The sequence below is a fragment of the Emydura macquarii genome, unplaced genomic scaffold, assembly GCF_026122565.2.
Source record: "Emydura macquarii macquarii isolate MOO-44397 ecotype Brisbane River unplaced genomic scaffold, CSIRO-AGI_Emac_v2 contig_629, whole genome shotgun sequence".
NCBI lineage: Eukaryota > Metazoa > Chordata > Testudines > Chelidae > Emydura > Emydura macquarii.
The window spans coordinates 9748782-9891035 of NW_027130766.1; the positions used below are offsets into that span (position 1 = coordinate 9748782).

The window sequence follows — 142254 nt, forward strand, 5'->3', positions numbered from 1 at the left end:
CCCACAATTCAAGAGACGCATGTCTAGCTGCTTGGCTGAGAGTCTAGAATTCCTCCGCTTCCCCCCCCAGGCCCCACGTATTTCAGATGCGCTGTTTATTGCGGAACGCATCACACAAACCCATGGGCAAATCCCTGGCAGCAGGGAGCGGTTGGAACATTTTAAATTAAATGTTTAAGACATGGAGATGTAGCATCGTACAAAGCACAGGAGCATCCAAAATGTGCATCTCTCCTAGTACTCAGCGCTCATTTTACCTCCCCGGAGAGGTATTAGGTTCTCCTTTATTTGCTAATTTTAGGACCTGAGTAATCCACTGAGCAATACACGGCAGAATGTGCAGTACAAACTGCACCTGGACTTTGGACCTTCCAGACCAGCATCCTGGCCTCTGGCCGTGGCCAGCACCTGATGCTTTGGGTGAAGAGAAAAGCCCCAGGATTAATTCACCTGGCCTCTGGGGCAATGCTACCCACAGGAGAGAATGTCCTGGCAGCGTTACTCCCACCTTGGCAATCCCCACAACAGCCTCCGTTGCAGCACATGCCCTGCTCTTCCCTGAATCACTGCACTATCACCGATCTAGCCAACAAACACAAACTGACTGGTCCATTCACCGCCTCATTCAGAAATGTGCTGATTCTCCTCTCCCTGTGCAGCCCAAACATGTTCCACAGGAACCTCTCTCCTCCAGGGAATCTCCCACTAGCCTCCTGTTGCACTCCTGCTTTGCTGGTGATTGATATCTATTCAGGGAGGAGAGAGGACAGCCGTACATGCCCCAACCTAGCAATCGCCTTCCCAGTTTGTGGGCTGGCAACTGGAGTAGTAGATGAGGCATCTGGGTCCTGCACTCACTCGGCTGCCCTGGGACTAGTCACTGCACCTCGCTGTGTCCCAGACGCCCCAGCTATGAAACGGGGACCAGTTAACATTTGTAAAGTGCTTTGAGATCCTGGGAGAAAAACGCACAATACTGGTGTTTAGGAACAGTCACGGGCATCGGGCAGGGCTGGCCTCATGGGTGGCCACATGGGCAACCGCCCAGGGTGCTGGGGTTGGGGGCAGGGGAGGGCGCTGTGGTCAAGAGGCAAGGAACGGGGAGAGCGTGGGGTGTCTTTGTGAGGGATGTCCTGGTACATGGGACCGGCCCCAGGAGAGGGGTAGAAGGCAGAGCACAGCCCCATCAATCTCCCACATCCAAGTTTAGCTCAGCTCCAGTGTCTGTGTGGCAAAATCAGCGAGGATCATACTGAATTCCACGGAAGCCGAGGGAAGGCTGGAGGTCACACAGAAAGGGAGCGTTGCTCACTCTGACATGGGGAGAGCACAGCAGAGCAGGAATCGAGTGAATTTTCTGATCTCCAAATGCAACTAATTTTTGGAGGAGAAAAAAAACAGTGGCTGACAGTTGAAGCCTGGCAGAGCCATGAAGAAGGGTAACCATACAGAGCCCTGCTGGATTTGCAGTCAGTCACTAAGCACCCTGCCCTGCCCAGAGCAATCAAATGGGCCGTTCCCCCTCCCACGGTTAGCTGGTACTCTGCCCCCTGGTCTGTCGGGGCGAGTGAAACCAACACACTTTAATATCTGCAAAGTGCTTTGAGATCCTGGGAGGAAAATGCAAAATGCATTAGAAACACAGTGCCACAGGCAAGCCTTGTCCACTGTGGAAAGACGATTCTAGTCCTGGGGTATCCTGTCTGCCAGGCCCTATGTTCCTGGGAAGGAGTGGAACATTTTCAATCCTGGGCACTGGGAAGTGAGGCCTTGTCTCTACCCAACCCTGCACCTGTTAGTTAAACTAATGCAAACCCTCATGGGGATACTCTTCTTTTGGTATAAGCAATTTATTGATTATTAAGACAGAATCTAATTGACTTAAGCTAAACCAGGACAAGCCTCTCAAACTGAAATCAGTGCATCCACCCGAATGTTTGCACCTTGTAATTAAACCAATTTAAATTCACACCTCAAGTTAAGTCTGCCCCAATCTCTCTGGAGACAGAGCCCAGGTATCACATGTGATTTACGCTTTGTTCACCAACAAAGGTGCTGGTGTGGATAGCGTGAAGTCAGCAGGAGATGCTCTGCTGCTGAAATAGTTACTGGCGCTCGGTGGGGGCAGTTGAATTACGCGGGCGGGAGAGCTTTCTCCTCTCAGCATAGAGCGGCCACGGGGGAGACCGTTCATGGTGCTGCTGCCGGTACAGCTGTGCCGCTGTAAGGTCTGTAGTGTAGACCGAGCCTTAGAATCAAATCTGCATAAATACTCCCTTTTTGTGACTGGATCACTGTTCTGCCAGGCTGGGCGGGAGGCAGTGGGTGAGGCATGATCCCAGGCCAGCCTGCTTTGTTTGCTACGGTTTGGCTGCCTTTTGCCTTGGCTTTTGCTTCCTTTGGTTCATGGCAGGGCTGATTTCTCTCCACTCCCACCAGCAGGGCGGTGGCAGCAACTCTCCTGTGGGCTCAGCTGCTGCAGGAATTTGGGGCCTGGAACCAGCTAAGGAGGTGTTTACACAACAGATCTGTTTTCTGGAACTGGGATGCAGTTTCCTCTTGTGGCCCAGGCAGGGAGGGAGCAGCTGTTCTCAGAAACAGAGAAGGAAAAAACTCTCCCTAAAGTCCGTGTCAGAGCACAGACTGGTGTCATTAAGAGCTCCAGCTGCTGGTTTCTTCTACCTTCGCCTCCTACAGATGGCAATTGGATTTGCCACTTTAGTAGTCGATTAAAGGAAACCCTAGAGGAGCTCATTTACAATGCATAATGAGTACACACAGCCGTGTTAGTAGATACATTTATAATCGCTGTCATTACAGAACAGGGACTGGAATAATTCTCACGGCACTAGCTCCTCGCGTTCCCCCTCCCACCAGTGCTCTGGCCCAGAAAAGATTCGGTTCTGCGCTACGCTCTCCACAATGCAGATCAGGGTAGTGCTCACCATGTTGTCAAACAGCACCCCACCAGCCAGATGCACACGACGCATGCACATCTCTCAGGGATGAACGAAAGCGCTGCAACGGGCTCTGCATGCCCCTCTACCATGTGACTGTCCAGTTAGGGGGACATCTGTGGTCAGTCGTAGTAAGGGCGGTCTCCTACAGACGAGGACACCCCATCAATCCTTTAGAAGCACAGACAGGGGAGCGAACACAGCTGCAGTCTGGGCACAAGTTGGGCATTTCCCAACTGCAGCTTGGCCGGAGAACCTCCTGCTGAGCTAGCTCCCCGCAGTCCATCCCTGGCCCCCACAGCTCTGCCAGGGCACATTGGTGCTACTGTCCAGCGTCGGCACCCCACTAGTCCAGCCTGGGGCTGTGCACATCACTCCCAACGCACTGCATCATGGAGAAAGAAAGGACAAGCCCTATTGTCTCCTCGAGTGGGTTTCTGGCCTGGCAGGGAGGCGGGTGGCAGAGGGGCCGCAGGACAGGACGCACAGCTGTGTGGTTCCCCTGGTGGCTGGGCGGCTCACCTCGCTAAGCTGTGCCATCCCCCATCAAAACTCAGTATTTCTAAGAGCTCAAACTAGCTGGTAATATTTTTCCTTTGATCCTTAATTACCCCCTGAGAGGCTGCTACAGCCTTTCCCTGTTGCTTCAATCTGCTGCCTGCACAACAGCTCCGAAGCAACCAACAATGATACATTTATTCCAGCAGCATTACTGTAAGCTGAGCAGGGCTCCCTTTCTACCTTACGACACGCTGCCTAGCAGCGACACGCAGGCCAGCCTGAATCCTTCATACTCTGTTCCCTGCTGCTCTCCACCTTAGCATGGCTGATAAGGATGCAAGACAAAGCTGTGCCTAATTAGCATATATGAATTTTAACTAGGGATCAGTTCCCATATATTGCAGAACAGACCCGAACAATCACCTTCCCCCTGCCAAGACTAGACAGTTTCTAAGAGGGCTCGAGGCTGCTGTGCTGGCACCTTTGCTCCATTGTGGCAGCAGGCCTGGGTCACCAGCACAGCCTTGCAGATCGGGGCCCTTTTGTGGAGCATTCCAGCTGACAGCTCAGAGCAATTCCTTGGGTGGTCTCCAGGGGCCAGGCAATCAGCTGGTGAATGTTGGTAATGGAGCATTTCTGGAGAACTTGAAAGCTCCTCTCTCTCCCCAACAGAAGCTGGCCCAATAAACGACATTCCCTTCCCCACCTGAATGCTCTCGAGTAGCCATGTTGATCTGGACGTCACAACCCTGCAAATAGCAACAGGGCAGCCAGTGAGCTGTGCAGGGCATGTGTGTCTCACGTGCTGGGGGGAACAGCATGCTGACCCAGGAGGATCAGCCAGGACCAGACTCCAGGGGTTGATAGACACACATTGAGGAGAGGAAAGGTCAGTCTGGTCCAATACCGACTCACAGGGCTGGGGTGCAAAGCATTGCTTGTGCCCAGTGCAGGACTAGCACTCACTCAAGCTGGGCCTGGCTTAGTTTTTGGCGAGGCAGAAACTGCCTCCTCTTCATCTGGACTGGGCTCATCTTTACTAGCCATGACCGTGGGAGGAAGAGGAACAGCAGAGGAACATCTGGGCCAGCCTGCTCAACGCTACTCATCCATCCACAGCAGCCAAGGGGTGTCAGCTCCCAGCATTGGGCCGTTGGCTCAAAGGAGTTACAAAGCAAGCCAGACAGATGTCCCCATGAAACATGAATGTAGTGAATAAGGAGCAAGGTCCGAGGCTGCATCTCCACCCCAGTCACCTCCTGTCAGCCCCTGGTGGGAGTTGTACCTAATAGCAGAAGCAGATACTGAGGCTGTGAGGAAGAATCCCAGGTGCGTCTCCTATGAACAAAGAGCTCCTACTCCCAGTTATGAAGAGGAGCCTTTTTAATTGCAGATGCCAAACTTAGATTTGCCTGAGGCTTTGCCATCACCTGTAGCAATTGCCTGTCTTTCATTTCTGCTTTCTTCCCCTTGCAGTCAGCACATGGCTCACGTGTTGCTTGTTACAGCCGGAAGCGTTTCCATCCAGTCACTCTCACTAGTGCTCTGGAAGTTTATGATACTTGAGGCTTTGCTGTTCACTCCTCTTGGGTAATTGCCAGCAGGGCCCAGCTGGTCTGCAGCACTCTCAGAAATGCAAACACCTCAGAGGCCTCCCACCTGGTGTAGTGTGTGCAGTGCTGCAGAGCAAATGGCTATTGCAGGTGATAAAACAAGGATGGGTGTGGCTCACCTGGATTCCACCAGAGCAACTTTCCACTCTCCCCAGGGCCTGGGATAGCACTAGGAGAGCTGCGCAGTTTCTTTACATCTGAAGCCAGGCAGCAGGTGGGGGAAGGGCTGCACAGGATCTCTGCAGTGAAGCTCAGAGGGATGCAAGCAGCACAGACACTGCTGGTGCCCTGTTCAGTGTTAGAAGAAAGTCATTCTTTCCCTTTATCACGTAACATCTGTGGGCTTCAGGATGACTGTGAAGTGGGGGGAGGGGGGTCGATTGTCTTCATTCCCTGTACCTGAGCTGCCCTGGTTTTGTCCTCTAGACACCCCACCAGCAGCTGTCATGCTCACAAACAACTCAGTGGCATGGTCCTTCAGAGGGCAGCCCCTTGCAGGGTTGTGCAGGACACATGCCTTCATGCCGTCCTGACCCAGAGAGCGTGGTCTGAACTCCAGGAAGTGCCTGCGCACCGGCAAATGATGCCTCGAAGGTGGGGACTGTCAAGCAAATCTGTCCCTTGATAGGTTACCCGCCGGTGCCGAATCTCAGTGCAGCGCTGCCACCCCTTGGTGTTGGTGGCACGGGCAGTGCCAGGAGGTCCTTCGTAGCCTGGAAGGACTTGAGTCAACAGCACCACCAGGAGGTGAGGGCCTCTACTGCTACCCAGAGTCAGTGGAGGACCTGGTGCTGGGGTCGACGCTCGCAGCAGCAAGGGACCCTTCTGAGGCAGGGAGGATTGGCAGCCCGATGCGGGTGTCAGCTGGTCCCCCACTGCCTTCTCCGCAGAGGAGAGACCTTGCTCCATGCGAGTCTTCTTCAACCCTTTTCTTGGTACCAGAGATGGTGACTGGTGCCGAGAGGAGGAAGAGGGCACCAGAGGCACACTGCGTGCCGGGGTCATTGTGCTCGGTGCCAAGTCTGATCTGCCGGGCTCCGACACTGGTCTAAGTGCCGACTCCATCAGGATGGCCCTGGGACGGGTATCTCGGTCTTTCTTCATCCGGGGGCGAAAGCTGTTACAGATTTTGCACCTCTCATGGATGCGCGCTTCCCCCAAACACTTTAAGTAACTTTGATGTGGGTCACTCCACGGCATAGGCTTCTTATACGAAGCACGGGGTTTAAATCCCAGGGAACAGGGCATGCCCCGACCCTGGGACTCTACCAACTAACACTAACTACAACTAAACAACAAACTACGTACACACGAGCTGGGAGTAAACCACTAGATTTAGCTAGAGAAAATGTGACGGCAAGAGACATTCCAGCACCGTCACTGGCAGCAAGAAGGAACAGAGAAGGAGGGAAGTCAGCAGTGCCTATATACGGGTGCATGTACACACCGCTGCAGGGGGCGCTAGAGCCAGCTGGCACGGGGACCACTCGGGGAAAACGTTTTCCGGCACCAGTGCATGTGGTGTGGACACACACCTAAACTGGGAGTGGACATGAGCAAGCACTCAAAGAACAACCCTGGTTACTCAAGTCCTAGGTGAGCACCGTGATCACTGGGCCATCCCTCCTCTCAAGCCAGAAAGTCACAGGCACCCAAGAGCCGGGACACGGGATCGCTGTCTCCATTCTGTTCCTAGCAAATATGTTATGCAAACCTCCCCTCCCGTCATCTGAACTCTCCCAAAGGGTGCAGCCCTTGCTAGACTCCAAGGACAGAGAAGACAAACCAAAGTGACAACTGCGAACTTTTGGGTACTGCTGGGTCTGTCCAGGTCCTGCCCTTCTGGTACCGACGGCTGCCGCTTCTTCCCACAGACCTGAGGAAGAGTGCTCTTCCTCTCTCAAGTTCATCTCTCTCACCCACAGAAGTTGGTCCAATAAAAGACGTTACCTCCCCCACCCTGTCTCTAACTTCCTTGCACAGTCAGTGCCCATCAAGCCAGGCAGCAGCAACAAGCTGATTCAGCAAATACACAGCATGACAGGGAGATGAGGCCTGAAATCCTCGTCCCCTTGGGACAAAATAAAAACTGGTATCACTGCCCTGACAAGCTGAATTGACTCATCCCATTTAATAGAGAATGACTGTCACCCAGATTCCACAGACCTAATTTGCAACCCATTTAATAACCTGAAGTCATAAAACTACTAGAGTAAAAAAATCGTAAAAATGAAATGAAATAAACTAGCTGTGCTAATCTGCATGAATATCCATTCTCACACCATTACAGCCCATCCGTCTCCCACCTTTGTGACAGCATTAGCATGCGTTGCAGCATTTGCCATGATAACAGAGAATCTATTTCAGATCCAGTGAGTGATGCAATGAATTAGCCATTCAGTCTGCCCCCTTATCAGCTGTGGTTTTGCACATTTGCAGTTGGATGCCGTATTGAACTGAAAATTGGCAACTGACATGCAAGTAAATGTAAAATATCCAATTATGCAATCGAGGGGCGACAATTTCTTGAAAATCAAAAGGAAATATGAGGCTGACTCCTGGCCAGTCATGCTCCAGGCAGACATTGTGTGCATAAAGGTGGCTGCTCACTAGTGCTGTAGCATCAGAATCTCCTGTAGCCAGTGACCCCTGTGGCACCCTATTTTTCCTCACTGCTCTCTGTCCATAGCAAGTATATGTCTACTAGCGGAGGGGGCCTGGTACCTTTGTCAAAAAATTGTGCCAAAAAAGCCCTTGCAGCCCTGCATCCCCTGCTTTGGAGGCACAAGGGAGCTTGGATTGATTTGTTTTCTGTTTATGGGCCTTGCCCACTCTTATGTGCCAAGATGCTGCAAATACCTCCCTTGACATGCTGTGCTGTCTGCGTGTCCCCACCTGTATCTCATTGTCCCATTACCTAGGACACTTTCCTCTGCTGAAGGATTTGTATGTGAAAGCTTTTCACACCGCTCCTTCTAATTCTGTGCACAGCAAGATGGAGCTTTTGGTTCTACAGTGATGGCAGGTGTGGGTGGGTGTCTGGACAAGCCTTCGCTTCACCTAAAAACCCAATATCAGGAAACACGAGGAGCTCTTTGAAATCTGTTGGCTGTTTCAGCTGGTGTCAAGTACCCAGCTACTGACACACGTTTATTCAATTTCTTTAGTTCCCTCCCCAGCGCATAATGCTCCAGTGTCCAAGAGAGAGTGGACATGGTCAGTCAAGACATTTTATCACCCCACTTACACAAAGATTCTCTATTTCCAAAGTCTTTCACAAACCGAGTCACTCTCACAACAACCCTGCTCAGTGGAGCCTCCGATTCACTTTTATCAGTGGGGACAACAGTGGCCAACACAGAATCAGAGTCCAGGGATTCCTGGCAGCTTCCCCTCCCCAAGCCCTTTGACTGTGCTTCCTCCCAGTAAGTGATGATTTTGACAAGGAAATAGGAACTTTTTGCCTTAATCTGGACTAGGCAGGCCTTGATCAGATGTGGACAAGAGCACCTAGAAGTGGCAGAACTAGGGCATCCCTCCCTCTCTTTTTCAGTCCCAGGCTCTCCCCTTTCCAGACACGGTGTCTTATGAAGATCTTTGCAGCAGGCAGTTTGCCTGTGCTCAGTTTATTTCATCATCTGCCCCGCTGGTTACACAAGGCATGTGTGTGGGGGGGAGGGCTGCCAACATGCATATTCCTAGGCACGGGGAAAGGTCTCAGAGCAGAACGGCAGGAGTTTGCTACCAAAATGATCATCCAATTTCATGGATCGTTGCATTATTAAGTAGGCAAACATCTAGGGCAGTGGTTCTCAACCTGCGGGCCTAATCAGCACACAGCTGTGGCCCATGTGACATCTTCAGGGCCTTACAGGTAGTATTGGATGCAGCCCACAATGGTAAATAGGTTGAGAACCACTGGTCTAGGGTGACTTTCCCTGATTGCATTCAACCAGTGAGACCAGACTCTCTCTTTGCTTGAAGGACTTTGCATTTTCTGGCTACATGTTGAAGAGCTGCTGCAAAACGTCATGGACGCGGACCTGGCCCACTGGTCTTTGGGCTCCCTTCTTTCCCTTTTGCAATGAACAACATTGCTGGTTGTTTTATGGGACAACATAAAACAAACACTCAGATACTAAAAAAAAGGCCAAACCTCTTCTTCCCCCTAAAAAACTCTCCAACTCTACTATGAAGCTTGCAGAACCAAGCCCGGACTCGCTGGTAGCTGTAGTAAGGCTTTTATCCCCTTTCCAGACTTTCAGTGTCACTAATAGACAAGGCAGCTCCATTTTCCACCTTGCACGGCTCCCACTGGGAGTTCATTGGGGATGCTAAGTTTTTCCATTGTGCATCTGAATCAGACTCACCCTTTCTCATAAACTGAAGCACTGAATAATCATTGCACATGTGTATTTCACATCATGGCAATCAATAAAAGTGAATTACAAAACCATTTGTTCTATTTGCTCTTGTTTCCTTAAGGGAAGCCTGTAATTGCTTTTTTAAGTTGCATTTGCATATTTCTATATTGGCATCTAAGGCAGTCTTGGTGGATTCATTGTAATTTAAATATTAATAAAAATCAAATTCCAGTTTAATTTTTAAAAAGCAATATTCCTTCTGTTCTCAAAATGCTGTGTTTTCTGCTTGTACCCAGAGAACAAGCCCTGCTGCACTGGCTTTAGCAATGCAAGTGTCCTCATGCTGGCCCATCACTGCTTCTCAGGTTTGGGCTGGGGAACCTCTCTGAAGGGCTGAGAAGGTAAGTCAGGCTCCATGTCCCACTAGCTGTTGACTTCTGTGCGGAGCCGGACAAGGCAGCCACATTAATGCCAGTTGTGATGCTGCTGATTTTTGAGATACTCAAGCTATCTGCTGTGACAGAGACATGCACCAGGCGGAGCACAGAGTGTTCACTATTCACTGGGGGAGAGTGGTGGGGCTACCAAATCATTCCACAAAAGGTAATGTGATGTCACTACCTCCTTGGAACCAGATTCCCTAATCACTATGAGATCCTGAGCCATCCATTCCATTGTCTAGAAGCCCAACTGGAAACAGCCCTAAATTGTAACAGCCACTGCCGGGATCTCAGTAGCACCACCCCACAGTGAAGGAAACAGATAACTAAGTATGCAGGAGAGAGATGGAGCCAGTCTGGTGACTTTTTCAGTCACTTCCAGGCCATGTATCATAGGCCTTGCCCCTCAGGAACGCCCTGGTTCCCGTGAATACAATGATTTCTAATCTCTAGTTCTAAAAACATTTAAAGCTCAACCCATACACTGGCACAGGGAGGGGCCTGTGTTTGTGACAAAGCCTCCTGAATCTTCCCTTTGTCCCGGCTGCATACAGGGGAGGCTGATGGTGCATGGACAAACTTTTTATCAAGTTATATGTCTTTGCCAACTGTGGTATTTTGGCTGGAGTTGAAGAGCCAGTGACAGATGATAATGTTAAGCAACACTGTACACGGAATCCGACTAGCTGCTAAAAGTCTAATATTCTGTCTGCCATCTCATTTCGGAGACATGATCGGGCTGTCCTTCCTTCCCCCTGCCACTCCTGCTAGTGCATTCATTCTCCTGATCCCTGGAAGAACAGAAGTCCAGTCTTGCTTTTTCCTTTGCAATCCACACCAACATCTATGCCACCGGCTAAAAGCAAAATATCGTCAGGTCACCATGACAACTGCTGGGCCAAATGACCTGACATCACCTGGGCTCTTTGCCACCTTCCATCATTCAGAACCAGCTACTGTTACAAAGCCACAGAACTTCCGCTGTCAGAACGATTCTATGCCAACAGTTCAGATACAGGCGTGAGCAGGGCCTGGAGCTCGGAGACTGTTTTCACTCCCTTCCCAAAGCAGCTTGAGGCATATGTTACCAGTTTAGTCTGTTCTTCACATGCCACTGTCAGAGCTTCCTTCAGAATGCCCGGAGCAGATGCTCCCATTACCCCCCATGGATGCAACATGCTACAAAAATACATCCAACTCGCTCTTGTACTGAACTGGAATAAAAACTCCAGCCCTTGAAAACTGCTTTATATAATGGAGGATGACAGGAGCCAGAGCTAATCTTATATTTAAGAATGAGGGGCTAAATTCAGACCTTGTATAAATAGGAGCAGCTCCCGTATCCGGATCTCTGTGCGGAACAGTGGGTAAGTTAGCCAAAGAATGGGTGTAGGTGGTTAGTGTGAGCAGAACAACTTGCACTGATTTGGTGCACAGAGTGAGTGCAACTGATACTTGCTTTCCCTGCATCACCTCTTTCTCAGTGTGACTGGGAAGCATAAATGAAAACAGGGCCTCCTTTACTTTATCTCACATGCTCAAGTTGCTTTCTCTACCATACTCCTATAGCTTGTAGCTTGCACCTTGTTTACATCACCACTGAATTTGGCCTGCATCCAGAGCTTTTGTGTTTAAAAATAGAGAAAAGTGAGATTCTCAAAGTAACGAATGGCAGTAGAAAAATATATTATTCCCGCTTTTAAAACTTGGATGGTTCAGGGGACTGCTACCTGTTGACATCAGCTTTAAACTCACAATTATCCAGAATCTCACAGTGCTTGCAAGCCACCCAGCCCCACCTTTTCAGAGGTTTTTTTTTTTTTTTTTTTTAAACTTTTCACAGCAGTCAAACAAGGCAGACCAACTATCTTCTGTTACAGAGAACACGAAATGTGGGAGGGCCTGACTGCTGCAGTGAGCCTTCTCCATCAAGCCCGTAATAAAAGTTCCTTCGTTTGAGGTCACTCATGCTGACCCAGACAAAGAGCTAGTCTGTGGATTAAGATTACATTGTGAATGCTGAAGACAAGGAGAAGTGATCCTTCTAAGACCCCACCAAGAAGTAAAGCTACTTTGGCATTAAGTGCACATACACACTGCAGACCGATAAACTATCCAGTCTTCCTAGTGAGAGGGGAACACGAATATTTAATACAGATGCACCTGATAATATCCAGAAATGCTGCAAGCTGATAAACTGTACAGAGCAATTTGTCCAACGCCTGCCTGCCTGCCTCAGAGAAGGTGCTGTTGACTTTGTCGTATCTTTCCTAAAGGTACCGTTGCCTTTATTAACCATTCCTAAGTCACAAGATACAAAGCTCCAGTTAGATTTTGTGTGTCTGGTACAAAGCCTGCTGAGTGTACAGCATTTCCCACAAGACATGCCAACTGTAGCAGCGTTTGACTCCTCCATTTGAAACTAAGTTAAACAATGAAAAACCTTAAGTATACAATCTGAGTCTCTGTAATGTTGCTTCTGTTGTTAAATCTTCCCTCCACAAAGGCATCACATTCAATCTAAGTCTTTAGATTTGAAGAGCCATGTTTAGTTATGCAGGGAGAAAGGCACTTTGGGAAACCAAAGCCAGTATTTTCAAACCTGGGTGGCTAATGATAGGCACCTAAATAAGCAGCTGGATTGCAGAGATGCCAAGCACTCATAACTCCAGTTGACATCAACAGGAGCAGTGGGTGCTCACTTACTCAGGTGACTAATGTTAGACACCAACATAAAAATCTTGGTCAAACTTTCTATATTCCAATCTGTAAAACAGTGATTCTAGTTTCAAGCTGTGTCTCCTAGAAACAAGTCTTTGCCTGAATTAACATTATGGAAAGGGATTTTACATGCCACATGGTAAACTCTGGAACGCATCTCCTGAGTGAACAGTATAATGGGTTTAATACATTGATAAGCAAGCTGGTCAATCACTTCTAATACAGGCTTCTATCATCACAAAACCATGTGCCTTTCTGTTGTAATGCTCAGCCATAAATTAGATATTTTGTTTGATGCATTTTTTTTTTAAAGTCACATGGCTGAGTTTGATCACTGTAGGTCTATATTATAGCATGCCTCTGAGTGACAGGCATGAGAGTCCATAATGGCTATGGACACCCAGAATGAGCCATCCTAGCCCAGCAGTGATGCCATGACATTACTCATTGCTCTAGACTCATGTTCCAGTTTCCTGTTTTCTATTTTACATACAATCCATTTGCCTACCATTAGTTGCATGTACACACACGTGCTGTAGGAACATGCTTGTTTACCAGCCCCTAAAGAGATTGTCTATCCAGATCATTATATGACCCTCATTAAAAGGCAGTATTTGAATGTCTAAAAGACACCATTATTTCAGTCAGGGTCCCGCATTTGCACTCCAGGTGAGCCAGGTTAGATTTTTGGAGAGGGACTGAACTTAGACTTGACAAGATGACACTCATGTTCCCAAACTGCAAGTGGACTGAGGCTAGACACAAACAATAAAGAACGAACAGGACATGGGGCAAAAGAGCCTGGTTTCAAGTCAGGCTCCCTTACATCTTGCTGAAGTTTTCCTCACTGTTTTGTTTATCTGAAGGAACCAAAAATTAAACCAGGAAAATCAAAGCAGAATTGGTTTTGTAGCTGAGCTGGGACTTATTCAAGAGCTGATGTGACATTTTGGGCATCTTTCAGGCTCAGATAACTGTTAGACTCTTGTCAAATGTTCCTGATTGCTAGAGGCAGCCAAGCAGAGAGAGAGAGAGAGGCTAGATTCATTGCAGGAGGTAATAACCTCATTAGAGGAGTAATCCGAAAGAGAATGTGTTTCAGATTGATGAGGCAGTGTGGCTGAGGGGAGATTGTAGCAAGGGGTGCAGGAGTTACGCAGAACAAAAGTTACTGGAGGAAATTAAAAGTCTAACATACAAACTGATATACAGATGTGGGGAGGAGAAAGGGAATAATGACCTATAAAATGAAAATTAGATGTCAGGTGTGGTCCCTCCAAGAAAATGTAAAAACAAAAATGCATCAAAGGGGAAGAGTGCTTGCGCAGGGGGGCTGGAACAGTGTGTATAGTGGGGATGCTGAAAGCCACTGAACAAAACTGCAAACTCTGTATATGATGGAAACCACTTCAAACCAGAGGGTGCAGCAGCAGCCCCCGTGTCCCTAGTACCAGCACCTATGTGCTTGCGTGGAGCTCTGGGGGCCAGTCTTTAACAGATCAGGAGCTCCTAAGGAGGAGAGACAAAAGATTGTTAAAAATGCCCCTGCTCACTTGGGTCCAGACGGAGGGTATTTTAAGTTACTATTCCACGTGGGCCAGTTATTTCAGTCTGGCCCTTTTATTCTTAGCTCTACAAGGTAGATTAGGGCATCCTCTCCCAAGTCATTTGTTTCAGCCCAGCACATGCCAGTGCCACTGAAGGAAAGGGAGGCCTATAAAGAGACTTTGGGTGATGGTGATCATAGCCCTTGTGCTGCCTTCAGAATTCCAATCAGCCACCGGGAAAGCAAACCTCTGCCTTTCCCTCTCTGTGGGAAGCGACAGTCATTTTTTGGATCAGTTTTTCTCAAGACTCCAAAGCAGAGGAGGCCATGATCCATGCTGACATTAGTGCAGACTGCTGGATTCATGCCAATAGAATCTGCTATAAGAGGCTGTAGTCAGGACTCATCATTCCTATTAGACTCCACCAACATCACTGCGGAAGGTGTAAGAGTCATACACAGATTCTGGGCTAGGAGGAAGGGAGATGCAGCTCTACCACCTCCTTACGTGGAGGACAATCTCAACTATCCACTTCCAGGCATGAAATGGGAGTTCAGTCTCCATAGCTCAACCAATCTCAGGCCTCTGCAATGATGCCAACAACAAAGGGAACAATCTAATTATGATTGTGTTTGTGACTCAGACACCTGTCCTACTAGGAACTGGACTGAGACCCCATCCAGTTCACTTCCCATGGGTCAATGAATAGCCAGCAGATGGTAGCAGCTTCTGAGGACCACTCACCAGAGCAGGACTAGAACCAGCTGAGATGAAAGGCTTCCTCTCATGGGCAATCTAAAGAGCCAGTGTCAATTCTATCAGTTGAGTCTCCCCCTTTTTCTTATCATCATAACAGTAATTGACATTCTGCATCTCCCACCTTACTTTCACCACACTGTATGTTGTAACCATCAGGAGCAGCTCATCAAGGAAACATTCCAACCCCAAAGAAGTGCAGTGGAAACATCAGCCATAAGAACTGCTCTAATCCCCCAGCAATCTAGGGAATCGAGCTCTTTCACCCAAGATAAACTGACACACACAGCAAATCTCTGCACAAAGAATCACTGCTCACGGCTCTAGGTTTGGAAACACTGAAACAGGCCTTGGTGGTCTTAAGTGAAGGTAACAAAGCAGCTCATCTTCCAAGGGAATGTCTATTCAGAAAAAAACATTAAAAATCATGGCTCTTACCATCTTCCTAATGTCCATGAACTCAGATGTTCCCTTCCAAAGAGGCAAGTCCTTGGCTTTGGCACGCTCATACACGCTCCCTGCAAAATCCACAGACAGGCCCATAGGAAATTCCCCAAGTCCCCCTAAACAGCCTTCCTGGTGAGCATTGCCCAAGAAATCGTGCTAGAATAACTTTCCTTAGCAACACTCTGGTTGAATCTCCTTTAGCTCTGTTACTTCCTTTACTCTCTGACAGGCAAAACATCACAAGTGAAAATCTCAAACAAACCCCATTTGTCTCAGATTAAGTAACAGAGGACTCTCTAACTTAGCTTCCCTCTAACTAGTTTGGTTTCTACATCAAATCCAGACTGATTTAATTGGGCCTACCAAGCAAACTGTAAACACCTGTAAACGTATCCGATTGCACATAATGAGCTAATGCTGGGCAGCTGAAACACTTGCACAGGGTGCAATCTTGTCTCCTGATAATGAAGTTTCTCTTCAGTAATTTGCCTGAGTTTTGCATTTTGTGTAACTTTACACAGAACCCCTCTATGCTACAGCTCGTTTTGTGTGGCCTTTTAGTAATGGCTGTAGGTGTGATTAGCCCATTCTGGGGATGACATGGGTGCAGGGGACGTGACAGCTATTGCAACCTCATGCACTATCTTTAGGGACCATACTGGATAGTTATGCATCACTGTAGGCCCGGGGCTGTTTGCAGCTCCAGCAGGTAGGGTCACCACAGTGCCTCCAGGCTCCAGCCACAGTGGGGGGTGATGAAGGTGTCTCTGAAGTTGTAAACACCTCCAGAGAGCTGCCAGCCCCTAGGGAGGCTAGTCTAGACCAGGTCAAACTGCATTTTCCAGAGACCCAGACAGTGAAAGGGCTTTTGGCATAAAAAGGCTACATTTAAACTGACTCTGGGCCTTCTTTCTGCTCCAGCAAATGGACAGGACTGTCTGTCCAACAGGGGCCCCAACTCTTGCAGAAGGGCCCCACTAGACTGACGGGCGACTCATGGTATGTTTCATGTGTGTGTTTAAATCTGTTTATTATTTGTATTATGTTTCTCTGTAATACTTTTACCTTAGGAACAAATGTGTTTGCTACAAAGAGGTGTGTGATAACTTGTAATTAACTGCTGGCAATACACTGTTCAGAGCCCTTTAAGAAAGCAAAACATAGGCACTGGCCTTTAGACAATCTGGCTTGCTGGGCATATCACAGGGTAAGGCAGGGAGCTGGGCAGCCTTAAAACCTCCAGGTCAGAAGGGAGTGCCCAGAGACAGGCCTTGGCTGGAGGCCTGAAGCCTGACTGGGCACTCCTGCAGTAGACCACAGGGGTGGCGGAGGAGCTCCAGGTGCAGTTATCCTGAAACTGTGACAGAAGGTTGTACATCTGCTCTCAGCACCCCCAGATGAAACAGCATTCACAGTCTCACGCTTCCCACAGTGCAGACCGAAATGGGAGATTCTGAACTGTGAACACACTCTCAAGTGGTAAGTGCTATTGAGAGATTTTTTCGTCTATTCCTTTTAGGTGCTTCCTCAGGAATTTACCTGATTATATTTTCAGACATTTGCCATGTATATCCCCTATTACAGCAGATATAAAATATTTAAGCCCTTGATAGGTACCCTGTCACTTCAACATTTGCTTTTAGCACAGTAGTTACAGAGATGACTTTTTCCTCCCCACCCCCAAGGATTTTACTTGGCTTGACCTTTCTGCTGGTGTATTGGGAGACATCTAAAGTCTGGTACTTCTCAAGAATCTTTCAATTTCTTCATCACTGGATACACTGGAATCTATGGGTTAGTTTTGCCATCACAATATTGTTTACTGAGACTTGATACAGACATTACGAGCCCAGCCCAAAGCTGGGACATTTTTTTTTAAATGGCAAGCTGAATGAGGAGGAAAGAGTGATCTGGGCAATGTAAAGTACACCTCAAGGAGGAGCAAGCTGCAGCTTCAATTAAACCCTATGGAAGCGGGGAAAAAGTAACTAATCCTCAACTGGGTTCTCAAAATAATTGAACTTTTCACTCAAAGCTTAACTCAGATGCAGTTTACTATGCAAAATGTGCACGTGGTACTGCTTAGAAACAGCTTCTGAGACCTTGTCATCTGTAAAGCAGCTTTTCACAAAGGGGGAGGACAGCGTCATGTGTTGTGCCTATTGACAATCTAGCAGGAACTATTATGTGACCTTCTAGAAAGGACAACTCATGTCCAGATCAGAGAAACAATTTCACAGGGGCAGCTGTGAGAGGGACTCGGCCTTTTCCTCTCATCTAACAGGCAACATTTAGCCCGGGATAGCTATAATCTTTTGAAAGGCAGATAAAAAAGCCAGTGTGGATTCCAGAGATAAGAGGAATATCAGCCTGAAGGTGAGGTGAGGCAGTGCTGAGCAGTTGTGACAGTTACGAAATATTGTTGCAGAAGCTTGGGGAGGGGCGAGGCAAAACAGCAATAAGCTGACTGAGGCAAATGCTCCCACCACTCCCCAGTTAGACTACATTTGCCTGTGTTTGACACTTGATAATATCTGCTTGTCATTCTAATGGAACTTACATACAACTGTATCTCCAGCTCTGAAATTCCAATTTACAATTATGAAATCTCTTCCAGCTGGCCTCCTCCTCCACCTCTCCCCATCACCAGATTAGACTTTAGAAATATTTCCATATGGATCTCCGTGCCAAGGCTGAATGGCCGATTCAGTCCCAGAAAGCTGCACAATGAAGAAGAATACTTGCCAGTCACATTTATTTGCTTTGAGTATTCTAACATTTACAAATATACTTTATACAAATACACCAGACCAGCCTATTGCAGGCCATTGTATTGAACAATTCTTTGAAATATACATACTATAACCAATTTTAAAAAAATATAACTTTATGAAAACAATTTCTTTTTCTGTTCTGAAAGGACAATATTTATGAAGTTGGATTCCTTGGCAACAGGCAGAAGCAATACGTTTCTCCTTGTGGACTCATTTTGCAGGCATGAAGTATTAGGATCAAAGAGGTTTTTTTAGGGCTTATTATAGGTAGCAGGGATGTGACAATGGATCTTGTTTAGTACTACATCAGGATGCTACAAATACTCTTACATAGAACTAAAATTGACGCAGAGCAATCACTGATGGGGTTAAGGACTAGTTAACTTTAACTTGTTAGTGACAGTTGGCCTAGTTCGCTGCTTTTTTTAGGATATTTCTTATAGATCATTCTTTAGGATAGAGAAATTGTGTGTTAAGTGCCACCTGACAACAAAAGAGCTGTTTGTACTATTTCCAAACCAGCTTTTTCCATGGTCCAGAATAAAATGAGTTGATGTACCATTGATCACAAAACTATTATATTTCAATGTGTTGGTTTTAAGCACATCTCTACATGCAGCGGGCATTTATGCAAACAAAAATCAGGGAGATAAATGGCACTTGCAATGCTAAGTTAATTCAAGCCCCAACCTCCATATAACTCTTGTAAATGGTTATGTCTCCAAAACATCCTGGAGTAAATAGGCAGGAACTGGCTGGGATGGTAAATAATGCATCAGCATTTCTCTTTGGAGGTCTGGCTTTAAATCCCAGTTAGGTGACAAATTTGTTTGACTCATTTTAGATAAATTTTAAAGGACTACTTTGAAGCAAGAAGTTTTACAGTCTTTAAACAGTAGTAGCTAAGCAACTTTTACGGTACAAAGGCAAAATGAAGTAATTTGTACGCTGATTTAAGTAAAACTTTGGATAATTTGTCTTGAAACAACATTGCTTATTAAAGACATTCTAAAAATCCCTGGTTCTTAAAAGTCATCCTGAAGTGCCTGCACTGATAAGGATTCCTGGGCAATGGGAACAGAAGAGCAGCAGCACCATCATGAGTGGGACACAAGGTAAGTATCAAACTCCTGGCACTCATAGCATGCAACACTGTCCAAAACCCACTCTCGGGTCACCACAACAGCATTACACTTCTGCAGGATTGCTGCAAAACAAAACACGATAAAATAATATCTGCAGGTCAGTGTGAGATTCAGATTGTGAGCTGTTCTATTAGAGGAATCATTTATTTCAGCATTATTTTCATTAACACTCTTCAGAACATCATTCCAAATCAGTGACATGGTGGCTACTACTCTACACATCCTGACATTGCATAAAACACAGCTGTTTGATGGCCACTTGACAAACTGCCAGTATCTACACAGGAACTCTTTAAATTGCCATACAAGAGAGACTAATAAAGATGAGAGCTTAGCTGTCTTTGATAAGCATAGCTGAGGATGTCGAAATCACAGACTCTCAGTTCCTCCGTAGGCACACACATTCACAGTGTGAGTCATGTTTCTAGACATGTGAGGACACACTCAGAGGGCAGGATGGCACAAAAAGGTGTTTGTGGCATTAAAATGCTCCTGGATTACATCCATTTTTCAATGTAGGTGAGATGGGGAGAGGAAGGCACTAAGGGAACCCCTTGTCCCAACCACTGCCCAGAAGACTGGATGCCAAGGGGGCTGTGTCTTTTTTAAATAAGGGGGGTGAATGGCCAGAGACAAGTGGGGTTTTTATATTTTATTTTTGAGGTGGGGTACTGGTGCTTGAATGGTTGGGAAAGGAGGATTTGTTGGTTAACTGCTTGTTGCTAGGTGTTCTTTGTCTCAGCTGAGGTTTTTTGATAGATCTCACTGGTCTCTACAATGCTAAGCCACTCCTAAGCTCTGTAAATTTTAGAAAGTAGCTCTGCTGCCAGAGATAAATTGCAGTTAAACCCAACTCTGGAGACATGCAGGACACATGGGCTGGCAAGTTATTTTACTGCATGTTTACATTCATGTATCACAACCTTCCTACTATACATCAGGCTATGAGGTTGCCTGGCAAACCACCTCTCAAGATAGGTAAGGAAGAAGCTTGAAATGACAAACTGGGTTTGTTTTGAAGTCTAGGAATGTGCTCCCAATTCCAAACCTAACAGGATTTTATTCTGCTTCCATTAGAGAACCTTACTACTATTTTATTACTCAAACCAGTGGAATTGCAAGGCACTCACCATATGCACCACAAAGCAATCATAGCTCCGTATAATCTTACCTCTGTCCCCTGTGTTTTCGAGCCAAGCATCAGGCTGTACAACTACTACAGCAGTAGAGTTCTAGGATTTCAAGACAAGAAACAAGATAAAAATAGCTACTCTTATTCGTATCACATAGATGGAAAAGATTGATTTTATCTGCAGACAGCAATAACTGTGGGTAATTCTTTGCTTCACTGCATAGCTCCAGTGAGGGAGTCAAGAGAAGGAAAAATAAAAAGTGTATTAAGTTTTGTAAGATTATTCTACAGGAGTTTCTGCTCAGGGAGACTTGGTGACTGTAAGTTAAGGCACCAGCCTTTTTGCTCCAGAAAGCGCGGCTCACCTCTGAATTCAAAGGAAATGAGTTAGATGAGCTGCACACAGTGCTCTGTGAACCTCTATACAATAAGACCAGCATGTATCTTGGCACTGTGCGCAAGGGAGGCCAGTGCTTGGAGCGGAAGGGCTGCTACAGATCAACCTCAGGTTCCCCCCCAGAGGTCACAGAACTGTGAACAGCGCCCACCAGCTCTAGCTGTCTCTGAATACATCAGTCTTTTACAAGCACCAAAAATTACTAAGTATTTATGGAGGGGGAGGAAAAAAAAAAAAAAAAAAAAAAAAAAAAAAAAAAAAATCAATACCACAGTTCACCTTAGACCCATCACTAAATACTTACTGCTTTGTGTGTGACCAGGGGAGGCTGCTTCATCACAGAGGCACCACAAAGCTCCACCATCCACTCCAAATCATCTGAATAAGTCAGACAAAAGTAGCATGTTACAATGATGTTCTGCACTGCCCTGAGGACCAGCATGTCAGATACCCAGCCCTGATTTCCACACCTTGCTAGTCTGGTTGTTCCAAGTGAAATCATTTTATCCTGTGAACATTTGTAGCATAAGCAGAGAACAGGGAACCCTGCCTTTACTAGCCTGTACAGGCCAATTATTACTATGGTTTTATTCCAGCTGCTTCAGCAGGAAGAACCACCATGGGAACCTCAGGATCCCAGGCAGACAGACAGCCCCCTTTAGCAGCATTTTTTTTCCAGGGAATAGACAATCAGTTGATCTCAAAGAGCTAAAGCATGAAATTACAATTGGAATGAAAAGTTAGAGATCTGTGATCATTCTCATTAACAAAATCTAGCTGGAGTATTTAAATTCCATTAATTTGCTGAATTGTTGATGAAGAAACATAAAAAACACCTCTTAAATTGAGGCTCCTGTAATTGATCATCACTGCACTAGGAGTGAGCACTACACACACTGTGGCAATTACTGAAAATGTCAAGAGATGTGGGGATAATTCATCCAGTCAAAAATAAATGTGACAAATCAGACAAATCAGAACTTGTTACAGGAAAGAGAATGAAGAGCAAAGATGGGAATGTGTGTGCTTCTGCTACTGAAAAAAGCTAAGCTACAAATTTGGCTGCTTAATTGTCTTCATAAGAGACTCCACATACCTGCAGCTTTAAGCTAATGAGAAAGCTACAGTCCCCTTCATCTATTTATCTTATGTGCGTAATTGCAGGCTTTAATATGTTTTACTTTTCACAACTGCTCTTTTGTAAGATTAGGAAGAGATAAAATTATCCTGTGGCTGTCTCAAGCATTAAAAAGATGATGGATCAAAACTGTGTGAGGGCAGAAATGGACTCAACTAACTTCAAATGTTCAACAGCTAGTATATAAACTTTTCCAGAGAGAACCCCTTATGCATCTGCTTGCTGTTTTTTTTTGTTTTGTTTGTTTTTTTTGTTTTAAATGTGAACAGAAAAATCCCAGAAACATTGAATGGAAGGATTACTTTTAAACACATTTTGCATAGCCAAGGCAGACTCTGATGGGAATGGGAGACATTATGCAAAAATCTTTGGATGATCAGGGAGCAGAGCCAGAAATGCCTAATTTCCATGATGAAGCAGATTCTTCTAAAAATTGCATACTGAGTAATAAGAATTGAACAGTCTGCTGCAGATGGGGCCAGGAGAGACTAGATTCTCTCTCTCTGATTGGGCCTTCCACTACAGGCCAGAATTTTCCATCCTCACTCAGGTGGAGCAGTATGTGACTCCACAAGTAATATTTTTCATCAGTGGAGCTACATGCAGTGTGAAGTACAGCTCAGTTAAAGGGTGACAGAATCTAGTCCTTTGAAATTTGACAGTTTAGAGGATTGAGACCTGCCACATTTAGTAAAAAACCTAAATGCCAGATCTGTCAAGACTCGTTTTTTCTTTTTTAAGTAAAGTACTGCTGCTCTGAGCCCATCACTGCATTGCACTCTAGTTATTACAGGCCTCTAATGCTTTAATTTGTTGCTTGTGTTAAGGTTATTAATTAGAATAGGTGTGCATTAGTGAACTTGGAGATCTTACTTTCCATCATCTTAAACTGTACAGTATTTTCCTCAAGGCTCTAGTCCTTTCCCTTTTATTCAATTTACTTATAGGCATTTCTATAGGGCTCATCACCTTACATGAAAAGCACCATCACATTACTAATGCCATGGTATGCATTTCTGTGCTGGAAGCAGTGCTTGGGACCAACACGGTATTTATTAGGACCTCTAGTCACACTGCAAGTGCTTTGGGGATACACTTCCAAGATGAACAGTGCTCTATAAAGCCAAATCCTATTCTATTTTGTGACATCCTTATGCAACTAACACAGAAAAACAAGGTTACTTACGAGCAACTGATGTTCTTCGAGATGTTTTGCTCATGTCCATTCCACTATAGGTGAGTGCACGCCACCGTGCATGGTTCCCGGAAACTTTTTCCCCTTAGCAGACCCCACAGAGCCGGCTCTGATGTCCCCTGAAGTCCTGCGTGCATGCCGTGGTATATGAGGCACTGTGGAATGGACATGAGCAATCACTCGAAGAAGAATGGAACTGTCCTGAGATTGGCAGAGGACATAGTATGATGAGCTTTCCCCAAAAACAAAGAATTGCATCCAAAAATTTTTTCAAGTCAAGCAGCCTCTGATGAGTTAAGGAGATAAACCTGGAAAAAAATACTTAGTGTATGTTTCATTTTGCTATACTGTAAATTGGAGATTACCATATTTCCCCATGTATAAGATGCTCCCATGTATAAGACGCACCTTAATTTTGGGGCCCGAAATTTGAAAAAAAATGTATTACGGTAAAAAAATCTACAACCACTGTATAAGACGCACCCAGTTTTTAGACCCCAAATTTTTCGAAAAAAGGTGCGTCTTATACATGGGGAAATACGGTAAATAGCCCTAAAAAGTGGCTCTCTATGAAGGGTCAGCAAGGCAACAAATCTGGAGAATTTGCAATTGCCACTGCAGATATTTCCTGTGGATTCTTAAAACGACAGTACATTCCCTTAATCCAAAACCCCTCACCTCTGCGCATATCGGTGAAAGGCCCATAACAACAGATCTCAAAGTCTTTGAAGAGCTGAAAAACAAGAAAAACAATGGTTCCATTGCAGAATGGACATTCAATGAAATGTTTGTTTTATCACAGTGATGCATAAGATCCCTCTATGGTTAGGGTTCTCAAGCTGTGCTCTGTGAAGCAGCTATGGTGCAATAAACACTTCCTGGTAGTCCTCAAATGAAATTTTTTGACAACCAGGCAGGGGAGGGTTGTGGGACTGGAAGGGGAATCTCCATCTCATGAAGTGATCTGAAGAATGAAAGGACCAGAGACCTCTGCACAACGGTGCACGTGTACTCTCAGGGAAATGTTAGTTCTTGTGTCTTTGGTACATGACTTATGCTAATGCATAATGTACACAAGCTTAACTTGTATATTTTGGAAAATACACCCCCCACTTATTTTATTTGCTGTGCTTGCAGCTTGAATATCTTTGATTTCCTCACCGCTAGCTGGTTAATTTAAAACTGATATTCTTTGTTGTATTGCCCATGGAGACTAGAAATGTATCATGCCTACAGTTTATATAGAATGAGATTCTTCTGACAGCTACGAATGGTTTCTTATGCTGATGTGCCTGTACCTTTCCCATCTGGGATTGTCTAGCTCTCTTAGGGCCTTGGTGATTTCTCCCATTGATCACATCTCCTCTCACTTCAAAGTCGTACTGGAAAATAATACAAAGAATCAGCAGTCAGAGACAGAGAAGGCCAACATGGTGAGTCCCCTGGGTGAAGGCAGGAAATGGCTCTCAGATTTCAGAAACTGGAAACCTTACAACAAAAGTACACAGAAGACTGACTAAAAAGCATTGTCCTTTGTCTCTTAGGAGGTTGATCCATAAGCATTCAAGATCATTTTCTTCCAAGTTATCAATGATAATCAGTAATGCTATTTTGGACATAGAATGCCATTTCCCCTCCCCTTTTTCCCATTTGATCCTTCCTAAATAGGTTATAACCATTGATTTTAACATTCCAATTGTGAGATTCATACCATCAGGTTTCAATAATACCAATTAGATTGAATTTATGCTTTAAAAAAACAAACAAACAAAAAAAAACCCGAGCAATTCCAATTCCTCCTTTTTATTACACAGGCTCCTAGCATTGGTGTATGGGCAATTCAAAAATTTCTTCTCTATCAGAAGTTAGGAATTGTAGAAAATTGATAAGGGAAGCAAAGGGTCACAAGGAGAACTCGATAGCCAGCAGAGTTAAGGGCAATATGATGGAATTTTAATATATTAGGAACGAAAAGAATGCCGACAATGGTATTGGCTCATTACTAGATGGAAATAATAAAATCATCATCAATAATACAGAAAAGGCAGAAGTGTTCAGTCAATATTTCTGTTCTGTAGTTGGGGGAAAAACAGATATATAGTCTCACCATGTGGTGATAACACTCTTTCCATTCCACTGGTATTCTCTGGAGGATGTTAAATAGAAACTACTAAAGTTAAATATTTTTAAATCAGCAGGTCCCGATAACTTGCATCCAAGAATTTTTAAAAAGAGCTGACTAAGGAGTTTGCTGGACCATTAATGTTGATTTTCAGAAGTCTTGGCACACTGGGGAAGTTCCAGAAAACTGGAAGACAGCGAATGTACTGATTTTTAGAAAGAGTAAATGGGATGACCTGGGTCGTTATAGAGATGTCAGCCTGACATCAATCCTGGCAAGATAAAAGAGCAGCTGTATGGGACTCAATTCATAAAGAATTAAAGCAGGGTAATATAATTTATGCAAATCACCATGAGTTTACAGAAAATAGATCCAATCAATCAAACTAACCTGATATCTTTTTTTGATAAGATTATAAATTTGTCTGATAAATGTAATAGCGCTGATTAAATATATTTAGATTTCTGAAAGGGGTTTGACTTGGTACCACAAAATATTACAATTAAAAAACTAGAATGAAATACAATTAATATGGATTAAATGGATTAAAAACGGGTTAATTGACAGGTCTCAAAATTTAACTGTAAATGGGCAATTGTCAGTGAACAGGTATATTTCCCATGGATTTCTGCAGGGATCTGTTCCTGGCCCTTTGCTATTTAACATTTTTATCAAAGACCTGGAAGAAAAAAAAAAAAAAAATCACTGATAAAATTTGCAGATGACACAAAAATTGAGAGCATGGTAAACAACAAAGGGGACAGGTCACTGATTCAGAGTGATCTGAATGAGTTGGTAAACTCTGTGAAAGCAAATAATGTGTGTTTTAATATGGCTAAAGATTGTAAGCCATACTTACAAGATGGGAGACTCTATCCTGGGAAGCAGGGACTCTGAAAAGGATTTGGGGGTTATGGTGGATATCAGATGAACATATATCTGTCTCAAACATGACTACTACGCTCATTGCCATACTATTTGGATGCTAGTGCAACTGACATATTTAGCATTTTACTCTTAAGACATCAGACCCACCTCATCAAGTATCCTTCCTTCCTTAAAAGACTGAACAACCCCTAAATAAAAAGAGCAGAGAAGAACAGGTCGCATTACATCAGGCAAGATGATCTGTTCAGCACCAACAGCCTAATCTGGCAGCCACCTCAAACTCTTAAGACATTTTGTACTGATGAGGGAAACAAATTATTCAGAATTTGAACAAAATTGATTTTTTGATTTAAATATTATACAGGGCCTGAAAGTGCTTCCAGCACATTATAGATTTTAGTCTAATTTTCTTTTTTAAATAAAGGTAACTTAGCATTTACATAAATAAAATTTAACACAGATCCTAAAAATCTAAGTTATGAAGAGAAAGTTTATTTCTTTGGGAGAAATCACTTGAGGTGATTTGAATGAATGAGTGTTATCGTTACATGTCTAACTATTCCGATGGAACAGTATGTGGTACTAGGAAAAGGGGTGGGGATTGGGGGACATGAAGCTGCTCTAAAGAGTATTATACTTACACTCATAGCTAACTACCCATTTTCTTCCTGCAATGCCCAGAAAGTATTTCAGTGTCCGCTCACACACTAGCTCCGTATCTGCAGATTAAGTAGAAATATATAGGGATCACTTTCAGTTTTGCCATCTAAATAACAAAGCAACTTTGAAAGTTGATTTGTATTTAAAGTGATAGGTCACCAGAAAAACTACTCAATGACACATAAGAACACAATGATTTAGTTGGGGTTTGTCCTGCTTTGAGCAGGGGGTTGAACTAAATGACCTCCTGAGGTCCCTTCCAACCCTAATATTCTATGATAAGAACGGCCTACTGGGTCAGACCAATGGTCCACCTAGCCCAGTATCCTGTCTTCCAACAGTGGCCAATACCAGGTGCTTCAGAGGGAATTAATAGAAAAGGTAATCATCAAGTGATCCATCCCATTGACACCACTGACAAAGGCATCTGCAAGGGGGTTCAAAGTACCAATGTCCTAACACTCCTCCCCTCCTGGGTCTGCCAGAAGGGAGGAACCTAGTCAGTGGAGAGTCTGACTATACACCCACCCTCTAGCCCTCGTTACTTATTGAATTGAGCTCAGAGAAGTTGGAAAGGCACAAAACACCAGTCAAAATACAAAACTGAATTTGTATGCAAGTGAAACATTCAAAGCCTTTGCATTCTCTTCTTGTGGCTTTCCTAAGGAGGGAACAAAAAGAGTATGCTGAGGATCTAATGGATTAAAATGATAAAGACTTTTTTTCCCTTTCTACATCAGTTTTTTAAAATTGATATGAACAGTCACTTCTGGATCTTGAAGCATCTTGAAATATTCTTATGAAGCAAAACTAAGGACAGAGTAGATTTTAATATTTATAAATAACTAAATCCTGTAACGCAGCATATCAGCTGCCAGCAGCAGCTCTTAAAATACATTACATTTTAATTTTTAAAGTTTTTGTTTAACATCTGCTGATAAAGTAGATTTAGTAAGGAGCTTAAAACTAACCTATGCCAAGTCATTTAACATTTTGAGAATAACGAATGCTTTGAACAGAGAGGTTTGATGCCTCCTTAAATCCAATCAATATTAGAGAGTTTGATTGGCATTTTTAAAATCTGAAGCAATTCTGTGTACTAAAGTTTATATAAAGTTTATTCAAGTCTTTAATAGAGATGAGCGAACTCTACTAAAGAACAAAAAGCATTTAAGTGCTTCAATAAAAAAAAAGTTGTGTGTCTTTTACTTTCTGAAAGCTAATGTACTATGGAAAGTACACCTGAACTTGTGATGCTGTTATTTTGTTCCAATTGAAGTATGGCCTCCATTTGTTTTCTCAACTACTATTAGAAAGCCAAATAAAATTCAGTTTTGGTCTACTTTTGATTACATCAGACTATCTGGATTTTGGAGAAAGAATTTAAGTGGCTTTAAAAAACAAAAACAAAAACCCAACCCAATGTTGCTGTTTTCTCCAGGATTTAAATATTAATAAAAAAGGGAATGTCTGGCTCTTCCTTTGGTTGGTTGTGAATTATCTGACATCAACATGCTACTGACACCTTCTTAAATCTACAGACATGACATCAACTGCTCATCTTAATGACATATCAATTTCAAATCTTAGTTGTAACCACGTCAAGGATACCATATAAACAAGCAACCAAAATAGAAACTTCTCACCTGGACTTCATGAAATAGGATAAAAGACAGATGGGTCAAGTTTTGGATTAGTCTCGGGATCACACAAATTCTGATACAGAATAAAAGAGCAGTGGACTGTAAATCCCACATCCTAATCAAACTTCTTCAAACCATCATACTGAATGACAGTCAACGTGCTTTTTGTTTAGCCTGGAGTTAGTGTTTTATGTGGCATTAAATATCTGGTTTGTTCACAAAGCTTCCAACACACCTGTTTTCATTATGACATGGGTTGTTCCTTCAGTAATTTGATTAAATAAAGTGCTCTGGGTTTTCCTGGCAAACTTCTGCACCAGTAACTGAAAGCAAATAAATATTGAATTAGAAAAAATTAATCGGAACATTAGACATCTCTGGCTTTGAACAGGAGTTTCCACATTACAAGATTAACTTTCTAATACAGCTGAAGAATTAAAATATATCAGTGGAAATTGTAAGTACAACATAAAGCGCAGAGGACTTTGAAATAAATGGAGATATTCTATGCCAACAGGCACATAGACACAACCATTACTTCAAAAATCACATTAATTTTGCCTTTAACAACAGAAATTATTTGATAGGCTTACATAGACTCAAGTAAACAATACTCTACTCTACTATAATTCAGATCAATCAGTAATTTATGAACTAAGTGAAAGGGAAACATGCTGCAGTTGTCTAAGGCATTAAGCCAATATTCAAACTTCTGATGGTTACAAAACATGAAAGTTTTGAAACAAAAAGTCAAGATGATGTGAAAGATCAGTGATATAACCATCCATTTCAACCTGCTTACAAAGAAGGATTTAACTAGCATGTTCATTGTTGTAGAAAGCTAGAGTTTTCCAGTTATCTATTAACCAAATAAAAAAAATCAATGGCCATGCAGTAAAAGAAATTACTCAGATCTGTTCCTCCTCCAAGCATCATAACTGATAACTATTGGTTGGTAAATTTTCTTTGTCAGAAGCCACTATTTACCAACAAATGCCATCAAAATTAGTATTTTTATATTGTAGAAATATTGTAATTATATTAAGTTATTTCTCTCATGCTGCTTCATCCAGCAGTCTACATGACTCAGGGAAAGCTAGGCTGAATAGGCAATGGTGTCCCCATACCACTTTTCTATACCAGGATCATTAGCAAATTTAGAATTAATTGCTGAAATCCTCACGAAGGAACAGAGTTCGATCAAAAGCACTGAAAAGGGCAACTTAACGAAAGTTTTAAAATTATTCATGGGTAATACAGTAGTCAACAGCTTTCATAAGAAGTTTATCACATTTCAACAAATCCAAACACCAAAAGTTTCTCTCACAACTTAAAACTAGGATGTACACTAGCCATTAGTGATATAATCTGCAACTTAGAAGCTAGTTGTTGCCAGTCTAGCTAATAAACTTCTTGCTTTATTAGACCATTTCCTGAAGAGATGAGCACTAGAACAAACAGTAAAGGGAATTTTTAAGTAACTGAATTCTCTGCAATTACCAGTACAATAGATCCGATGTCTGGGTAGCAGCTGCATAATAACGGAGTAAAATATACTAAAAATGTTAAGCAAGTGGTTTGCTCAGCTCAGATACACTAGTTGAAAGCACTTTGTGTGATTGTAAGGACAGCTTTGGCCATCAGACCACTGAGTATCAAGTGCAAATCATGGGGAGGCTGCAGCTTATTGAGTCTCTTGTGAATTATGCGCTCAAGACATTTAAACTCCGGAGGAAGGTACTGTAAGCGCAGCATGCCAAATCATAACATCACCAATTTTCTGCAGAGGTTGCAGACAGCTGAGATACGATTTTACACTAGTGATGACTGGTTCAGAAAGTCAGTTTGATTACTTACAGCAGTGCTTCTCCAACTGTGGTGTATGTAGATTGGTTTTAAATATACATCAGAGTATGAATCCATTGTAACATGTTAAAATTACGTAGCTGATCAAATTCTTTTGATTTTTACAGGTTACACTAGATCTTAAAATTTGAGAACTACATTCTAATTTCCAGCATGAGTTTGTCCATATCACAAAATCGCTGCAGTTTAGTAGGCTCCATGCAGAAGAGATTAAGAACCTAACTAAGGAAATCAATGCTTCTCAAGACCACACTAAATACATGCTTAACTTTAAGAATGCAAGTCAACAGGACATTAGCACATACTTGTGTGCTTTTCTGAACTGGGGTCTAAGTAATCTACATGAATAGCAAGCAATTCTGCAAGTCAGAGATAAAGTATTTTAAATAGCTCTGGGTGATGGGAAAGTTGCCCCAGGACTGGAATAACAAGGGCTGTGGCAGGTCAGATTGGAGTTGCATTGGCAGAGCACCGTGGGAACACTTGTGCTGCACTTGTCTGCATCATACCTGGCTCTAGCTACTGCTATACCCCTCTAAAACTTGCAAGGAGTCTACTCGAATGTATAAAAAGAACTATGCTCTTTGAGGTGAGAGTCTCCCTTGCTTTAGAACAATGAATCTTCTTTTTGCCTGCTGATGCGAATGGCTTTCCAACTCATTTAGAAGCTCTGAATCCCACTTAATTGCATCATTACACACAAACCCCCATATTTATTAGTACTGGCAAACAAGGCAGTATCTAATTTCAAATACTCTGGTATTATTAATGGGTAATCATGTCAAATTAAGTTTTGTTGCATATAAATCTCTTCACAGAGAGGTTAAAATGTTATTTAGGATCACAGGGGTCATGGTACATGTATATGAACAGCAGATTGACAAAGATACAGAAATACACTTACAAGCTCACTCTGGTTCAGACCTGATGCCACAATTGACATTTGTCCCCTGCGGGTCACAACCAGGTTTTTGGCATTTTCTTTTCCAGCTCTAGTGTGCAGAGCAGATGCAGAGGAAAATGCCCTTCTCTCCTGCGTACAGCCCTGAGCAGGCTTCCCATTATTAACATTCCAAGATATGGCAGAACTATTTGTTGATTCTGCAGTTTGACAATGGATAAGTCTTTCAGAAAGTTTCAAGGGAGAGCTGTTTGGAGTCCTGGTCTCATTTCCACAGGGACTGGAGAAGACAGCTGCACTGTTTAGCTTTGTTCCAAATTCCTGCTCAGATGCATTTTCTGAAGGAAAGAGGAATCAGTCACTGAAACAGTCCCAATCTTTAATTAGTTTCTCATTGCAGAAATGTTGGAGGCTGTTGCTCCATCTTTTAAATTTATAGGCTACAGTCATTTTCTCTGCTTAGTTATTCACTACTTCACTTTTACCTCATTCATTATTTAAAATCATCAGGAATCATAACTTTTCCTGATAGAAAGCTAACATGCTCAAACACCTGTAAAGTCTTTCAGTATACAATTAGCATTTCCTGAGAATACTATGAATTTGAGACTAAAACATTAAAATCCATTATGGCATCAGAGCACTACCCTCTCCCAAACTGCACCTTTAGGGAGCATGGGATGCTAAAGAACTATCAATGTTTCAATAGATTAAAAGTCTCTTGATTGACAAGAAAACACTAAATATAGTTAGTTAATTTAAACGCATGTCCTTTATGATCTCTCTCATTATTGATATATAAACCAGACCAGTAACTAGGTAAAAGTAGAAGCCAAAATGCATGTGTTGGATTTGATTGATCCTAAGTGTTACCTGGTTCAATTCTATACTGATTAAACTGTTTCACTGCCTCTTGTTCCAGCAGCATTGCCACACCAACCCGCTGACATTTTCCCTCTTGAGAAGGAGTTTTGGCTTTCCAAAGGCTCTGGCACCAGCGGCCTTGCTCCAGAGCTTCTTTTTTTAATAGTTGGGATTTAGGAGGGGAAAGTTGTAAAGCAGGTGACCTTGAAATAGGAGGGAAAAAAAAGGGACAATTTATAATCTCCTTAGCTATAAGAGACATTGGATAGCAACAGTGAAATTAAGTGTTGGGGAATAATTAACAACAGAAGTGGTATGAAGGCAAAAAAGCAGTACTGCTGACTTTAAATTGGTTAACATGTCGACATGCAGTTTTTAAAATATTTTAAACTATCACAAACTTTCCTGAAACTAATCCCAAAGGATAAATACTAATAGCTTGGTGTTTAACATCATACTAGCTGTGTTTCACCAAACTATCCTGCCTTATGAAACAAACAATTTTGGTCTCTATTCTGTGCATCTAGGTTCCAGAAACTATGCTAGAACCTGGATCTCCTGCAAGAGAACAGAAATATTTTCTGATTCCACTGTACCAATTTATCTTCTCTCCTCTACCTCCAACCAATACTTCATGTTCCTATTTAATCTCCCAGATGTCTTTGACTGACACACGCAATGTTTGTTTATATTTAGGAAACACACAACCGACCACTGAACAGTAATTAAACAAGGGTGACTGAATAAACAATCTTCCTGCATTGAGTTACATAGAATAGGGTTGTCTTCCCTATGCTTACATCTTATTGCAAACATTGAATATCTGCCAGTAATTTTAGTTTAAACATTTTAATTTTGAGCATACATCATAGAAATCAGTGCTGGAAGAGACCTACTAACCACTGCCAAAGACCAATAAAGAGTTGCTCCCTACAATTTTTCTAGTACTTTGTACAGTCCAGTTTTAAAGGATCTAAATAATGGGGCTTTGTTATTCCAGATTAGCAAATCTCACTGCTAGAACAGGTTTTCATGATATTTGGCTTGAGGTTTTCCCCTTTGCTTGGTTTGATTCTGAAACTCGTAATTAAGATTCCTCAGATCAACCTGAACTATTCTTCTCCTTCCTTGATGTTTATGCCCTTCAATTATTTGTGCAGTGTTCTCTTGCCAGTCCACTCAGTCTTCATTTTAAAATCCAAGCCAAGCTCTCTCTTTTCTACTAACTAAAGGCATTGGCCATAAATGACTTCAGAGCACAATACAATATGGATCGTCCATAAACTAGCCACACTTCTGTGGAAACGTACACCTGTAGTTAAATCCGGTCTCCAATGAAGTCAATCATTAACAAGTAGGGACAGGATTTTATCCCTACTGCTTGAACTGATAGACTTGAGGGCCTTGAAAAGAAGCTGCAAGGTCACACTGGTACATAGCCAACACAAGAACAGCCCCTACTTCTCTATCCTGAATGATGGAAACAACAAGTCTGCTCTAAATTTAGGTTTCCTGTATGCTTATGTGCAAGAGGATTAATCCTACATCACCAAAACAGTTTGTATATTTGTCATTAAATATAGATGACAGAATAAACTACATGAAATCTAAATAAATAGAAAAAAACCAGATTATTTTGGCTAGAGATGGAATCTCCCATCAAGGAAATACTCACAAAATACAGTTCTTCTGCTTCAAGAGGCTAATTGTTCATAGACCATAAATGACAAACAAAAAGCATTTACCCTTCTTCTTCTAGCTCTTTGATTTTACTGTTGGAATGATCACTTGGCATTATGTGGAGTTCATCAGCTGAAAGTCCCTTTGAATTGCTGATTTTGTGGTTTTCAATATTTACTTCTGAAGTTAATGCTTTTCCTTCAAAAGAAAAACAACAACAACATTTACAAAAATGTAAGCGAAATAAAAACACAACCCTGTTCTTAGGCTATGAATTCAAATATTTCTTTAAAGCAGCAACCTTGAGACAAATCAGATTTGTTTTAAAAGATAAAGTATTCCAGATAAAAAACACACAGAATGTATCAAGTAAAGCAGCAGGTGTATGTAACTGTTATCCACCAGCAGAATGACTGAAAAAGAACAATTTTCTAGGTTAAGTACACACAGATACATACAAAAGATAGATGGTTTGAGTGAACCATAGTGTCAGGAGCATATTTTGCTGCCAACAACAGTGAAATGAGATTAGTTCTTACACAACTGTCAGTATTCTGCTGAATTACAATGCAGCACTAACCATGAAAAACAGAGCCATATTAATTTTTGACCCCTGCAAAAGAGAAACAGTTACATTTTACAGACTATAAAATTCCAATGCTCCCAAATAAAAATGTGTATAAAATACAAACCCATCTGAAACATAGCAAACTTCATATATTCAATCATTTACAAAAACAAGGTGTCAACTGGTGCACTAAATGGAACTAATGATGAAATAGTACGGAAAAGTAGCTACATCAAATAGGCCCAAGGCAAAAATTCTGCTATTTTATACACTTTTTATTTATAAAGCCTCAAAAATATAGTAATACGTCTCTACTCACCAGTGTTTTAGAAAGACAAATACTTAATGGCTGGGAGATGCTTGTAATTTTTAACAAACCATCAATAATTGTAATCAGTTTTATGCTTTTATGAGAAAGCCTGAAATCCATATTCTAGCATGACAATGTAAACAAGGTTTGTATTAATTAAATTGTTTCAAGTCATTTTCTAGCCTGAGGGAAACTAACAATTGATTTTCTGACTTAATCCTCAAACACAGTATTTATAGTTATTTTATGAGTTTGGCTTATTGGATTTAGAAATGTCACACAAACACTCATTTAAAAGTTAGCTCCATCAGGAACAATGCATCTCTCATACAGAATTAGGTCCTCCATTGCCAACACACACGTCAATTAAGAGATATACGAGGTGTTTAGCTGTATAATTAATGTGATTAAAGTACAGGATTTTACTTGATAAAGAACTTCAACTCAACACATAAAGGGACTGCTCACACAACAGCTGAATACTGTTCATATGGAAAAAGCAAAGGATTATGAAATCAGAACAATAGTACTTAAAAAGCCTTATGTTCCAGGCACATCTGCAATTGGAATTTCCATTCTCCATCACTATCACTAATGTTTCCAAAGGGACCACATTAATGTGAACAAAGTACCTTGTACTTCGCACCAGCAGCATCCATGGGAGGTAGTTACAGCACAGCACTTTGGTGTGCACTGCAGTTCACACTCCTGTAGTCCAAGCTGCAGGGCCGCTTAGACAAGCCCTTAGACACCTTGATATTTGTAAAGCTCTAAAACCCAAGTTTCTGAAAGGATGATTTTCAGTGATTCAGCCTGGTCATCTTTTCCTTGCATCTTTTTTCATTTTATGCAGGCTGTACTGCTCCCTGATATTGTGTAACTTGCTCCCCCACCTGTGCCCTGGAGCCTTTGCCTGACCCCACTGCCCCTAGCTCTTTGGTCTCTCTGGCTTCATTTGGTCACCTGCAATCTCCCCTCTGCAAATGTCCAGGGTGTTCATTCACAATGAGTGAAGATGAATGCAGGGTAAGTTGAACAATTTCAACTTATTAAACCCAGTGGCCTGCTCTGCCCATGGATCTGAGCTGCTTGCAGCACAACTGTGGGACAGCCCCGTTTCCCTGGCGTGGCCTCAGTAACAGTTTCTCCAAGGAACATGATACACAGGGGAGAGAGCTATATGCCCACTGTCTTTTCCAGCCCTGTGGGAGGCAAGCACGCTGTTCAGTTACGAGTTCACAGAAAGACTGCAAAAGAGCATGCACACCGGCTTGTGGAACAGTACATAAAAGTGAGATCATTGTACTAGAGTATGAAACTAGGAAATGAAATTGTCCATTGACTGACTCTGCCCAGAGCTCTGTCTGATCCACAATGTAAACAAACTGAACAAAAAACTATTTTTGTTTTCAGTTTAGTAACTCAGCTGCAACTGATTACAAAAGTAAGAGAAAACAAATATCAGAAATTTGGTTCTTAGGTGAGTTTGTCCCTTGTATATGAGCAAAGGACCCCTTAAACACAACATAAACCTAACAATGCTAAATGCCCTTCCCCTATTAGCACAGGTGGGAAGGAAGAATAAAAACACAAAAAACTGCAGTAGTACACTCCAGGCATTAAAGGAACATCATCTTGGCTTCAGCCACCCTATGCTCATCTCCCCTCCATTAAAAGTCTATAGCTCGCGTTCATCTTAGCTAAAGGCCCAAAGCCTTTAAGACGTGAGCTACATAGAAATAATTTATTTACATATGTCAAGGCCTAGATGATGCAGAGACAGAATATTGCATAGATATTCTAGAGTTAGGTCTCAAAATCCCAGTGTATAAGGAGCTAAACCAGTGGTTCCCAACCTGTGGCCTACGGGCCAAAAGTGGCCTGCAGGGGCTTTCAAAGTGATCCGCCACTCCCCATCCACTGGCTGCAGAAGGGAGCCGCTGCCTAAGGACCCAGGGAGAGCATGTTGCTGTGGGGCTAAAAGACAGGTGCGGGCTCCTTGCTGCAGCCAAGGGGATGGGAGATCAGCGCTCCCATGCCTCTGGCTGTAATAGGGAGCACGGCAAAAGTGCTCTGTCTGATCCCTAGGCACTGGCGTCCCTGATCTCTCATCCCCCTGGCTGCAGAAGGGAGCCACTGCCCAGGGTCCCAGGGGGAGTGGATGGGGCTACAGGACATGTGCAGTTTCCCTGCTGCATCCAGGGGGACGGGAAATCAATGAGGAGGGAGGCAGCCTCATTGCTGAACTCCTTCTGTCTGGCTGCAGTGGGGGGATGGGAGGAAGGCTGCTGGGGGAGACTGGTGGCCCTTCAGGGTTGTAACAATGATATCTGTGGCTCTCTAGCCAAAAAAGTTGGGAACCACTGAGCTAAACGTTAGAACTGAGTCAGCAATTAGTTGGAGTCAAAGAAAATGCACCATATAGGAGCAGTGTGCTCCTTACTGCAAGAGGAGCATGGGCTTTATTATCTAGAGAGGAACTAACCAAGAAACAGTCACAAAATATATGTTGATGGAAATATATTTTAAACCACTAACCACGGCAACAGACTCTCTCACGTTTCATGCATGAACTCTTGCATGATAAAAAAACTAACTTATTAACACATATGCAGCAGAGCTATGGGATAGCCATAGCATACTTCATTGACAAGAAACTTCAGTTCTTAGAAAGACTATGGTGGGTACAAGACCAAAGACCTACTCAGCACATTGTGTACTAGCAACACCAACCAAAAGAATGATCAGGAAACGTAGGTTGTTTTGTGCCACTTGACTGTAGCGGTGATGAAAACCACTTCTGGACCATATCTTGAAGTCTTCAAATGAGGATTGGATGTCTCTCTCTCTCTCTTTTTTTTGTTAAGAAAAAGTGGGCTACTTCAACTACAAGCTACTGTGCTCAATGTAGGAAATGCTAGAGGATATTCTCTGGCCTGTGTTATACAGGAGGTCAGACTAGATGATAACAACGGTTCCTTCTGGTCTTAAAGATCTATGAATTTCTTTGTAATATATTCAAAAGCCTAAATAAAGCCCTTTCCTCAATACACACATGCAGCGGGCCTCACACTATCCTCAGCATATTATTAATAGAGTAAGTTTCCCCATGATAATTTAAATACTTCTCAGAATCTGTGCTCTTCTTTGCAGTCCCCAAGCAGGGACTTTGTTCACATTCTGTCCAGAGAATTTGCACTCCACTATAAAACATCCTCTTCCTCCCTCTCGGCCTGTCAGTAGTCTGGCTCGGTCCTACATCATCTCCCACAGCCAAGAGATATTGAGATCAACTTCATTCTACTTTGCCAAAGGACAATTTCTACTTGAGTAAGAGAAGGTGGAGACCACTCAGGTATTCAGCAGCTCTCACAGCCCCATCCATGCAGGGAACAGAAGACAGTCAGACTGGAATGAATGCCCACAAAACAAGCGGTATGGATCCATCCTGCCAAGCCAGGCCTACCCAATTTCTTTTTGAAAATATTTCAAGGGTAGTTTTAGGAGATCAGGAAAAGAAAAGAGTGTTTTTTAGCCTATGAATTTTATTGTATAAATCATATTAGTACAAAAAAGCCACCACTATATCCTGTGCATTTTACTGAATAACTGAGTTTAAGAAAAATTATATTAAGATTAAGCCAGCTCAACCCAACACATCAGCTCTTGGGGAAAAAATAAACCATGAGATTCTCAGCGAGTTGTTTGGAATAAAAGTTAGAAATAATTTTCATTAATGTTCTGTTACCTTTTGCTGGTTTCATCTGATCCCCTGTGAGTGTTCCCTCCAGTATGGAATGAGGCAGTTCACTGGGTGAGGGTGGGAATTCAAAGCCCTGGCTTCCATGCTGCTCCAGTACAGCCTCAAGAACAGCCATCTCCTGTTGAAGTTTTTTTAAGTTGTTTTGCATGGCATCCCTCTGCTGCAAAAAAACAAACAAAAAAAAAACCTACATTGTGCCACAAGGAGTCAGCTCGATTGCTAGACAGTAAGAATTCATTTCTGTAACAAATACTTGTGAATGGAACCACAGCAGAACCATTCTAACTCAACATACTGAGTCAAATTCATTTACATACTGGATGGTTGGGAAATTACTGAGAGTTTTTATTGTAAAAACAAACCATGGCAGAAGAAAAAAAATATACATTCACTTTGCAAGTGCAAAACATTTTGAAATAGACTCCAAGTTATCAGAACCTCATTGTGAGCAGCAAATACAGGAGTTGGCTCCCATAGAAAGATTTACACAATTTAAAATGATAGATTACTACATTTTCCTTCCAATCATCTTAACCAGTTGAATGCCCCAAGACAACACATGTCTAGGAAAGTGGCCCTTGGATGCCCCTGGAATTGGTCCTAGATTGCACATGCTATTCATTCAGCAGTGGAAAAGGTCCCTCTTCTATGAATTCCAGGCATACCAAACCTAGTACATGAAGTGTTAATAGGCCACTTTATTTAGAAACTGGTAGTACAGAGCCGCTATTAAAATGTATGTTCGCTCTCCACTATAACTAGCATCCCCAACAGCTGTTTTCAAATAGGAAAAAATATTTCATCCCTACACTTATTAATGCTGCCTCTGATCCTTGAAAATTGCTGTGCCCTACACTAAAAACATGCCATTTACCTTCTCATCACACAGAATACATGGCTTCAGAGGATGCTTTTATAAACAAACAGTTTTCCAAGCTTGACAGAGATGGTTACTATAACAGTGAATATTACTTTGCCAGTACCCCCATTGCCACCATGTGGAAATTTCTGGTTATTGCACCACTGACCAAGCTAGAAATGAGAATAAGAACAACTCTTTCACCACCAAGCCCAGCCCAAAGCTCTTAGGGCATGTCTGCACTGGGATTTTCAGGGCATGTCTCTACTATTAAATGAAGTTGACCTAACTTACGTCAGCATACAGATACTGCAGTAATTACATAGCTTATGCATGTCTACACTTTGCTCCTTCCGTCGGTGATGCACGTCCTCATCAGGAACGGTTGTATCAATTGTACTGTCACTGTGGGATGACTTCTGAAAGCCAGTAAGTCGATGTAAGCAATGTAGCATCTACACCGACACTGTATCTACCTAATTACATCAACATTGACCGCACATCTCTGCAGAAGTGGAATTATTAAGTTGGTGTAACGGGGCAATTATGTCACAGAAGCAAAATTTACTATATAGACACTTCTATGGTTATGTCAGTGTAAGCTGCCTTGCGTTGACATAACTGTAGTATAGCCCGGGCCTCAGTCACCAGTGAACTTGCACCATTACAAGCCCATAGCATAGCTGTGCTACACCAGTACGAACCATGACTTGCAGTGGTGCAGCACACTCAGATTTGAACATGGAAGGGCCACCCACACAGTAGAAAGGTGAAGTTTATTCTTCCTTGGACTCTCTACTGAGACAGCCAACAGGGAGTGACAAAAGGCCAAATGGAAGTTGTGTGTGGAGACTTGTCCGCTAGAAACTGGACTGAGGTCAACCAGCCGGTATATATGACCCAGGCCACTCTTTCAACATGGTCTGGTCTGGAATCAGGGACCAAAAAGGCAAAGACTTTGTGCTTCTAATTAATCATCATAGCAATCCAGTACCTCTTTCCCTAGAGAGGACTAGAATCAGATAATAATAGAGTTAACCAGGGTATTAATTGTAAAAGTCTTTTTACCATAAATCCAATATCAATTCCTACCAATGCAAACTTTGGGTGTAGGGAGCACAAGTTTCCAGCACTAATTGAGTGCAGAAAGGAAGTTACAGACACCACCCACAATTAAACATCAAAAAATCAATGCTATATGGTGAACAACCTACAGTAGAATGTGTTTATGCATAAAGCAAAATCTGACAAATATCAGCATTAAAACAGCTCTGCAATTCTGGATAGTTTAGTAACTGAAACTCATAGCAGCCTTTCTGTAGTTCTGGGGCTTCCAGCGATGGTGGCCCCATCATTTTCACAACTGTCTAATTCCTAGATTTTACACTATCCAATCATATCTGGAAAGTGCATTAAGCAATTAGAGAGCTCGGTGCATGAACTTGCGTACCTGTGTGGTAAGAATCTCACTCTGAGAGGGCAGTCCAGATGAATCTCCTGGGTGACTGGCTTCACTTTCATATCCAGATGCTTCACCTTGAAAAACAGAAGCTATGATTCATATGTAAAAAAGTACTGTTAACAACAGCAACTTCTCTCACTCGCCACAGGAACCATTACTGCTGCTCACAATGAAAAGATTAAGGGTGACATTTTCAAAGGCACCTAAATGACTTAGGAGCAAAAGTCCCAGTTTTGGAAGTGACTTAGGCACATAAGCCCTAATGGAGTATCTTCTAAAGCATCTAAGTAACAGAGGAGTCTTAAGTCACTTAGGCACTTTTGAAAATTATTATTCATTTGTATTACTGTAGTACTTAGGACCCTATTCATACCCACCCTGAGTCTCACTTAATATCAAGGGAACTTAAGAGCTTTTGAAAACTTTACCTTATGTCTGTGTCCTAAGAGTAGCTTATGCAAGTTATTTTAGAAAAAAATCTAATTAGTCTGTGAATTTAAAACTTCTCCTATAACAGTACATAATGTAGAGCTGAAGAGCAAAAGATATCGACTTCCTTTCAATGAACATTTTTTCTGGGAAAACTACCTTAGAACCAACACTGAAGCTTTGTTAATGAATCCAGGTATCAAATTCTCATATGAAATTCAGCCCTTTAGTTAACAGGAGTTGGGGCCAAATTAATTCCAAGCTCTATTTTAGTCATTTCCACTCTGCTCTAAGAATTACTATGAGAATTTAACTTTATGGAAACAAAAATTTAGAAAAGTAAATTATTTATATACTTCTCATTTGACTGCACATTACTTAGATTGTAAGCTTTTGCGGCAAGGACCGTCTTTTTGTTCGGTTTGTATGGCACCTAGTGTAATGGGACTCCTAAGTACTATGGTAATAAAAATAATAAATTGGAACAAGGATATCTTGCTTTGCACCTAAATTTGGTTCCACATTCTGGTCTCCGTGGTATTCATCTTCTAAATCAGTTTTTCTTCCTTCCAGGTCTTCATTACCATTTTGACTAGCTTCTTTGCATCCATTGAAACTTCTTATTTCTTTGGAACCAGGAGCTAGAATTATGGGCTTCTTCAACTCTTGTGGTTTATTGTTTGAATCTTCTGACATGCTGGACTGGGAAGAAAATAAGCTAACCGAGCATACCGACTCTTGGCTTAGAGCAACACATGCATCTCTTAAGAGGACTCCAGGTGTTTTCTGTACAGCTTTATTATTGCCACTGCTCTCTGCTGGGGAAGTTGCTGAAGACCTGACTGTAGACATGATCTGTTTTGTAGGCTGAGATGGTGTGCTTGCTGATTTGCCAAATATTAATGCCTGAAAGCATGGTAGTTCATCTTCACTAGAATCCTCCTCAGAGTACTGCAGTTTCTGTGCCAGTCTTCTGGGTTCCCAAACAAACTTTTGAGACTTAGAACTACAGCTGCCACTGTCCAGTTCTCTTAACAAGGCATTCTCACCTGTTTTAACAAATACAGCAGAAACTTCTTTCCTATCCATTTCACAAATGCTTGTGTTCTCCTTAATGTCATCAGCAGAGCACAATAAGTCACCATGGGTCTCAGACAGCAATGGAAAGCCACTAGTATCTTCAATGGGTTGTTCCAAAGTCTCCTCTGAAATTAAGCAGTCAGGCACACCTATGCTGGCAATTTGGGTTACTTGCTCTTGATCACTCTTTACTTGTTTGCATTCCTCTTCACTACCATTCTTTTCAGTTACTTTGCAATTAAATCTAGCAGGGCTTTGTTGACAAACAACAGGATAGACCAGCATTGACTGGGGCTGTAAATTTAATATTGGCCCTTTGTTTTCAGCTACTTCAGCTTTGACTCCTTGATTGCTTCCTGAACCTAAGCTCGTTTCTTTCATTAGGCTTGATTCAATTCTTTGGAAAATTCTCTCTTCTAGATTACTCCGGTCACCTAGGCTTCTACTACTTTTGTTTAGGTTCAGATTTAATTGACTTTCTATTACCCCTTCAGATGAAATTCTCTTTTTATTTGGCTGTCTTCGTTTTTGCAGTCTGCTCCTACTCTTAATATTGGCAGCGGCTGCTCTTGTTGGTGACAATAACTGCACTTGATCTGGAACTTGTGAAATGTTCTTGACATGGTCACTAACATTTCCAGTGATGCCAAATGTGGACAAGCGAGTTCCTGGACTATGCCCAGAAATACCTTTAGCAGATTCACATGTTTTAGGCTCTTTTCTCTCACAAACCTCATCCAGGCCCACTGTTTTTTGAACATGTGGAGATTCATTTTTTAAGTCTCTATTGTTATGCCTATATTCTACATGGCTGGCACTTGACTTTGTTAGCGTTTCAGAAGCAGTACTTTCTGCCACAAATTCCTTCACTGGACTAGGATGAAGGTTAAATGACAGTCTTTTTGAATGTCTGAACATATTTCGGAGGTACTGTGTATCTAGTTCACTATCTTCAGTTTCTGTGTTCAACTCTGAAACGATTTTAGCTTCATCTGACTTTTGATTTCTGAACCTTTCCAAGTAATTTTCTGTGCAATCTCTATTCCCCTTGGATGAACAAGCATACAACTCACTCTTCTTGGGCTCGATTGCTGCACACTGATTATTCTCAGACAAATTCTGCACTGGGCAGGCAACTTGCTCCACATTGGTGGAATGAGGCTGCAAGAGCAAATGGCTGCCTTGATTTTCACCATCTTGAGAATCTGTATCAGGGACAACAGAACAAGCATTTAAATCCTCCACTGGTATTTCAACATATAAGAGCCCTTTTCCAGTTTGCATGCCATCAGAACAATTTTCAGGATTAGGGTGTGTTTCGTCTGCTTCCACGTCATTGCCCTTCAGATTGGTGTCTGATGGAGGTGTGTTATGGTTCAGTACATCCTGCTGGTCCTCAGGGTCTTTGCATTCAGAGACATGGACCAATACATTCCTCTGTAATCCAGAGGAGGAATCTTCGCTTTCACCGGCATGCTTTCTTACTTTTTCATTTGGCTCATCCCTTCTCATGGTTTCTTTTGTTATTTTTTCAGTCAGTAACTGAAGCCTCCTGCTGCGTCTGACTCGTCTCTGTTCAGAATCAACTTTTCTTGGCTCTTCACTGCTTGGGTAACTATCAATCTGCAGCTCAGTCTGATCAGGGCAACTTGAGTTTCTATCCACTACCAGCTGCAGAGCACACATGGGCCTAGCTGAATGTCTGCTTCTTTTTGTTAGTGAGCTTCTTATTTTGTTAGTACTCTTTCGGTCACAAGTATTCTGGGCTGGCTTTCTAGCAGTGCTGCTGCAAGTTCCTTTCTCAGGATCATTTTTTAATTTGGATTCCCCCTCTCTGAGGGGGAGTTCTGCTGATAGATTGTCCCCATTTTCCACACCCATGGGACCCCCATTAACAACCGTGGAAGCTTCACCATCTTTTTTCCTTCCAGCATTTCTACCAACAAGGCATGGCTTAGCATCTTCAGAGTGCTTGTTTAGATCCTTTTCTTCTCTTTTCTTGATGAAGTCCTCAGGTTGCAAATCAGAGGCAGTCTTTCTTTTCCGTTTGAATTTATTTGTTCTGGAATTACTTGAGATATTCACATCAGCAGTAACATCTTCCACGTTTGGACTCTCTGGCATCTCTCTCATGTAGACAGGGGGATTTGACTTCCTATCTCTTTTATAAGTTTTCCCAAATATTTTATCTTCAATATTATGCACAGTTGATTTTGATAAACTCCTATCGTTTTCACATCCCACCACAACTTCCATGCAGTTTAGCATCAAGTCAGTCTTCTCTGAAATACAGGAATCTCTATCTGATAAATATGAATCTCCATCTTCTGTGTCAGCTGTCCCACAAACAGCATCCTGAGAGGAACTAGAAGAGAGCATTTCATTGCTTTTAGAAAACCACTCATTGACTTTTTGAATGCTTCTCTTCAGTCTTTTCCCAGAAACTTGAGTCAAAGGATTGCCGTGAAGAGTCTTGGGCTGCAACAGATTCTTCAAAGCAGATTCTCTTTCATGCAGAGAGTTACTCTCAGGTTGACATGTTTCTACAGTTCCTGTATGCTGCACATCACCTGTCTTCTTGCTCTTATCCAATTCGTTTTCTGGGCTGTGTGCTAAGCCAGACTCTGTGTTTTTACTACTGAATTGAGTTTCCCCAGCATCCATTTCTTCCGAACTGTGGAATAAACTTGTGTCCTTGTTCAGTAAAGAACTAGTGTTGGCTGTTCTGTCACACTGCTCTGCCTGTAAGTTTGAAGCAGAAATGCCATGGCTCTCCATTAAATGATCCTCAGCCAAATTCACTTGAGCAGCCTTGAAATCATCAGTGCTGTTCCAAGTGCCTTTGCGGTCTTCTTCTGAGAAGCCACATTCACCTGAAGATACACAAGATTTATAAGCTGTTAATCACCTCAGGGATTGTATACACAAGCATAATGAAATGCTTAACTACTAATATTTTGTTTGCAAATACAGGGAACATTAATTTTATTAATAAAAACTGGTTATGGATAAAAAACCCTAACTACCAGTCTCACTAGATATCTTCTGTTTAGTTATTCCAGAGCTAGCTCGTCTCTCATTTTTCCACGAGTTTTTGTTACTCCCACTACACGGTCCTATTCCCTGATCTTCAGCTGCTAATTAACACTAAGTCATTCATTTTTCTGCATTTTTAGCTAGGCACATTAACCAGTTATGTCTATTCTATGCAATGTCATTCCATTTACACTACAATGAGTCTTTCACTTGCCAATCCTTCAAAACATTTTAGAGATATAATTATGACAAAAAGTATGCGAGTTAAAAAAAGCAGACTTTGTTTCAATACCTGGAACTAAAAGGAAGTTCACCAGCAAAAGAAGGGCAGAACTGCTTGTGAGTAGTTTGATTATACAGTCATGAAAGAACCTCCTCCTGAAATTTCTCTGAAGTGTCTAGATTGAATCAAGTTCAAGATCTCCATCCTTATCTTCAAGGTGCTCAATGGCCTGGGACCAAGACACCTAAAAGATGACTAAAGCTCCAGGATGAGGACTGTGGTCGAGTACTCTGTTCCCCTGGCAAAACAGAACTCTTTTCCATAAGGGTAATGCTCGTCTGTGCAGGAGGCAGAGCTTTCTCATGGGCTGATCTGAGACCATGGAATAAACTCCCAAAAGGAGCTAAGGGCCATCACAAACCTCACCATCTTCCACTTCAAGTGCATGGCACACTTTTTCAACTAGTCTTCTCTAATTTAAAAACAGAAACAAAACCCTACCAATAGTCTCCACTGCACACATAATTCTCCCTATGCGGAGCAGATAGGAGAAACACTGAACCATCTGTGACATATGTTCACCATGATGTTTAATTCACTACTGGAAGGCACTTAGATACTATAGTGATGAGGGTGATATAAGAACATGCAGAGAATAATTTGTTTTGCACTTTAAACAAGTTCATTTTTCTCAGTTTCCATGCACAAAGATAGACTTATTAGCAAATATTTAACTGTCTGATACAAAATACAACGAAATGCTTAACATTTTAGTGTGTCTAATATATAAACAGATGGTCTGATAACTTTGGCTAGAGAATGTATAGTTATCAATACAAATGAATTAGGTACAGTACTGAGAGTGCACATTACCTAACCATGGAAATGAAAGCTTTTATTTATAGGAACCCAAAATTAATACTCTAATTTCAAACTTCCTTACCGTCCACAAGTACTATCTAGCTCAAAAATATCACACATACCTAAGATATCTGATGAGAGTATTTTTCCTGCACCTGTCTTGACAGGCCACATGTTGTATGGACTCTCACTTTCCTTCTCAGCATACTTTAGTTCTTCCTCAAGCTCTCCTTTTTGAGGTGGAGTATGAAATGACTCTTTGTCTTCCACTATCCTTCCCAACAGAGTGGAAGACAAAAAGAAAATCCATGTAGTCACAAGTGCAATAATGGTTTGATATAATCAGAAAATACTATTTTATACCTAAAAGCAAACAAAGATTTTTTTTACCAGGTAATTAGCAGTGCTCTCATCATTTTACAGGATTCACTCTCACCCAACCCAGCTCCTCTTGGAGTCTGGGTAGCCCTTTATAACCTATATATGAACCTTCATAAATTACTCATCAGAATAGAAACACGGAACATGAAAAGTGTGTATGAAGGGAAGCTTGCCATTGTGAATGAAGAATTGGAAAGATGCAAGATAAAAATATGTGGACTCTCAGGGCTGCAATGGAATGGCAGGGGCCATTTCATGATGATGGATTGGTATGTCATGTACTACTCAGGCTCTGCAAAAGTAAGAGAAAAAGTGGTTACATTTATCTTATCCAAGGAGACATCAAAGTATGTATTTGGACATAGTCCAGGCAGCAACAGAATCCTTACAATTTGCCTTCGAGATAAGCCAGTTAATGTCGATCATATAGGTTCACGTCCCTACAACAGCAGCTGATGACAATGCGACTGATGAGTTCTATACATGGTGTTTCAATGAGTGTCTCTTCAAACTAAGTAAAGACATCACCCTTGTAACTGGAGACATGAATGAGAAAGTTGGAGCTGTAATCTCTTAAAGAAGTAATGGGAAACAATGATCTGGGTTTACAAAATGAGAGAGGAAGATTTTTATTCAAATTCTGCTGTTCTAATCATCTGGTCATTACAAACATCATCATCTTCACACAACATCCTAGACATTTATAGATATGGAGGTGTGACAAAGATCCAAATTGCCTAAGTAATGATACAGGGACACTGAAGGTCAAGCATCCAATGGACAAAGATTTTCCAGAGTGCAGACAGTGGGTCAGACCATAAACTGTTAGGCTCAAACAAAATTAAAACTTAAGATGTTCAGCAGTCCACCCCATCTGGACCTGTCCAAAATCAACAAAAACTACATGACTTCCGCAAAGAATGGGTCTGAATCATTGTCACAGGTGAAAGAGAACAACCTGAATGAGCTCTGGAATAAAATGAAAACTATCATGCTCAAAGCTGCCAAACCACACATTCTGAAAAGTCAGTGTCAGATGGCACTACAGTTAATGGAGAAGGTGTCTGAGCTGGCAAAAACAGCGCAGAGCTAAAGAGTGGTAGGGAGACTGAAGAATGCAGTAGAAAATACAAGGAGTTGAGCAGATAGATTCGAAGGGAGACTAGATGAGACTGCCAGATGCTGGGACTGGACGACAGGGGATACAACACTTGATAACTGCCATTATGTTCATTCCTTTTGAAACATCTGGCATTGCTCACTGTTGGAATACTGGGCTAAATGGACCATTGGTCTGACACAGTGTATTCATTCTTGTCATAAGAATGACCATAACAGGGCAAAATGCAAGAAACTTGAGAATTATAAAAACAGTAATATCACAAAAGCTACATTCACAGTAGTCAGACTTCTTACTAATAACTTTTCCCCATGACCAACCATAATAAAAGATTATGATGGCAGAGTTCTTATTGAAAATGATGATATCAAATGCAAGTGGAGAGATTACTGTGCCAATCTGTATGCCTCATCAGAGACACTTACTATACATGATGGCACAGAAGAGAATACAGAACCAAAGCCATAAAACCTGAGAGGAAGCAATGTGTGCTATCATGAAAATTAAGCCTAGGAAAGCACCATGAGTGGATAACATACCAGCAGAATTGCTAAAAATTGGTTGGTACAGTTGATATCCACAGTATAGATCTCATGTGGAAAATTTGCAATGATGTATGGATGACTAAAAATTGGCTGGACAACTGGACCAAGGGAATCTTTCTGCCCTTACCAAAGAATGGGGATATAATAGAATGTAGTAACTATGATACCATGTCACTGACATCATACATGAGTAAAGTGCTGCTCTACGTAATTCAGGATCCCATGAAGTGAATGATAGGAACAGAACTACCACCACAACTAGGTGATTTAAGAGATGGATGAGGCACGTGTCAAACTGCAAATATCCATCATATCACTGAAAAATGCAGGGAGTATAAACATCCACTGATCACATGATGCCATCAGACATAACTCGCTCTTGAATTGGCTGTTCATTCTAGAAGCTCTGGCTCCTATGCAACTGAAAGTGACAGGAACATTTGGAGGGTAGCTTTGATATCCAGAGCAATGGAGTATGACAACCAGTAGACTGTCTACTTCTCATTCTACTGCACTCTCACTGCCCTCAAGGTTTAAAAAAAAGGTAATTTAAAAGCTAGGGACTTTCTGCCAATCTCACATAAAAGATTTAAGATGCAAGAGTGAAACTCCTGGACAACTGGTGCCTTTAAAGCAGTCATTCTCAACCTGCGGCCCAGTCAGCACACAGGGCCACACAGGTAATATATCTATTGTGTGGATGCGGCCCACATAACACAGAGAGCTGCATATGCGGCCCACAATGGTAAATAGATTAAGAACCAGGGCTTTAGAGAATGTTAATTCCACATTCATTCTGTGCCAGTCAACATCACTATGAACTGATGTGGCTAATCTGTGTGACTTGGTCACAAATGAAAAACAGCCAGCCAACTAAATTCTGCTTTTCTCTCTCTTAACACAAGTTACTGCTTTGGCAACTTGCAACCAGAACAAAATGGCTAGGCAATCAAAACATGGAATGTCTGAAAGCTTCAAGTAATAAAGCAAAACAGTAGCATGGCATTAGATGAATTTATGCTGTGCATTAAATCTTAACATCTTTCCTATAACAAACATTGTAGCAGGAATAGAAAATGCCCCAACAGAAATCTGTTCTTCTGGGAATGACTAACATGAATGGAGAATAAAAGTAGTAGTGACTGAATTACAAAGCTATAATTATATTGCAACATTCCAGTGACATTGTAATAAACCACAAAAAGTGAAGCCGTTAGGGGATGGAGTGTCACATGAAGAAGGGATTCAGGTTGTACTATTTTCTGTTCTTGTTCCAATCTGTGTCAGAGGAATAAGAAGTCAGAGTTTTAATGCATGACATAATCAGTGGAAGACAACAGTATAAAGTAACAGTTGCCTTGTTCAATTTCCCTTTAAAAAAAAAAAAAAAAAAGACACTTTACAAAAGGAACTGAAGTTGTAACTGAAATACAACTTTACCAAAACAATGTAGCTTATACTGAAAAATAATTTCCATTCCAGCTGTTGCATGTTTCTGTGATAAGAAGTCTCCATGTCAATCCATCACACCTAAGAATTTCAGATGGTCATGTCTAAGTTATTGAGGTTCTTTCCTCTTTAATCGGCTTATTAATTAGGTTCCTTAATTCATCTGAAAGGCAGTTAGTATTTGTTTCAGTGTGTGGGGGGGTCTTTATAAAAAATAAAACAGTATACATCATTTATACTGCAATACACAGTATACATAAAATACTGCAAGTTAGTTGCATTTTATGCCACTTTTGAGAATATGTGGAAACGTACTGGAGTAGGGAAGAGTTAAAAATTAGTGAGCATGCAGCACATGAAAAGAATATTTAGTCTTGGGTCTACAACGCTAAGGGAAAACTCACTTTCCTAAGGAAAAGTGTTGTACATTTAACAGCCTGGATAAATTGGGAAAGTACAGGTAATAGCTAGTTATTAGTTGCAGTAACTTTGCATATCTATATAGAGAACATTACTATGTCAAGAAGGTGGTAAAATGGTGCCAGTACAAGTGAAATTACTGTAAAAAATGCCAGAGTGAAACACACAACTGTGCTGTAAAATGTTAGGATATAAAGAAGACCTTGGTAGAAATGTAAAGGAAATGTCAGGTTTGCTGTGTCTGATCACAACTACAGGCACCTGGCCATCCATCGAAGCTCTTACAGCAACAAGAGATGAGGTATACTCTTGGGATTATCTATTTTGATGGTAATGGATTTACTATATACTACAGTAACCAAGTATTATAGGGCAGTAATGCAGGGGATGAAGGGAGCAAAAATGTCATTTTTAACATGATCATACTTGATTTACTATTGGAAGGAGCTGTTGTGCATCTTTAGATGCATCCTTGATGTATATGTTCCTTCATCCTGCTTCATTCAGGGCTCTGGATACAATGGAGATTGCAGAAGAAACATTCAACATCTAGGCTGCTAGCTGGAAGCAGCAGAGCTCCTGGGGGCAAGGGCCACATATTGCTTCTTCTCCGGAATGCTAGCTGTCGAGGGAGTGCAAAACGTGGGTAGAAACTGGATTTAACTGTAAATGTATTCAGACATGTTTTGTGAATGTTTACTACAGCATTGCCGTCTATTTGGAAAAATCCCTCAAAGGTGACTAAGTGCCACGAAATGCTGGAGCTCCCTCTTGACAGCACTGCAGCACATCTGATCTTCTAAGACCCAACTGGAAGGAATTAAATGAGCTAAACTAGAAAAATACTAATCACATTTTTACTTACCCACCACCACCTGCTTTTTTAAAAAGATCTTCAGAAGAATCAGATCCTGAAACAAATCAAAGCAGCTGTTAGTACTCTGGCTGAAATGATTCAAAAAGCAAAACCAGCACTTGACATGGTTTCAATGTGCTGTACTCACACTAGCACTTATGCCCTGGTTCCTTTTCATGGTTAAGTTCTTTCAGCTTGTACTATGTGAAATCCATCTTGATTATGCCAGCACTTTATGCTGGGTGTAATTTCTCTGTGCACATACATTGTTCCCCTGAGCACAAAACAATGTACTAAGCTTTTTATACAGAGTCAGCTAGGGAAAGAAAAGGTCTGATGTTTCTAATTTTTTACTCAATACAGAAGGCACTGGGCTAGTATCTAAAGGATAGGACCGGAAGTTGGGAGCTCTGGCTATATTCCAATCCCTGCCTAGGCTTCTGTGGCTCAGCTTCTCCACCTGTAAAAAGGAGATAATTCCTCTCTCCCAAGGTTGGTGCAGGTTTAAATTAATTATGAACACAGGAACTGTCATATGGAATCAGACCTCTAGTCCAGTATCTTGTTTCTGACTGTGGGCAGTGCCAGCTGCTTTAGAGGAAGGTGTCAAAACCAGACAGAAGGCAGATGTGGGATAATCTGCTCCCAATATTAGGTCTCATCCTTATCTCTAACAGTTAGAGACTGGCCTAAGCCCTGAAGCACAAGGTTTAATATTCTTTCTTGAATTACCATCATCATTTTTAACAAATCTGGATATTCTTGATATGCATATAACTATCCAATCCCTTTTTGAATCTTGTTAAGTTCCTAGCCTCACAAACTTCCTGTAACAGTGAGTTTCTTAGTTAATTACATATTGTTTGAAAAAGTATTTCTTTTTATCAGTTTTGAATTTCCCACCCAATTCAATTAAACATCCCCTTGTTCTTGTGTTATGAAACAGAGAGAATTGCTTGTAAAACACTTTGTGATGCATTGGTGGAAGGTACTGTACAAGCATTGTTATGCCTCAGATCAGTTCATTTACACATAGGGGCTCTTACCAAAGTCAATGTACACTGCTTTATTAGATTCACATTTCTGCCTTTTGTTTCTGAGGGAACTCCTCCTGACCATGTTGTCTGCAACCTGGGCACCAGCATTAGTTTCCTGCCAATAAGAGTACAGAGGAAGTGGTTACTGCAAAAACAAAAGTATGCCGATGAGGCTGAATTATGTTGTCTGTGGGATGGTCAGATGTGTTATGGAGTACAAGGGAGAATGTTTGTACCTACAGTCTCTGTACAGAACTTTAACATGTACAATTAATTTGAGAGGTATTCTGCAATTAATAAACATTCTTCCGGTGTAGAAGCAGAAATGTAGTTTTTATTCATTTAACATTTCAAAACATTGCTGTTACAGTTCTGCCACATTTAGCATAGGATTTTATTCAATATTTGGCACATAAGACAAGTGTCTTATTGGATACTATGAATGAGATTAGGCTCAGAAAAAATTACTAACTGTTGGGAAATGTCTTTCTGATTATAAACAGCCAAGAATATTCTCTTTAAATTCACTACTTTACTACCAAAAATTAAACAATAGCCAGTGTTTATGTAGGCTGTAAACTATATTTTTTAGCTCTGCTGCAAAAACCAGTTCTTCCCCCAACTAGCTGACATCACCATTTGCAAAGGAGTAGAAAAACCAACAAACGGAAGCTCATGTTAATGTCAGCTCTCAGAGACACAGTGAAGTAAGTGGAAAGACAACGTTTGAGAAGTTTTTATTTTTCAAGGTTGTTACAGGGTATTACAATGTCAAGTAATTTTCTTTTATAGTTTTTTTTTTTTTTAAGTCTGCAATGTCCTTTTAATAGTTAGTAATTTAGGATTCACCATTATACATTAGTAGAAAAAACCTCATAGCAATAATTTCAGCAACAATTAAAATATATTATAACCTTTGATATTAAAAGATAATGAAGCCATTTTATTCAAGTAACTTCTTTAGGGACAGTTATTCTATGGGGAGATCATAGATGAACATTTCCTGTGCCCAGCAAATTTGAATCAGATCGCCATTTGGAAACCACACTATACTAGGATTTTGGCCCATTTAAATTAACTCAGAGTTGCACTGTGAAATCACTAGACATCAGATGATATTCCAGATGCAGGCGATATTTAAAAAAAAAAAAAAAAAAAAAAAATTACCAAGGTAGGATTTTCTTGCTCTTTTTCTTTAATTCTTTTTTGTCTGTTTCTGTAGCCCTTACTATGGATGATGGAACCTTCTTTCCACAGGAGCTCAGTAGAATTGGTTTGTATGGGTTTTGGAGAAAAATCCTGACTGTTTAAAACTGAAAAAAGATTGAAGAAAAAAATTAAGGAAATAAGCTTTCTTCCACCACGACCATTAGATATCCATGAACAACTGGACACTAATACATCATAACAGTAAGAGAAGGCTTGTCTGCCCCAATTGTATCTTGTACATAATGCTGCAAGCCCCATAAAAGAAAGTTATTGATTTTAAGACTAGCAAACAACAAATTACTAGCATTCATATTACACTACAGAACTATGCCTAACCTAGATTCACTAGAAATTCCTTATAAACTAATTTAGTGAGGCCTCAATCTTACAAACTGAGCTGCCCAGGCAAATCAGTATGACCACATGGATCAGACTGCAAGATCAGGGCCTAAAACTAGTAACTTTAAAGTGCTACAAAACAATTAAAAAACCTGAGAGGAACTGTCCTACTGCATATCAAACCACCCGCCCCTAAAAGAGCCTTATTCCAAAATATGAACAAAAATACGTATCTAAGTCCATCAAGGCCGGTATGCTAGAAAGGATAAAGTTTCATATCAGAACAACATGATTGAGAGTGTACATTTAAAATGTAATTATTACAGTGATTCACAATTCAGTCCCATTAGGCTAATTATTTATTTTAACTAAACTGTGATATTAATAATTAACAGAAGAAAAAGACAGTAAGAGGTGTTGGGGACAACAGAAAGAGAGGAAGCAGAATAAGACTTTTGACATATGGTTATAGAATTAAAATTAGCTAACACAAGGTCAAAGGTATCTCAGAGCAACACTGAAAATATGATTGAATACCGTAGTCATTCCACACACAGAACAGTCCTTGAAGTCATGAGGTGGGATTTTCAGAAGTACCTGAGTGACTTTCTTTATGACAGACAGCCTTAAATCACTAGGCACTTCTGAAAAACCCATCTCATGGAGTTTTACACAGTGACTATGGCACCGGACATATAATTCTGACACAAATGCCCAAAAGTTTACCATAGGAGTGCAGGCCCCTGGCAACAAACAATACCTACACTTGATTCCAGTGTCAAGTTCAAAAGCATGGATAGTTTCCAGTAGCCCTTCAATTAGTTGCTTAAATCTGGGATTTTCCTGCAGACTTCTAAAACAACAAAAACAGATGCATGTCAAAGATGAAGGCATGGGTAAATTACCAATAGTTCCCTTGGAAACTGAGCTAAGTGGTATGTGCACACAACCATATATGTGGAAAATGAGGCAGTACTAAGAACTGTTCCCAAGGAGTAAGGGGCTCAATTCCCCAAGATGCTCTAGCCATTATTACTGTAATTAAAGAATCATTTGCTTCAGAATAAACCAAGAGGTGGTACACGTTATCCTTATAATTTTATACTTTATTATTCTAATGTAGTTTTAGCATAGAAACTGCCTGAAATGGTTCAACAAGGGTGAAGTCTGACATATTTTACAGCACAAATGTTTTCTAAGAGTAGATTCTGAGCTAGCAGCTGTTTTGGAGATGGTCACAGAAAAAAAGCTAGAACGCATTTCTTCCTATTTTTCTACTCTTTCAAAATTTGTGTTCCTTATTGGTGAAGATGTTTGCATAAAAACAGGATAGTCTGTTTTAGAGTTCCATCTGCTCCTTCTCTATCCAACACCATAGTCCCCAGAGTACATTACCTTTTGGTAACCTGTGTCTTACAGAGTGGACACTGTGCTAGGCCTTTTTTCTTGTTGCTGAGAAGTTTAAGCATACAGAATCTATTAAAAGAAAGAAGAAAAATCATGCTGGTAATGTTTTAATGGAAGGGATTGTTTTTTCTAAAAAGCTGCACCCATTTTGATAGGTTCCACTTTGCTAGGATAGCCTCATATCTGTACAAATCTGTCATTTTCAAGCTGAGTATCTGCATTATTATTATAGAGTTTGAACCAAATGGAGCAAATTGTTGCATCTAGTTCTCATTTGGAATGGATTTTCTTCTCTTGAAATAACTAGTCATTAATTTACTAAGTAATCTATTCCATTAGCACTGATGGAAGAGAGCATGCACAGAAAGGAGTATGCACAGAGAGCGTTATGGACTGAAGGAGTTTGGAGGCTCACCTGCAGAATATATGGTCACATTTTGTTGAGACTGGCTCTTTTATCAACTCCAAACTGGAAGAGGAAAAAAAATATTTCAGTTATACATTTGAAAAGACCACAACAAAAATATAAATTAAGAAAAGCATAGCTTTTTGCTCATTACATAATTACTACTATGATAGGTTAGTAAGTGTTATACAATCTGAGAAGTATTTTTTAATATTGCCATCTACTGCTTCTCTGGCTTACAGGTTCTCAGTTAGAATATGCATTTTTCCTTGATTTATTATTTAGCGAATACATGGTTATTTTTAAAAATCAAATCCACACTGCCTCTCAGAGCTCCTCCATCACAGAGTAGGTGAAAGTTGCACTGGACAATACTCTCCCCTCAGATAAGATACTCTGTTCTCCCTTAGGGAGCTCAATACACATATGAGGAACAGAACATGGTAGGAAATGTGTGTCAGGCAAGCCTGAAAGCAAAACCCTGATAACTGTGGCATGGATTATATTTTCTCTCTGAGCAATGACCTTTTAGTTTTTGCCACTTTCAAGATGTTCGCTATTTATTGTCATTTTAAACAAATTATACAGTGATTCAGAAATTTACCAAAGACGCACTAACATCATTACACCCTAAGTGCTCCAGAAGAGGCAGTACAAGACACTTGATTAGTCACAAAAAACAGAGCCTTCCACACTGGGGCTTTACAATGGAAGTGATCACACCAACATGTCCACTGCAGTTAGGTGAAGTCAATTTCCAGTGACTGGGGCAAAACCCAGATGTTAAGCTTGTTTAAAACTCAAGTCAGACCTTTCTTCCCTGAATTGTTTGCTATTATACGTGAAATCTACCACTTACATGGTTCTTAGAAATTAAGAGTCTGTCTCAAACTCATCAGGAATTCTGAATTTCCTGGCTTTAACTCTGACCCTTAGCATTTTAACATTCTGCTTGTTTTAAAGGACTATGAACTTCGTTTAAACATTGTAGAGACAAACAGGCTGGATCCAGGCACTCTCACAAGCAGCATTTGGATCAAGCCAGTTCCAGTCCCGCCCGCCCAATGGAATAGTTGAGAGGTTCATGCTTCCTTGTTAATAAAGGCAGGATTTGTTAGAACGTGTGTGTTGCGTGTATCCAGGTGCTATTTTTAACTCTTCGTGCTTAGATCTGAGCATATTCAAGTATTTTCTCGATAAGCTTTCTGAGATACAGAAATCTTGGACCTAACAAAACCACAAATATTCATTTTCCAAATGGCTCCAACTATTCTGCATGTTTTTCTGACTGTAAGTAGAGTAAGTATTGTTTGAATATAAGAAAAAAAAAAAAGACAAGTTAGTAAAGAATGTCATAATTCACTGCATAGTATAAAATCCAGATTATTCCCTTAACATACCATATTGGGCACTCCAAGTTCTTTTGCATAGCCAAAAGAACACTTTGCACATCTCCAATGGCAGCCACAGACGAGTCCATTCCTCAATTCCAAACACAATCTACAAAAAAGAAATGTCATTGCAATTTATTCTGGCACATAGTATCTCAGCATATCTACCTGCAATGTGAACATTACATATTAATATAGTAGTGTGTATTAGGCTCCTCAGAGAACTTGACGTATCTTTGTTCTGAAGGGTTTACAACTGAGAATATAGACTTGACATCACATATGAAGGTGACCACAAACTGGAGAGGGTAGAGTAGTGTGGAGTAAAGTTATAGGATCGTATTTCTGTTGAGACTGAGTGAGCTCATGTACACTTCTTGATGAAGAACTTTTTTTTTCTTCAAACTTTCTTTTAATATATGAATTAGTTTATTTCTCTGAGGCTTTGGGGAAGATGTGTGTCTTTAGGAGGAATCTGAATGCAGTAAGGGTGATGCCTTGCCTTAGCAAATAGATTTCAGAAGAATTTTCTAGATACAGAAGGCAACAAAGAAAACAGCACAGAGAGCTTTATGTGTGAGGAGTCAAAAGCTGGCATCCCTGGTGGACAGAACAGATGGGGACATGAAAGTAACTATACTGAAGATGTAGGGATGAACTGAATCTCATAGTTTTGAAGGCAAGGATGAGAATTTGAACTTAATAGGCAGAGAGTTGGTGAAGAAGTGCAGGGCAAGTTTCTGAGTTGTGGGAAACATGCTGTTATAGCAACTAACAAGGAAATTATTTTGTCAACTGAATTCTGGACAGAAGAGAAAGAGATGATGTGACCATCAAGAAAAGGAGGCTGTAATAGTCAAAGCAGGAAATGGTTTTTTAGGGTCTGGACAAGTAAATTAGTTGTGAGGGGCCACAATTCTAAACTCCACTGACTCTTGCTTCCAGGATTGGGGCCTAGCAGACGAACAGTTTCCAGAATTAATGAAAAGCTAAATATCCATAGATTTCATGTCTGAAAGGTTAAAGATTTTATGTAACTTGCAGAAAGCATGAGAAGCTTTATGAGAAGAGTAGTCCCTTTAGCCACTGGCATAAAACCTTTAGAAATGATTCCCTGTATGTACATAACTGCTCTGCACATGAAATGCAATGAAGCACAAAATGGATCTTCACCTATATCTGTTAGTCCTCTCCATTATTTGTACATCTGGACCATAAGTTCTTCAGAGGAGGAGCTGTCTCTTACAATGTGTATATGCCATAATTAGCAAAAACAGGGTCCTCATGCACCCTCCTACTACAAATTATTTTTTTTTAAATTAAATATCTACAGAGTAATGTATTTTAGAGAGGTCACTACAAAGTTTCTAATGGGAAAAAATACATAAATACTACTACTTTTATTGCTGTCTGCTGATGGTTCCAGTACAGCAAGTGGTCATGCACATCATGTGTCTGCAGAAGGAAAAATCTTATACCCCCTTGACTAACATAGCAGACTTGGAATCTAGAAAACCTATTAGATCACACAAGGAATAAAATCAGCTTTTAGCTTCATATGTATTAGGACAAGAGTATACAAATCAAAATCAGCTGAACTCAGTTCAGATCTTACAAGAAGTATGGGCTGTTCAAATGATGTGCGTTGGAGACCAGAAACAAAACATATTTGTTCATAGTCACAGTGAGCACTCAGCAGCAAAAGCAGGTGGCACTAGCAGAGGGCCACCCTCAAGCCTTGCCAATTTAGGGCCTACCAGGCCCTGCCCCAAACATGCTTCCTCAGCCCCACCAATTTAGAGCCTACACACCCTCAAGCTCTGCCCCACACATCCCCCCCTCAGCCCCCAGCCCTGCCCCCTTAGAGCCTACACCACCAGGCCCTGCGGGACAAATCCCCCTCTCAGCCACAACCCCTGCCATTTTAGAGGCTACACCCCTAAACCCTGCCCCACACATACTCCCTCAGCCCCACCCCTGCCAGTTTAGAGCCTATACCCCAAGGCCTGCCCCACAATCCCCTCCCCCCAGCTCCAACCCCTGGCAGATTAGGGCGTACTGCCCAGGCCCTGCCCACACTGACCCCAATCACACCCCTCGGACCTGCCCCACACATTCCTTCTTCACTCTCCGCCATCCCAAGCATTGCCCCCCGCCCCGCCCCGCCCCGCCCCCCCCACTCCTCTCGTCCCTAACTCACTGCGCTCCGTCCGTCCACTCCTCAGTTGCCCGTCGGACTGAACATATTCGCGCCTTTTCCATCACCTAGGAAACCACCCCATCCAAACAGCCAATCATACAGCCGAGTTTGTATCACACGGGGAAAAGTTTCCCTTTATTGGCTCCACTCCAGTCACATGACTGCGCGCACCCGGAAGTGGGCTTACGTAGGGTAGGAGAACAGCTGATTGGCTGCACTGCCCCATGTGACCTACAGGTTTATGCCTTGTTTATTCCGTCACGCCGGAAAGCGACCTGCGATTCCTAGCGTTCGTGTAGGCCCGGATTCCCTCACCGAGCAGGGCAATGTTTGGAACCAGGCCCAGGCTAAGAGGTACATGCGGCCCCAACAGGGACTACGATTCCCAGCGTGCATAGCGCACACCACATCCTCTGAGGAGTCGAGTATACTGGGGACTGTAGTATAGAGAGAGGCATGCTGGGAGTTGTGGTTCTGGTTGGGTTTGGGGAACGTCCTGCACGGGAACTTTGGGAGCCGACGCTGTGCATGCCGGGAGTTTTGGTAGTTGCATCCTATGGGGGATGCATGCCGGGAGCGGGTAGTTTACCCCGGAAGTGGAGGATGTGGGAACCGCTCTGCCCCGGATGCAGCCTCCCTCTCCCCTCTTCTGTTTATTGTTGTGATCCCCAAGAACGTGGCCCCGCCCCTCAATGCTGGGACCAACCAGAAGGTAGGAGGCTATGAGTGGCAGACGCGCGGACCAATCGGGTGGCTATAATGGTGCGGGGCCAGATGAGGTGAATCCGCCATATTAGGTTAGGAGGAGGATCCAACAAAACAGTGGGGAGCGATCGGCGCCTGGAGCCTTCCCCTGCCCGGGGGACCCACGCCGGACCGTCCCTCTCCCCATCGGGACTGGCCGCAGGCGGGTAAGGACCCCCCAGTGGAGATGTGGCGCGGCCCGGGCCGGCTTCCTGCGAGCCGCCCTCAATGCCCGGTCCCCGACCATCTCCCGCCAGCCCCGCGCCTGCCCGCGCCCCTGACCATCTCCCGCCGGGCCTCGCCTGCCGGAGCCGCTCTCCCAACCATTCCCCCACGGCCGGCCCTGCGCCTTCTGCCCTCCGCCCGGCCCGCTCCTCGCCCCAGCCTGGCCCGATCAGCTCTGCCCCGGCCAGCGGCCAGCCCGTTGCCGGGCCCCGGTCGGTCCCGCACCCTCTGCCTGGCCTGGTCAGCAATGTACCTCCCCCGGCCCTTGCCCGATCCCTTCTTCGGGCACCCAGCCCTGCCCCCCAGCCAACTCTGCCCCCTGCCCCGCCCGCCACTGCTTTCAGTCCCAGGCCCGGAGAGGGTCCTGCAGGCTGGTGTCCTGGCTGCCCTGCGTTGTGGGCACAGGCAGCGAATCCCTCCCGTGGACTCAGGCACCCACTCTGCCTTGCGTGAGTGCTGAGCCTGGGCAGCTACTCTCCTGGGGTCTGTTCAGCTCCTGAAAAGTGGGTTCCAGGCATGCAGGTTTGAAAGGAGTGGCCTTGACTTTAAATCCCATGGAGGAGTTGAGCAGCCCTCACACAGCTTGGCTGCCCTCGAAATATGGCCAGGGAGCGGATCCCCTAGACCGCGGGCGGCATTGCCTGAAGCTCTAATTAGGTTAGCGGCAATGGGGATAATGTTGCTGCTGCAAGACCTAGTTATTGTTTCCTGCTTCTCACAGATGTATTGACTGAAAAACAGGGCATTGAAAAAGCCTGGTTACCTAAAGCAGTGTTTCTCAACCTTTTTGATACCAGGGAGATCTCAGGGACTGGTGCCAGTCCATGGACCTGGTCGCTGAGAAACACTGACCTAAAGCACAGAGAAAAGCTGTGTGGGCAATGCCTGAAAGGCACTCACTCACCTGTGTGATCAATCAGACACGAATACATCCTAGTGGCTTCAGGACTGAGGGAAGGAATTGCTGCTAGTCACCTGCTCTAGATTGCAATGTAAACAGCTGTTGGAAGAGGGATAGCAAATGTTCAGTGTTGACATGGAGCTGAGACTCTATTCGAACTCTCTGTTGGATGGCCAATCTGTGAAGAGAAATGGCTGAAAACTTTCCATAGTTAATTTCTGGACTAACAAAAGTTCTGCAAGCATTTCAGTTAACATCACCTTTGTTGTTTTACAGTTCTTTGTTCAAACCTTAAATATTAAGGACTACATTCACAATTCCAAAGAAGTCAGTTGAGCTGTATTCAGTTTCCCCAGAAGAGAATTTGGCTTGAAGCATCAACTTATTTTAGGGTAAAAATCTTTCTGTTTCCATAGCGCCTCAGCATGGAGCCCCAGGTAAATCTCAGTGTGACTTTTAGAGGCGAGACCCAGAATTTCCTGGTTTCAGATTCATCAAACACCACCTGGGCTGATGTGGAAGTCATGGTGAGTTTTGTAATTATATTTAATATAGACAATTGTATTTCTTTTGAAGAAGCAAATTAAAGGAAATGTTAAAATAGATAATTGGTACTGTGAAGAACTTCTTAAAGTTCCTTTTTTGATGCAGTTAAACACAAGATCCTTTAGAATCTAGACTTCATTAAGCTATTAGCTATATCTGTGCTACATATTTCTGTCAGCATAGCTATGTTGGTCAGGGTGTGAAGAGATGTATCTTTGACCAACGTAGCCGTGCCCATAGAAGCCCCTAGTGTAGATGCAGTTAAACTGGCAAAACTGTACTTTTACTGGTCTAGCTTGTTTTATTTAATGGTGGCAGTGTGGTAAAAGTGCAGCTTTGCTGCTATAACCTGTGTCCACACTAGGAGCATTTTGCTGATACAGTGTAGACATGGCCTTAGTAAACTTAATCTAAAACTCAAATTGCCTTGAATACTAATCCAATTTGATTATCTCAAAATCATAGTGAAGTTCTTATGTTTAATATGTGAAAACTTTAAAAATGAAGCCTCTTTCCCCTCCCTTCTAATTCTTGGGAGTTGTAATCATGCTACCATCTGGTTTTTTTGGTTTTTTGTGTCCAACTCTCTAAATCCCCCCAATCTCACCCCCCTCATACCATTTATTGACATTGTCTAAAAGTTGGCTGAAACTAGCTAGTTCCAAGATTGTTATATTTTGTTGTGAAAGTTTGAATCATCATAGAAGATAGAGTTGGAAGGGACCTCAGGAGGTCATCTAGTCCAACCCCCTGCTCAAAGCAGGACTAACCTCCGCTAAACCATCCCAGCCAGGGCTTTGTCAAGCCGCAGCTTAAAAACCTCTAAAGATGGAGATTCCACCACCTCCCTAGGTAACTCATTCCAGTGCTTCACCACCCTCCTTGTGAAAAACTTTTTCCTAATATCCAACCTAGACCTCCCCCACTGCAGTTGAGACCATTGCTCCTTGTTCTGTCATCAACTACCATTGAGAACAGCCTAGCTCCATCCCCCCTGGAATCCCTTTTCAGGTAGTTAGAAGCTGCTATCAAATCCCCCCTCACTCTTCTCTTTTGCAGACTAAACAAGCCTAGTTCCCTCAGTCTCTCCTCATAAGTCTTGTGCTCCAGCCCCCTCATCATTTTTGTTGCCCTCCGCTGGACTCTCTCCAACTTGTCCACATCCTTTTTGTAGTGGGGGGCCCAAAACTGGACACAATACTCCAAATGTGGCCTCACCAATGCCGAATAGAGGGGAATAATCACTTCCCTCCATCTGCTAGCAATGCTCCTACTAATGCAGCCCAATATGCTATTAACCTTCTTGGCAACCAGGGCACACTGCTGACTCATATCCAGCTTCTTATCCACTGTAACCCCGGGACCCTTTTTCTGCAGAAATGCTGCCTAGCCCGTCGGTCCCCAGTCTGTAGCTGTGCATGGGATTCTTTCATCCTAAATGGGGGACTCTGCACTTGTCCATGTTGAACCTCATCAGATTTCTTTTGGCCCAATCCTCCAATTTGTCTAGGTCACTCTGTATCCTATCCCTACCTTCCCGGGGTATCTACCACTTCCCCTAGCTTAGCGTCATTTGCAAACTTGCTGGAGATGCAATCTTCCCCATCCTCCAGATCATTAATGAAGATGTTGAACAAAACCGGCCCCAGGACCGACCCCTGGGGCACTCCGCTTGTTACTGGCTACCAGCTAGACATGGAGCCATTGATTACTACCCGTTGAGCCCGATGATCTAGCCAGCTCTCTATCCATTTTATAGACCATGCTTTCAACCCATACATCTTTAACTTGCTGCTAAGAATACTGTGGGAGACTGTATCAAAAGCTTTGCTAAAGTCAAGGTGTATCACATCCACCACTTTCCCCACATCCACAGAGCCAGTCACCGCTTCATAGATGGCAATCAGTTTGGTCAGGCATGACTTGCCCTTGGTGAATCCATGCTGACTGTTCCTGATCACCTTCCTCTCTTCCAAGTGACTTAAAATGGATTCCTTGAGGACCTGCTCCATGAATCTTTCATTTGGCTTGTCTGAAAGTAAGAAGTAGAGTCTCCATATCCTGTTCTTTCCCACAGTTACTGAGGACTCAAAATTAGGCTTTTTCCACCATCAAATGCACTGGATAGTCCACAGTCTCTTAATTCCCCTCCCCACCAAAACAGATCTAGGGAAATAATGTATCTTAATGATTCTCAGCCTTGGTTATGGCTGATTCTCCCGAAACTTGATCTTTGTTCTGAGGCGTAGTGGAATTGTTGACATAAGAGTTATCAGCTTCTTTTTATTCTGGTGCTTTTTTATGTACTGGTTTGCCCTTTGGACAGAAGTATTTATCTTCCTTATAAAATGTGTGCGTGAACTCACACAATCACTTGTACCAATCTGTATATCATACAGTTGGTGACTGGTGGCTGAAAAGTGTTAGCTTGGATTTGCATTTCCAACATTTTCTAGTTAAACTCCTTCATTGGGAGAATTCACAATTCCAGTAGCCATAGCAGAAATAGTGCACCAAATTCCTTTCTGCCTGCAGTAACTCCTCATCTTTTTCCTGGGTTTGTTTTTTTGGGTGTGTTTTGTTCTTTTGTTCATACTTTCACAAAGCTGCATCTTGACATAATGGGCAAATATCAGCGTATCCCTCTTCTTCTTATCACTATCTAAGACGAGGCAATTATCTTTGATGCATCTTGGGAGAGGGTGCTGCATCACAGCCCTCATCCTTGAATTCAGGAACTGAACATGCTAGCACCCTTGAGAACTGCATCTTAGTCTTCTGGAAGGAGTTGTAGTTCAGATTCAAAATTCTTTTTGGCATGACAAGTTATTCAAATGTTTCTAACGGGCAGAAAAGGACAGGATCATCAGGTCTTTACTCCTCTCTCTTACACAAGGAGTGAGGGACAGGAGTTAAATGCAGCGCTTCCTGTAGCTACATTGAGACACTTGAGTGCTGGGGCGGAATCTCCAAAACATTGTGTTGCAGTTTCTCAGCTGTGAGCTTTGCAGATTTATAAATAAAATGGCAACTATAAGCCTGAAGAGAGATTCTATTAGGAATGCTGAGACCACTTTCAAAAGGTGCTGATTCTGGGGTATGTTTTTGGAGCAGCTGCATTTTATTGTCCTGAACTGGTACACTGATTGTAGTTATTTCACTCAGGAGTTGCTCATTTCTCAGGAAACTACTGTATAAGAAACTCAGCTTTCACTTGTCTTCCTTTTCCATCCCCACTGGTTGTCTCTGCATGGAACAGGGTCTTCTGTTAATTGAAAATACAGAATGGCTGTATCAAACCATTCTCCTGAATCTGAAACATTTGAAGTTAGCGATTCCATGTGGTCCTGCAGTGCAGTGTATCAGGTAGTGGGTAATGGAGTGAATGAAGTACCTTACTCTTACTGGTGCTTGTGTAGCTTCAGTGTCTGGGAACCCAAAAGTGAAGCAGGTATGTGAAATAAAGGCTCTTCACATGAGTAAATGGTCTACTGATTGCTTGTTTGTGTAAAAGTGCAGGTGCTTAACAATTATTTGCCTCAGCCTCCCTTGATTGCAGAGTGTTTACACTGAATAGGACCATTAACCCTGGGTAAATCCCATTTCAGTGGGAAGGTTGCTAAATGAAGCTTGGTTTTGGGTGTATATTAACTAAGGAAGAAGGGGTCAGAGGGCATGTTGCCCTTGGTCATGATAGGTATTTAAATTGTATAAGGCCTAAAGGAAAAGGGGAGAGAGAGTGACATAACTTGACTGCAGAAAAATGGATTCCCTAAAATGTAATTGAGCTCAAATGAGAGACAATGGGAGGAGAGAGAGTTTAACCTTCTCACCTATTAATAACTAGGACTATCTGAGAACTAACAAACTCCTGTCTCACTCTGTATTTTTACTTGCAGGTGAAAGTTTCATTTGATCTAAACAACATTCAGATCAAATACATGGATGAGGATAATGATGAGGTACTTACGTTATTGATTCCTGTTGTGTGTCCTAAAACATGGCTGCTTTATTGTGAGACCAGTAACCAGTTGATGGTTTGTGGATGTTTGTTCAGGTGACTGGTGTGTGTTTAATGCAGCTCCACATGCAGGATTCACTTTGCTGGTTTCCCATCTTGTAAAATGAGAAATTCCTGTTTAAAAAAGGTGGAAAACTGCTGTCCTGTTGCCATCTCCTCCCATGGCCTAGTGAAAACCTGTAGTAGTTCCATGTTGTTGGGTGGGAAGGATTCATATGGTTGTAATTGTGTTCTCATCCACTGCAAAGCCCTATCTCCTTATTCCATGCTGCTTCTTATGGAAAATGTAGGCTTATTTCTATGCTTTGAAACATTCAAATTTTCTGCATGTCTTATTCAAACTCTGTTATCTCTCTGCGCTGCTTCCCTTCTGAGTGAGTAAATTGCCTACTTGTCATGGTTCTTTTTAGGTAACTTCCTGCATGGCAGAACCTGACCTGCTCACTGCCTCTCAATAGATCACAGTGAAACTCTCAGATACATACTGTAGCATTCAGGAGCTATGTTTCCCTATTTGGTGGCTCACAGCTCTTCTCAAATGCTGGGAGAAAAGCAAACACTTCTGGAAGCTTTCAATGAGCACCCCTTTCAGTACTTTACCTTAGCAAAGGGATCAGTATTGTGTTGTCTCCAGAAAAAGATTACAGGAAAGGAGTCTCCCTTTATGTTTTAAGGTACACCTATGAAGACTAGATGTGCTCTTTGTTAAACTTCATTCCAAAATGCTAACTGATGACTCATTGACCAGGATCTTCAGAATCAACAGTGCTGTAGTGATGAAATAGGATCTGTTTTAGGATAACAGATTAGTAACTTTTCTGTGCACACTTCCTGCATCAGGCAAACTGTAGGAGATGGGGCCGGCTTGTGTCTAATTCAGATGAGCATTACCCATTGCGTGGTAACAGGTTAGACCCTGCTCCTGTGATTTTTCTGTCAGTTGTCCAAAGACACCGATTGAATCTTCTCCAACTTGCTTCTAGTCGATAGGATTGTGTTTGTGTTCTAGTAGTGCCTAGAGGCCTCAATTGGGGATTGGAATACGAACCTAGTAACAACAGTCCCTGCCCTAAAGAGCTGACAATCTAGGTTAATAACAAGATGCCGCAGGATGAAATCACACATGGGTGGAAATGGGGATGAGGTAACAATAAGAAATTTTATTTGAAAATATATTTTCAAAAATAATTGTTAGAACATATGGGGAGTAGTAATAGGAAATATTAATGATGTGGTGGCATTTGCTTACTAATATTTCTCTTCACAGGTCTCTGTCAATAGTGAAGGTAAGTTATTACATTGCTTTTCATTCTTTTATTACTATTATTTTCAGTAAAGTAATGACACTGCTTAAGTTTCTGGGGAAACATGGCACTACTGGGTAGTGCCAACTTTGGGCATATCCCTGGAGAGGAAGGAGGGTCTGCTTCTGAAAATCTATAGCACTGCTATTCTTAAGACTTTCCTTTTAACCGTCCTTCTGTCACCTCCCTGGCTTATAAGCTTGGCTGGAAACTATGAAGAAAGATGGTTTCTAAACTGTTATTAAAAAGCCCGTGGAGTATTGACTACATCCTGTCGCCCTCATGGAACTGTCCTGCTTTAGTTTTGTATGAGTGGCATCTGATCAGTCCTTCCTCTAAAGTTCACTGGATGGGGAGGCCATGCTTGGGTGTTGGTTGCTGACTTTATCATGTTCCTCACTCAAGCTCTTCACAAATGAAGGGCTCCTTGGTCTATCCAGACAGTAGGTGTCATGAATTTCTACATAGGTAGGTCCTGATACTCAGGTCTTCTGGTGAGTTCTAAGTTTTTTGAGGGGTTTTTTTGTTGTCCATTGGCTGGCTATATGGGAATTATGAGAAATGGGTAGAAATGAAGTGAGGAATGTTACATTGTCAGGCTTCGGGTGCATATACTGTTTTTTGTGCTACTTTTGTAAATTGCAGAACTCCGTTTAAATGCTATTGAGTCCCTGTGGGAGAGCACTCACTTCCTGACACAGGATCCCAAATGGCATATGCTAAATGCCCCAGATTATGTCTAGGACCTGGAAATATTCACACATTTCTTCTCTTTCTTTTAGAGGAATATGAAGAAGCTCTGAAGGTAACTGGTCCCTGTAATATTTCTAATGTCTTCAAAAATCTCTATAATAGAAATCCAGGTAGTGCTGGATTTTTCTCAGGCTGTCTGGCATGTGGGGAATCAAAACAGCCTGGTTGTAAAGTTGTCTAGTTTTAGACACTAGTTTGAAGACTTCATTAGAATAATTCTTCAGGCCAGGATATTGTTACACTGACTTCCCAAATGTTTCCCATCTTAAGTAACAAAACCGTATTCAGAGAATGTAAAAGGGCATATAAAAGCATGGTCCTCCAGACTTAAGGCCTCACTACATATAAGCTCCAATCTTGCATTCCTGTATAATGTAAACTTCAGTGGCAGTGATGCTCAGTTGCTGTATCTAAGGTTAATTTGTCAGAGGAGCTGTAAAGCAGTAAACTACCTGACATATAACTAGCACAAGACAAATCCTTTCATCACTTGGTTCAGTTTTGAATTTCTATTCTGAAATAATGTTTAAATATTCAAGAAGAACAGAACTGTGAAGTAATGTTCTCTATAGTCATCCTGTTTATCCGCTCACGTAAACTGCTCTGTTGTAGATTTAACAAAACCAACAGGACATCTGTCTGCTATCCCTTCCATTTATGACTTTCTAATGATTGTGTTTGATAACAGAGACCAGCTGACTAGTTCAGCATGTCACTGCTTTTTTAGTTTTTCAGCCATACCATTGTAGTGTAGTGCTGTCTCTGTAGGAAAGCTTGCATGTTGCCTGTGAAAAGTGTATATATCATGCACTGTTTACTTAGATTGCAGTTAAGCAAGGAAATCAGCTCCAGATGAAAGTGTATGAAGTAAACGCCCCTCCAAGTGAAACTTCGCATTCCTGTTCCACGCAAAGCTGTGAAAAAGCTGGAGCAGAAAAACTCTTTCCCAAAGATGGAAAGAGACCTCTCTCACACTATTCCATGCTGGCTCAAGCCTTAGGGGAGGACTTAAAGGCTGAAAGGGAGACCACAGCACAGGTAGGATACAGAGCTGTATCGGTTAAAACAAATGGTTCTGAAATGTTTCACTTTAGAGCATATGCAGGCTGGTAATCACATACCTTTACATGAGATGGAGGCTTGAGTCAAAATTCTGCCCTCAGTCACACCTGTTCAAACCCACTGAAATCAGTAAAGTTGATTGGATGTAACTGAGGGAAGATTTTTGGTCCGATATTGGGATTAAGAAGTCCTTAATGTTGAGGAAAGAGTCTTAAACTTTAGAGGAGGTGTGATTGTTAGATTCCTGAAACCTTGATTCCCTCTGTAATTCTCAGCTACAAACTAGCTGCTCTCAAGTAATTTTCTCTAGATTGCAGTGTTTAATTTTGCATTTAATGCTAATAAAGCAAGAAGCTTTCAGTAAGGTTTTAGCCTGATAATCTGTATGTATGCAGACAATGGCTTGCTTACGTGGCTTCTGGTGTTCTACTGAGAGACTGAAACTCTGTTTATGGTAAAAGGTGTTTGAGGGGAATATGTTCTGAACTCTCCTAGCTGTTTATGGATTCGGGGAGGGGTGGATATATGGATTTGGAGATGGTGCTTTTGCTGCTTAATCCCAAATTGACTAGAGATACATACAAGGAAATTGTATTTACGGGTTGCACTTTATTTTTGGCTTTACAGCAAAAGCTAAATCAAAATGAAGCTGAAGGTACCAATGAAAAGCCTCCAGAGTGGTTTACTAGCTACATGGAATCAGTAAGTGTTTCCTTGGATCTTTGTCCTCTCGAAGGTTTATGTGGGGAGAGGGAATTTTGTTTCTTCCAAGTATAGGTCTGGTTAATCTGCTTTCCTTAAAGCACATGGCACTTGGCTTCTGAATTTCAAGAAGCCACCACAGTTCTGTGGTGTAGCCATTGCTTAAGATGTCCACACTGAAAGTTAGAAGTGCTCCATCCCTTTTCAAAGCTGGATTGTTCCTTGTTAAACATTCACTACTGTTGTCCAGTCTGGTTTTAAATAATCTTAGCTTTGACAAAAGTTGGAGTAGTTTAGGGATTCTCACTCTTTTTCATTGGGAGACTCCCATGGTAGAATCCATGTTGCATTCCAAACAGCCATTAGGATCTCATGCTAGTCTTTGTCCTGGAAAACTTACATAAAACATGCTGTTGCTGTTAGAAAGTCCTGTTAGACCAGTTCAACAGGTGTAGCCCTCAGGGCTTCTTGATACTTGGAACCACAACATAAACAAAGCAATTAAGAGAGACTAGACAACTAAAGATGATATATCCACTGCTCTCCTAGGAAGTAACATAGACTGTTAAAACAAGGGTGTTCATGATGTTGTTGATTGGTTCCTTCATACACAGGCTCTCAGGAGACAGGACTTGCCAGGAATAAGGACTCAGCAGTTACTACCTTCCTGAAACTAATCCAAGTCATAATGATCCCTGTAATAACAGCACCACAAACTAAGCAGCCCCTTATAAATAAGGAGCTAGCCAGTGTCAGTCGAAGTAGGAGCTGGTATGTAAAGCCAGGACTCCTCTATAAATGAAGGCTGAAGACCTACTTGCTGTGTGGGAGGGTCCGTGCAGACCCTGAGTTTAAGGGGAAATACTAGACTTACCTAACTCGCAGAGTTACTTCACCTGCCTGGGAAGCTGTGGCATAGAGTCCGTATTTAGAATCTTCTTTGCTTTTCTGATACACGCTTGATTCATTAAAATGAGTGGTTTAGTATTTTGTGAAATCCCAACTGAGTCTCTGGTTGATTTCGATTGATTTCAGTCTGCAAGATGCCAAGAGAGGAAAAGAAATTAACTATGAACGTTCTGACTTAAAAATTGGGGACATTGGGATTATGTAGACCAAAACCTAGAGTTGTCTAGGAAGGTACCATTGATGATCTTCTTCTTATCCTCAGTTCAGAGAACAAGTAGTTAAAATAACTGTTGAGAAACTTGAGCAAAAACTAAGTGAGAAGCTCATCCTTCATAACCAGCCTTCAGAGTCATCCAGCAGCTGCACTACAACAGCACATCTAGCTCCAGAGACTCAGTCAACACACGGCAGCCAGTGTGACTGGCTAATCTCCTGTAGCAACTGCCACACCCGGATTGTGGGGATCCGCTACCAGTGCAGGTACAGTCTTCTTTCTTATGGCCTAAATAGCCACTGTAGCAATTGATAGATACTGAAAGGAATGTTCAGTCTGACGTATATTTCCTCTGTCACTCAGAGCATGCAGATTGAGCCACTTGCATTAATTTTATTCCATTAGTACCTCTGCTTTACAGCCCTGAGAGGCTGATAAGCGCTTTGATCCAGTGCAGGGGACAAAATACCATCTACTGTACTGCAGTATATTTTACAGGGAAAGTTACGTAGTCTTTCATGTCCTCTGTCGCAAAACAATCCACAGTCAGTCAGTCCTGGGTTGGGTAAGGTATGTTTTAAGATGTGACGTTAAAGAGGAAATGACTCAATGTCTTGATTGGAATTGGGTTGGAAGGAATGTTCCAGATAGAGGTGGCTGCACCAATGAGAGAGGTGGCTTGTGCTCCACCCAAATAGTCTTGCCTTATATGCAGAGGTTCCAATAGAGGAATTTGCTGCTTTAGGGAGATGAGGATGTTACCATATGAGGATTTCCTTTACTACTCTCTTCTACACACACTAATTCCTTTGTTTGCCTTTTACTTCCTTTGCAGTGTGTGCCCAGCCTACAGTATCTGTGAACCATGTGAAGCAGGGATGTATGCACACGATCCTAATCATATCTTGTTGAAGTTACGGAGACCTGTTTTGTGTGTCTCTGAGACTTACAACATTGGTCAGTTCTCGCCTCGTCTCCCTGCTACTCTGGAGCAAGTTAGGTAAACACTTAGCTGCCTCAGTTACATGGCAATGTTCTTCTGGTCTGCAGGAGGTAGTCTGAAAATGCCGAGATTTGGGGTTTTGCTTCGGTTTTTATGACTGTAGATATAGAGGAAAGCAAGAAGTGGAAACTGACCTTTGTGTTGTTTCCAGAATCTGGAATAGATGGCTAAGCAAAGTAGCATGTATCTGTGCCACATAACATTCAAGAATGTCTTAGATCAGTAGTTCTGCGGCCCATGTGTCATGCCCAGGGCCATATGGGTAGTTGTATGTGTAATATTGTGTGATGTGGCCCACATAAAACACAGAGAGCTGCATATGCAGTCCACAGTGGTAAGTAGGTTGAGAACCACTGTCTTATCACTTCCACCTTCTTGCTAAAGAGTCTAATTAGGTAGAGGTTTCTTCTCCTTTCTATCCCATAGCTGGGTTCTACAGCACCTAAAGAGCTCAGCATGTCCCTATGATACCACATCTGTTAGTGTGACTTCTGTGAGTTAGCTCTTCCATCAGCGCCACATTACTATCCTCACCAGCCACTCTTCAGGCATTGTCACAGATTTCCTTCCATTGGGAAATGTGCTCTTATGGAGATGTCACTGAGCTATTGGCCATAGAAGCCTGAGGTTTCATTCAGTGTTCCATGAAACATTCCTGAGCAGAACTAGAATTACGTTGTTGATGGAAGCTGAATTACAGTTTGGTTGCTAACTGTATGTTGTACAGAGCTGGATGTCTTTATTTGCAGGCTCCAGAAACAAATGGACAAAAGATTTTTGAAGGCAGAGAAGCAAAGATTACGAGCGGAGAAGAAACAGCGCAAGGCTGAGGTCCGAGAGCTCAAAAAGCAGCTCAAGCTGCACAGGAAGATTCATCTGTGGAACTCTGTCCATGCACTGGAGATCACCGGCTCACCTGCTATCAAACCAGAGAGCCTGCAGCCCAGTGCCCTCATGTAAGGAATGCTGGTACTCGGAGCCGTGCTTCTTACATAGCTGTGCTATTTCTCATCTCTGTGATGCAGTGAGGTTAAAATGCCATGTAGAATTTTATGAAATGCTAAACCCTAAAAACTCTCACTCATGGCAGTTGGATTCCATAAGAGCTTTGCCCTGGTGAGGACTGCAGGGTTTGGCTCTTAGATTGCTGCTTATTAAAATCCTAACCCTTACCAAAAATCTGAAAACCGGTATATATGGAGCATAACCGGGGCATCTTGTGTGAGCTGGGAGAGAGTGAGGGGTTTAAACTTGAGGTGGTGTGATGGGGTGTGGGAGGGGAGTGTAAATTGAGGTTGACTTAATGACTAATTTGAACATACTGCGTTTTCCTATGGTCTTCCTGACTGACTCCTTTTGGAATCTAGTCTGTGTTCCATGTACACAGGCTTTGCACAAGACCAAGCAGAGGTAAGAATGAAGGCTGTAGTACCCTTGTGTCTCATTAGATGGGAGTCTTTCATTTAGAGAAGCCTGCTTTGAGTTTTTCCATCATTTTACTTTATTATGCATGTACAGATTTAAAACCTGTAACATCTCTGGTTTCTCATCCCCTTAAAATCAATGGGGTGTACTTTTCCCCTTTGCATATGTCTGAATCCAATTAACATTAGTGGGAGCTACTTATACTTATGGAAAGTTTAATAGATCCACTTATGTTACCTATTTGCTAAGTAGGAAATGCATTCCCACTTCTTTTAAAGGACCCCAATTTGAAATATATGCAGGACCTGAAACTGTATTTAAATTGACATGTCCTAAGCCCCCTGCCAAGCTTTGAGGGGGGAAACATTTAAACCAATCTATTGAAGATAGTCTATGCAGGGGGAAATAGAGGCTGACCAGATACTAATGTTCTGATTCAACAAAGCATTTCAGTATGTGTTTAAGTGCTTTGCTGAATCTAGGCCAAAGTACTGTCAAATGAAAGTAAAGCAGCTGGGAACAAATTCTGTCTAACTTATTTCATTGATATTAATCTGAAGTGCTGTAACTATACTAGAGGAAATTTTCGGAAAAGTGGTTTGTTTGGATTTTTTTGGATCCCTGTAAGCAAAGGAAGACACACTGCTTAAATAGTGGTATTCTAAAACTAAGTTGATATTTATTTAAAGTGTTAGAGCTTTGAATCTACCTTCGAGAGGAGAACTGAATAGGTCTGTCTGCTTCATTCAATCAATTTCAGAGTGGGTTCTGTGCTTTTGCTCTGTACTCAGGAGTCCTATCCAATCCTGCCCAGCAGTTGTCCCTACACTGAGCGCAGCATTCGTGGATGAGAATTTGCCTGACGGGACTCATATACAACCAGGGACCAAGTTTATCAAGCATTGGCGGATGAAGAACACTGGCAATGTGGAGTGGAGCTCAGACACCAAGGTGCACCTGCTTTCCTATTGCTTTGTGTACACTTGTAAATCAACTGAGAAAGTTCCAGGAGGTAAAGTTTGTATGTGTTGGATATGGACAGGGATTTTGGTTCTGACTGTGGCCAAAGCAACACCTGCCTCAGGTTCTGGCTAGTCCGTAGAAGAAGAATACAGTTCTTGCATTCCTCAGGACTAGATGGCACAGGACTGAAACAAAGGGGTTAATGACCCCGTAACTTTAGGAAACTATATTGAATTAGTGACTTGTCGGGGGGGGGTTCCACAGCATGGTTCTTCTGTCATACATCAGCTTTTGTTGTTTCTGTCATACATACAGATAGATATCTGACCATAGCAGCACAGCCTCTTCCTTTCATTAGTCAAGAGCAAAATTCACACTGAAACATCAATATTTGGTCAGACTTTGCTGTGTTTGTGACTTATGTAGAAAGTCTGAAGGGTCGTCTGCTGAAAGAGCCAAGCTGGTGAGTGTGGTGGAGGTTAGGCTGCTAATAAACTAGTTGGTTTTGATTTTTACTCTTCAGCTAAAATTCATGTGGGGAAATCTGACTCTTGGATCTTCTGAGAAAAAGGACGTGTTGGTGCCATCCCTGCCAGTGGGGCAAGTGGGGATTGTCTCGGTCGAGTTTATTGCTCCTGCTCTAGAAGGGACCTACGCGTCTCATTGGCGACTGTCTCACAAGGGGGAGCAGTTTGGGCCCAGAGTTTGGTGCAGTATTGTTGTGGACCCCTCCCCAGCTGCTGCCTGTCTGGAGGGGAATCAGAAGACCTCTAGCCCTAATCTAAAGGATAAAGCTTCCTATAGAAATGAGGCAAGTATCCCAAACTGATATGATGGAATCTGCCTGTGGAAGAGAGAACAACAGTGTCTCTGTCTACTGTGTGCTGGGGAGTAGTTGCTTCCATCCTCCCCCAGTGTTGATCCCATGTTGGGGATTGTTTGAAACAGATTGCCTAACTTTGTTGCTGTAATAGTTGATTTGCCGAACCTGGAATTAATTGTCGCAATGTATTATAGCTGCTTTTTTTGGCTTTTGTTGTAACTGAAACCATGCAAGCACCTCTCTTACAATATTTGCCCCTGTCCTTAAGGCTGCAAAATGGGTGGAATGAGGCCTTTTTCATATCCGTACTGTCCTCCTACGTAACATTCTGGCTTCATATTTTACATAACTATTGTTTTGGGTCTCCTGCAAACATCAGAGAGTGTTGCATCCCAGAGGCACTTTTAGATTATTTCCCTTGGCCCTTGGTTTTCTGCAGGAGGTTTCTTCAAAGTCAGAAGCAGAAGCCCAGCAGGCTGGTGAGGGGATGGAGCAGGCAGACTTGCCAATGCCAGCCATCCCTCTGAAGATTAAAAATATCCCCTGTGAGAGAGAGTTTTACATCCCGTCAGTTGATCTCCTTACTGCTCAGGTAAAAGACTACATTAAAGGCAGAAGAAGGAAGTGGATTTTGTGTCCTGATTTTAGTAAAGTGCAAAGATAGTCATAGGGGTTAGTTGCCTCTGTATTCTTGAACTGTCAGCTGTTTTGGGGTCCAGTGCCACTACAGTGAGAATGCTGTGCATCTTGTTACCCCAGTAGAACCCATCCACACTGAGTTATATGGGCATCTTCCCTCCTTTGCATTTAACAAAGGGGCATTTGTATGTGCATTGCTTCCACTGTATAGTCTCCCTCTTTCTGGTCATTCACTGATTCTGAAAACTCAACTCTTCTTCTGCCTTGGACTTAGCAGTCCTAATAGAAAGTGGCAGGCTGCTGGAAATTTGTTAGGCACCTGGAGAAGTGGAGTATATTTATTTATAATAAAATGTGGTGCTGCTAGGTTGTGTGTGTGGGGGTGCAGTGCAGGGCCCACTCATGGAAATTATCTGGGATTCCCTTCTGTAGGATTTGCTGTCCTTCGAGCTGCTGGACATTAACATTGTGCAGGAACTGGAGCGAGTGCCACACAACACTCCTGTTGGTAAGAAATGTCTTAAATTCTGGTACACAGCATCTCCTGTTCCAGGACATCCTAGAATAGAGGAGTCGGACTTTGGGTGCTAATCCTAAAAATGGCTAAGTGCTTGAAAGCATGCCTTTTGTGTAGCAGGAAGTCTCCTCTAATGCATATAAACTTTCTTTTGCCTTCATTCTCCAGACATGACTCCTTGCATGTCTCCTCTGCCACACGATAGCCCTCTGATAGAGAAGCCTGGCTTGGGTCAGATAGAGGAGGAGAATGAGGGGAGTGGATTTAAGCCATTATCTGGTAAGCAGTCTCCCTGGGAGTCCCCAGGAACATTTCCTGTTTTTCTAGATTGCTAGCAGCTTAAGATTTATAAATGGGAACCAGGAACCCCACCTGCTGCCACCACCAAATGCAGCAGTGTGTATTTCCAGCTGCCTTTGTGGCAACCTTTTCATTGTTAAATTGCAGTTGTGGCCTGACATGCAGTGAAAATGGTCTCTTCTTACTCAGCATTTCTGCTCTGCCTCTGAGTCCAAACTACTTTAGTGACTTAAATAAATATTTTCTCCAGTTAACCCTTTCTATGGAAGAGCAAACAAGAATGTCTGGCTCATAATCTACCTTTGGCTGATCCACTCTGATTGCAGGATTCACCTGACTTTTAGATCTCCTGAGAAACAGTGGTTAGAAAATCCCCTTCTGACTTGTGACCTCCCTCTGAAATTGATCCAGAACCTCCCTTTGCAGTTGTGCATTATGCTCAGAAACAATGCAGTTTCTATGGTCCACACTTTTCCCAAGACTCTACCCACTCATATTTAACTTAAAGGAAGTGAAATCTGGAATGCATCTATTTTGAAGTAATAACATTTGAAAACCTAGAGGTTTCCTTGGGCTAGCCTCTGCCCTGGTCAGGCTGCCTTTCACACAGTCTATATGATACACTAGTTGTACTAAAATAACCTGGGGTACTTCACTTGCAAAGTGCTAATTGAAGCCTGCTGTCCTGCAGATGCCCACATGGTGAAAATGAAGCCTGAACATCCAGTGAACTTGGAGGAAGGGGAAGAAGACATGAGTGGGACTCAGTTTGTATGCGAAACAGTCATTCGCTCTCTCACCTTGGATGCTGCGCCTGACCACAAACCCCCTCAGAGAAAGAAATCGCTACAGAGTGAGTGCTCCTCTCAGCTGAATTCTGTGGCTTTATTTTATGTTGTGCAGCTGAACACTGGTACCCTGAAGTTGGTACAGCATTTTAACTATTTCTGTTTCTTGTATTAGGTTCTCTCCAAACACTACAAGACACTTTCAGTTACAGTATAAAAAGTGAAGAAGCTATTAGGACAAAAAGTAATTCCATTTCCAAACTCCAGGAAATGGAGTCAAAGAGCCATCAGACAGAGGAAAATATGTTTGGTAAGTGAACTGGATTCTGAGGTTGGAATGGACCACTGTAACCATCTAATTTGACCTCTGATCTGACCTGCTTAACACAAGCTGTAGGACTTCCCCAAAATAGTTCCTGTTTTGAATTAGAGCCTTTTTTTTTTCTTTTTTTTTTTAATACCCAATCAATGGGGTCAAACGTGTGTTTGAATGCCTCAGAATCTAATGACTTAAGATTCTGATGAATCCTGTGATAAGAGTTGTGATAAACTCTGAAGTACAACAATAAGTCTATAGAAGGGAATCGTGTTAAAAAATCTATATTGGTACTTTAACCAAGCAGCATTTGAAACAGTTTTCTTCTGCAAAATGGAATTAAACTATTGGGAGTTAATGAAAACTTGAAAGGGGAATTCTAGTTGGGTATGTGTCTGCTATAACACTAGGCGAAGGACCTGGTTTTCAGCCTATGTTAGTGCACACAACTACATGAGAACACTTCTTGCTTTGTGTGGATAATTGAAAATCAGGCTCTTATTCCTAGGTCCTCACTGTAATTAGTGTGCATGTTGCATTTTGCATTTGCAAAGTAATATGACCTATCCCTTTCTCATATCCCCTCACTTTTTTCATGGGCTAAGGTACACTCTGGAGATCTGTACTCCGCACTCAGTCCCTGAGGAGGTGAGTTGTAAGCCCTATTGGATCTTTGTGGCTGTGAGATTTCAGCTACCTGCTCACTTCTGGGGTACCTTTCTGACAGGTACCAAGAAGTAGCGCAGTTCCTCATCTCTCTGCCCTGAGTGAGTGTTGTGTAAACAGAACCTGATATACAGCTGGAAGGCCAGGCAGTAGCAGAAACAAAGTGCAACCCCACTAATCGCATGTGAAAGGGCATTCAGAACAAGGTCTGTTTCCCGGCCAATCACATGTACACCAGGAGGGGGGAAACCTGGCCAGCCTTGGCACCATAAATCCTACAGTAATTTGAGCTCTTGTCTTGTGTTTGTAGGCAGATGGTGCCTTTGTGCCAAGCTGGTATTACTGGCAGAATTCTAGTATACAATTCTTTTTCTTCTGTTAGAGAATCTTGCAGTGTCTGAAGGAGAAAATATCCCTGGAGAGCCCAGTGACGCAGAGTATGACGAGGATGATGATGTTAAGGATGAAGTTCAAAGCCAAGTGTCCTCTGCTTCTTCAGAGGATTATATCATTATCCTCCCTGAGTGCTTTGATACCAGCCGTCCGCTGGGGGAGTCTCTGTATAGCTCTGCCCTCTCTCAGCCCAGTTTGGAAAGAGTAGGAGAGACTGAAATGGAGGTGGTGATCCCAGAAGGAGAGAACCAGCCCCAGGTCCATGATCTCAACAATATCGTAACAACTTCACAGCCGTTGGATGCAGTACCATTGACCCCAGAGCTCGTTGGCTCCCTACCCCAACCACAAAGGTATGGAGGATGAGGGTGCTTCTGCGACAAGAACAAAATGTTAAAGATCTGTGTGGGGCACCAGGCACCAAGCCTGAGCCCTGTGTGCAAACTGAAGAAGTTACAGTTGTGCTGTTTTAAAAAGTATATGCAAATCTGAATGTCTCCAATTCTGCTGGACCTTCTAAGGAAGAATCTTCTGTACAGCCTCTATTGATTCTAGAACTGAAGTCTGCGGGTTTTGTTTGTTTTTTTTACACATTTTTATATAAAAGCTTTTTTTTTTTTTTTTCCCTTTCCCCAGGAACCCCTCTTCTTCTCTGAGTCATAGTCTCCAAAAACCAAATGTGCCATTCGCAGAGGAAATACCTTCAGCTGTTCCTGATCCAAGAAGAGAAGGTACCTGCAGCATAGAATATAAATTCCATAGGTGGCTGTTTCCTAACATGCATGCTGGGGTCGAAGGGTGCCTAAAGAGAGGGATTTGGAGGAAGGGATAGTGGCCTTGCGTATCAGCTCAGGAAAGAGATTCTCTGTATAAAGAGTAGCATGGAAGTTTGTGGGGGTAGTTATGGGAGATCATGCATATACAGGGCATTGAGGTAGGTGTAACTAGCTGAGCAAAGAGGGTGGGAGGCACTGAAATAGGACACGAAGATCATAAATAGGGCGGGGCAGAGTTATTTGGGGCCTTGAAGGGGAGGAGAAAATATAGATAAGCCTTAACACTTATTAAAATCTGTGTGGTATGTTCCGCAGATACTACTTAGCGCTCCTAATCCCAGGTGTTGAGGTGTGACTGAGGACGCCTGTCCTATTCTGAAATGTGAACTTCACACACAACTCATTTTATTCTAATAAACTTCAGTTCAGCTGCAGTTTTGTCTGGCTTTAATCCTTCTTTGATTATAATCCTGTAAAACTAGTTCTGTTATACTTTTGGCCTTCAGAACATCTCCTGGCAATGAGTTCCACAGGTTGACTTTGTGTTGGGTGAAGCAATACTTCCTTTTGCTGGTTTTTAAACCTGCCTATTAATTTCATCAGATGACCCCTAGTTCTTGTGTTTATTGGAAGGGTAAATAACACTTCCCTATTTGCATTCTCCACACCATTCGTGATTTTATTAGGCCTCTATCATATCCCCCCTTAGTTATCTCTTTTTTAAGCAAAATGGTCCTAGTCTTTTTAATCTCTCCTTGTATGGAAGCTGTTCCATACTCTTAATCATTTTTGCTCCTTCTCTGTACCTTTTCCATTTCTAATACATCTTTTTTGAGATGGGGCAATCAGAAGTGCACGCAGTATTCAAAGTGTGGGCATACTATGGATTTATTTAGTGGCATTATGATATTTTCTGTTTTATTATCTATCCCTTTCCTAACATTGTTAGCTTTTTTAACTACCATTGCACACTGAGTGGATTCTTTAAGACAGCAATCCCTGATGACTACTCTTTGAGTAGTAGGAGCTAATTTAGACCTCATCAGTTCTTATGTCTAGACTAGGAAAAGTGGTGGAGGGTCAGAGATGTGCTAGCTAATCCTGACCACGTTTCCTAGCACGGACAGATTTTAGAGGCGGATGTTGCTAAGCCAGAGGTGGACCTCCCAGGCCTCCCACAAAAGGCCCTGTGGAAATCAGTCCATCTCATTTGTGCTTTCTGAAGGCAGAGGGTGCAGGGAAGTAGTGCAGTGGGGATGAAAGATAAGAGGCAGCACCTCTCTACCCCTATATTTTCCCTCTCCTTTTTATCCCATGATCCCCAAACACTGGATAGCTGCAGCACCTAGCTTAGTGTATGGTGAACAGTCTGCCTACAAGCTTATGATATCTGTCTTCAGTTTAGTTTCTTGTGGATTGTAGGAATCTCACTATTCTCTTCAGTTCACATGCACAAACTGCAGCTGTCTACTGTGCCTATTGGCTGCACCTGCTCACTTGATTTGCTTTACTTTTAGAGTCCAGATACGAAGACTTTCCTGGACCAGGATCTTCAGGAATTGAAAATAATAATAAATTGAAGTGCCCAGAATACACAAGGTAATTGAAACCGATCAGTTATAATTTCAGCATTGAGCCTGTGCATCTTGGCCTTGCATCTCTTTGAACTAAGGCAGGCATTTAAGGTCACGACATTCTTTGTAGGGTGGAGGGGGGAGCCTGTCTTATCAACATTCAATTCAAGAGTTCAGAAATTAGTGCTGAAATCTGTCGGGCCAGATCTTTAAAAGCGCTCTGCTCTGATTTATGCACCTAGATGAAGGAGCCATAATTGATTAGCACTTTGAAAATCTGGCCTTTGCCTTGTATGCTTCTGGTGGAGCTGAGTCCTTCTGAAAATCTGGTTTGTTGACTCCAGGTTTCTCTCAGATTCTTGGGTCTTGGGGAAAAATGTAAAATTAAAGATAAAGTGAGAATGCAATCAATTTATAAAGAAGATGTTGGGAGTTGGAGCATAGAAATCTAAAAAGAAAATGGCCAAGAAATTGGGCAGAATATCTGGTTACGTAGATGGGACCAATAAAGACCAGAAATGGGTAATGGTAAATCTGGATATTAGGGTTCTGGGAGAGGTATTTGACATGCAACTCTGTGTGCTGCTGCATACCTACATACAACCCTATAGATATCTGTGGGCAAGCAAATAACGATTCCTCTGTCAAAAGCTGTGTGTCTTGAATGTGCTCTTTCTGTACTTACATAAAACATGTTAATAAGGTGTCTTAAAAGACTGACCTTCACAGAGAGCCTCTGAATGATTCCTTTGGATAATACCCCTTTTTCTCCAATGGGAATTAAATTTCAGTAGGTTCTGTAACAGAACTGCAAGATACTGCAAGTGAAATACACACTTGACTTTACTGACTTCATATAACATCACACTTCTCCACAGACACCCTCAAGGAATCAGCATTGCAGGAGGGCTGGTTAAAGGAGCTTTGTCTGTTGCTGCCTCTGCCTACAAAGCATTGTTTGCTGGACAGTCCATTGCAGAACAGGTATGTGCCTTACGTGGGGTTTTTTAGAACTGTAACCTTACATTAAAAATACTAATTATGTGAATTTGTTGCCCTGCATAGAGTTACTTCTCATTGTAAAACTCCTGTCCCTTTACTCTTGGAATCGTAAAATAGTAAACAGGTTAGGCGGTAACTGTTTCAATTGCAGATTCAAGCACTGACTGCTTTAGGAAAGCCAAACAACAAATTGTTAATTGGGGAATACTAGTAATCCTAGCCGTTCATACAAAGCAATAACTGGGTTTTGCAGGCAACTAAATAAAGTAAATCTGAAAAGTCTGATCCTGTCAAAAGGGGACTGGCCTGTCATAGCTGAGCTCTGTGTGGTTATCAAACTGAAGGTTATTCCTGTCCTGCAATATGATTACAATGCAAAAACTGAGGGATATGCCACTTCCTTTGCCTGGAAAGTTTTACAGGTAGGTGCTGTTGACTGAGTTCAGATGAAGTTACAGCAGGGAGTGGCTTGTGTAAGGAGCTGATGCCATCATATTCCAACATACTGTAACTTTCAGCCAACTGCAGAAGAATTGCTTCAACCAGTCACAGCCCAGAAAAGTCCATTGCCCTTCAGTGATTCACCTGGGTCCAGTTCAGCCATGACCTTTTTGGATTGTCCTCAGACCCTTGTTTTATCTAGTGTAATAAGTCATCTGTTGCTTGGTTAGCTGTGCTTTTTGGGATTGGCTCATCATCTCATCATCTGCCACTAAGAAATCTAAGCAGCTGTTTAAGGCTTTGTATATTCCAGTATGGCCAAGAACTGTTGAGTCACAACATGGAACCCCAAAAGTTGCAGATGGAAGAGACCATGTCTACACTGCAATACCTGTATACTACACCTGTGACGGGCCTGTACCAGCTGACTTAGATTCTCTGGGACCCTCCCACCTCACAGGGGCCTAGAGCCTGGCTTCAGCCTGATTTGAAATGTCAACACCACAGTTAAACAGCCTGTTAACTTGAGCCCAAGTCAGCTGGCATGGGTCAGCTGTGGGTTTTTAACTGCAGCAAAGACATAACCTTTGAGGTCTTTTTCCATCTAGTCCATCCTCTGGCCAGGGAGCTTATAATGGTTATTTTAATGAGTAACTAAAGAACCAAGTTACTCATTAAAATAATTATTTGCTCATGGTCCTAGGATTATTCTGGGTTTTATCCAGCAAGTAACTTGCATTGATTTCTAAACACATCCTGATAGCCAAGTAGCACCTAAAAAAAATCAGTTAAAAAAATACATTGTGTTTCCTTGATGGGATCCTGATTTTTTTCTAAAATGTTATGTAAACTAAGGGCAGCCAGGTGGTGCTTTTTGTGAAATCACTAGCACTGCCTAGTACTAGCCATAGTGCTGGCAGATGCCTCAAGCGTCCCAACATGACTTCTGTTCTAACCTGCAGTATGTTGCTCTTGGGTCCCTTCCCGATTAGAGATTCTCTTCATGCACAATTTTTTTTTATGTAGGGTAGTGAAATGTACAACTACATATAAAGGGGGCTGTACCTGGTCCCTGCCTCAGAGCCTGTAATTTGAGGAGTAATCCTCCTGTTGACTGCAGTATGGTAGGACATGGGAACCTTGATTCATTTGGAACACGAGTTGCTATTTTAATTCATCTCTGAATGAGTAGTGCACTAACCAACCAGCTGCACCAGCCAGCCTGTGCAGACTAATACTAAATGAGACCCTAAAAAGTGAGGTCAGAGACTGTAAACAAGTTCAGCTGCAAATAAAGCTAAGATAGACTTTTATAAAAGATTTTAAAGTTAAAGTTTTCTGCTTTGAAATAAAGATGACTATTCAGTCAGTCAGTATCTGAATTTTAAAGGATTCTCTTTTCTTTAAGCAGCCTACAACTACAGAAGAGCAGACTGCCATTCACTTAGCCACTCTGTGTGAGATGGGATTCTGTGACAGGCAGTTAAACCTGAGATTGCTGAAGAAACACAACTGTAACATAGTGCAAGTAGTTACTGAATTGCTTCAAATCAACAACAATGACTGGTACAGCAGCAGATATTGACTCCTCCTGGTAACCTGTGCACCCATATCTGAGCAGACTGTTATTAAACACCGCAGCAGCAGACTCCTGCTTCCTTCTCTCTTGGAGTTGGGGGATAGAAGCAGTTCAGTTCCATTTTTCTTGAACTCTTGATTTGTTCCTTTACTGAAATCTCAAACACACCACCTGTGTTAAAGCATTTTATGAATCAAAGACCAGAATTTTAACTTTAGTTTAGACACTGGATGGATACATGAATAACTTTTAAATCTGATTTGATATTAAATCTCTTGTATCAGGGAGTTCAGTAGAATGATTTTAAACTTCTCCAACACAAGTGAGAACTTACTCTTTTACTGTGTAAGTTGGTTTTTAAGCAGTTGGGATATTTTGTTTTGCTGATTTCAGCGAAAACAAACATTGGGAGAGGGGCCAGACACTGCTGTTTAAATGTAATCTCACTTAATTTGCAAGATCTGCACACGGCTAGCCAGGATGCCACTTCTGGTGAGAATTTTTTTTAAGTAACTGACTTTTTTTAATGCATGACAGAAGTACTAATGGATTAAAAATACATACTACACACACTTTTAAAAAAACAAAGGGGGTTGCTCACGTGAAAGACACCTAAAAACCATGACTTAAAACTTATTTTAAAATACTGAAAGTATAACCTATGTTTTAAATATACTTAATGAAGTTCAGGAATTTCATTGTTTAATTTCACTGTAGATAAAACGAAGCATGAGAATTAATTCACCAGCAGCTCCTGAGCAGTATCTGTAATAGTGATAGTACACAATGTATTTCTTGGGCAAAGAAACACATAGCTGCATACAATATTTTCCTACAAGTAGAATAGAACTGAAGGAAAACCCCGCCTATGAATCCTTAGGAACTTTTTGCCAAGGATGAAGGTTTGACTGTTACTTTTTCCAAATCACTGTAGTGCTAGTCTTTTTTGTTTTACTGATGAAGAAAGAATGTGATAGTTCAGGCCTTATAAGGGGGTGTGAAGTCTAATCGTGTTTGGGAATGTGAGTGGGAGTGTGACAGGTGGGATTTGGTTGACTTCTGGTTTTAAAAAAAAGCATTAACTCCAGCAGCATTAACTATCCAGTCTTCTTGATGAATCAGGGTATGCATATATTTATAGAGATACCACAGCATGGGATTCACTTTTCACACAGAGGTGCAATTGTGGCTTATGTGCAGTATTTGAGAGAGAGAGAGAAATCTGAGAATTCCCCTTGAAACCTGCCAGCACTAGGATTTGATTCTTGGGAATGACAAGAAACCATCAGCATCCATTGCTGTGCAGTAGTGTGCCGATGCTTCATAACTTAGAACCCAGGCATTGACAGCTGTGTTGACTACATTCCTATTTTGAATCTGTCATGGGGTTTAAGTGTATTTTTTCCTTGCTGCAGTAAAACTCAGACCACTGATTATCTAAAACGTATTAAATTCTGATCACTGCTGCTTCTAAGTAAGGTGTTGTTAATGTTTTGGCAGGATGTGGCTAAAGAGTCCAAAGCATTATCAGTATTGTGATTGACTATATAATCATTAGCCATGCAAATATAAATGAGTTTATTAAATAAAGTATTAGAAGGAAAAAACAGATACCATTTTGTTGTTGAAAACCTATTTTTATAGAAGATGCAAGATAAAATTGTTAAACATTTTGAAATACAGTGAGACTATTTTGCAGTGTGTTTTTCCCCAGTACATTTCTATCTGCTGTGGACCAGTTCTAGATAATGCCTCACTTGATAAAACTACCCTTTAATACTTTTCCATAACCTACAGTTCTCGTGCAGACTCTGGTCTGTAGTGGTGTAGCTCAAGCTTACAGAAGAATGAAATGGGGAGGATGAAATGCAGTTGCTGGTGAGCATATTTCCTTAACCAAGATTGCTCAACAAGAAAAAGATTTTGCTCTTCATACCATGATAGCTAAGGTGGTATTTAAAAAAAAAAAAAAAAAATCCAGTTTAGTAATTGTTAAATACTAAAAGATTTACAAGTAACACATTTCAGTTTGAAACCCTTTGAAGTGTGCAAGACTATTCTTTTTAGTTTCCCTATTCCTAATGCTTGGGTTAGTTTTACTGTTACAACTCTAAGCCATTCTCCTGTATCCTGATAGTTTTAGCTAATTTACGCTTGGACTTAAGATATATTTCTGTTGGCTTTGTATATTTTGTTTATGGACGCATGATATAATTTATAATATATTCTATAGTGCAGATAAGGTATTTGTATATTATTTAGAATAAGCACTTTAAAGTCTTCAAGTGTGATGTAAAAATAAAAACATCTTTGCCTCAGTCTTTATAATACAATTCTTAATTATTTGTTGTTCAAACTCTACTAGCTGCCCATGTGCAAGTGGTAGCCTCAGACTAGAGCGACACCATGTGTGTGACAAGTGCAGTTTTGATATTATGAACTAGTAGGGTATTTTTTTTCCCACTTAACTACTGCAAATTCCTTATCAAGAAAAAGGTTCATTTACATTAGGTTGCAGGGTGGAGAGCAGGGAACAATTCCAGTTTTGGCACAGCTGTGCTCTAATTCCTTGAACACACAAGGGAAGAAACACAGCGAGGTTAAACAAGGGTCACTTAACTAACGATTCTACAGAGCTGGTGAGCATTATGACTGCATGTGGCACCTGAGTGGAACTTCTTACTCCTAGCTGTGATTTAAGTGGACCTCTTGGTTCATTTACTCGTGGAAACTCCTGCTGTTGGGCTTTTATCATAGTTTTTTGAACTGCCACTAGCAGAAGGGGGTGCTGAGCCAATCAAGTAAGAACAGCCACACCTGCCCTGTCCGTCAAAACTTCCCTCTGTTGCACAACCCTCTGCACAATTCCCCAGCTGGAGGCAGTGCTGTAGAATAACAGTAGTAAAACATGACACTTTTATCTACTACTCGGCACTTCTCTACCAGGTACTGAGGGAGCTACAGCTGGGCCGTGTCCCAGAAGGGGATTAAGGAAAAGTGGTTAAATACAAAAATAGCCAAATGTAACTGGGGCCCCAGCCTAGCCCTAGTTTTACACCAGCTGGATTACATTACCATACAAGGATCCTTCACGCTGCTCCGCTCTCCCATCCTTGTGGCGCTGTGGCAAGTAACATTATTTTGCACTTATTTGTATTATCCCTTGCTACTTAATGACTGTGTCATCCGTCCTGAGACACCCCTTCTCAGCCAGCATCAGTCTTCCTGTCAACACGCCAGGCACACTGCGGTGTAGTCCGCTCCCAGCCCGCCACTCCTGGCGACAGCTGTTCAGTCACCCGCTCACCTGCATTTCTGGGCAGGGACGTGCCGCGCTGTGACGGGCTGGGGAGCTACAGGCGAGCTGCCCCCTCCCCAGAAATACGCCCCCGGCTTTGCGGCGGCAGATTCTCCTATTCCTGCCCCCCGGCCCCCACCTCAGAACTAGGTTCCCCCCTCCCACGGAGGGCTGAGGACACCGCTGGACCCCGGGGGCTGCAGAGCCGCCCTGGGTCTTTCCAGCCCGGCCCCGGCCCGGCCCCAGGCGGCGGCCTCGTTTCAAGGCCCGTCTCCACGGGCGAGATTCGGGCGCAGCGGGGAGCCAGGCCTGACTTACTCCGGGACCGGCCGGGGCTTCCCACTCGCGTTAGGCTGAGGCGGCCGGACACCCGCCTGCAGCGCCGCGCACCTGCCGAGCCACGCCACAAGCCGCGGTGAGGGGCGGCGCCGCGGGCCCCTTAAGGCTGCACCTGCCAGAGCCGGGGCAGGAAGCGCGGGGGGGTCGGCTCGTCCCGCCCCGCCCCCAGCCGGAGGCGCTTAGTTCTGCTTTGCCCCGGCCTCCCCCCGAGCCGAGCCGAGCCGAGCCGGGCTTGGCTGCCGCCGCGAGCCTGGAGGAGCCGCCGTCGGGGTAAGAGAGCGGGGCCCGGCCCGGCCCGGCCCTTTGCCGGACGCTGCGGGCGGGAGGATCCCGGATGGGGGGACCTGAGCGGCCCGGCCAACTCCACCGGGCCCGACCGCCCTCAGCCTCCGGCGCGGTACCACACCCCCCGGCCCAGGCACGGCCCTGCGGGGGGCCCTTCACCCAACACCGTCACCCCCTTACATGGGCCCTGCCTCCCCACTGCAGACACCCCCAGCCCTGTGCCCTGAGCCAGCCACGGGCGACCTTGGCCCCCCCCAACTGCTCCCCTTTACAGCCCCACCTTGCCCCCAGTAGGCCGATCCCCAGTGCCCCATGCAGAGGCTGCTGTGGGGTATCCCTGCCAGGTAAATCCAGCCCCCAGATCTGTTACTCCCCATGTTTGTGCCCTAGGGCCTGGGGGAAATGACACGGCCCTGCTTGAACGCACAGACACTGGCTGTACAGCAAGCAGGAAACATCTTGAACAAAAGGGCAGAGCTTGAAAAATCACATGGGAACCGCTGCTCCCCCTACCCCGTGCAAAGGTGTCCCGCTCTTTCCTAGCCACAGGGCAAAGTATCGCTTGTGCAAGCTCACAAACACCACAGTGGACTAGGGGAGCGGATGGCATGGCCGCTGGGGACCCAGCGCTGCCTCCCAGCAGGGTGCTACCATAAACGGAGGGGCAGACGTTCAATAATAACCAGGCAAGTGAACGGCAGGCAGCATGTTCAGTAGCCACTGCGGAGGTATGAATTGCACCTTGATTGTCTATAGCTGTATCATCCCCATCAAACCAGCCTATAGTCCAGATCCCTTCGCTGCCTGTCCGAGTGAAACCCAGTGTGACACACAGAACCGAACAGCAGTCATGGCAGAAGTTCCCAAACCCAGACCGTTTCCCTGTTGGAGAAGCAGTATCGCCTCCTCTGGGGCTTCTGCTATACCTAGCCTCCCCTCTCCTGGCGGTCAGTAATCCATAGATTCCAAGACCGGAAGGACCACTGTGACCATCTGGTCTGACCTCCTATATAACAAAGCACACAGAACTGCCCCCAAAATAATTCCTAGAGCAGATCTTTTAGAAAAATATCCAATCTCGATTTAAAAATTGTCAGTGATGGAGAATCCACCACAACCCTTGGTAAATTGCTCCAATGGTAAAGTACCCTGTTAACAACGCACACCTTATTTCTAGTCTGAATTTGTCTAGCTTCAACTGGTGGTAGAAAATTGTTCTTTCACTTCTGCTATTTTTCTTCTTTTGTTGCAGATTCTCCTTATAATAAGCCTGGGTGTGGGTGGGGTCATTGCAACACTGAATCACAAGTTTCTGATTGCAAGGGGTTGCAGAGAGCTCGGAAAAAGATCTGAGAAGTCATTTTGGTTTAAACTAAAGGAGAGAGACAAATGCTGCTCTGATTTTAATTAGGCATGTGTCTAGGAAGGTTAAGTTTGGTGAGGGGTTGGTGCATTCAAAAGTGAGCAAATGCGTGTGTGATCGCATGCACAGTGTTCTTGCTGCCAATCGGGCGAGTGATCTGCCGTGTGGAAAGAACCTGGGAATTGTGACTTGTAGACTTGTGCAGTATTGCCACTCCCCAAGAATGCCAAAATTCAGGAGTCAGACCCCAAAATTCATGAGATTGGAAAAGCTAAAACACACTCGGTTCTTTTTATTAACTTGTTGTTTTTCTAGCCATTAGATCACACTCGAGTCAAGTTTTTCCCTGTAACCATTAGGGCTAGAAACTTACTGTTAACTTTTTTAAATTGAAAGCTGAGAGTCTGACACAGTCACACGACTCTAGGCGGTGGGGCTTTAGGAAATACCCCAGCTATTGCAATGTTTGTGAATAGAAACACAAGAGCTGGCAGGACTGCGCCGTAAAGAGATGTTTTTTCTAGAATGTTTTTCTTTTTGGGTCTAGTGAAAAATTCTCTTCCAACTATGGGTGAAACGTTTTCCCAGTTCTGGAAGGTCTCTGACCAGAAGGAGAGCGAAGGCAAATCATTTCTGTCCAGGAAAATGGCTGGTGAGGATGAAGTCCCCAATTACGCTACGATCAATGGAGGAGACTCTGCTGCATCCTGCATGCCCTGTGTGGGCACTGTGAGTCGAGGCTGCGTCAACTGCCCCACGTGCCAGGGAACAGGAAGGATCCCCAGGGGTAGGTGGTTCTCATGTGTACTCGGTCAGTGGTTTCCAACCTTTCCAGGCACTTCACCAAAGAGACCTGTTTCTTGCTTCTCACTCAGTTGTGCACCCTATGGAACTTCAATCATGATGGAGCATTGCATGCTGTGACCTGTAATCTCCATCTAGGTAGTAAAGAAGAGAGAGCCTGTAATTGGCTCCATCTTGCGTTAATCAGTGCAAGAATTGGGGCTGTTGGAAAGTATCAGTCCAGCCCTAAGTTAGCAAAGCTCTGTCTCTATCCTAGGCTGAAGCCAGTGTTGGTTATCTGAGTTAGACTACTGCATCCCTCTGAATAAGGCAGCATTTGTAACGAGTACTGATAGAGCCTAACCTGCAGTGTGGTGCGCTGCAGCCGGATGTGCCGTGTTCATTCCTGCACCCAGTGTGATGCACCTGTTATAACCTGCACCTCTTCTCTTCTGTCTTCCAGAGCAGGAGAAGCAGTTGGTGGCTCTGATTCCATATGGTGACCAGAGGCTGAAGCCCAGACGCACGTAAAGTCCTGTTTCTTTCTTGCTGTATTTAAATGGGTGCAGCATTACAGGAGGAACCTGTTTGCAGAGGCTCATTTAAAAACTTTGTTGCTCCTCGGGCCCCAAACTGCAGTGATTTTGATGCCAACGGGGCGTCCATTCAGTGGTGGCAGTGGGCCACCCTAGCACTCCTTGATGCAGGAGGAAATGTTGGCTGGGATTCTGGGCTAGTTCTGTCTGAAAAAGGGCCATGTGGGCCTCTAACTCCCAGCAGTGACAAGCAACATGTTTCTGGGGTAGAAACCCACCTCCTCCTGGCCCCAAGGTGAACGTGCTGCCACTGGAGAACACACAATCCCTTCTCAGGCCCGCAGCACCTGGGATCCTGGTGCTCACTGTGCATGAGCTGACTAACGCTTTCCCCTGTGCTTGTCCAACCTTGTGGAGGCAGGTCTGCTGGCCAGGCTGTGTCTAGAGCCCAGTGCTGGGCCAAGTGGGTTATGCTCCTTGGATGCTGTCTTGCAGGAAGCTCTACGTGTCCCTTGCTGTGACGATCTGCTTGCTGATGTCGTCTCTTATCATATTCTTCCTGTTCCCTCGCTCCATTGCTGTGCAGCCCGCAGGGCTGAATGCCTCCTCCATTGCCTTCAATTCCACCACGGCCAGCATCAATCTCAACATGACAGTGAGTTCTCCACTCGGAGCTGACAGTGACAGTGAGCTGGGTGGGGTGGGGTCTCTCCTGAACCTCCCTTCTTTGCTCACATCCCATTATCAGTCCATAGCTTGCCCCACTTCTAAGCCGTGGGGATAGCACTGCAGGCCAGTAGCGAGCTAGCTGGCAGAGCTGTGTGCGCACAATGGGACAGCAGAAATGAGCCAGTGTGTGCTGGGGCAGGAGGTATCGCAGGGTAAACACAAGCTGACTATGTAACAGATTTTGGGTGTTGCATCTCTCCTACACTTTCAGCTCAGCTGTGACTGGGCAGCCCAGGGAGGCATGTAGGGGGCAGGTGAGGAGTTGTGCTCCTGTAACTTACATAGCCAGTGACTCTCACCAGTGTGATTCTGGGTGTTTACAGATAAAACCCTTGGGCCAATCCTCAGCAGAAGGGAATTGCCGTGGCCAAGCTATGAGTGTCTGAGGACTGGCATTTGGCAAGGACCAGCTCTCCAGGGCAGGGGTGTGCTGCTGCAAAGTCATTGCATGGAAATCTTTAAGGGGAGCTCTACAGGATGTGTTTCCCTCACTGTGTGAGGGCTTCGGGTTGAGTTTGTCTCTCTCCTTAGAACATGCTGAATGTAACCAACAACAACTTCTACCCAGTCACCGTCATCCAGCTGGACATTGAGGTCTTGCATCTGTCCCTGGTGATAGGGAAAACCACCAAAAGGAACCTGCTGAACATTGGCCCTTTGCGCAGTGGCCAGGTGGGTGCGGCTGCTGCCTCTTGCTGCCCTGTCAAAATGACTGGCCCCCGTGGGTGGGGGGAGATAGTAGTCGGATGTTTGACCCCCTTCTCTGTTGCCTTGTATTTTAAAAACCATTTCCTTGAATAAAGTTGATCTAAATAAGCCACCTTCCCCCCCCCCCCGCAGATGTCCTTTCATCTGTTGGGGCCCAGGGCAGTCCTTAGCAAATGAGGGAGGCAAAAAACTGAATGCTAAAGTTCCATATGGGTGTTTCCCGCAGTGGTTCATGCTGTGTATTACAACTGTGTAGAGATCTGCCATGTTATAACTTGGTCCAACACAATGGCAATTGGATGTAAAATACCAGCTCTGAGCCATGTGGAACTGATGGGATAATCTTTAACGCTTTGTGTGCTTCAGCTCTCTGGGATGCCCCTGTATATGGTTACTTTAATCACTGTAAATCTCCGGCTAACTCTTCTGTTTTACTTGCAGATATATTATACAGTCTCCAGTCAAATACTGGACTATAATACCTAGTAAGTATTTCTGAGACTTCCTTTCCTGGCTGGTAAATAACATTCATGTTTCTGGGCTTTTCTCAAGAGGCAGTCTGGCATAAGGTTATAACTTGGTAGCCTCATTCTCTGTGCCCTGCAGTGCAGCTGAGAATGGGTCCTTTTGAGTTTTGTGTGTGTAATCATGTTGGGACAGAAATCCAGCTGGTCTATTTTAAATTCCTTTCCAGTTCTTCTGCATTAAATGTTTTCCTAGCCTGCAACTGACTAGACTGCATCTCTTTCAAATCTCATACCCATCACAGATTAATAAACTTGAGTTTGGAAATGCCTGATACACTTAACTGCACACAGGTGGAATAATTTGTATATACCAGCCCCAGTCTCTGTGAATGAGCAGTTTGCTGCAATGACAGCTTCTCTCCAGGCATGTTGTATGATCTGTTTCCTGCTCTACCAGTGACAGGGGAGGTGTCAGGTGTTGCCAGAATGTGAATTCTCCCATCTTGTTCTGTTTGATGCACTTGCAGGGAGGATGTCAGGTCTATGCTACAAACTTCTGCTGGCATAGCTACGCCTGTCAGGGGTGTGATCTCTGACCAAATTAGCTGCGTTGGTAAAAGCCCCTAATGTAGATGCAGTTAAAATGGCACTTTTGCAGGATAGCTTATCTTGCCCAGGAAGGAGTGGGGGACATGGCTGGAATAAGCTTTGTCGGCAAAAGCACAGTTGTGGCAGTCAAGCCTGCCTCCACACAAGGAGTGCTTTGCCGAGTAAGTATATTGGTCTAGCCACAGAGGCAAAGCCTTCCAGAAGTAGACCTAACCAGAGACGCAGGTAGGAGAAACTTGTCCTGTATCCTCAGACCTGGGTTACTCTGTGGTGCAGAGGTGTCTTGTGTAATGAAAACGTATTGCAAAATTAACTCTGTTTTCTATCTCCTAAGCAACATCTGCACCTGGATCAAAATCAAAGTCCACAACGTTCTGCTGCACATACAGTAAGTGGCATTTGGTTAAAAGCTAATCACTCTCAGTTGATCTGCGCTGCCCCAAACATTCCTCACTGGGACAATCTGGATTTCTCTTCACATTAGTGTTTTCAGAGATCAAGACTGTTTGAAATTTTAATTAGTCTTTCCCCTGGTAGGTTTGCAGCTGCTGGCATGGGTGTGTAAGAGTTATTAGAATTCTAAGGGGAAAGTCACCCGAGCTATTGGTGCATAGGGATGTGCCCCCTGGGAACTCCAGCAGTGCAAACCTCAAGTGTAGATCAGCAAAGAGGTGATTTGTACAGTCGTACTGGTTCACCTGCATTGGGAACAGATATGCCCTGTGTTTGGGATGAATGATGCACTGCAAGGTGTCCTGGGGAGAATGAGTTTGTCCTGTTCCCCAGAGGAGAGATCCTATCCATCTACCATGTTGGGGCAGCAGAATGACCCAGACTGGTGCTTGAGATCTTTAGCATTTGAACTAAGACTGCAGATGGCTGTGAGAGGAGGGTGCTGTGGGAGTTCCTGGCCAGGAAGATGGCCTGAAGGCATTGCACTCAACTTGATAGCACATGAATTATGCTGCATTTTGAATGGCCCAAACCAGGAAAGCCAAGAAAACTTTGCCTCCTCCTATGGAGGTGGGAGTGAGTGTGGGCCTCATGCTGCTTGCTGCACAGCCTTTCCCGAGGTTGGCCAGTAATACGACCCAGAAACTGATGAGCCACTGACAGAGCTTTCCAGTCTGGCTCCCAGTGCAGCAGTGATGACAACACTGTACTTGATCATGGCTTAGACATAGTGCATCCATGTCTCTGTAGTACATTCTGGGATGAGAATGGTTTGGCCCATCTGCCCTAGCAGTTAAACAATCTGTATCCCCTCTGTATTGAGACCTGCCATTGGCAGGGCTAGTATTGATTAGGATTGTGTGAGCACCTGCAGTGGCACTGGTGCTCGGCCACAGATCCTGCAGCCACCCCATCCATCTGCTTGCAATATTTTTCACTAGCTGGAGGCTGAAGGTGACTCAGCGATGACCTTTGCTGCCTCCCTTCTGTGTTGCGCCACTTCCCAACGGCATTAGCCCTGTGGTGCCGGACACGGTAGGGCACAAACTGCTCTTTGTAGCATTGAGGACAGCACGGGAGGCTTTGTGTGTGTGCAAGAGGTTAGTGTGTTTGGCATGAGTGGCCCTTACTGCTTAAGGAGCAGGCGGAGCAGCAGAGAGGCACAGAGACCATTCATGCTGTAGCACTGAGTGGGCCCAGTTTTAAAGACTATATTAGAAGAACTCTGCAGATTCCTGGTGGGGGAGAAATTAATTCATTCTGAGGGAGCCCCCAACAAATGTGTGAAACTGGGTGGCTCAGCCTGACTCATGGTGTGAGTGGTTTGAAGCTGCAGAGGGAGAGAGAAGAGTGGTTGGGAAAGAACACAATGGAACTCTTCCTTAAAGTGAAATCCCAGCAGAAGATCTAGCTTGTTGGTTTCAAAACTCTAGTGAAAATCAGATGGATTCTTGTTGTGATTCTGCATTGCAGGGGCACCCTGACCTGCTCGTACCTGTGCCACTCGGAGCAGTTGGCTTTTGAGAGCTACCAGTATGTGGACTGTAGAGGGAATGCGACGCTGCCTCACCCGCTGTACCACCGCCCACCGTGATGGGGCCAGGGTGGTTGGGCCACCAGATGACATGGTCTCCTGTCACAAAGGCCATTTGTCGCAGGGACACATCAACTCCTGGGGCTTCTCTTCCAAGCCACTGATTTTAAACAGGACATTTGGCTCTCCCTTGGAAGCATACTTTCAATCTGCTGCTGTCTCCTGGTCAGAGACTGACAGAACTTCATGAACTTGGGCTATGTGCTCTGAATTTGCAATTCTCATTGGTATCCTGTATGGTGGAAGTCAGCAGAGAGTACACTGTGTAGGGAAATCATTGTATTAGCTGATCAAGAGAACTGTACTAGATTATTAGCTATCTTATCCTGTGCAGCAGTATTTCACTATTGAACTAGGGGCGGCAGTAACCTGGTGGTCAAATCAGTTCTTCCTGCCCTAGAACATTTTTGTCTGTGCCATTGATTCAGTGTCTCACAAGACTGGTGTGTGGCCTCTTGTCTGGAGATTCTTGGGTACCAGTCACACCCCCAGCTCTGTGAAGCAGGGAGAACCAAACTTGAACCGACATCTAAGACTGGCTCTTGAATAACACACAGCGAGTAATGGTTTGCAGAGAGGGGGAAGGGTGGTGGGAAGGGAAGTAGTGGTTGGTGGGTCAAGTTCCTCTGCCAGGGAGGCGGTGAAAATATGTTCATTCTCTGGCGTCTCCTAATTCTACCCGAGGGATCGTCTCGCATGGAGGGTTGCGCAGTCCATCTCAGTGCAGCATTCAACATCTGTCCTGTACCCAGAGTGATCATATTGTGCCAGAGTAAGTGCATCCTTGCAGCATTGGGGGGCAGGGGAGGGTTTGCTGCTTCCCGGCCAGCAGAGGAAGGTCAGGGGTCCAGCGTGCATTCTGCGCACAGCACGTGCCATTTGCTGTGATGCTCCCTTGTGGGCTCCTGTATTAAGGAACTGAATGAGTGGCAGGAGACTTACTTGGATAAGAAAAGCTCAGTTTGGGCAAATGCCAGGAAACACCAGCTGCCATTTATACCTATTTAGAGCATTTCCTATGCGGCGAGGAGCCCTGGCCATTCTTCTACCCTCTCTCCAGAGATTTATATGTTAGACTCATTCACTGTAGGAACAACTCAGGCAATTGAAGCACACACACGTTACTGCATGCTAGACCCAAGGATCTCCAAAGGTGAGCACCCTCCTTAGATCCCAGCATTGCTAATGATTGACACATTCTCCCTGGATGGATGTACAGAAGTTTCTGGGCATATGATCTGACCCACCGCGGCCTAGCATCAGCCAAAACACCTCTCCAGACAGATGGGACATGGAGGAAAAAGCAACACACATCAGAGTAAGTGGGAGAGGAAACCTTTGTGCCTCAGGAAAGAACTAATCATTGTCCACAAGACCCCTGCCCTGGGCTGGCACTCTCAGCAGAGACACCAAAGAGCCTGACCTTCCTAGAGGTCCCAGCAGGACTATGTGCTGTAACTTGCCTTTCATCCACCTGCTCTGTGGATCCAGAGGCCCAGTCTCCAGGGCTCCCAGACTAATGTATTTCAGCAGAGCCATATTAACGGTTACATGTCTTTTTCTGACTGTTTGTATGTTCCATTAAAGTTGCAATGGATTAAATCCCTGCATGAGGCAGGGGTGAGGAAGCATCTTGTGTTCTGAACGCGCCAGTTGCCTGTTAACTTTTGTCCTTTTCTGTCATCTCCCAATGTATGTTTGAATTTGCCACGTTGGTGCATGTGCTCTGCTAGTCTCTTCTTGCTGTCCCTGCCTCTGGCACAGGCGCTGAGATCTGGCTGGGCCTGTGTTACATGCCTGCATCAGTTCACAAATAAAAAGGGCATTGTAAAATCAGAGTGCTGCTTTCTCCTTAGGGTGTCTGCTGGGACTCCAGAGAATGCTGACAGCCGGGAGCTGATTGCCTGGGAAGGCAGTCTCCACTTAGCTTTACAGTGATGCCTGCTGGCCCGTGGCAGTCACTGCACATTAGGGCTTACAAAGGGGTGAGGCAGGCATAAAAGGGGAAAACCAAGGCCTCCATGAAGGTGTATGCTATGCATCCCCGCCCACGAGAGCAGTGTCTGGGGACACCCATCAGGGGTTTCTGCAGCTACTCTCTGCAGGAGGCCTGAGGCAGGAGCTGCCCTCATTGGGGGGTTGTGCATAGCATCATCCTACAGGGCAGCTGTTTCTCTCTAGCTGTAAATATAGAACATTGAGATCAAATTCTATTTACAGGCCTTTCTTCAGTATCCAATCACCACCCACACCTCAGTGCATTTTCATCACAACCCATCCTTCAGGAAGGGGGGTGTGACTATTTCAGCTTTACTGATAAAGAATTGCAAGGAAAGGGACTTGCCTGAAGTCATGCAGTGAGTTAGTGACATGGCTGGGACCTGGACCTAGATCTCCTGACACCCAGTCCTGTTCTTAAGGCACAAAACAACTCCTCTGCCTGATGCTTCAGTCGGTTAGAATTTGGCCTCTTAACTAGAAGATTTTTTCCACTGGAGCGGGAGAATGAACAAAACTAACTTGGATTGAGAAAGATAATCTGATTCCTGACTTACTGTAAGAAGCTGAGTAACGTTAATAAGGGCTAAAGTTGTCACTGTGTTTATTGTCCCTTCCATCAGAATTTTGTCCATCAAATCCATTTTCGGTGTATGGACAGATGACACTAGTTTAAAAGTTTCACATCAGTTCTTAAGGATGCTGCTTGCTTTATCTGGTTTATAACTCAGCTTAGTGTTCATATAAAGTACCTGGCCTTGGTTGGTTGCAACACTCTTGGCAGGGAGACTGTCCACTCACTTTGCAGCAAAGTGCAAATGCAGGATGCCTTTGAGAGACCATACCTCAGTGGTCTGTGGGATGGGGAGAGTTTATTACACATTAAGGGTTACAGCCCCTGATGGGAAGTGGCAGGCAGGTCCTTTGTGTTTCTTCATGCTGATGGATTTGTTATGGTGTTGGATTCAGCTGCACTTGTCTGGATCTCCTGGGTGCTTAAAGGCAAGTTACTAGGTGAGGAGTCATAACTGCACTGTTGGTTACTCGGTCATCACCACTGTTGTATGTATTGCACAGCCTGGAAGGGTAAAGAAAGATAATTTGCCTCCATGTTTCTTGTGTATAATGGAAAGGTGAATAGCAGCTGTTTTATGTCCATTTTATATTTTGAGGGGTATTTTTAAAAGATTTAAAAACAAAACGAACCATTTTCTTAACACTCAGAACTGAATTTCAGACAGGTGGGAATTTCCAACAGTTTTGTGCAGAACTCAGAGGAATTTACCTCCAGCAACAGTGCAGGTGACTCTCTTGCTGATAGTTGTGCCATAAAACTCCTAGTTATACCGGTATAGAGGTGTTGAACTGGAATAAGTTACGTGGCTGTATGCACTTTTATACAATGTAACTGCATTTACACCAGGAACACTTTGCTGCTCTAACTATACCGCCATAGTCGTGGCAAAGCTTCTCAGAGGAGATACACCCTAATTCTTGATGTGGACAAGATTCATTGAGATGGCTGTAGTGGCAACAAAAGATGAAAGCTCTGAAATCTTAGGGAATTTCCTTGCTGAGAAATCATGGAAAGAAACAACCAGCTAATTCTTATACCCAACTCCTTTCTGACCTCTTCCCCATCAACTTACTGTGTATCGATGTGGCAGTTTTGCACTGCTTATCGTCACGTGATGACACTTGCATGGGCAGCACTGGCAGGAGCATGTGGCTTCTGAAACAAATCTCAAAGTTACTAACCAAACTCAGTTGTCTTTTCAGAAACTCTCTCCAAATATGAATTTATTTTACTAAATGCCTGTTCCCCGAATGATGGCAAAGCCATGGAAAGTTGTAGGACAACCCACACAGCACCTGTGGGACAAAGGCAGATTCACAAGAATTACTTGACATGCCTTTGTGTTGCTATTATATTGCCTTAAACTGCAACAAGTGGTAAGAAGATCAAATGGAAAAACTGGTCCAAAGAAAGGGATTTGCAATAGTGCATTAGTTTAGGAGTAGCTTTACCGGTTTATGAAGCTAAAATTGAAGCATTGACTTTATCTTTAGAACACTTGATAAAATGCTGCATGAGAAATAACTGCCGCTCTGCTTTTCACTCCCATCTTAATAGTGCTGAGGAAACATTGACTGCTGCAATTCAACTCTGGAGTCTGATAGGATCAGATCTATTAAGGACTTGTCTATACGCAAACGGGAACTGCACTAACTCTGTTTTAATCCACACTTTTCATGATTTTGGTGCATTTCTGTGGACCCGTTTCTATCTTAGGGTCTTATTCTACTGTCCATCAGTGAAGTAACAGGGCCTTCTGCATAAAATTGGAAGCAATAGCGAACTGCATGGTGGAGTTCATGCAGTGTCAGGCACTCAAACTCTGTGGAGGAGCAGGGTTTTAAATTTTAAAAACTTTTATTATTTTACTTTTATTGGTGTTTTTAGGTTTGTTTCAGAGTTGCAGTTTTTTGTTTGGGGGTTTTCAAGAAGATGGGGAGTAAATGTGTCAGTCCATCTTTAGGAGAGTATGGCAACATTCCCTAATGGATTAACTCCTTTCAGCCAGAGAGTGTCCTGTTCTGCTTAAGTGGAATCAAAATAGGACACTTTTAAGTGAAAATAAGTCTTGCCCTAAAATAACTGACTGTCAGCTAAACTGATGATGTTACTTAGATTCCATTTTTTGTCTAATAAACCCTTTGTTTACACTTAGCACCTGATTTTCAGCTGGGCCTCTGTTTTTGGAGGTGCAGTTTTCTAACCTCAGATCTTTGTGGCTGTATTGTTTCAGGTACAGTTATTGGGGGGTGCAAAGGCATAGGCTGCTTCTGAAATTCTAGGCCCTAGTTTGAATTTCAAGGTGCTTTACAACCACTAATGAATTAAACCTCATACTTCCTTCAGACAGAGTGGGTAATGGAATCCAGGAGCCCTGACCCACAGTCCCCTGCAGTAGGCACTGCAGTCCGTTTTTAGAAATCATCTGAGGGTCTGTTCTGCACTTTAGTCATTGACTCCCTTCTCCTGTACATCCTGTGCCCTGCTTCAGTTACTCCTTCACTCATCTGTAAATGTATTATTCACCAACCAATGCAGCCAGAGCTGGGCCATGACTCGGGAGGGAGCCAATTCCTCTCCCTACAGGACCTTTCCCCCGTGCTGTGAAGGGCAAGGAGGGGGACGCTTAGCGCATTCTTCCGCTGCTGGTCACACACAGTGATCGGTGCAGCCAAGGCTGTGCCCACCGCATTCTGGGGAAGGACCAGGCCTGATTGTGCAGAGGTGCTGAGACCCCGCTCTTCCAGCTGAAGCCTGGCATGCAGTACCCTGCAGGACACCCGAGGATTAGTGGGGCAGGTCGCTGCCTGGGGATGCAGGGTCGCCCTCTGGGCCCAACACTTCGGGTCCTGACTTCCACCCCCCAAAAAGCAGGTTCACCAGTCACTTAAAGGGGGGCCCTGTGCAGGACCGGGGCTGCCACGAGGGCTAGCACCCAAGGCCGCACCCCAGCCCTGGCATCTTTACTCCCGACTCTGCCAGGCCCTGGGGGGACCCCCCCCCCCCCCCAGCTCCTCTCACCTGGCGGGGCGGGCCGGGGGGGCTGCAGGTCGCTTGTGCCGGTTTCAGGCCCCTGCTGTGGCAGCTTCGCGCAGGCAGCCTCCGCCTTCTGCAGAGGAAGGACCGCACTGAGCCGCCGCCGGGCCAGGCCCCTTCTCCCGCCCCGGCCCCCTTCTCCCGCCCCGGCCCCCTTCTCCGGCCCCGGCCCCGGCCCCCTTCTCCCGCCCCGCCCCGCCTCGGGCCCGACCCCGGCCCCCTTCTCCCGCCCGCCCCGGCCCCGGGTCCCAGCTCCCCGCCCCCCGCGCACACCTGCTGGAGGAGCTGGTTCCGCCTCCTGCGCTCCAGCACCAGCTGCCTGCGCCGCGCCTCCCAGTGGTAGGCGGACATGGGGCCGGGGCCGGGGCCGGGGCCGGCCGGGGCGGGGAGCGGGGAGCGGGGCCGGGACTGGCTCTGCTCAGGGGGGCCCCAGGCCCGGGCCCGGCCTCACAATGCGGCGGCGGTTGCCAGGCAACCGGGTCCGGGGAGGCGCTGCCGGGCGGGGGCTCCTCCCTCGGGCCCCGCCCCGGCCGCCGCGGCTCCCCATCCCCGCCAGGGGGCGCTGCTCGCCCGGAAAAGTTCCCGCCCGCCCGCCTGCGAGCCGCCGCCGCCGCCGCCGCTGGGCCCCGCGCCCCGGGATCGCTCGTGCCGGTACCGGCCGGCGGCGGAACCAGCTGCGCCCCGCACAGCCGCCCGCAGAGTGCAGGAGGCAAATCGCGTCTTCCCCGGTGCGCAGGTGGGGAGCTGAGGCGCAGGGCGATGAAGTGACTTGCCTGACACCTCGCAGGGACCCTGTGGCAGAACCGGGACCTGCATCCGGATCTGCCGAGTCCCAGGTCGCTGCCTACGCCCCAGACTTGTTTGAGGTGCTCCTGATTGTTCACACAGCCTTGGGGCCAGCGGGCAGCTCTGCCTGCCCAGCACTCGGGGTGTGCGCCAGGTCGCATATTGACTGGCGTCTATCTGCCGCAGACAGCAGCAGTTTAGTCCCTTAGCCCTGTAAGATGGTGTGTGCAGTGGATCCGCTGGCAGCAGGCACTGTGCAATGAGCGGTGCCTGCCTGCTGAGGGTCACCACCATGAAGGCTGGCAGGAGCTGCAGCCTGGACAATGCCTAGGACTGATCGCTGTCACTCAGCGCACACAGCCTCCTAGAACAGGCGCCGCCTGCCTAGGACCTATATTGGATGTCATGGTCGCCTGTTAGCGGTCACTTGGTGAGCAGTGTCTGCCCCTGACAAAGGGACCTTTCATTCTGTGCTTGAAGGCCCACCTAATCCTCAGCCGGTCCTTAGAGACTGTCTCCAGCATAGGGAAAAGCAGGGTGCTACTGCCACTAGCGGGGCGTTATTGTGAAAACAAGGCTTGGCTCTGGGGCCTGCGCGCCTTGAGGGTCCATTGGCATTTCCCTCTAGTTTTAGATGCTGAATATTTCAGGCTTTTCTGTGAGGGCCATTACCCTAGTATCTCTGCCGAATGAGATGTGCAGGGGAGCGCCTGTAGCTCTCATTCCCCTGGGGGAGAAGGCTCTGCTTGGGATAAGTGTGTGGACGGGCTTGATTTGTATTTGTCGGGTCAGTTCCCTTTCTCTTCTCCCCGCTCCGCCCCATATACACAGGCTGTACTGGGAAAGGCGACAGCGCCCGCTGTGATGGGAACAGCAGGAACCACGGGCAGGAGGCACCGAGAGGAGTTTACCACGGGGGGGGGGAGCAGGGGGGAAGTTTACCACGGGGGGGGGGAGCAGGGGGGAAGTTTACCACGGGGGGGGGGAGCAGGGGGGAAGCTGCCGCGTAGAAAAGCTGCATGTAAAGACGAGCTCTCCCCCGCCCCGGCCCCGCGGGGAGCTGCGGGCTGCGGCCTCCCTCAGTCCTGGGGCTGCCAGGTGCAAACAGCTGGAGCCAGCTGTGCACAGCGGCTGGCGTTGATTGGCCAGGCGCAGTGACGTCACGCCACGGGGCGGCTCGGAGGTTTTAGCTCGCTCCAGTCCCCCCCCGCCTGCGGAGCAGTCTCCAGCTGCGCTCGCCGAGGCTGCAGCGCGGAGCGGGTCCGTGGAGCTGCGCGGCTCCCTCCTTCCCTGCCTGCCGGGCGAGCGGCTCCGATCCCGGCCCCTATGGCAGGTAACCGCCCGGGGCTGGGGGCTGCACGGCCGGCGAGCGAAGCGGGCAGGGCTGGGGTCATGGTGGGGAAGGGGAGATCTCCCGAGGGTCCCCACCGACCTGGCTCGCCGGGGCGCGGGGCACGGGCCAGGGATTGCCCGTGGGACGTGGGAGAAAGCCCGGGGGACGCTGCCCGCGGCAGAGGACCGCGTGAGCCCGGCCCTCGGCTCCCTCCCTTCCCGGGGGGCGGTCCCCGTTCTCACACCGGCTCCCGGAGCGTCGGCAGCGGGGCAAGGCACCGTGCCCTCCCCGGGGAGCCGGGCTGGCCGCTCGGGGGTCTCCTGCCTCTCCTCGGTGCCGGCCGCGCTGGGGGGATCTCGGGGGCCGGCCGGCCGCCTCGCCCCGGCTCACCCGCTCCTTCTGCCCCTGCAGCCCGGAGCCCGCTGTAGCGACCGCCCCGAGCCGCTGCGCCTGGCCGGCGCGCCATGGGGAACCAGCTGGCGGAGATCGCGCTGGCGCCGCCCTTCCTGCCGCCCTTGCAGGCGCTGCACGTGGTGGTGATCGGGCTGGACGCGGCCGGGAAGACCTCGCTGCTCTACCGCCTCAAGTTCAAGGAGTTCGTCAAGAGCGCGCCCACCAAGGGCTTCAACACCGAGAAGATCCGGGTGCCGCTGGGGGGCTCCCGCGCCGTCCCCTTCCAGGTGTGGGACGTGGGGGGCCAGGAGAAGCTGCGGCCCCTCTGGAAATCCTACACCCGCCACACGGACGGGCTGGTCTTCGTGGTGGACTCGGTGGAGGGGGAGCGCCTGGAGGAGGCCCGGGTGGAGCTGCACAAGATCACCCGGACCTCCGAGAACCAGGGCGTCCCTGTGCTGATCCTGGCCAACAAGCAGGACCGGGCGGAGGCGCTGTCGGTCTCCGAGGTGGAGAAGCTGCTGGCCCTGCACGAACTGAGCTCCTCCACCCTCAGCTACGTCCAGGGTTGCAGCGCCGTGGACGGGCTGGGCCTGCAGCAGGGGCTGGAGAAACTCTACGAGATGATCCTCAAGAGGAAGAAGACGCTGCGGCACAGCAAGAAGAAGCGATGAGCCGCTCGGGGAGGCTGCCCTGCCAGCGCCCTGTGCCTGCACCAGCACCAGCCCCACCCGGCTTGTTAGGGGCTGGGTGAGCTGCTCCGGTGCCAGGCCCAGCACAGCTCCCTGGCAGCTAAACCTTCCGTGTAGACAAGGGACTGTGCTCTCTGGGGTCTGTCAGCCCGCCCGTGAACTCCGCCTCCTGGACTTGGGATGGTTAAATTCTGAGTGTGCTACAGGGGCTGGGCTGGATCTGTGCCCGTGGGCTGACAGGACCCAAGGAGTAGGAAAGTCAAAGCCCATCATGTGTCAAAAACTGTTTAGAAGAGACCTACTGTGGGGTTAGGAGACTGCAACCTGATGGCAACATGCATTAGTTAAAACACTGCAACTGGCTTTTCCATGCTGCGTGGGTGTTAATTTCCACCATTGCTAAAGGAAGGGTGGGGGAGGGGAAGCTTTGTACTACTGGGATTTTTTATAAACCATGTGTGGGGGTTTTTTGGTAGGAACTAAACTTAAGTTATTAAACAGACAAATTGGATAGCTGGGTGTGGCCCTGTCTTTTTACCTTAATGTTGTCCAAGTTCATGCTTTCTCAGGAGTCCCAGCTCTCACTTGGCTGGATCAGGACAAAAGGCACATTGGGATGAAAGGCAGGACTGCCTTTCCTTTAAACCAAAGACCTCTGCCATACGGTTGGCTTTCGTCTTTACTGCCATTTAATGACAGAAGGATTTTAAATATAATCTAATCTCGCCTTGTCTCCATGCTGGGGGAGTGAGCGCTCATGGGGGGTCCAAAGAAACCAACCAAGTCTCTCTGGCTGCTGCATTAATGAACAGTAACAAAAGCCAAACCAGGTCGTGCTTTCTCAGAGGTGGTAAACCCTTGCAGCTCCCATACATGTCTGCATTTTTATATCATGGCTGGAGTGGCAACTAATGATGATACAGATCCTGGCAAAGAGAGAGATTAACTCTCAGGCTGTAGGGTTTAAACCAGTCCCCAAGTACTGGAGACAGGATGAGCCCTGGGCTGGGTGAGACAGCAGATTATTCCACTCTGCTACTGTCGTGTTCTACCTTCCTCTGGAGCATCTGGTGCTGGCCGAGCCAGGAGACTGGGTTAGATCTAGTGTGGCAATTCCTACCACCCTGGGAATGGTAAATCTCAAACTTCGCTCCCCTGAAAATCTAGACCAAAGTCACACTTTGCAGTGGCATGTGTGGGGCTAAGGAGGTGTCACTGATGAACATGAGCTAGGAGCCGTAAGTAGCTGTGAAAAGCCCAAGGTTTCTCACTTCCCCCACTCCCACCTGGCTGGGATTGTGGTGTGGATGTGCTCAGCCTGTCTCTAGGTCCCTGGCTGGTAGCAGCTGGGGCAAAGAATGTGCTATTCACAGGCTATAAATGCCACTAATGCTCCGGTTGGGTGAGGTAATATCTTTTTATTGGACTAACTTCTGTGGGTGAAAGGGACAAGCTTCTGAGAGCTCAGGAGCTCTGTGTAAGCTTGTCCCTTGCATCAACAGAAGTGGGTCCAATTAAACGTATCATCTCCCCCGCCTTGTCTCTGAGTATCCTGTGCCCAACACAGCTCCAACACTGCAGTCTAATACCCAGCAATTCTAAGTGCACAGAGCTGACGACAAACTTGGTTGCTTGACGAGGAAGAGGGTGGGGGGAAATAAGCAGAGAGAAATAAGCAGTTCCTGTGAACACAAGACATTACCCCCCCTTTAAAAATGTGGCAGTAAATGCAGGAGGGGCCAGAACAGCTGCTGCATCAGCTCCGAATGTGACTGAGTAAAAATAAGTGTCTTAGCTGCCCCACATGCTTGAATAAATATTGGTCCCTGCAGGATTTATTCAGTTTAAACTGGTCCTGGGTGTGTGTGTGTGAGAGAGAGAGAATGTGTAGCTGGGACCCTTTTCAATGACCAAGGTTATACCTTTATATTAACCTTGTTGCTGCCTGGGGTGTGGCCAGTAGTTTGTGGGTCAGTGTAGGGGCTGGAACCCCCTAAACTGTGTCTGAGGGTGTGATGGCTCATGGTCCTGCAGAAGGTGAACAGTTCACAGCCTGAGCTGTATGTGAGAAGCTCTAATTTCCCTTGTCCAGCCAAAGAGAAGGTGCAGCCTCTGGCGAGTGAGGGGCTTGTTTGGCTCCATGGGAAGGACCAGCAGAGCCTGGGGAGCCAAGAGGTGATTTTAAGCTCAGAGACCTGGACCAATCACAGCTTCTCACGCAGCAGGGAAGGAAGGCAGGGAGAGGGGAATCACTTCTCCCTTGGTATTAGCCCTACACATGCCCAGGGTTTGGGCGAGTTGCCAAGGCTTACGGGGATATGCAGCAAGGGATTGCACATAATTTGCCCAAGAAGCTGTTTAAATAATTGGAAGAGCTTGTAAGTGAGGTGGTTATGCTGGCTGGCTCGCTCTGCTTTGGCCCCCGAGGAGGCAACCCCCAGCACTGCCCCAGCGTTACCTTCGCACCCACAGGGTGTCCATCACAAGGGCCCAGAGCGGTAAAGGTATTTAGGTGCCTCATCCCATGAGCTCCCAAGGGTGGCAGGTACCTAAGTGAGGAGTGGGGGGGGGGCATGTCTGAGGAACGGGGTGAAGAGGGCCTGGAGGAGGGATGGGGGTGCAGGTGCTGAGGAGACTGTTTCTTTTTGGGCTGCAGGCAAATTAAATGCTGTGAGGATTCTTGGATGCAGCAGTGGTGTAACTGTGTTGGTCCCAGGATATTAGAGTCAATATCTTAAAGAGCCTCACCCACCTTGGCTCTCTAAGGATTCTTGGTGCTTGTGCCAACAGCCCTGTTGATCTGTGTTCTAGCTGATTTCCCATCCCCTGGGCGGGCAATGGCAATGACCAGGGAACCCCTCCTTCAGAGTTTACTACTGAAGCCATGCCCAAGCAGTGAGAGCTAGAGAATCAAAGTTAACCCTGCTGCTGCACTCCCCCCCCCGCTCCCACCAGCAAGAGACAATGAAACGCCTGGGATTGTTTCTCTTAGAATAAAAAGAGATGACTAAAAAGGGACATGATAAATGTATATAAAATAATGGTCTAGGGAACAGATGGTGGGAGATTCTGCTTTCCTCTGTCTCCTAACTTAGGAACATAGGATCATTAAATTAAATTTCAAACATTTGCATAATGAGATTGTGGAACTCATTGACACATGATGTCAGTGTGGCCAAGAATGCCGCAAGATCCAGAGGACTTGGATGAGCCTACGGATAACAAGACTACCCAGAGTTATAACAGGGAATGTTGAAAAGGGTTTTGGAAGGGAGCTATAAAGCCTCATGCTTCAGCAGCTACAGCTCAGCTCCATGAAGGAATGTAGGCACCGCCCCCTCAGTGCCTCAGGCTAGTGAGAGAACATAAGAATGACGATGGCTGAAGTTAGGGCACCCATGTGGGAGGTGGGAAACCCAGGGTCCATTCCCCCTACTCCAATGACAGTTTCATATTTATTCAGTGAGGAACAGCTTCAACAGAGGCAGCACCATATCGGAGCATCCCGTAATTGGTTAGAGCAATTTCTTAAGTGGGAGCCCCCTGTTCAAACCCTTCCCCCCCCCCCCCATTAGGCAGAGGGGGAATTGGACCTGGGTCACCCCCATTCTGGATGAGTGCACTAACCACTCAGCTAGCACTGCTTCTCATGGGTCTTGCAGGAATAGCTCAGCTGCCCAAGCCACAGGCCCACAGGAGACGGGTGCCTAGCTGTGGCTCAGTAGCAGATGTAGGTGTCTGCCTGCAGCCCAGGCCTATGGCAGAGAGCTCTGAGAGGGGTGGGATGTAGGACACACACCTCTCCTCGGCATCACCCATTGGCTGGTTTAGGTGGTTCCTACCAACTGTGCTGTATTCTGTTGATCTTCTTCGATGTCTCCTTTCCCCCTGTAGTGTTCAGGGAGCCTTGGTGCCTCACACAGGCTTAGCCAAGCCCATTGTTATGCCAGTGATTTTCTGGGCACCTCAAAGTAAGGCTTTTTGTTGGGATGGGCAGTTTTCCTCCTTATAAAGACCCTGAATGGGTCCAGCTGAGCCTCATGAGAAATGCTCCAATAGGCTCTGCTCATGCCCACTCACAGCCAATCCCACTCTCCTCTAATGGCAGCCAGAGTCACACCTGTACTATAAAAGCGCTTCCTCAGAGGCCCTACCTCCCTTCTATGGGTAGGCTGCAGCTCTGCAAGTGGCTGAAATAGCAGGGGGCTGGTGGGAAGCAGGCTGGTGGGAAGCAGGCTGGCTGGAGCTCTCACTGCATTGTACTAGCATTTGAACTCATCACAGGGCTTAGGGCTAGAAACTTGGTCGAGGGGTTAGAGGAGGCGCTCAGCTTTGTTGCTGCTGCTGTGGTTAGGAGTCCGAACACATGAATAACTCCATGTCTAGCTAAGCCCTTCGAGCTCTCTCTCACCTTGGCTGCTAACTAATGGGTGACCTTGCCCAAGACACACATGCCTATGCTACAGTGGGAGGGAACCTCCTGGCCTGGCCAGACAGATTTGTGCTCATGGGCCTGGAGTCACTGTGCTAAAACAGCAGTGCAGTTAGCGTGCTTATGCCCATGCTGCCACAGGAATGCTAGGTGGCTTAACATGGCAGAAGTGCTCTGAGATCCTTGAAGGGAAGGTGATAGGGATGGGGCCAGGCTGTTACAGCAGCCACACCCATTTCTCCCCAGATAGCAGCTGAGGAAGGGAGAGCAAAGCCCATTTCTACCTGCTAGGTGATTTGCTCTGAGTGGGGTTCCCGGAGGCCCAGCTGGCATGGCTGCTAGGGGAAAAGCATTTTAAAGGAGAGGGGGTTGGCAAGCAGCGAAAAGCAGAGTCACATTCTGAGCCACAGAAAGCAAGGTGCTCCTCTAACAGCATGTGCCTCAGCCCCTAAGCTCTCTGTTTTATGTAACCGAATTTACTGCAATCAGTTTAAATCCCCTTAGGGTTGTTATATAAGGAAACAGCTCTCTGTCCCTGGCATCCTCTCTGGCTCCAACACCCCATCCTAGGGTGTTCTGCTGACTCCTTTAATCTTGAAATCAGCAGTGCCTACAATCCCCCTCCAGCTTTAGCTGGGAATGTAGGAACTTGATTAATGGCAGAGCCAGGGGGCCATGTGCTTTCACAAAGAATTTCCCATGGCATCACCTGGCAGGTCAAGGACCTGATACTGAGGAGGTGCTGGTGTGCAAATCACATGGGAGGCTGTGTTCCCTTTTCAGCATGCCTTTGAAACTTCCCAGCTGGCAGGATATGTTACGGGAGGCATCAGAGAGGAAAATCAACTGTGGCTGGTGGGGGGAGATGCTGAGTTTCCAAAATCATAATGAGATTAATTCCAGCTTTGTTTTTACCTCTTAATTTTTAAGTAGCAGAGCAGGTGACACCCTGCCTCCCCTCCCCCCAAATAACCCATCAAAGACTAACCTGAGAGCTCAGTGGCCGGGGGAAAGTGGATTTGCTGTGTAAGAGAAGGCCATTTCCCTGGGAGCAGCACTAGCAAATCCCTCGGTTTATTTGCAATGGGGAGAAGTCAGGCTTCACCTGGTCTGCTGCTGAGCCACACAAGCCAGAGAATTGCAGAGCATGAGTTGCAGCCACCTTTCCTCTGCCTCTCACGTTGACCTAGAAGAATGCGCTGAAGGGGAATGGTCTTGTTTTGACCAGAGGACGGGAACCGGCTGGCTGAAACTTCTTCCTGGGGAGGATGACGGCCTATGGGAACAGCTTACCCAGCGCTGTGCTTAACTCATCGACGTGGGGGTCTGTTAGAAATCAGATGCCCCTCTAAAGCACAGGCATTAGTTCAACCACACGTGAATGGGCTCACTAGTGTTCACTTACATAGCAGGGAGGAACAATTTCCTCTGCTGCCAGAACTAGCGAGTGAAATTCTCTGACATGTGCCATGCAGGAGGGCAGGCTAGATAATGAATGGTCCCTTCTGGCCTTAAAAGCTGTGAACTATCTGACCTAGGGAGGTTTCCATTCTGCTTTATTGATCTTTGTTATTTATATAGGCCCTGGGGCAGGGGGGCTCCCATGATTTCCTTGTGCCATACAACATATGTTAGGCAATCCATTACCTTCTGGAAGTGACCAAGCGTAGGACTTCCTGTCCAAAACAGGCTGCATTTCTGAGCAAACACAGAGAAACCAAAGCTAAGTGCTTAGAGGGCAGATTCATTCCAACGGCCAATATGAGAGACCTGGACAAGGACTTACAATCTTTCCATAAACCAGATATTTGGATAGAGAAATGCACAATACCCACTCCTACCTACCCCTTCCCTAGGTCTGCTGGCCAGTGGTTCAGAGAGGAAACTCATTTCACACAAAGGCAGTAGGCTGCAAATGCCTCTCCTGAAATGAAGCAGATTGCTGGGCTCTAACTGAGCTCAGATGGTATGGAGAGAGGGTTCTTCGTAAGTGTAGGGAGAGAAAGAGCTGTTGACTTTGTTTCTTTCTGATCCCTGGGAAAGATGCACTAAAGAGATTCACCTGTCCTGCACCTCTTGTAGGAGGTGATGACGATAACACAGCACTTGCATCAAAATTCACAGCTGTTTAAAGTCCTGTTTAACTGAGCCTCACAACTGTTCTGAGAGGCAGTGAAATGGGCATTTTACAGAAGTGATTTGCCCAAGGTCATGCAACAGCTCAGCAGCGGAGCCCAGAAAATGTGGCTCCTGGTTCCTTGCTCGAAACAACCTGGGTCAAGATTTCCCCTCCCAAATAAAACACAAAATCCTTTTGTCCTGGACCAGTTTGCAAACTGGAGCACAGATTCTCTGATTATAAACTAGCTGACGCACTGGAACAGCTTACATCTCTCTGGAGGGTGATTACGGCAGATGTTCAAAAGTTGAGCTATGCTGCTGCTTTCAGAATCAGTAGCAAAAACCTAAAGACGTGCAGGTATCGTGTGTTCCCAGAGAGCGAGCCAGCAGGGTTATGTGCTTATCTCAGCCTCCTTCAAAATCAGCTCTTTGAACCTGACTGCCAGGTGGAGGGGGAGCAAGGCACCAAGGGGTAGGGGAGGAGACCTGCAAGGCTGATCTCACATGAGTTTTCCAGCCCAAAAAGCTACAACTGAGCTGGGAGAACAGAACCCCAAGCTCATGGAGCAATCAAGCTCAGCATGTGTCCCGGTTCCTGTGAAAGGAAAACGTCAGAAACCCAGACCGGGAGGAAGTGGTGTCATGGACATAGAAAGCAGCAGTTAGAAAAACAGGCCCAGCAACTGCTGGTGCCAAATTGCCAATGGGGAGAGGTGGGAGATAAGGACTAGCCCAGAAATAATGGATAATTATGAGGTGCTCGGTGACTCTACTGCCAGGGGCCACTTCAGGAGATAGGCCCTGATCCTGAAAGGTTGATTATCAGCACGTTCAACACCAGAATTCAGAGTGGCACAGCACTTAGATGGATCACGGTGTCCATGCCCAGGGGCCCTGTGCAGGATTGGTCTGCATGATGCATGAGTAGAACCTGCTACTTTCCATTATCCAGCTGCCAAATGTTGCTCTCCTGTAAGAACAACTGTAATAGCTTGTATCTCTGGGAAATGGGCTGAGCCTTCCCTGCATTTCAGATTGGGAAGAGGTGATGTGCAATGAAGGGATAAGTGCCTGATACAAGCAACAGTGTGGGTAATGCTGTATCAGACCTACTTGGGAAGGCTAAAAAAGGCAAACCCCCCAAATGGAGATCAGCATGGGTGGATCATGTACGCATGGAGAAATGATTCATTCTCAGTACAGTCATCTCCTTGTTATGCAGGGCTCAAGAGATGAAAAAGGTAAGAGAGAAAGTGAGCCGGGGGCCAGAGACCAATAAATGGGAGGAGACAGCAGCAGACACAGGGAGAAAGAGAGAGGCTAGGAATGAAAATGCTGACATGGGCATTCTTCTTCCTCCAAGCCTGGAGCAACTATCTCAGCAGAACTTGCTGGCAGCGCTGGCACTTGCCGTTAGGCAGGGTAAAAACCAAACCTCTGGGACGGTTTGCTGGATTCTTGTCTGGAAAGTGAAATTCAGGTGTACTGAAAATGTGAGTTGTCAGGTTGTGTGGCTCTCTGCTCCTCCCTACTCTCAGTAGCTTGAGCGTTGCATCAGGATGGCAGCCTAGGGAATAAAGTCATCTCCAGAGGGCCATGGCTCATGCCTCAGCAATGGATCAGCAAGGCAGAGATGTGTTCTCAGCTTCTCCGTGCTGTGTTTTACATCAGACCCCCCGCCTCATTGCACTGCAGAGAGACCCTCAGGAAAAGAACAAGGGAGCGGGGTGGATAACTAAAGCTGCACGTGAAATTCACAACCCTTTTATGTGACAGTTCATTATCTGAGCAGGGAGCTCCTGGAGATGCTAGACCTGCTCTCTGGTCAGCTCTTTAATTAAAGGGGAAACATCAGTGTAACCAAGTGGGTCAGGGCATGCAATCCTGTGGAGTGATGCTCTTGGCTCTCACCTTGTGTAGGAGGGGTGGGTGGTGAATGCATTAGCTCCGAGGCAGCTCAGTGGTTGGCTGAACTTAGAGCAGTTTGGAGGGTTCCTTCAGGGACTCTCCTGGCAGATTTATGCTGAAAACATTTGAGCAGGGCTTTGCAAACAAACCATGCATCAGCCCCTCTCTTTAGCTGGAACAAGCTCAATGGAAGGGAACAAGAGGCAACAGTCTGCAGCGTCTCATTGCCCAGTGCAGGTGGCTCCAGCTGCTCACGTACACTAGATTTTCTGACAGGCCACGCTGTGGGGGCAACTGATCGGTGAAACCCCAGGGATTATTGCAAGCCTGGCTGGCATGTGTCTCGGGAGGGCTAAGCAGTTTGAGGGCTGTAATGGTGAATTAGTACTAGGTACAGCTGGCTCTAGGATGCAGTCTCAGGGGCCCAGAAATGCTGAAGTCACTTCATCCAAACTCTGGATGTCCAAGTAAATTCTCTTCTATTCAGAGAGAAGCAGCACGGCTGAGGCACTTGCAGTGACTAAACCCACATGGGTCCCTCTCCCAAGGCTTTCCTGGCTTTTTCTCTCCCTTTGACCTGCAACAGCCTCTGCTCTGATAGGTTTCACCTGAGCCTGCCCAGCAGCCTGGTGGGTTCGTGCTAGTCAGAATTCCAAACACATTGTGCCTGACACCAGGGCCCTGTGGGAGTCCAGCTTTGCAGGGCTGGATGGACGCCTGAGGCATTCTCCATGAACGGAGCTTTTTCAGAACGAACCCTGGACATGACCCATGTCATCGGACTCTGAGCCCCCCCGATCTTGATCTTCTCCTGTCGTGTGGACTAACACCCACGCAGAGTGTCCATAACCTGATGTGCAAGTGCCTGGATTACCATCACCAGCTCCCTGGGATAGGGAGTGCTGGTGAACTGGAATGATGCAGCCCAAGCACGGGACAGGATGCAGGGATTCCTGAGTCATACGCCTGGCTCTGCCTTGACTCTCTCTGCCCTCAACAGAAGTGAGAGGTGGCAATTCCTTTGTGCAAAATGGGAGCTGTGGGGGCTGAGCCCTGTTGAAAATGTCTTCCCTTGACTGGGTGTCTAAATGGGAGCTCAGCCCAGCTGAAAATTCTAGCCTCAGGCTCTGTTTCAGATGGGGAAAGTGCCCACCTCCCAGGAAGGATCAAGCAGGTGATTCTGTTTATAAAGTGGTCTCCATAGGGAGTGTTTCTATTTGCAGAGCACTCAGCCAACAGGGTCCTGATCCCACTGCCGCACAAACAACTACCACCATGGTGAAGAGACGGGATGAGGCAGGGAACTATCTGTGACCCTAGGGCAGGCCTGGGAGAGAAAGCCCTGAGAAGTCCCAGGAATTGAGTCATTGCTAAAGAATTCAGATCAGACCTGTGTGATGGTGGCACTTAGACGTTAACTCAGACCTAATGGTCAGGCTGACAAAGGGAGGATGAAACCTGCTTGCTCTGGCGCTGGTATATCAAGATGATGGGTGACATATACAGACTGGAGAGATCCTGCCTCTTCTTTTGCCATGACCTTACCCAGACGGGGACCCCCTTTCCTCCCCACTTGTCCTACTAGCTCGTAGTGTCAGGTTCCTAACAGAACAGCTCTGGGGTTGTCCCACGCAGTTGATCTCTGAGTGGGAATTAAGAGGTGCTTCAGTCTAAGTGGCAGACTTTGCTACCATGGCAACGGATGCTATAGAAAACAAAGGGGTAGACAGAAGCCAGGATTCTCACTTCCTAGCCCCATGCTTCATCCACTGGTTTGTACCACTTCTCAGAAGTGGCTCCCCACTCTTCTCTGAGAGTCTCACATATGCGGCTCTGAGGACTGCATATTCTTCTTGTTTTCCATCGGTAAATAACTCAAGGCAAAGACAGATTGAGATGCTGCTATTGGAAGGCGTGGGAGCTAGGAACTGAAAATCAACTGGCAGATTGAGATTGAGATCCTATGTTCCCTGGTGCTAAGGAGCTTCTGGGGTGTCTGTTGTAAGAGGAACATTTTTATCCTTGGAGAGTTCTGATGTGTGTGATATTAGAAGCTGCCAGCTGGTGTGTGTGCGTAGAAGGAGTATGCAAAGGCTGAGGTCTCCTTCTGAAATGTATTCTGCTCTCTCAGCTGAAGTTGTCAACACTATTTGATTATGTTTATTCTTGACAATTCAACCATGAGAGTTTGATCAGCTCCAAAGAAGAAGAAATTCCTGGCTGCAGTCTCTTTCTTTCCCATCTGTTCTCCCAAAGATAAACAGCCTTTTCTATTCCCCTGAAGCAAATTGTAAAATGAAGTATGAAATACTGGAATAATTATTAGACTGCACCACAGTGCAAAGATCAATAGAAAAGAAAGATGAAATATTTTCCAAGGTGCTGTATAAATTACTGGCTCAGAATTCTGCAGACTGTAATTTCTTCATGAAAATTCAGAGAAGAGCTTGGGGTGGATAGTAGGAGACAGGAGGCTTATTGGTCTGCAATTCAGTATCTCTTTGGGCTGAACTCTCTGTAATTTGCATCTACGTGCATAACTCCAAGGGTCATTTCATGCATCAGTTGGTTTCTTATGCTTCTCTGGGCTGTGCAGAATTTAGCTCAATAGAGGTGGGAAAAACTCTTGGCTGCAGCTCCACAATAGAGAGCAGGGATGGCATACCTGGCCTGCGATAGCTGACTAGGAGTCCTGCTGTGGTCTGCATTTTTTGGAGCCCATCTGCATCTCTCAGGGAGCTGGAGGAACCCCACCTGTGAAAGGCACAAGGGGGGGGGGCAGGGGAAATTAATGGCATAGTACAGTAGATGCCAGCTCTGCAGCTTCACTTGCCTCCTCTGGAGTGGGCTCAGAAATCACAGAAGGGAGCAGTTAACCAACCAAACCTTGAGGGTCTGTCTTCACAGCAACCAGGCACCCACAGCTGGCCCGTCAGCCGGCTCAGTCTCTGGGGCTGTCCCATTGCTGTGTAGACATCTAGGCTTGCGCTGGAACTTAGTCTCTAGGACCCTGCGAGGTGGGAGGGTCACAGAGCTTGGGCTTCAGCCTGAGCCTGGAAGTCTACACAGCAATGGGGCAGCCCCGCAGCACGGGCCAGCCACGGGTTTTTCTTTGCTGTGTAGGCTTACTCATATTGGGCCATGCATGCTCTCATGCAGACGTGCTGTTATGCAGGAAGGAAATGGGGCTCAGTCTCTGGGTTCCCATCTATCTGGTTTCTTCTGACCACTCTTGTCTGCGGAAGTCCAGATGCTCATCACATCCCTGCCTGAGAAATCCTCCATCCCCCGCTGACTCAACGCCATCCGTGAAGCAGCAATGCCTGCCGTGTCCTGGGCAGATGGGAGCCCAGCAGACTCTGAGAGCCTCACTCAATCATCAGAAGCAACTTGTTTGATCATATCCACATGATCAAAGCAGGAATGAGCACCAGGCACAGAGCAGGAAGAGGGCAGCTGCAGCAGCCTGACAGTGCTATCAGAGCAGGCATCTCTGCTGATCCTTTGGGGCTGGGTAATTGATCCGTGTGGAGCCAACGGCAGCCTTGGGAGCCACGCTGCCTCTGGTCCCCCTTTCTCAGCACTGCCAGCTCCGCCATGCTACTACCAGACATGAAGAGCAAGGGGGAGAGAATGCCTGTTTCCAGGTTGCTCTAAAATGTCTTCATTTTTTGTTAATCCTAATTTTCTGCCTCGTCCTCAGCACTTGGTGCTCTGCAGAGGTTAATACAAGGAGGGGTGAAGGGAAACATGCTAACGAGGGCAAAGTCCTGCTCTATGAAGAGACAAGTGACCCAGTTACCATTACATGGACAATGACCTTCCAGTGTCCTGTCCGCTCTGAGCATTGGGAGGGGCCCAGGTCCTAGCATACAGACAGTATCAGTGTGAATGAATGAGGAGATCACCAACATTTCCCCAGCCTCCCTTTACCTAGGCCCCGTCTCACACAAGCCCCTGGAATAAATGCACACAGCAAAAGAACCCTCTCCCCCCCATTCCCGCACAGGCTGGGCTTTAGTCAGTGTTTGGGGACGTGCTAGCGAGGGGAAGATAAGATGGAGAAGATCTCTTGTGATGGTGGGTTCCACAGGCTCGGCCTGGCTCTTGGCTGGGGAAGCCCAGCAGTCATGGGTCCTTTTTACATGAGGCTCCTCACTCTGACTCACCAGTGCTTGGCAAAGCACCAGTGTCCTCATGAGTCACCTGAGCAGGAGAGAAAGGAAGGCCAGTGACCTCCTCCAGTGAGTCAGAGGGAGACAGGGAAAGCCTGCTGTAATTGCCCCCTGAGAAACAGCACGGTCTAGTGGCTAGGAGCCTGGACAGGGACTTGAGAGACATGGATTCTAGTCCCAGCTCTGCCACTGACTTCCTGGGCGACATTGGGCAGCTCATTCCCCCGCTCTGTGCCTCTGCCTTCGCTCCCAGCCTTTGTCTGTCCCGATCGGAAGAGCTTTGGGACAGGCACCATCTCATGATCATTCTGTGCAGGACCTGGCACGGGGGGGCCCCTAAACGCTATTGCAATGCAAAGGATGATCACAGCAACTGCTGGGTCTGAGGCATGGGGGTCACAGCATGCCCATCGGTCACAGAGCTCCCACACTGAAACCCATGGGCATTTCTGTGGCACTCCTCCGGAGGAAGATTGCAGCCTCTCTGTACCTTTTCACCTTTGGAAAGGCTGCCCTGTCCCTGTTCTCTGTCTCCCTTGAAGACACAGGTCTGGTTCCCTGGAGAGGTGACAGGCAAACCCATCATTCAGTTCTGCTTAGCCACAAGTGTCGTTTATTGGCTTTCGCAGACCAGAGAGAAACCAGAAATCAAGCGAACATCAGTAAGTCACCTGGTCACCATAGCAACCAAGCAGGATCCTTTCTTGAACTTAGCTCCTCTCTTGTCTGGTTGCCCAAAGTGCAGCCGGAGAGCGCCTAGCGAATCCCCTCCCCTCCAGGTCCCTCTCTGCCTTCGAGGTGAACATATCAGCACTTGCAAACCATTGATTTCCCTAGGCAGGGAGGCGTCCCTCCTGGAGATAAAGCAAACCCACAGCCCTATAATTTCCCTCTTCCTGGTATGCAACATACTGACATAGGATCTGCCATGTGCTCTGCAGTCATCCCCAGCACACATCACTACCTTCTCCTCATTACAAAGGGGTGTTCCTTATTCCTGGGCAGGCCTGTTTGTAACCTTATTCCGGCAGAGAGTTTATCATGCAAAGTGGATGTGCTGCTCTTCCCGCAGACAGTCATTAATATTCAGGTAGGGGCAGGTTATTTGCACACAGCTCAGCTCAGCAGTCAGAATCCTAAACACAGAGAGGTAAACGATTACAGGTCAGTCACATCTGCCTCGCAGGCCAAGAGGAGAGAGTTTGAGCTGAACATCCGGTGTTTCGTTGGTTCCCAAGCGTTCTACAAATGAAGCTCAGCGTTGTTTCGCTCTAGGGGCGTGGCACAGAGACCAGGTGAAATCCAGACACCTGCACCACCGACTGGCTGGACACACCCTAAGGGGGCATTGTTTAGAAGAGGGGGAGTCTTTCTTATGGTTTATATTGTCGCCATATGAAATCCCCAGCAAGCTTGGATCACCCCTGTCTGTTCTTCCAGTATTTCAGCCGTGGCCCTTCTGGACTGAGCTGGTCAGAGTTCACATGGTCATCTGCCCATGCTGCATGCAGCCTCTTCGGCAGTTGGCTCTGTTTTGCCATCAGTGGAAGTCGCCCCTGCCCTGTTACCCCCTTCTATCCAGTTGTGTGGATCAGCAGCGGGAGATCCCTGGGAGCCAAAACGTCACTGGTGCAGCAGCTTTTAGAACAACCTCAACAAGCAATGCTGGGGCCCCTGTAGATAACGCACAACGGCTGCCTGCTGCTAATGCTGTGCTGCCCAAGAGGCCATGGCTGCAGACACGCGGCCTGGCTCTGAAAAGACTGGTGTGCTGGATCGCACTGTGTTTATACCCACTGTGACCTCGCTCCCAGCAGGGTCAGAGCAGGCCCGGGGGGCCTGCCAAGTACGTCCTGCTCTGCTTGGCCCAGGCATGTGCCGTCTCAGAAGCCGCAGCATTTAGCTCCCAGATGTTGCACTCAGCTGCACTGGTCTTATTTGTAGGGTGGCTCTGCCTTGGAAAGTGGGAAACCAACCCATGTTAAGCCACAAGTACCTGGTTTGCTCTTGCTTTAGCCCACTGAGGAGAAGGGCAAAGCGAGCTCTGGATTATTCAGGACACTGTGCCCCCTGGAGCTGCTCACTCCTCCAGCTTACGTCTCTGGCTGGGGCCCAGCCACCAGCAAGAAGCTGGCATCTAGACAGCATGCTGCTCTGTCATCTGAAGAGCAGAACCTGTCCCTGGATAATTAGAGGGAGCCGTCACATACAGAACAATTAATTCCTAATTAATGAACGAAACTAGCTTTCATCTGCGGGAGTTTGAGGCACATTCCAATGCTGTGTGGCTTGTAGTGCCCCAGGGGAGGGCTGCAGCCCCACTGTGACCTCCCAAGGAATTGCACTGTGCTAATCTCTGTCCTCTCCCTGCATTGGGGAACACGGCGCACACTCTGCTCATGGCTGGGCTGAGTGGTCCCAACTGTGTCTCTGAAGCTGGCATGGCTGATGCAGCCCTGGGGGTTCCCAGCACCCCAAGCATCCCCCTGGTCACTCATTAGTTTTGAATGCTGCCTGTGAGTCGTCTGAGCAGAATCCTTCTCAGGCAGACAAGGCTGTGCAGATCCTGCCTGCATGGGGGGGCTCAGTGAGGCGAGCTCTCCAAACCAGGAAAAAATTGAAGGGCAGGCTGGTTCTGATGGTTCCTGGGCTGTTGCTGCCCCTCCCAGGAGCGGCATGGTGCAGGTCATGTGGGGCTGGCTATAAATGGCACAGGACGGAGTCTCTGCGGCTTTAGTCCAGATGACTCACAACACTGGAAGAACAGGCACTGCTGGGGCAGGAGGCAGCATAGGCTGTGTGCGGGGCACGGCTGGGGGACAGGCTCAGCCAGGTGACCTACTAAATCCATAGGGTGGCCCTGGGCTGATCCTCTCTATGGATTTATGCGGGGGGAAGATTATGAAGGGCAGATGGTCAGGATACAAAGCCAGATTCATGCTTGCACTGGTGCAGGGACAGAAGGGAGGCAGCTTGCACCTCTCTGGTTGTGGGGACTTATGTGGTCCCCAGTGCAGGCCTGAACAGTGAGCGAGGGCTTGTCTGCAACCAGGACTGGGCGTGGGAGGGTGTTCCCAGCTTTGTACAGAGCTGAGTGAGTGGCAGCCCTGTGTGCCTCTGCAGATCTTGGCATATAGCACTGCATGCTTGGGCGTTCCCCGCTCACGCCTGGCTCCTGCGCATGGACTCGGCTCCTGGTGTGGAGTCTTTCACGCACAAACCTTCAGGGTCTGGCCCCTGAGGCACAGGCCCTGGGCTCGTGTGTGCCAGCCTTGTTGCTGCAGATTTGAGCAGTCAGATCTGCGTCTGCTCCCGACCCTGGCCCTGGCCCTGGCCCTGTTGATATGTGCTTCCAAGGGACCGTTATCAGGGGCAGCAGCATGTGCCACAGTGCAAACCCTGTGCTTTCCCCTCCACAGCCGCAGTCAGGTCAATGGGTCCACATGTGTCAGGGCAGCAGATCACGGCCCTGGGTCAATGAGTGCCAGCGCTGCAGCCCCGGCTGGTGCAAGCCCTCCTCTCCCGTGTGCTCCCCTGGGCTTGCAGGCACATTGCTCTTTCATTTCATACCATTCTCTGCTTGTGGTTTCTCTCTTCTGGCTGCCTGCAACCAAGGGCATCTGCACTTCCTTGCAGGGAGAGAGGGCGCTGAGGTGGTGCTGCCTCAGCACGCAGAGGGCAAGGCGAGGAGCCCTGCAGCGAGAGGGTGATAAGGCACGGCCAAGGCTGGCATACAGCTGGCTGTCCCCGGAGGGAGAAGGAGTGCTGAGATGGCACTGCCTGGGCATGTCTAGGCCAAGCCTGGAATGGAGCTCCCTGGGCTCGGTACAGGGTGAAGGCTGGAGCTGTCCCGGGAGCAGGGCCAAGCTGGGTGTGGCATTAATGCACAGGAAGACGTGGTTCTGCTAGGAGGAACTGCAGCCTAAAAGAACGACTCAGGCTCCCAGTGCCATTGCAGCCCCCACTCCAGAAGTGGTCAGGAGGTTGCTTCACTTTTGGAGTGTAATTGCAGCCCCCTCCTCACCCCCAGCACTCTCCCACTGGCACAGGAAGGGTTAACCTGAGCGTGGCTGTGACTTTGGGGTGGCTATTGACTTGACCTTTTGGAGCACAGCCAGAGGGCAGGATTTTCCTCCCCAGCCCTGCATGTCATTACCAGTGAAGGGGAAGCACAAGGCTCCTGCCCCCAAGCAGCCTGGGAATTAAATGTTCTGTCATGGGCCATTAACCGGAGGGCCTCAGCTCACACCACGCTGGGGGCATGGCTATTGTCTGGGACTTGGTGACGCAGGATAAGTGGAAGGAGGCCGTTTGTAGCGCTACTGAGATGTAAATTCTCGGCTTCCCCAGCCTTCTGCAGCCTCCAATTTCAGCGGCTTTCAGATGTCAACTCCCATTAGTAGCTGGGATGTTTCCTGTTGATGCAAGCAGGAAACAATAGAAAAAGCTCCACTGCATCTGTAAGGCTGTAGCTGGGTTTGTCTCTGTGCTTTGAAGGGAAGGGAGGGAGCACCTGCCACACACAGGGCACTGCTGACATAAATCACACACAGCTTTACTGTGACATCTCTTGGGTCTCTGTGTGACAGACAGAAAGGATGGTCCAGTGCTAGCCTGACGCTTGGAAGTCCCAAGTAGCCTCTGAATAATTATGGTTTAAGCAGTACAGGAAAAGCACACAGTGCTGAACAGCTAATCAAGTCCCTGCCCCAAGGGGCTTCCAGGGGCAGAAGAACGAGTAGCTGCACAGCAGGTTCCATGGACAAGCATTTGGCCAACAGTAATGGGCAGGTTGTTCTGAGCCTATGGGGCAGAGGGGAAGAGCATGCAGAATTTGGAGCAGTCAGGAGAGGCAGGGGTGCAGCCCCCAGAGCAGAAGGGCCTGAAATAGGAGGTGGGGGCAGAGATACAGGCAGGGCTGAGCTGGAAGAGAGGACGAAGCCTGAACCTGATGTGGAAGATGACAAGCCAGTGAGAGGATGACAGCAACTGGGATGGAGGGAGAAGAATCAGGGGAAAGGACCAAACTGAAACCTCTGAACTGAAAAACGACTCTTCCTTTCCAGTATTTAAAAATAAAAGGAGATGATAAGGAATCCGGTGGGTGCTGGAGATTCTGAAACACAACAGAGTCAGCACTGTCCTTGGAAAACTCGGCTCCAAAGACTTCCCCTGACTCCAGCCCATGTGCTGCCGCTGTTCATACTTCAGTCACATCCCTGGGGAACTCTGCGGAAGTGAATAGCGTCCCAATGAAAACGGGGAGTGCGTTTGGTTCAAGAGACTAACAGGAGCTGGGTTTAAATCCAGCAGCCAATATTGGGAGGGATTTTTTTAAAAGGCAAAGTGTTGGCCTAACTTGGCGCTCATTGAAGTCCCTGGGTGTTTTACCATTGGTTTTCATTGGGAGCAGAGGTTGGTCAGTGATACATGCCTCTGAGGACCCCACCCCATCTGCTCTGCACTCAGGCTATTCCTGTGGGTGATGATGAGCCAGGGTCCCAAACCATACAAACAATCCCTAAAAGAAAATACAGCTTTTGAGTGGTCAAGAAAAAATAATTGCAAATAGATTTACATATCAATGAAGGCTGAAGTTAGATTTACATACCATCTGTGTAGCAAAAGGAGCCAGGGTTAGTCGCGGAGACTATTGGGAAGAATAGCACATAAAATACCCTCTGAGCAAAAGTAATCCAGCCTGTAATAGGAACCTGAGAAAGAACAAGGGAAGAGGCTGGCAGTCCCAAAGGGTCACAAACTGGAAATGGTTACAAAGTAAAGACTGGGCCCTGCAATGCTAGGAAGAGGTCTCATGCTACAGCCCCACACAACTAGCAGGTCAAACATGGAAAGAGCAGAAATCCAGGCAAATGGGCGCTGCTGAGTCTCACTGGAGCAGGACCTGTGCTGCTCTGATTATCGTAGGGCTCAGTCCTGATGACAAGGAAGAGAAGCTATGTCTGCAGCTGGGGATGATGTATCTATACAAACAAGAATTTCCTGACCGCTGGAAATGAGTGTAAAAACTGAAAAAAAAAATATTGGCCTATCCATAGCACCTGAATCTGAACATTTTGGCCATAGCCATGCTTAATTTATGCCAGGGTTTGCCAGGGCTGGCACCTCGGGGCTTAAACATCAGAGTAGCTGCTATTTGGAGGCCAAAAGGGAAAGATACTTTTTACAGGAAATACGATTGCTGATGCTAACTCAGATACTCAGGCTATGGTCAGTGTGTAGGCATGGGGAACCAGAAAGGCCACAGCCATTAGGCTGTTTATAGAAAAGAGGATGACGTATGCATCCTGGCTGATGTTATGCAGTCAGTAACCCAACAAGAAGTTCCAATTTGCAATTCTCCACGGCAGTTTGTTTGTTCCCTTTTCTTTCAGAAACATCTGTTTTGGACTGGGAAGCACGCTATGTCTCTGCAGCACCCTGGCTGTGACAAATTAGCAGTGGGGCCCTGACGAAGCCAGGATGCTGTGTGCAAGAAGCAAGGGATGGGGGGAGATTAATGATGCTGAATAAGGATACACTTTGAGATCATAATGCCATGAAGCCCTGCTGGCAAGAAATGGGAGTACTCCAGCCACATGTTGCTTTAGATACCCTAGAAACCACCACCACCCCTCCGCCCCCCAGCCAGGGCATTCTCAGAGCAGCTGCTCTGGCACGGAGAAAGTCAGCATGTTTCTTGGAAGGAGCCCTGGAGACGTACAGTAAAATAATTAGACATAAATGCTGTGGGCATCGACCAGGATGAGCCCAGCGTGATTCTCAGAGCAGTGGGAGAAGCTGCACAAGATCTGATTTCATGCAAGCTGAAACACAAATCTCCTGCCTAGGGGACTCTGTCAAGCATCTGCAGAGCTGAAATAATCTTTACAAATAGCTTTAGGGGGCTCTCCCTCTCCTTGGCCCATTGGGGTTTCTGCAGCTCTTCAGGGTTCAGCAAATGTACAAATGCTTTTACCCGATCCTCCCACCCACCCAGGTTTGCAAGGGAGAAATGGCTGGGGGTTTGCACTGGCGTGTTTTACCCTCTGCTGGCCCAAAACACTTAAAAAGACTGAGATGGCAGGGGTGTCACACTCACAGTGACTGCTCCTATTCATTATAGAAGAGAATGAACAACTCAGTCTGTTTGCAGTTGGGCGGGGGGGCACTAAATCTTGATTAAAAAACACAAAGCTTGCTATGGAAGATTTTGAACCTTTAGAAAAGTCCTGAGGAAAGCTCTCCTTGCTCCCACCTGGCTCAGTGGAAAAAGGCCTCCAGCAGGGCAGGTGAGCTGGGTTCATGTTGGGAAAGAAACCCACACCCTAATTCAGAGCTGACTCCACCCTCTGCCACATACTCACATGCCTGAGACACAGGAAACATGAACCCAAGAACCTGGGAACGTTCCTCAGTCTTGGCACTTCTGAGTTTGTGCAGGGCTCTAGGAGTCATGTACACAGGGTGCAGATTGCTGGAGATGTCAGCACTGGCGTCTATCAGGACAGCAGGCAGACGCTTCCCAGCCACCCTGAGCACAGTGCAGAGGCAATGCACAGAAGCAGTGCCCTGGGATGCTGCTACAGGAGGTGGCGCTCAGCACTGCCAGTGGCTGCCGTTCCATACTGACAGCATCGCCTAGACTGATTCACCATGGAGACCGGAGATTAAATCCAGTTCAGGTCACATGAGTGAAAACAAGTCTGGCTCGCAGTCTAGGGGACATCTGTCCATGTTACCATCTGGCAGGACTGCCAGGCCCTGGGCCAGACAGCGGTGCTGCTGGCCAGGAGTCTGCACCGTGACTGGGTTTTGCCAGACTCCCTACGGTGCTGTGTTCTTCTCTATTATTTGTACCGTGGCATCGGGCAGAGGCCCAGTCAGCGTCATGGACACTTTGTGCTGGGTGCTGCACAAACACATCAGGAGAGACAGCCTCTCTCTCCAAGAGTTTCCATCTCATGTAAGACAGGACACAGCAGTGAGATGTAACAGACAACCAGGGGGCTGAGGGTAGCGGGGACGTGTGCACATGGCTGCATGAACTCCCTCTGTGCATGCCTAGCTGTGTCTAGTAAACATCAGTCATTCCTACTGGCTACCTCCCAAGCCATTCTCATCTGGCAGGGTCCCTCCTGCTCCCTACGGAGAAGTGGGTTTGAGGAGGGGATTTATGGACAGATTTGGGATGGAAGCATGTTTCTCCAGAAGGGGTGGCAAAGAAGACGGGGGAAGGGGCAGGTGGGGGAAGCTGGCAAATGGCCCTTCACTCTCACAAACGTGATAATCTCTCCACACAAACAGTCGGCTGGGCTCTCAGCAGGAATTAGGCACACGTTCCCTTAGATCTGTGAGCACTCCAGCTCCCAAAACAGGTGCCCAGCCCCCTGCCAGAGACCATGCAAATGGTGCCAACAACCCCTGAGATCCGTCTCTTGCGCAAGCAGCTCAGCCAGGCCTCCGCGTGCATCTCAGTGCTGGGCTCGGGCACCTGGAGAGCTTTTACCGAAGAGCGAATGCTCCTGCGGCGATTGGAGCGAGAGCACCGAGCTCTCCCCGTGTTTGCAGCCTGCACAGCTCTGAATCATAATGGGAAAAATGAAATGGCTTGAGTCAGCAGCGAGCTGAGTCTTAAGCAATTACCATCGAGGAGGAAAACACTCAGCATTTCGAGCACTTTGCAGCTCCAAAGGATGCCCAGGTGGAACGGATGAATCGTCACAACCCCCTTTCCTTCCCATGGGGCAGAGGGACCTGCCTGCTCCTGCCCAGCTAGAAATGGAGGAGAGCCTGTCTCCACACGTTACCAGAAAATACTCTTCCCAGACCCTCATAGGGAGCACTGAGGACGATACACCAGCTGCAGCTTGGCACGGGCAGGTCAGGGACCCATCCCACAAAGAACTGCACCTTAAACAGTCCCAGCCATTTGCCAGGTTTTCAGCCAGGGGCTAATATTGTGATCCCAGGCGAGGGGGGTTTCTTTAACCCACCCACCCCCGAAATCCAGAGCTGTGATCATGGATGGGGGTACAGGGATGTGTGTGTGTGTGAGCGAGGGGTGGCTCTTCTATTCTGTTCAAGCTCCTGAAGATATAAATCATGGTCAGGATGGGGAAATTCCATTATCGCTCCCAGTGAAATAAGCACCTTGAAGTGGCCTTTGTGAGCGGTGCTCAGAAAATCTGAAACTGCCAAAATCTTGGACTTCCAGTTAATGGTGTTTTGTAAATACCCTGTCATCCGATTCATGGTCCCCTCCTCCCTGTGTGCTCTGCAGAGGTTCCCTCTGCTCTTTCTCCTTTTCTCCACCCCTCCCTTTCTCCTCTGTCTCCTTTTTCCCCTCTTTTACGTGGTTTACAACATGGAGATTTAAAAAAAAAAAAGGAAAATAAACCTCCCCCCCACCCTGTTGGTTAATTGCTGTGGGGTTTGAGGGGAACACGAGGGTGTCATTACACAGTTACAAGATGCCAAGTATCGCAATCCTGTCAATTTATTTTTACTTTTTAAAAATTCATTTTAATGCAGGGCGACAGGCACAATATTGGTTGTAGGATTTAATTGAAAGTGTCACTTTGATCAGATTCCAGAGCAGCTCCAGGGTTGGATCTGACCATGTCTTTCCCCCACACCCCATCCCTTCCCAGCTGTCTATCCGTCAGTCCTCTGCAGTCTGGAGACTCCCTATATAATAGCTAATCTCTAGAGGCAGAAGCGGCAGGGGAATCTGGGCTCCATCTCTGTATTGCACGAATCTTAACTTAACTGGGTGATTGCAAAGACCCTGGGCAGCAGCAGCTGCTTGTAGCTAATCTCTCGTGATATGGTTTGTGATGAGGCTCTTGTGTCTGGAACAGCCCCAGTCTGTCTGATTGTGGGGAGACTCCTGAAATCACATTTCCATTCTGCCTCATAATCCTCCCATCAGACCCAGGAAGGTGCAAGCTGGTTTGCATGAGGAATCTGGGATTAAAGGTTCCAGAGGGGTAGCCTTGTTAGTCCGTATACAACAAAAATAACGAGAGTCCTGTAGCACTTTAAAGACTAACAAATTTCTGCAGGCATAAGTTTTTGTGAGCTGCAACCCACTTCGTCAGATGCAAGAAACAGAAATCAGATAGGAGGCATATATATACATCCAAGGGTAAGGAACAACAACGGGGAGGGTAGGTGTTAGCAAAGTCCATTCAGTTAGAGTAGATGAGGCCTATTCACAACCATTGATTAGAAGGTGAGGATGTGTGAGCAGTGCCAATTACTTCTTGTAATGAGAGAACCATTCCAAGTCCCTATTCAGACCCAGTTTGATTGTGTCAAGTTTGCAGATCAGTTCCAGCTCTGCAGTTTCTCGCTGAAGTCTGTTTTTGAAGTTTTTTTGTAGAAGTATGGCAACTTTCAAGTCAGCTACAGAGTGTCCTGGGAGATTGAAGTGCTCTCCGACTGGTTTATGGATGTTACCACTTTTTGTGTCTGATTTGTGTCCATTTATTCTTTTGCATAGTGACAGTCTGGTTTGGCCAATGTACCTGGCAGAGGGGCATTGCTGGCACATGCTGGCATATATTACATTAGTAGATGTGCAGGTGAATGAGCCTCCAATGGTGTGGCTGATGTGGTTAGGACCTGTGATGGTGTCACTAGAGTCGATGTGTGGGCAGAGTTGGCAACGGGGTTTGTTGCAGGGATAGGTTCCTGGGTTAGTGTTCTTGTTGTATGGTGAACGGTTGCTGGTGAGTATTTGCTTCAGGTTGGGAAGCTGTCTGTAAGCAAGGATAGATCTGCCTTCCATGGTTTGAGCGAGTGAGGGATCATCTGGTAGGATAGGTTGTAGATCCTTAACGATGTGTTGTGGAGGCTGTAGATGATGGCCAATGGTGTCCTGTTGTTGTCTTTGTTGGGACTGTCCTGTAGTAGGTGACTTCTGGGTACCCATCTGGCTCTGTCAATTTGTTTCTTCACCTCCCCAGGTGGGTATTGTAGTTTTAAGAATGTTTTATGGAGATCCTGTAGGTGTTTCTCTCTGTCTGAGGGATCGGAGCAAATCCGGTTGTATCTTAGGGCTTGGCTGTAGACAATGGATCATGTAATGTGTCCATGGTGGAAGCTGGAGGCATGAAGATATGTACTGCGGTCAGTTGGTTTTCGGTATAGGGTGGTATTAATGTGACCATCCCTTATTTGTATTGTAGTGTCCAGGAAGTGGATTTCTTGTGTGGACTGGTGCAGGCTGAGGTTGATGGTGGGGTGGAAATTACTGAAATCCCGGTGGAATTCTTCGAGGGACTCTTTCCCGTGGGTCCAGATGATGAAAATGTCATCAATGTAGCATAGGTAAAGGAGAGGTGCTTGGGGAAGAGTTTTGAGGAAGCGGTGTTCTAGGTCAGCCATAAAAATGTTGGTGTACTGTGGGGCCATGCGGGTGCCCATAGCTGTGCCACTGACTTGAAGGTATAGATTGCCTCCAAATCTGAAGTAGTTGTGGATCAGGACAAAGTCACAAAGTTCAGCTACGAGGATTAAATGGAATTTTTTTAACTGGAAAGCAAATGTGTTTTTGCACTGCCACAGTGGGGAGCTTCCACCTCCCAAAGTGTGTGTGTGGGGTGGGGTGGGGGGCGGGGAGGAGGAAGGGGGTGTTACTTTGCATTTAACACTGACACAAGAGCCTCCAGCTGAGCTTAGCCCCAAGTTAGCTGTCAGCTCCCCAGCTGTAACAGGCTGAATGTCAGGCATGGTTCCATGTGGGAAAAGCAGAGACTTCTGAGGGCATGATCAGCTTCCTAGTGCACAAAGCATCAGCTTGGAAGGGACCCTGCTGTGTACTGTTAATTCTTTGTATTACATCATTTACAAGCAAACAAAATTTGTTTATAAAAATCCAGTTAGTTTTAAATCTTATTCTCCCTTATCCTGATTTTATGTATGGAGAAACTGAAGAATAAACATTAGCATAAGATCAAGAACAGAAGCAAACTTCTGAAGAGGGAGAAAAGGGGGGAGGAGGAGAAAGGCGCACCCCCCCAGGTATTCAGGGACATTCAGTTACATCCAGGAAAGCATCTTATATTGCTGAGAATGTTTCTTGGTGTTTCTGTTACAGTATACAGTTCTTTCCATGGTGGCCGAGCTGAGGATGTTTATGCTCCAATCTTGAATTGTTGGGTTCCATTTTCGTAGCACTTGGTCTTTTTGCAATTTTTAATGCTCTGCTGAGCCAAAGTTTTTTATATTTATTTAGCTTCCAATGAACATTGATTAGGTTTTAAATTGACACGTTTAGCCTGTAACACAGTTTTAGTAAAATCGCCACCATTAGCTCTCCTCCCACCACCAACCAGCCATCTGGCCCCTCTGCTGCTGTGAGCATGATCCTGCCACTTCACATACTCGCTAGGAAGGAGCCTCGGCTGGAATTTTCACTGCCCTCTGTTCCCAGCCTGAAACAAGGCTCGTTTATTGACCTTCAGCACAGGCTGGAAAACTCTTTCTTTGGAGCAGGTGTTTGGGGAGGGCTGAGGTGTGGGATATGGTGTTGGCAATCTGCAGTTGCTGATGGGGTGGAATCCATGGCTACTAACTGCATTTTTAATTGACGGTGCGTGTGTAGAGCTTGGAAGAGGTGTCCTTGCTGTTTTAAATCAAAATAAGTATTGATGATCAGTATTTGATTATTTCTCCTCCCTGCCCTCTGGGTCACAGGGAGCCTTTGGGCCTTTAGCACCTGACCAGTCCTCATTATCCAACCATCCAGCCTGGTCAGGTTTGTGAAGCAGGAGAGCTTAGCAAGGCGTTTACTCCCTCTCTGGTAGATGGAGAGTAGGACCCGTGTGTGGAGGAATACAGCATATCACGTGTACCTAGGTTGGAACTTGTTATTTAGCAGCTTATCACTTTCTGCATTTTCACAGCTGCGCTTGCTTGGATTGCACTGCGGGAAGCACAGTTTAGCTCTTCTCTTCCCTTAGCAGGGAATTCCATTAAGTGGGCTATGAGGTGTCACGGGAGACGTGGGGACAGGCCGATACAAGAAATCTGGTTTTGCCCACAGCTGTTCAGAAAGCCACATTCTCCTTTGCTGTAGCTTTTCTGCCCTGCTTTCAACGGTCTCCTCAGTCAGTGATTTGCTGGACGCTTTTGCCTCAGACAGCTCCTCAGACGTGTGTCAGGAATCATTAGCATCAGCTCTGCAGAGTCTGCTGCATCTCAAAGGTCAGCTGCATCCCCCCAGCCATCTCCTCTGGGGTTAATGCGAGGGGGAGGAGCAGTTTGAACAGAATGTGTGCTTGCTAGATAGAGCGAGCAGGGTACACGCGTGCTGGACTGGGGAACTGGACAGGGCTGGGGGGCCCCTCTCCAGCAACACAAGGAGAGAAGCATCTCTGACTCCTGTTGTTGTATTTTTATTTGCACTGCAGCGGTGCCCAGAGGCCTCATTCGGTACTGGGTCCTCATTGTACACAAAGATTAGGGACAAAGGGTCTGTCCACACTAGGACAATATGATTGACACCCTAGTGCACTAAATAGTGCAAGTTACAGCTGGACACCATTAGCTGATCGTGTGCAACCCTGCTCCCTGCTAGCGCTCATCCGGACCGGCTAGCACAGGTTCAAATACAACTTGCTCTGTCTACGCCAGGGCACTCGAGGGTTAGTTCAAATGGGCTCGCTAACAACCTTTTAGTTTATGGGGAAGGCCCTAAAGGGGCTAAGGGGGAAGCTGTCACTCCAGAAGCAGGAAGGGCAGGCCAATAGGTAGCCATGGTGATGGATCTATTAGATTTTGTTTCCAAACTCTTGCTGTGGGCTCAGGGCCTGGTTGCTTTTTAAATCTTCCTTCCTGTTTTTGAAGTTCCTCTGTGAGGGCACTGGAACCTGCTCCCCGCCTTGGTCCGTAATAGTTCAGATTTGGTGATGCTCCAGGAACACTGCAAATGACATCGGTTGGAGAAGGCTTGCGGGTGTAGGTGGCTGGCTGACTGAGTTCCTGTGGATCTGATGATTTTAATGCTGCTGAGATTTAATTGTGTTTGTTTTATAGTTAACTGTGCCTGGGGGTTGGAGGGCGCCTAGAGCCAACAGACCCTTGGAGTATTTTAAACCTACATAACTAAATAAAATCAGTAGGGCTCAAACTCTGCTGTAGCCCCACTGGCTGACTCTGCTGAACAGGGAGAAGGCAGCAGGCAGCTGAGAACTTTGGCAGGGCTCAGATAGCACCTGCTGTGGCTGGGCATCTCAGCCCACTGGCGTCCGGGCAGGTCTGAAGTTCTGCAGATGTGTCGACACAAGCCCAACTCCCTGCCCCACAGCTCCTGCAGGAGCCTGAACTGTCATGCTTTAATACCTTCAGTGATCAAAACAAGGCCATCGCCGGCCTGTCGCCCCAACTACTTCCCTGTTCTTGTTTCAGCTTTCGTTGGGGCAGCATCGAAACTGAGGTGGCGATTTGCATTCCCAAGCACAAGGCGTGCCCAGTGAATGCCTGGCAAAGAATTCTCTGTCGTAACTCAGAGCTCTTCCCATCTAGTGTCCCATCTCGGACGTTGGGGATATTTGCTAACAGGAGTTGTGGATGGACCACGTGCCATTGTTGGCAATTTAATCACACCATCCCCTCCAGAAACTTCTCAAGCTCAGTCTCCAAACACATTCAGTTTTTTGCCCCACTGCTCCCCTTGGAAGGCTGTTCCAGAACTTCACTCCTCTGACGGTTAGACACCTTTGTCTAATTTCAAGCCTAAACTTATTTATGGCTAGTTTATATCCATTTGTTCTTGTGCCAATGCTGATGCTTAAATAATTCCTCTCTCGCTCTGCTATTTATCCCTCAGATGTATTTTTGTGTGTGTGTGAGAGCTGTTAAGAGCTGCCAAAGATAGCAGGTTTGTTTTGTCACTACTAGCAGGGTCCAGAGGGAGAGTTGGAGTCTCTTGTGGGGGGGTGCGTTGTCACTCTTTGGCCTGAGAAAGGAGGACTGATTTAGTCCCTGGAATGTGGAAAATCCCCCCAGCAGGACACAAATAAGCATACAGTGAACTCAGCAGTGTTTGCAAACAGTCGGGAGAGGTGCATGTGAACCCTTTGACAGGATATCCCCTGGCAGGATGTACCCAATTCAAGTGCTGCAAAGTGCACTAGAGGCTCTTCCTTAGAAACCAGCTGGTCACCAGATATCAAGTTTGCGGGATGCAAAATTCCAAACGCAACAGACAGCAATGGCCTTTCTCAGTGGGCACCCTTGCTCGTACTTCACAGGGTTACTTACGCTGTTTGAAGCTGCCTTCACAGTTTCTCCATGTTGTTAGATTTCGTCCATGGTTACTTCTCATCTTCCACTCCTGTAATCAGCACTTTGCACACTCCTCCTGCCAGTGCTGCACAATCCCCTCCCCTGACTTTTGAAGCCATGGCATGTGCTTGTACGATGCCCCTTCCAGTATCTTTTCTAAATGTGCAGCAGTTCATGGCCTGGAAACATGCATCTAATTATTCCATCTGCAGCTCATCACAGGAGAAAGTGTCTGCAGCAGGAGTGGGCACCAGGAGCATTGGCAGCTGTGTCTAGAGCAGCAAGAAAGTGAGCTGTACTCGTTGTTTGTGCAGCCTTTTCTCTTGTGCCTGACTTTCGTGTGCTGGGCTTCATGCAGAGCCCCACTGCCAGTCTACCCAACATCTCCTCAGCCAACATCTTCTCCCTGGTGTTGTATATGGCCACCTGGCTGCTCCATGGGCTCATTCCCCTAACCGAGGTGCAGAGAGTGCTGCATGGGAAGACCTGGGTAGGATAAAGCCATTTCCACTGGCTGAGCCCTGCATGGAATGGGCTTTTCCCTAGTTCATGGGATTCCAGTCACTCAGGGCTGCTCCCTTGGAATTAATCCAGGCAGCAAACATATGGAATGAGAGTCGTGGCGCTTTGTGCCATGGAGAGGGCTGAACCTCCACTGCGCTGTGGCCACTCTGTGCTGCCTTTGCGGCATAAGGGACTGGAAAGGGCCCACAGGGAACACCCTGTTTGGGAGGGCTCCCTTGTGGAATAGTGCTGCTGGATTAGGGAAGCAGAGTGAAAAGCTAGAGCAGCCCCAAGTCTGCTATAACTGATGTGGGGTGGGAGTGGCAGCATTCACTCGCAGGGAGTGCAAGAGGCGGATGGCTACCCCCAGCCCAAGGGAAGATGCAGAGTCCAGGGAGGAGAGCAAGGAGCAAGCAGCTGCAAAAGGCTGAGTGCAGAGGCACTGGGCGGGTGGAGCTGTGTGGAAGCTGTCCCAAGCACTGGGACTTGCAGTGGAGCCGGGATTTCAAAGGTTTCACAATGAGCTGTTGCCACTGACGCTTCCCAGCTGCTTTTATCTGCAAAACTTTTCGGAAGAACAATTTGTCCAGAGTGCTCAGGGCTGTTCTCCCAGCTCTTCCTCAGGTGAACAGCTTGTCTCTGTCGGATGGGGAATCCCTGACTTTCCTTTCTCCTTTTCCTTGTCACCTGGGCTATGGGAGGGGAAAGACCTGTATCCTGTGTCCAGGAAGACGTATGTGTTTGTTTGCCCTGTGCCGCATCCTGTAGCATGACCCGTGCATTCACTCTGTGCCTCTCCTGCCCGGCGTCCTGTAGCAAGGAGGGTGTGTTCACCCTGCACACACATGGCCCCACGTGGGACCACCATGCACCTCACATAGCACTGATGCCAATCCACCTCTCACTTAGTCTCAGAGAAGTCCCCTGTTGGCTTTTAGTTCTAGGTTGAGTCCCCAGGTTCCATTCAACAAACCATTTCGTAGGAGGTGGAGAAGAATCCCATTCTGCTAGGCTCTGCCCTCCTGAGCTCAGTTTGGGGATGGTTCAAGCTGGCGGTTCGAATTTCATGGCCCACATAGTGCTGTACCTGGCAGTGAGGAGCCGCCCCTGCATTGGGCTGGGATCCTCTAAATGTCTGGCAGTCTCTGTATTTTCCTCAGACTTGCTCAGCCCAGCCCTGTTGTTAAAGTTCCTTGGACAGTGAGATAATCACTAGAAACAAGTGTCGATCATAAAGAGGGGGATGACCACTACAATGCACTCAGTCGTCTTGTTCTGCCTCCTTATTAGGCAGCTTGGCTTTCCACGCTGGTATTTACAGTGAGCTGAGTTATGGCACACTTTAGAGTCTGCTCAAACACGACAGATCTCGTTCTAACGATAGCCTCATCTCAGCGACCATCCTTCCTAGCAGTTTGTCAGAAGGGTCTCTGCCAGCCATTCGCCAGCACTGCTCTCTTCGCTCATTTGTCAAACACCATGCACGCATCTAGTCGCTGTTTCATAAACAGGAGGAAAGAATTTCCCACCACCAGTGGCGCGTTCTGTGTTGTTGCCTTTTTATACTGTGAGCCTTTTAAAGCTGCATTAATGGCTGTTTAGTTTAGGAACAATAAACCCGGGTCGGACACACAAGTGCAATCTGCAGAACAAACATTCAATTTATTCTGTAGTGCAAGTTTAATCAGATGCTATAGTTTGCCTAATTGAACTCTGTGCCACATGTGCTAAATGGCCCTCCTTTGCCTGTGACTCCCACTCTCTTGAGAGTTGTAATGTCCCATGATAGGGCGCCACGTCCTCTCCAAGTTAAACCCCTGTTCATCACTTTTGCAAACGTATCTTTTTAATGGCTGCTGTCTGGGCAAAGCAGCCTTCCCACCCTTCATGTGTGCCCGAGCATATGAATATTCGTGTTCCACTGGCTGGGCACCATGTGAACCTGGGGTGTGTGTGTTATCTAAGTTGTTTTTCCACAGCAGAAGCTGATTTGGGGGAGGATCCGTATCTGGTCTCTGATCCCCACCAGTGCCAGAATTGGTGCTTACATATATCATTCATGGGGGAGGCAGACATGTATCCTTTTGAATTTCTTGGGAGCAACTTCTTAGCAATAGGGAGGTGCCTGATCAGATCTTTGGAACATGCCCTTCTCTAGCTCTGTAGCTGCCCGTGTCCTGCTAGTGACCTGGCTGCAGAATAGCAGCTCCTGTGAACATACCAGAAGTCAATCTGGCCGTTTCCCTTTCAAACTGCTCTCCTATTTCCAAGCTCTTTATTTTGTTTTGGGGGGAATTCCTCTCTTGGATTTTTTTTTCTTGCTCAGGCAGAACTAGACTCTTTTGTTAACATGACGTAAGAATGGGCAAAGCAATGACTAAACTGGTAAAATCTGGGTAAAGCTAGCTAGACGACACACGTGTGTATGTGTATGAGCAAATGAGATGTTTTCTGAATAAAGTTTTTCATTTTCCCACAAGAATTTTTGCAGAATCCTGCTTCCTAGGACCTGACTGGAATTTAATCTCTGAGCAAGCCCTGCCTCATTAACAAGTGCTTTCCTGGTGCATCTGGGCTGTCCCTCCCTGGACAAGAGTGCATGGCTTCAAAGGAGAATTTCCACATGAAAGCGTTTCTGTTATTAACCTCACGTGGAGTCCTCAGCCTGAGAAGGGCCCATTTGAACTGGGTCTCTGTTGGCTGTTAATACAGGAGGCATAAATCTCCTTCAGGCAGGACAGACACTCATCGCTGCCTGGGAGGAATTGCACCTCCTCTGTCTTCCTGATTGGTGAAATGCACAGAAGCCTCCTGGTGCAGAGTAAGAGAGGAAATTAAATGCTGAGAATGCCCCTTTCAGGAACAAACACTGGTTCTGCAGTGCACTCTGTTTCAAGTTCCACTCTTGGTTTCAATGGAGACAAGAGCTCTGTGGCTGAGAAACGTTCTGACATTAGAGGGCGGGAGGAAAGGGGAGAAGGCTGGACTTGTGGTTAGGGCACAGGCTGGGACTCAGACTCAGTTCCCTACTCTGCTACAGCTGCCTTGTGTGACAGGGCCAGTCATTTACACGCACTACAAAGTGAGTTAACAGTAGTTCCCTACCTTGCTGTGGGTTGGTGGGATAATTTCAGTAATGTCTGTGATGGGCTCTGGTAACCTGGTGAGGGGGGCCAGATAAGCATCAAGATGGATTGAAATTCACCAATTTGTGCCATACACTGGGGGCCCGGCATGCCTTGGGGATCTGGGGTGGCCGGCTCAGAAAGGAACCATTGTTGAGGCTGTCTGCAAATAAGAACTTTTGTTAAACTAAGCACTAGTTGCTCCCAGGAAGCCTGGTCTCAGAGCACAGCATCTGCCCTTCGGGCTCCCAAGAGTTAAACCTCATCTCCCTAGTTGATACTGCAGTGATTGCTGCTACAGAATAACTTCAGCAAGATAGAAGAGTTGGTGCAGCCAAGTCAGGAGAATGCATCTGGACCCTACCTCCTCAGTGACACTGCCTCTTAACCTGCCTTTGCTCCTGGCCAGGATTCTGCACCAGCCTACAAGCTCCAGAGAAGTCAGAAGTTCTGCTTGACTTCCAGTCAGTGAGCTCAAGACCAATCAATTCATCTGGCTTGTCTCCTTTATTTCTTCTTCCTAATTCTAACCTCACCACCAACTGGTCTCGGCCCCTCAACAGGCGCACAGCAATTAGTTCTTGTCTGGCCAAATAAACCACCACAGGTTTGGGCTCAGCACGAGGAATGGAGTCAGAGTCAGACTGCTCCATACTGAGTGATACTTAGCTCCACAGCCTGGATCTGGGAGGCTACACGTGGGGTAAGGGTGAGGGATGCAGGGTGAGGAAGGTGACGCCTTTAGCTCAACTAAATAATTTGGCTTTATCTGGGAGAAGAACTGACAGTTCAGGGCCACACTCCATTGAGAAGGGAATTGGCCCAGCTGCCTGTTCTAGCTGAGACTCATGCCTAGGTCTATAAGCAGCAGTTGCAGGGCAGGGACTGTATGGCGTTGATCAGAGTGGCGGGTGGCAAGGACCAGCCCAGCAAATTCAGGTTTGCGGGTACATCCTCTTCCCTCTGGCCTGAATGTTGGGACCAAGAGGCTGAGGTGCCTCATTCTGTGGGGAATGACAAGGGGCAACTCACTACACATCCAGCCTCATGACTCAGTGCATCCTCGCATCTGATCTCCACTGCTGTCCAGGGGCCAGGCCTTACGAGGTCACTTATGAATCCCAGTTCATGGTGCTCCTGGACCCTCACTGACAGGCAATTTCACTGTCTGGGCACCCCATTGTCTCTGTATTTAGCAGCCCAGTGGCAGGTGCTTCCTTTCTAGCTTGTTACATATGCTGGCAGTCTGAGGCCACTGATTTCTCTGTTTGCTAAGGCTTGATTACTAATAAATGGCTGCCATGTGCTGGACTTGCCACACACATTCATCTGGAGTCCCTGATTTTAATTGCTGTAATTTGTTGATGAATGCAATTTGCAGCAGGACTTCAGCAGCGTGACAGGTTTCAATTAAAGCTGTCAGATTTACGTGAGGCTTAAGGAGCTGCGCATTCTGTGCCAACCCTTAGCTCCGAAGCCCCTAAACCGTCTTCAGAGACTACTGCACACCAGTGGCCGCTTATACAAATTGCTGTCTCTCAGGAATGGCAAGGAGGCATGAACACAGACCTGCTGGCATCGCACAGCTTCTTCTCCCCACTAGAAACATCTGAAAGCTCCAATGACACAATGTAGGGAGGCAGCTCAAATCAACTCCACCTCCAGCCTTTCATGCTCCAGTACTTCTTATAAACCGAAGCTTCCTTTCATTCACACACAAGCTGAAGAGTAAGAAATTGCTGGACTGCAAGAGACCCCATGGCACCTGCGGCCACCTCAACCCTCCATCTTCGTTGCCTTCATAACACCGTCTTGCTGCCCTTGGAACTTGGTCACATTATAATGGCTTTGATGAGTTTCTTCATAGAGCCACCCGTGGAGGACAACAGCTCTGTCACATGCGCCGTGTCCTGTCATGGGTTTGAGCTAAGTTCCCATTGCCATTGGGAAGAGATTCTCTCACTAAGCAAATGTCTCTGCATAATATCCATTAAACTTGCAGTTGGCAGTAATCACGCCCAGAGCAGCAGTGTCTTTCCTACGCAGTCAGACTGAACCCAGTTATTGTCTATCTGGGCCATGCACCGGAATAAACCCCTTTCTCCTTTTGACTGGAGGTAACAGAGTTAAGAGGCAGGTCCTTATAGTTCTCTTAGGGCCCCTTCAAGCATCTTGCCTGCTACTTGGCTCTGGCTCAGGCTCAGGAAGGATCCTGGCCTTAGTGACTAACTAGATGGGAAGAATGAGATTTTTGCTGTGTGCCAGTAGCCAATCAGATCAATCAGTAATAAGAGAAACTCACTAAAGAGCAAGATCACGGAAATGTTTTTGGGCTGAGAACTCCAATAAACTATTCCCCATTAAAGAAAACTAAATTTTCTGTGTGGTGCAGATGGTAGAGGGAGGGGAAAGAGTTAAACTGCATACCAAAAATATTCCCTTAAACTCCACCTCCTAACTACTGCAATTCCTAGGACATATTACAAATTAAATATACTTGTGTGGTAAAATTTTAACATAGATCGGGCATGATGCCACAGAATAAAATGCATAAATTGCAACAGAGAAGGCCATGCATTCCTGATAGAAAGTATTTATTATTGCTTGGAGAGCTGTAATGTTTTGGGGTGCTGGTGTTTCAACTGATGGAAAATCCTATTGCAGAGTGAACCATTAAGGGGCTTGGACCTCTGATTTCAGAACTGAACATGCCATTGCAGAAACCAATGCAATTTTCACATTCCCCACTCAGTTCCCCGCACCCCCAAAACCTACTCTGAGAGAAGCAACCTCAAGTTATACAGAAGCAAACGTGTCTGGGCTTCTACTGTATTCTTTCTCCCATTTCTTCATTGCAAATTAAGCACAATGCGTTTGAGAAGATGTTAAGTGTGGAAAGCTTTTATTGTTATTTCAATTGCAGTAAATTTCCAAACTTCAACTGATTTAGCTAATTCACTGGATTGAACCCCAGGTGTCCAGGGAGGTTCTTTCATGTGTCACAAACCCATCATTTTGTGCTGATGGGGAGTGATAATAGTCCAGATGGTGAAATTATGCAATTGGCTTCTTCTCCTGGGCTGAGCTCATTAGGAAGGGGGTTTAATTATGGAATCAGAGGTAAGAAAGAGCTAACAGGTCACCCAGCCCTCCCCCTGCTGTCAGTAGGCTTGTGGCTCTAGAATATTCATGACCGTTTTATCTAGCCTGTGCCTGGGTATCTCTGTTGTTGGAGGCTGCACTTGCCCTTGGGAGACTATTGCAAGTTCCAGCTGTTCATGATCAAGAACTTTTCTCCTGCTTCCAGTGTGTAGTTTCTTATAAACATATGCTTCTAGTTTACTCTCCAACCATAGCCCTCCCTCTCTCTTGTCTCCCCCACCGTGAGGCCCTGCAGAAATGTATCCCCACAAATGATGCATATCATCATTTCCTTTTCTCCCCTCTTCCTCCAGGCCCCTTAGCAGTTCCTTGGCCCTTCTCTGAACTGCTTCTGGCTTATGAATACCATTTTTATTCTGAGTTGCCACAATGTCCATTAATGTTCCTGTTACAAGCTCCAACTTTTAAGGCTTCTGAACTCAGCCAAAAGTATTTTCTCCCAGATGCCCTGTGGTAAGAGCAAGTCTATTGGTTGCAGTTATATGTGTGCCTAATTCTGGGAGGGTGGCTGAGCCTTGTCCAGATTTGGTTTGTGATTTTGTTACCTATCCCAAGGAAGCAATTGAAGAAAAAAGAAGCTCTTCCTCCAGACTCTTGGAGACACACTTGTAAGAACTATGTGGCCAGCTTTACTTTTTCAAACCCTTCCTCTGCGTGTATTTAAAGAGCAGATTGCTATCTAATTACTGCACTACCTGGAAAAACTGAGGGCAGGTACTTAGTAGCAGAAGAACGTTCTTGAGTATTAAATTGCGGGTATCTGTGGGGCAGCAGCATTCTGTACAATTCCTTGCTCCTTCTCCAAAGGTTGTCCCTTGCAGATATTTGTTGCCAGTGACTTCCTTGTTCCCTGTCTCTGTTATAGAACTAAGCTTAATAATGCTAAAATACAAACTTGAGGGTAATGAAGTGCCCAAGCTCCGTCAGTGCCCTTTTCCGAAAGGCAAAGGATTCTTCCAGCTCTTTCTGATTTCCAGCCCAGCTATTTAGAATGTGCCCTGTGCACTCCTTCATGAACCACCCTTGGGTTCACAGCCCTTACGAGACTGCTGAGTTCCCCCCATGATTGCATTACAGCTGAGAGCACTGTACCGAAGGCCCTTCCTAACTAGGACTTGTAAATGGGTTTGACGCTGTTTTTGTAGTTTGCATCCATATGCCTCACAGTTACAAATAGTGTTTAAAAAATGTGTACAGAAGATGAGCTATAGGCTAATCCGTGCGGTTAGTCTTACAGACAAGTTCTGCTCTGTTGGTTGTTTGCAATAGAATTCCAAATACTGGGTGGGGAACCACGCTAACTATGAATGTCTTGGGAAACAATTGTTAAGCATGGTTCTAACAGATGGGACTGGGAACGTGGAGAAAGCAGCATTTAGTCTCCTAGAAGCATAGCTCAGTGATTATATGGAGACCATACATACAGTTATCCAGTACGTTGTTAATATTATCCCTCCAGAAAAATGTGTGAGGCTATGGGGGTTGAGGATGAATGTGTGCAGCTTTCCCAGCATGCCTGTGGTGCTCCTTAGCACATGCAGGCTGGCAGTGGTAGGTACAGACCATCTTTATAAAGGACATTTTCTATTGCGTTTTAGGTTTTGTTTTTGTGTTCAGAGTGTCAGTAGCATCAGTTTCCTTGTGTCAATGCAATCAATTCAAGGGCTGAATAGCTGCAGTAAGATGCTGATGAAGAATTTGCATGAGAGAGGTGAAAAGTGAATAGCCCTTGATTGCAGATAAACACTGTTTGCATATCTGTCCTCAGAGGATGATGCGCTTGAATTTTTAGTATGGTTGTAAAATCACACTTCTTCCTTTGCATTTCCTTAAACCAGGCATTGCCTCTGTGTTGTCCCTGAAGACGGCATTCCAGACCTCTGGCTGCAAAGGGCAATTTCTGTACCAAAACAGGGGGTCCTAGTCTATTGATTAAACCAGAAATGTTTCCAGCTACCAGCTGTTTAAAGCTCTGGAATGATAAAATGATAGGGAGAAGGGAGTCCTGGGCTAGGATGAGAGAGAAGAACTCATTATTTTCCCATTGTCTTGCGCCTGAGAAGAGGTGCCTATAGAAACTGAGAGTGCTCTGTGAACATTTACAAGGGGCCACTGACACACCCCTTCATCCAGCTCTAGGACCAGTGGTGTCTTTTGTAGATAGCCTGCGCATCACTGAACGGTCAGTGTTAGAGACCTTTCAAGAGACACTGAAATCTTTTGTGCTGAAATTCTCCATTTCCCCACGTGCTGAGACGCATCCAGGAGGGCTTGTTATCAAGAGCAGACTTCAATTTAGAGGGTGTCTGATGTCAGATGCTAGATAAGCAGCCGCAGCCCCTGGCAAGTCTCCTGCTTGCCTGTATCTTGGCAAACTGATTAGGCTGCATGTAGCAGTGCCTAGTGCGAGCCTGCAGATGGGGAATGAATGTGGCCTTTTCTTGTTCTCTATCACTGACAAATCCGAACACATCCCTCAGCTCCCCCCACTTGCATCAACATCCCCTGACCCTCTGCTGCTGCATTGACATCCATACAAATGGGCTCATCAGTGCTTTCTAATGGGAATTCACCCTTCCTTCTTCAAAGCTCAAAGAAACAAAGAAGATGCTTATTGATTTTTGCTGCTTGCAACTGGGATCTCATTAAAGATTATAGGGATCTAAGAGACAGAGAGAAGCAGCTGGAGGTTTGAATTTCTCAGTGAGAATAATAATCCCCAGCAAGTTTCCATGGCTCTTTTTATTTATCACATCCCAGAGGAAGGGAATTTCCCAGGCTAAGACTTGGCATGGCCAGAGGATGCTGCAGAGCTGAACGTATGATGCAGGAGTGACTCAATGCAGAGTGTTACTTGCATCAGGGATTTATGGCCCTGTTCTGTTCTTTCCCTCTGGAGCCGCTGGCACTGGCCACTGTTGGAAGAGGGGACACAAGGCTAGATGGCCCATTGCTCTGACCCAATGTGGCCATTCTTATGTTCTTAGTGGTGACGTTCCTAGAGAGAGTGGGAGGCCACTGTAGGATCTCGGAGCTCCAGATGATGTGGATGTGCTGTAAGGTATTGAATAAACTGTTTAACAATAGTGAGGGGAGGGGAATCCCATTCCCTGCTGGGAAGTGATTGAGCTCTTAGAGCCCCTCAGGGAATAGATCATGAGAATTGCCTCTGCTCCCCCTCATTACAAATCACTGTGTTGCCTTTTCCGTGTTGATGTAACTATCATGTAACTAAATCCTTTCTGCACAGGCTGCCAACAAGGGGGTGAGTTGAGAGGGAGGCACCTTCTTCCTAGGGAATGGACTGAGATCCCTTCAACTCCTTTCACTAGCAACCTGCACCAGGGGTGAACTGGAGGCTTAGAAGTGACAGGTTCACTCACCTGCTGCTGATGGTCCTTTGGGCTGTCCAGCCCCCTTGGGTACAGGCTCAGGTTCAATTATTCTGAAGGGTTTTTTTACAGAAACACAGGAATTGCTAGACTGGATCAGCCCCAGAGGCCCATCTCCAACAATGCCCAGCACCAGATGCGTCAGAAGATTCTGCAGTGGGCAGTAATGGAGTAATATGCCCATAAAGAGAGTTTTTTCTGAACCCCCCCAGTTAGAAAATGGCTTATTCCCTGAACCATGAGGCTTTTGCTCTCATGCACCCTCATGCCCATCATTAGTAATGCAGTTCTGGGGATGTTGTTGTCATATATATGAAAATTCAACCCTTTTCTGGATCCTGATTTGCTCTTGGCCTCCGTTTTATCTTGGGGCAATGAGTTTCACAGGCTAACAGTAGATTTTGAAAGTGTTCCCTGATAGCAGTTTTAAATTTTATGCCTTTCAGGCTCATTGACTGTCCCTTGTTCTGG

General features: G+C 45.6%; 4 protein-coding genes and 1 long non-coding RNA gene across 10 annotated transcripts; 3 read left to right on the forward strand and 2 right to left on the reverse strand.

The window, feature by feature from the left end:
• Positions 1–17971: 17971 nt before the first annotated feature.
• On the reverse strand, positions 17972–59234 carry BRCA1 (BRCA1 DNA repair associated). 2 transcript variants are annotated; one of them, XM_067541417.1, is made up of 24 exons: positions 59103–59234; positions 56912–57011; positions 55521–55574; positions 55094–55174; positions 54463–54551; positions 53318–53463; positions 52160–52265; positions 51123–51168; positions 48953–48963; positions 46465–46599; positions 41649–45095; positions 40702–40787; positions 38378–38552; positions 33817–33949; positions 32081–32274; positions 31211–31545; positions 28676–28763; positions 26779–26856; positions 26285–26325; positions 24426–24509; positions 23806–23860; positions 21099–21172; positions 20437–20497; positions 18085–19327 (listed from the first exon to the last, which is right to left on the reverse strand). In XM_067541417.1, exons 2-24 carry the CDS (start codon positions 56989–56991, stop codon positions 19218–19220), a joined length of 5709 nt encoding a protein of 1902 aa, XP_067397518.1. In that variant the 5' UTR covers positions 56992–57011; positions 59103–59234; the 3' UTR covers positions 18085–19217. The 2 variants fall into 2 exon arrangements, with proteins under 2 accessions (XP_067397517.1, XP_067397518.1); XM_067541416.1 differs by lacking the exons at positions 18085–19327; positions 48953–48963; positions 51123–51168; ... (5 more) ...; positions 56912–57011; positions 59103–59234 and adding an exon at positions 17972–18066 and having other exon boundaries at positions 46465–46607.
• Positions 59235–59885: 651 nt separating this feature from the next.
• On the forward strand, positions 59886–86152 carry NBR1 (NBR1 autophagy cargo receptor). 2 transcript variants are annotated; one of them, XM_067541418.1, is made up of 22 exons: positions 59886–60013; positions 61389–61499; positions 65418–65480; positions 66807–66825; positions 67626–67648; positions 68419–68634; positions 69286–69360; positions 70532–70749; positions 71319–71483; positions 72236–72442; positions 73703–73862; positions 74398–74685; positions 75137–75289; positions 75769–75844; positions 76022–76132; positions 76845–77006; positions 77117–77251; positions 78306–78669; positions 78953–79047; positions 80610–80691; positions 81545–81650; positions 83518–86152. In XM_067541418.1, the coding sequence occupies exons 2-22, from the start codon at positions 61398–61400 to the stop codon at positions 83692–83694; spliced, it is 2997 nt and encodes a 998-aa protein (XP_067397519.1). In that variant the 5' UTR covers positions 59886–60013; positions 61389–61397; the 3' UTR covers positions 83695–86152. The 2 variants fall into 2 exon arrangements, with proteins under 2 accessions (XP_067397519.1, XP_067397520.1); XM_067541419.1 differs by having other exon boundaries at positions 83521–86152.
• Positions 86153–88301: 2149 nt separating this feature from the next.
• TMEM106A (transmembrane protein 106A) lies at positions 88302–99280 on the forward strand. Of its 3 annotated transcripts, XM_067541422.1 has the most exons (8): positions 88302–88338; positions 89521–89760; positions 90220–90283; positions 90788–90947; positions 91553–91693; positions 92171–92214; positions 93140–93193; positions 94732–95932. In XM_067541422.1, exons 1-8 carry the CDS (start codon positions 88317–88319, stop codon positions 94850–94852), a joined length of 846 nt encoding a protein of 281 aa, XP_067397523.1. In that variant the 5' UTR covers positions 88302–88316; the 3' UTR covers positions 94853–95932. The 3 variants fall into 3 exon arrangements, with proteins under 3 accessions (XP_067397523.1, XP_067397521.1, XP_067397522.1); XM_067541420.1 differs by lacking the exons at positions 88302–88338; positions 94732–95932 and adding an exon at positions 98985–99280 and having other exon boundaries at positions 88619–89760; XM_067541421.1 differs by lacking the exons at positions 88302–88338; positions 94732–95932 and adding an exon at positions 96709–98006 and having other exon boundaries at positions 88620–89760.
• On the reverse strand, positions 97438–100867 carry LOC137148538 (uncharacterized). The gene is made up of 4 exons (XR_010918531.1): positions 100737–100867; positions 100449–100536; positions 98500–98582; positions 97438–97928 (listed from the first exon to the last, which is right to left on the reverse strand). It is a non-coding gene; the product is annotated as an uncharacterized lncRNA (long non-coding RNA).
• ARL4D (ADP ribosylation factor like GTPase 4D) lies at positions 100783–105248 on the forward strand. 2 transcript variants are annotated; one of them, XM_067541425.1, is made up of 2 exons: positions 100783–100802; positions 102994–105248. In XM_067541425.1, the coding sequence occupies exon 2, from the start codon at positions 103047–103049 to the stop codon at positions 103647–103649; it is 603 nt and encodes a 200-aa protein (XP_067397526.1). In that variant the 5' UTR covers positions 100783–100802; positions 102994–103046; the 3' UTR covers positions 103650–105248. The 2 variants fall into 2 exon arrangements, with proteins under 2 accessions (XP_067397526.1, XP_067397525.1); XM_067541424.1 differs by lacking the exon at positions 100783–100802 and adding an exon at positions 102457–102582.
• Positions 105249–142254: the final 37006 nt, after the last annotated feature.

Bases quoted from the DNA above. Each gene is read 5' to 3' on its own strand.
- BRCA1 (XM_067541417.1), bottom strand. From the start codon at position 56,991: ATGGACTCGTCTGTGGCTGCCATTGGAGATGTGCAAAGTGTTCTTTTG. The intron at 31,546-32,080 runs GTAACACTTAGG...TCTTTCCTTCAG, and splicing joins TCAGTATAGAATTGAACCAG to AAAATGCATCTGAGCAGGAA. The intron at 20,498-21,098 runs GTAAGTATTTAG...TTGAAATCCTAG, and splicing joins CCCTGGTCACACACAAAGCA to AACTCTACTGCTGTAGTAGT.
- NBR1 (XM_067541418.1), top strand. From the start codon at position 61,398: ATGGAGCCCCAGGTAAATCTCAGTGTGACTTTTAGAGGCGAGACCCAG. The intron at 70,750-71,318 runs GTACAGTCTTCT...CTTCCTTTGCAG, and splicing joins GGGATCCGCTACCAGTGCAG to TGTGTGCCCAGCCTACAGTA. The intron at 72,443-73,702 runs GTAAGGAATGCT...CTCTGTACTCAG, and splicing joins CTGCAGCCCAGTGCCCTCAT to GAGTCCTATCCAATCCTGCC.
- TMEM106A (XM_067541420.1), top strand. From the start codon at position 89,499: ATGTTTTTCTTTTTGGGTCTAGTGAAAAATTCTCTTCCAACTATGGGT. The intron at 90,284-90,787 runs GTAAAGTCCTGT...GCTGTCTTGCAG, and splicing joins AGGCTGAAGCCCAGACGCAC to GAAGCTCTACGTGTCCCTTG. The intron at 91,694-92,170 runs GTGGGTGCGGCT...TTTTACTTGCAG, and splicing joins GCCCTTTGCGCAGTGGCCAG to ATATATTATACAGTCTCCAG.
- ARL4D (XM_067541425.1), top strand. From the start codon at position 103,047: ATGGGGAACCAGCTGGCGGAGATCGCGCTGGCGCCGCCCTTCCTGCCG.